Here is a 144,179-nt window from a genome sequence, read left to right as displayed (position 1 = left end):
TTCAGTGCTTGTACAATCGATGGAAATGTTCAAATAAATGTGCTAAAGAAATAGACGTTATTCCTTTATCATATTGGCTAGCTAATGTCCCATCCTTGTTAGTTAGATCAACAAAATGCTGTGGTGTTACTTTTTGTCGATGAAAAAATAAAGTATTTTCATTTAAAATGACGGTTACAAATAATGTGGACAAGCGTAATACTTTGAGTTTTACTGGTGGAGCTCATACAGCTGTGTCTGGATATCTTGGTCAAATATTCGGCTAGTGTGTACTGTCTGTATAGGGTTCTGTAGCATTCCACACTGTTGGACAGGAGGCTCTACTGTACACAGAGAGGGGCAGGAGGGGGGAAGAAGCTGCCCAGCGGTGTGGTTGAAGCTGATACCCTGGATTCTCTCCAGACACAGCTGTATGAGCTCCACCAGCCAGGACAGGAGGCTCTACTGTATAAAGAGAGGGGCACTGCAACCAGTCCAACCTCAAGATACAGTCCTCGCGGACTGGGGCAAGGTAGAAGGGGTGTTTCACCCTCGCAGCCCCAAAGTGCACGGTGAGCGCCCTGGGGGTCCGGCTGCCTCGGTGCCCGACAGGACACCAGGCCACAGCAGGGTGATGGTTAAACCGGTGTGGACGAGGGCCTGGCAGGGTCTGCCCTCGGTGAGGCAGGGAAGGAATAAGCCCCGGCTGTGGCCAACTCTTCCCACAGCAGGTGGGGTGAAGTGCTCCTTCTGCATTTCCGGAGCGGGGAAAGCGTTGCTCAAGGGCGGCCTTCCCCCCTTTAGGCCGCCCCGCTCCTGTGTCCCGACAGCATCCGGAGTCACTGGGGCTGGGGGAACCGGTGGTTCTCTGAGTCCGACATCATCGGCCGTTCACTGTCCATCCTCCCGCTCTGACACCAATGTAATGAATTTGGGTTCATTGAGAAACTTGTGGAGTTAAAAACTGCGCTTTATTTGTTTTCCGTCACCACCAGCCAGCAGCACTCCTGTGCCCAGACGAGAGAGAGACACAAGACAAGCTCACCAAGAGTGTGGGCCCGAGAGAGAGAGAGAGAGAGAGAGAGAGAGAAACACCAAGGGGTGTGGAACCAGGGAACTATTTACATGGAAAATGGGCGATCTCCCCAGACTGTACGCCCGTTTCACTGTTACCTGGATACCTCTTGGGGGATATCCTCTATATCCTCTTGGGAGATATTCTAACAACAAGTGATTATAAGACGATCTGTCAAAGTGCAATGAAATACAATATGGTGGACAGTATGCTTCTTAAAGTGCTTTACGGGATAACAACCATAACAACAACAATTTTACAAGTCCTGGGAGGAAGAATATCATCAATATCAATAATAATAATAAACTTTATTTTATATAGTGCCTTTAAAGGTGGCTTTTTTTTAAAAAAAAACTTTTTTAAAATGCATTTGCATCTGCACACAGAGTAGTGTTTACTTGAACATGGAGATGCCATACTGAATAATTCCTGCACACAACCATTGCAGCGGAATTTGTATCATTTGGCAGGGCTATGATTCATACAAGTGGTGGTGGATTTGGAGACAAAATGTATTTACATTGGGTTGCTGTAAGTGGAGCACTAACAACCCCAAAGCTCTACTTATTATTTTACAAGAGAATGCACCTGACAAGCTGGACAGTATGCTTCTCAAAGCGCTTTACAGGATAACAACAACAATTTACAAGTCCTGGGAGGAAGAATATCATCAATATTAGTAATAATAATAAACTTTATTTTATATAGCGCCTTAAAAGGTGGCTCCTCTTTACAGGATAACAACCAATGAAACAATTGAAAATACCTGTGAAACCGGTTTGTTCACAAACAATGTACTGTAGACACAGAGACTCAGTAGCAATAGCAAATAGCAATATCAAAATAGCAATATTATGGACACACAATTGACTTTTTAAAAAAAAAATTTTTTTTGCCAGCTGGTTTTTGTTGACAGCTTGACACAAGTTTATCAGTGAAAAGACCACGGGCATTCTTCCTCCCCCCTACATTCTCAGAGTAGAATAGAATTTATTATTAGCACAATTTATTACAGTGCTAAATTTAATATTGATTACTAATAGTTAATGCTAACACCTAACTTTCTTAATGCGAGAAGTATTACTGTAAGTACTGTAAGTACTTACTGTACTTAAGTACTACTTTAAGTAGTACTACTGTAAGCAAAAAAAGGGGTTTTGGAGAGGGGGAGGTGTCTTTCGCTGGAAGACTTGCCCCCTTCTACTATGAAAATACCTGTGAAACCGGTTTAATTCGTCACAGCCAGCACTCCCGCAGAGAGTGATGAAAACTGTGCAGCGCCAGGCGAATGCACATTAATGCTGGGCTTTTGGGCTCAGGTGGATTTGCGCCCTACAGTTCAACCTGCGGTACCGCTGTGTAGTGTACGAACATGTGTTATTTTGAAATATAAATTATGTCAATATACTGTAGTGTCCATAATATTTGTTATTTTAGTTTTTCAAAGATGTATTTCTGTTAAAAGAAAACTCATGGCGATTACTGGATTACTGGATTTGAACACCCAACCTCACTCTTACACAGTACTGTAAATCAGTCGCTTAAGCCGTAACGCCACTGAGGCAAGTCATGTGACACATACTGAAACAACAATACAGATATTGCAGTAATATGGTCGGAAGGTCAACCACGTAAGACTTTGGTGCTTAAAATGTTTAGGGAGAAATTGAGTATTGGTGTGTATTTTTTCTTTAAAATACCAATAACAGCAACATACAGTTTACATAATATGTTTATGTTCCTAAATTAATATCGTTTATGACCTTAATGACCTTCGTTATGCTCCTCTGCACAGAGATGAGGGAGAGAGATGGGGCCTCATTTAGGAATGCACAGTAACACTTAATTCTGTCTTATTAATAAGCATAAGAAATGTAGCTTAAGTGTCCCCTCTTTGTGATTTCAGACAGAGAATTACCTAGTTGTCTTTATATGTGGGAATGTAAGGGAGATGAGTTTGTCTTTTGAATAAGGTTCTTTCCCAGGACAGTCCAGATCCAGTTTCAATACTCCTAAGACAGATATCCACTGCTGGTGTCTGGATGTCCAGTAGATAGCCATAGACATCTCGACAGAATCTTAAAAGTCCAACAGATCAATTGACAAATCAATCAGGGACCTGCACAACTGTATTTTCTCTAGTTATAAAGCAATGTCTATCACCTTTAACCAACTTGGTTGACTGACAACAGAACTACGTGCACGCCACACTTGGTGTCTAAATTTAGGGACTAAAACTTTTTCCCAGTGAGGAGTTAACGAATGATCCCATATGTAAAAACATGCCTGCAGCATGACCTTGAGATGAGCCAGCTACCACCGTTCACCCATTTCAACACAGGAGCAATATGGTTGGACTTTCATCGACACGCCTAAAAACAGTATATTCATTATTCAGAAGTATCCACCCTGTGCACAGACTTTCTTTCCAGTTCTGCCCAATGATAACCCGGACAACCTATTTGGGAGAATCTACTGTCAGTGCAGGTCTACAGATGAACTCTTCTCTCTTTCTCCCTGGTATCTAACTGCCTAAGGAATGGAGTGGCATTGAGCCTGCAGAGAGCAGATTGGACAGTGCTTCAACGGACCCAGTCAGCTGTTCCCCTTTCCTTCTGAGCAGGAGGTACTAATCCACAGTTGTGGATGAATATAAGTCAATATTCATCATTACTGCTCTTGAGAATTCAACTGCTATTTTAACACGTTAATATCAATTACATTTATTTCATTTAAGTTACTTAAGAGCTCCAGAATGATGATTATGTTAATGAGACTGATTAGGAAGTTAGTGTAACCAATGATATACTAAATGTATCATCCTTGTTTTTATGTATCTCTTCTGTATACTCGCTATAGCTTCATAATTATGATGTGACGAGCTGCCTTCTTTGTGCATGATGTATTTACCACAACTGCTTTTATGTACATATTGTTTTATGTACAGTATAATAAATGTATTCTCTGTGTTGTGGATCCTTGTGAAGACTCCTTGTTGTTCTGCTGATTGATTCATAACAGTCAAAGTAAACTCATGCAATTTACTTGTACAACTAAACATTGTGCCATTAAATTCCCGAAAACCCCCACACTAGAAAAATACACATACAGAAAGACCTAATTTTTTGTAATGGTAAGGTACCATCAAGTTCCCAGAAATGGTTAATTCATTAATGTGGGATTTAATACTCGACTGGGAAAATAGGGTATGGTCCTGTGGCTCATGAAACAATCATTTCATTAGTAATAATTGTGTTATAACTGTTAAATGTTTCAGAAGAAGTCAGTATTTATTGTTAGTATGTATTTATCTTTAGTATTTTAATGAAAATGAATACTGTAAAGTTGAAGTGTCCCCCTATGTTTGAAATATTGCAAACAAATTAGATCACTGATATTATAGCTTTCCCTGTACTAGAGTTATTTTTCTTTCTTAGCAGAACACATTTTCTTTTTACATCTTGTTTTTATTATAAATACAACTCTAATGTACTGTAATAAGGTTTATTACAGCACTGTAATAACAGAAAATAAAATAAATTACCCATGGTCACTCCCTTCCCACTGAATACACTTGCCTTCTCCTTCCACTTATCTAATTTTCTTTTAAATGTTTTTCTTATCCTTTTTTCACTAGACACACCAGAACATAGACTGTGACAGCTTAGAGAACCATGGAATTTATTTTTTTATTATTTAATGTTTTTCTTTTATTTCACAGCATAACACTCACATGCAAGCATTGCTCTCATAAGAAGTTAACACTCAATTAACAGCTAACACTCATGACAGAAACTGAATAACTAAATCATAACCCATTTTGCACTTCTGCAATAAACATGCACTTCTGCATAAACATGTTAACTCTTTTTTAATTAGGTTATGCCTTTACTACAGTGACTGGTGCAGACTGGGTGAAGTAAGTCGCGAGATGAAGATGCTGCAAATGGATGTACACATTTACTGTCCTGCAGCGCATTCCACAAATTTTGGTCCACAAGGCTGGAAGAAGTGATTACTAATAATTTTAAGCAAACATGCAAAATTACCAATGCAGATTGTGCAAATATGAAGGTTTTGCTCTGTACAGAAAACAAGAACTGGCATATATAAACACACAACTACAACTTTTTACACAATACACACAAAGAGTTTCCCCCCAAACACAGATGTGGTACCTGAGTGCAACATAAAACATGCATGGATTGTTGTGCTCCATCCTAAATGATGACACAATGCAGCTGCTTGGAGGAGGGACATGCAGACATAAATGGTGCAAAGTACAAATAAAACAGGGTACATAAAATATTTCATGAGATGACCCATCATTTTGGCAAAATATCTCATAATAACAAGATAGCAGTGATCATTAGAATGCATAAATAACCTGTTATGTTGTGCAATGGCAGCACCTAGAAGCTACTGATAACTAACATGAAACTTTGGGTTTAGTGTTTGTGACAATGTGCAAAACCGTGTAATGTGCACACACTTACTTTCCACTGGGGTTTATGCGAAATGAAATGTTACAATTTGTACATAATGTGAACACAACTTTAAACATGTGGACACTCGCACATATCTTTATTTAAACAAGAACGAGTGTGCAATACAATTGATTCCACTACTTAAAACTGAAAATTAGCTCCTAATAATGTACATATTATACAGTGTATGACAACTGTTCTGTCCCGTGATGATCACAAGTATACGAGAAAGGACTATCTCGTAACTATGGCATAATCTTCTATCTCGTAATCCCTAGATAATCACATAATCATGTAATTACGAGATAATCTTGTAATCTCAAGATAATCAGTTTCATAATTACGAGAATTTTCTCTAATTATAAGATAACTCATGCTTTTTTTTCCCTTGATGGCACCAAAGCACTTCCATGCTTATACTGTACGTGTTACAAAAAACTATTCAGTGTTAGATAAAAACTATTTTATTCTTTTAAAACGATTTATTGCCATTTTAGATCAGACTACCACTTAATCATCCAGGACATGCCAGTAAGTGCAGCGTCTGAACAGGAAATTCACAGAAAATGTGAATGGTGTTATTTGTTACACTGCCCAGAGAATCTTCATTGGCCAAAAAAGATGGATAGGTACTGTATTTGTGGTGCATTAGATGTTAATGATCCATATTAATGTTCCATATTAACCATTAATATGGAACATTAATATGGAATAATGTAATTGGGAAATATTGGTAGATTAAAATAAAAAGAAGTTTCTGAACGTCATTAACAATTTATATATATATTAATATAATTATTAATATAATATATTTATATAGCCAATAGTTGTTGAGTATTCCATTTTCTTCAAAAATATCTGCAAATTATTTAACTTGGTTACTTGCTGTGGTTATTTTGGAAATGTTTTGAGATGTTAATTTTAACTACATGTTGCTGTTGTGTAATAGATAATATGTAATATATAATAAATAATAGTATCTATATATTTTTTTGTATTTTTATATATCACAGTATGTCCAATATTAAAATATAATTAATTAATTATTTACACTTATAGTGCTATATAGTGCTTTTCTGGACACTCCACTCAAAGCACTTTACAGGTAATTAGGACTCCCCTCCACCACCTCCAATGTGCAGAACCCATCTGGATGATGCAATGGCAGCCCTAGTGTGCACAGTATGCTCACTACACATCAGCTATCAGTGTGGAGGAGAACAGATTGATGAAACCAATGCATAGTTAGGGATTATTAGGAGACCATGATTGGTAAAGGCCAATGAGAAATATGGCCAGGATGCCAGGGTAACACCAATACTCTTTTTAAGAAATGCCCTGGGATGTTTAATGACCACAGAGAGTCAGGACCTCAGATTTACGTCTCATCCAAAGGCCAGCGCCTTCACTAAAGTGTCCCCATCGCTATAGTGGGGGCATTATGACCCACATAGATAGTAAAGTGAGCGCCCCCTACTGGTCCCACTAACCCCACTTCCAGCAGCAACCTTAGTTTTTCCTAGGTGGTCTCCTACCCACATACAGTGCTACAGTGGGTTGCCAGTTGTGAGTTTCAGGGTGATATGGCTGTTGGCAGTAGTAAGACCCCAGTAAGACCACAACAGTCTCCAGGTTATTTCAAGGGAGTAAGAGAATTTAAAGATGTCCTTAAACAGAAATTGCAATTGAGATTTTTACATGTTTATTTGCTTTTAAATACTAATCAATAAAGCCACTATGTGTAATATATATTTTTAATAATTATAATCTAAAATTAGAAAGTCGTATTAAAAGTATAATAAACTACAAATATGTAAGATTAACAATGTTATGAAATAATGTGTTCATATTTCCTCCCTCCCCCTTCTATTCCCCTTTGAAGACTAGGATTTTGGGACTTGCAGAGTCCTTGCAGAGTGAGAGGTGTGGAAAAGTGTAGGAAGCGTATGACAAACTGATAGGTTAAGTTTTCAAAATGCAGCCTCAAAGTCATGTGGCTGATTTTTCACCCTGTTTCATTGGTTAAACTCAATGATCATAAGCACTGCCATGTTAACTGGGATGTGTAGTTTAGTTCACTGAATTTTAATTGTATGTACTCTCTATGTATTTGGCTAGGGATTTAAATAGATGGAGCACCAAAATATTTTGGTGCTGTCTTCTCAACTTTAAAGGTACCCTCCTTGTGGAAGTATTTTCACCTCGAATCTTTGCCCGCCAACTAACAAGAAGACACAAAGTGAATAAAAAAATGTACTTGCAAGATAAAGATCACAGTAATACACTGTTATATTAAAATTAACACTCTATGGGCCCTACATGGTAAGGGAAGGTGCCCATTTACGAAAACATCATGGGGCCAATGTCATGTAGCTAATTCACAGCTGGATACAATTTTATCTTACCTCATGAAGCTGGAAATCAAGACATTTGTCAATATATTTGCTAAAATTATCTGTCTCAGTAATCTCACTGTGTTAATCTCACTATGTGCCCCTGTGCTCACTCAATCTTCACATTCCCAGTATAATAAAAAAAACTGTGCTTTCAGGTGTGAAATATCTGTCGTAACTGTTAATACAATGATGAATATAATTGTGATTCTCTCACAATAAAATTTCATTCACATTTCTGATAATTGTACAAAACTAATATTAATAATATTAATAATAACATAATAACACAAATGAACCTCCAGACCATCTCCAGGATGCTGGGAACAAACACAGAAGGGATTGTTTCATGCCAGCCAGCTAGCGCATTATCACCTCATAGTAATAGGGGGAAGGGAAGGGCTTTTATTTCCCTCTCTATCTCTCTTCCCAACTCCCACCCCCCAGACAGACAAAGGTAATAAAAGTGATAAAAATTAATTCAAAAGGGTGCAGTGTGTTAACACAAGTTCTGCAAACAGAGCTGTTTGTAAGAGCAAGGTGACTGCTCAATTAAATGAAAGCTACAGTACAGTCAGACAGATTTTAAATTCTTTAAGCAAAATTAACTGTATTGCACAGTACACAAACTCTCAAAAGGTACCTTTTTCTCTCGAGCAAAACTCCTCAAAGGTTTATTTTTTTTATAATTTCGAAACCTTGGATTGTATGTCTCAGGGACTTATTCGTGGTACAATCAAAACAAAACGTCTGCTGGATCTCTTCTCCTGATGTTCCACACACGTGAATCCCATGAAGTCAAATCCACAGATATAGCGAAACAGTAGCACACACGTCAATGAACTTCAGTGTGATCATATACTGTATATACAGTATGATACCATATGGTTTAAAAGCCACTACAGTACAGTGTGTGTGAAATATTTTTTATAATCAAAATTTAAATCTCATATCCTGGATGTTTGATTAGCTGTCAGCCGGTAATGAGCTGTACTGATTTTACCACCCTCTGCAGTATTTTGCGATCCCGGGTGGAGCAGTTCCAATACCAGGCAGTGATGCAACCAGTCAGGATACTCTCAATAGGGCACTTGTAGAAGTTGGCCTGGATATGTGACGGTATGCCGAACTTCTTTAGCCTGTGGAGAAAGAAAAGGCACTGCCATGCTGTTTTGACCATGATGTTGGTGTGGTGGGTCCAGGTTAAATCCTCTGTAAAGTTAACTCTCAGGAACCTAAAATTGCTGACCATTTCCACTGCAGTCCCATTGATATAAATAGGTGTGTGACCTCCTCCCTGATGTTTCCTATAATCCACGATCATCCCCTTACTCTTACTAATGTTCAAAGAGAGGTTGTTTTCCTGACGCCATGCTACCAGGGTTTCAACCTCCTCCCTCTACACAGACTCTTCACCATCTGTGATCAGGCCGACGACTGTTGTATCATCCGCAAACATAATGATGGAGTTTGAGTTATGCAAGGCAACACAATCATGGGTAAATAAGGAGTAGAGGACAGGGTTAAGCACACAGCCTTGGGGTGCTCCAAGTGTTTAGAGTCTTAGTAGAGGAAATGTTGGTAACCTCCCTCACCACCTGCAGACATTCCGTCAAGAAGTCCAGGTTCCAGTTACACAGAGAGGTATTTCGTCCCAGGTCCTGGAGCTTGATATGGTATTAAATGCTGAGCTGTAATCAACAAACAGCATTTTCACATATGTTCCTTTCTTATTCAGGTGTGAGAGGGCAGTATAGAGGGCTGTGGCAATAGCATCCTCTGTTGACCTGTTTTGGCGATATGCAAATTGTAGAGGGATTAGGGTGTGGGGCATCAAGGAGGTGATGTATGCTTTGACCAGCCGTGAAAGCTGAAGCAATCACTACTCACAAACACCCAGACATCCACACATCCACATTCTTCATCCTTGGGTCCTGCCCAGCCTTGACGGTTTATAAGTACTTCTGTTTGTTCAATCATATGTTGTTTATTGTTTTTAATTTGAACCATGTGTTTATGCGAAATGTAGTTAAAATGTACGTCAAAACTTTTAAAAAATAATGACAGCAAGTGTTCATGGGAAATGTTGTTAAAATTAACATTTTAAAGCTTTCCCAAAATAGCCACAGCAAGTGAGTTAAAGGATTGCAGACACTGTTGCAGAAAATGTTTATAAATGTTTTTTACCTATTTTCAGCTACCACAACTTTCTATATAATATATGAAAATAAATATATGTATGTACATGAATGTTGTTAACAATATTCAGTAAACATTATTATACTTCAGTTTATTTCACCTACCAGTGTTTACTTTTAGTTACATGATTCTGTAGTAAGTGGATTCAAAGAAGCAGGTTTCTGGTACAGGAATGTTAAGGACTGCACCTAAAATACCATAAATAGTGGTGTAATGTGAAAGATTAGAAACTAATGGATCCAAGCTTTATTCATGGGCTGAAATCTCCATTTCAGAAACAAACTTAACATCCACATTACATTTTAAAATGTAATGTAAATTATCAATCTTCTTTGAGCAGTGAAGAGATGAATTTGGTATGCTAGACCAGACTGTGGTATACTGCAGTTTGCTTTCTGGTTACATGAGTTTTGATGCATATATGATGCATATTCTAGATTGATGTATCTGTAGCAGCCATTTAGTTGAATTAATTACTTAATTGCCAAATAGCAAATTACAGATGATTCTCAATCTTGTGGATGCTCAAAATGTGGGGATCAGGTAAGGTCAAATACACATACTCAAATTTGAGAAAACTACTCATCAGTTTCATGCAGAAATGAGTGACCAATTCCATCATCAAATTAGTTGTTGGATATCCATCATCCAAGACAAACTGCATAAACTTCAGGAATTGCACTTCTGGGCAGTGGATTGGGTTCTTATTGAGGTCTAGGCACAAATTTCCACTGTTCTGTCATATAAAAGTAAGTCTTAATGGTAGCCACAAAGGCCAGAACCAAGCCCAGGACCAACAATCATTTCTATTCTGTGGCCAAACCCATAGTTACAAACATCACATGCAAACCAATCAGTGTTTGAAAATCTTATAACTAATTACATAGCCATCATATGCTAGACATTAGAGCCCTGATAAAATCTGTTGATGTAAGCAATGAGTTGACTCTCATGCTGCATCTGATATTCACAATATTTACAGATGCAGCCATTCAAAATGGGTGGGGTATTTCGCGGTATACCCCGGTGGGCGTGTCGCAGTATCACGCAGTATCACGGGGTAAATCGCGTCATTTGACGTCATGCCGGAAAGTATCCGGCATCACCTTGTAAAACCGCCAGGAGGAGCCAATAAAGCTTAACCTCTCATGTACAGCATTTGAGCTTTTAAATTTAAACTGTGTATTACAGCATGTTAATCATCAGTCAATAAAAAGTTGGTATATTTTATGAAAGCAAGATTGCTCAGTTGGACAAAAGTACACAACCTACCTTTATCAGAAATATTTATGCATCAAAGCCTTTACCGAAGATATTACTAATAGTATTAATAATGAATGACTTTGGACAAGCTGTAAACTCAAAGTATAATTTCTTTAGCACATTTGTACAAGCATTTGGAATCTGTCCAAGCCCTACTTTGTCAGGCATTTTCTTTTACTGCAACGGACATAAAAACTCCCTTGCTTTTAACAGAGCGTTTCATAATTTCTAACTACGAAAATTATTTAAACTGCGACACTTATCATTCAACCAGAGCTCGAAATATCACAAGGATCCTCTAGAGCACAGCAAAGACTGTATTAAAAGAATCGCGTATCTAAAGAAATTAATAAGATATAATTATATTTGTGTACTGCGACAGGGCTGTGTAGGGCTGTTTCACCTCTCTCTTCATGTGACTCTATTCAAAAGCCATTTAGCAAAGAGGGGATGAGAAGAGTGACAAACTAGTATACTTTAGATCTTTTTTTCTGAACTGGGGAAAATCTGATCATGTTTCTCTATAACAATAATAAAAAACATTAATTTACATATCACCTTTAAAAGTGGCATCTCAAAGCAATACAGTAGATGGAAAAACAGTTAAAAGGACCAAAGTAAATACCAGACAAACGCAAATGCGTTTTTAATAAAATGCTTTTATTCATTCAGCAGAGAGTGCGAGGGATATCCAGCAGAGACAGAGACACACACCGGTTTTCATTGACAAAAAGTAATTGTTTTTTTACATTCCTCTTGTCTAACAGGAATGTTTTGTTTGTGGACAGACTGTTAGACTAGAGGAAAAGAGCGCCTCCTTCTACGAAGCATTTCGTTGATCCGATCACGAAGTCTTTTCCAGTCTCACGAAGTAAGGGTTGAGAATCTCCGATTCACCATGCTACTAATGGTTTCCCGGAGATTGCAAGGCAAGGCACTTTTGCCTCTGGACCCATCGAAATTTACAGACGTGGTCCACCCCCAGTAAATTTCGAAAGTCACAAGATTTCGAAACACGGGGGCGGTGTAGCGGTCAGCTCTTGCTTTCCCGTCCAATGAAAGGCAGGTTCCTTTTGCCGAAGTCGGGAGACATTAGAGGCTTGCCACACCCGGACTGTTAAACCAACGCATTAGCACGTCAAACCCCATTGAGGAGCCGGGCGCAATAATTGTTTTGTCCCTTGATTTACTGATCTGCATTAATTACAGAAATCGAGTTCCTGCTCTTTGCAGACGACCTGGTCCTGCTGTCGCCCACAGAACAGAGGCTGCGGCAGAACCTGGCACTGCTGGAGCAGCACTGTCAGACCTGGGCACTGACAGTCAATCTGGACAAGACCAGAGTTATGGTTTTCCAGAAAAAAAGCTAGACCTCAGGGAAACAGGTACAAATTCACATTTAACAACAACACATTAACACCTAACAACAGGAGCAGGGCCGAATTAGGCCAGTACCCACTATTGTTAAACATACAGAAAAGAATATTAAAGTATTGGCTTTAGTATTAGCCATACAGAACATTAAAGTGCCCCTTTCCATTCAGCGGGTGTCTGACCCGCTGTGTCCTATCTTCTGACAGTCACTGTTGTGAATGTCTGTAGAGTGTATCTTATTTTTAGTACTATATTTTTATATTATATTCTCTAAGAGCACCCTGTCAAAGTGCAATGAAATACAATATTGTTGTTGCTGTTATTGTTGTTTTTATCCTGTAAAGCGTTTTGAGAAGCCACCTTTAAAGGCGATATATAAAAGCGCTAATTCTTATGGAATGTGTTCCGCCGGGGAACAAGTATAGCCTTGTTCATGCACAAACAGTGGCATGTTACATTATTAATTTGGGTGTCTCCTCTTGCCAGAAAGCTCTAAATTGTATTTTGAGTGCGGTTTTTGACTTTTTTTAAATTGCAACCCATAAGTAAAGCTGATACTGTTTAGACTTATATTAGGATTTAGACTTATATTAGGATTATATACTTTGTGAAAAGTGATAGTCTTTTAACCTTTTCTGTGAATTCGCTTGTTATCTAACAAATGCATACTTTTAGAATTTGATTAACAGGGAATATAATATGGAATTGCGTATCTAAACAAATTAATAATGATATAATTATATTCATGTACTGTCTGGCGGAATAAACTGAAGAGGTTAGTTAATGTGACACGGAATTACTTTCCACCCCCTCTACATTCTCAGAGTAGAACAGACTAACTTTCTAATGAAAGACGGTCCACCCCCCACGGACAGGAAAAGTGTCCACAGGCACTTAAACTTAATATGGTCGGTAACAGTAAACAGTAACATGGTCAGAAGGAGCACGTACAAACGTTTCCGAAATAACCACATGTAAGACTCTGATGCTTAAAATGTTTAGGGAGAAAGTGGAATACTGGTGTGTAATTTTTCTTTGAACTACCAATACCAGCCATATACAGTTTGTAACGTAGGGATTTCTATATGTCTTTATTTAGTGGTTATATTAGTGACAAAGGCTAAACTTTTAGCTTCAGTAACGCGTACATATCTCCCCTTTTTATAAAACGACATGGTTGAAAACTGTTCCAGAGCCACTGTTGTTTCATCAGTGAAAAGTACATCATGAAATGCCTCTCCCTGTTCAATCCACTGGAAAAAAGAAAAGGAGCATAAAACGTCTGATGGTCATAAACGATATTCATTTAGGAACAGCATCAGAGATATGTTTTTAACTGCACTGCATTGGAGAGAATACCATAGGGTGTTTTTTTTTTACTCCCTGGCGGAAACTGGCTTCCATAAGAATCAGTATGGCTCAGAGATTAAATAAAACTTCACTCGCACCAAACGAATGCATATTTCTAAATATCACAACATGATCGAATTTAAGTCATTTTAATAACAATGAATAGTCACCTATGCGTTACAATATAAACATTTATATTGATTTAAATCGCGTTTTGATTTAAATCGCAAACACGGGTTTAAATATATGTGTTTTTTGATTCACAATCAGACAAATGCAACATAAATTGATATCTTTGTCTTCTAAGTATCTTAATAAACTTTCAGCATAGCTTTCTCCCCGTTTAGATTTATTTTTCTTAACTAGTATACTTTAGTTCTTTTTTTCTGAACCGGGGAAAATCTGATCATGTTTCTCTATAACAATAATAAAAAACATTATTTTACATATCACCTTTATGTGATATCACCTTAAGAACAGCAAAATACAAGGGTTAATTGCACAATGGACCGTGCAAAGAAATTTAAAATAGTCTTCTTTATGTGTGAGGGCAGGAGTGGATCGCAGAAGGCATAATCAGCAAATTAGGAAAACAAAGAACAGGACAGGTGAGACGTTTATCCAGAGAGCGAGTGATCAGAAAAAGGAACAGCTGTTACGCCCAGGTTTTACGCTCTCTCTCTGCTGAATGAATAAAAGTATTTTATTAAAAACGTGTTTGCGTTTGTCTGGGTATTTACTTTGTAATCTGTGGTTTACATCTACTGCATTGTTTTGAGATGCCACTTTTAAAGGTGATATGTAAAATAAAGTTTTTTATTATTGTTATAGAGAAACATGATCAGATTTTCCCTGGTTCAGAAAAAAGACGATTAAAATCTGTAATCTTTCCACTTGTATGTCATCGGAAAATACAAGAAGTTTCTGCTTTGTGTAAGGATGGTATCAAAAAGTAATCTAAGTGGTGAGAAAGCTGTGCTTCTCAAAGCGCTTTACAGGATAAAAACAATAACAACAATAGTGTTAGGCTGAGCAAACGATTTTTTTATAGAAATACAAAATGAGATATAATGATGTGTTCCGGCTAAGACATTAACGAGTACAACCCCCCTCTCTGCGGGAGTGCTGGCTGTGACTAATTAAACCGGTTTCACAGGTATTTTCAAAGTAGAAGGGGGCGAGATTTCCAGCGAAAGACACCTTCCCCCTCCAAAACCAAGGAAGTACAGTACTTACTAGTTAAGAAAGCTAGGCTTCTCAATGAAATCGCTTTAACATGCTAATGCGTTGACGTAATAGTCCGGGCGTGGCAAGCTTCTAATGTCAACTCGACTCTATTGGAAGACAATGAACATATTCTAGCCCTAAATGAATTAATAGCAAACATGGTTTACATAAAATACATTTTTCCAAGAAAGTTTATAATAATACGATCTATAGTTGAAATCTGAGCCTAAATAAAAAGAAAAAGCATTTTCAAAGAGCAATTACGCTGTGTTTATGTAGAATAAGTGATTAGGTTTATGAGCAATCTAATTACTTATTCGTTTAAAACGCTATATAAAATAAAGTTTATTATTAATTTGCTGGACAGAGCGGTGAACATTATTATGCATAAGACAAAGATAACGATCCTGATCAGTTTAGAAATCTGTGTACGCTGTAAGGTTTTTACTTCTTAAACTTTTAAAATACACGTTTCGAATAGAAAGAAATCCTCTTCCTGGTACAGTACTGTATGTATAGCAAACCAGCACGTCTTTTTTCTCCAATCAGAGGGGTGTCAGATGGTGTCAGACAATCACCATTCTGAAGCCCTACCATAATCTCTGGTATGGGGAGAATCCAGAATTCTGTCCCATAGTTTAGACAGATGATAGATACTTTTATTGATCCCGTGAGGGAAATGAAGTAAATCATTTTCATTTTAGGAAATTATTAAACGCTCCGTTAAAAGTAAAGGAGATTGTCTGTTATAGTGGACATAAAAACAAGAGTTCGCTGGCATTATATCCTAGAAGACACAGACCGGCGCCAGACCGGGAGAATGCCCGCAGCGTAAAAGAAAATGCCTGATGAACTAGGGATTGGACAGTTTCCAAGTGCTTGTACAATCGATGGAAATGTTCAAATAAATGTGCAAAAGAAATAAACAAAATAATCATTTATTTCTTTATCATATTGGCTAGCTAATGTCCTCTCTTTGCTAGTTAGTGGCTGTGTTTCTGCGTTGGGTAGCAACGGGTGACTGTTCTCAGGCGGAAGATATAAACAGCTTAATTTTCATGTTAAATAATTTTTTTAAATTAAAATTCATTCTATACAGCAATCGCATATTTGGGTACCGTTTCATAAAACTTTCATGCTTAAAATGTTTAGGGAGAAATGGAAGACTGGTGTGCAATTTTTTTTTTGCCTAAAGATAAGACGTATTAGCAAGTGTACTCTCTTGGCTATTTTTGCACACAACAATAATAATAATATTATGCACCCTTTTCAAGTATATTTTACATCACACATTTTAGACAGGAGTGAAATTACACATTTTAATTCCCTTTTTGTAACTCATGTTCACATTACCCTTGAAATTGCACTCAACGTCCTTATTATTATTTTGTTATTAATTGAGCTACAGTTATAATTTATCATCTGATGAGCTTCTCCAGTCTCTATTTCAGTGGCTCTCTGCTCATTTTGCACAGTGGAAATTAGTAACATTAAACCTAAACCTAAACTTACCACGTATGAGGCGTAGAGCTGGGCTTGCATTCTAAGCATGTGTCTTTACTGGATGAACCACTTGGGAGCCCTAGTCATTATCATCATAATCCTAATAATAACTAATAGAGATTGGCGAGGACTTTGTGATTTTTCAAACAAATCTAACTAAAAAAAGCATTATTAGTCTTTTTTTTCATTTACATACAAAGTAGTCTGCAACTTTGGATATTTGTCTGAAAATTATATTTTAAAGAGAGTAAAACTACGCCCCATAGCTACTTAAAAATAATGTAATCCTGTACAATGGATCCTGTTTAAGAGTTCTGGTAAATTGTTAGGTTTTAAAGCGGAACTAATAGCTTCCCTTAGTATTTGTGACAATTTCAAATTCAGACCATTCTTTTATTAGAAAGAGGACCTCTAGAGAACTGACCATGTGAGATTTGAAACAAAGCTGTTAAGAACACATTTCCGAGCTTGTATTAACATAGAAAAACATCCAAAGGTCAAAGCGAAAAACTGTTTATACTGCCTATAACTGTTATAATTTTGGGATTGAAGAACTAATTTGAGATAAATTTGAGACAAAAGGAAAAAGAGAATTGACATTGTGATGAGATAAAAATGAATTCCTTTTCGTTGAAATGTCATAGCAAGAAGAATAATGTAATGCAAAGAAATAACTGAGTCAGAAGTGTCAGCTATTGAACTTTGCAAGTTTAGTTTGTTTTAACAAAAAAAATATCACAAAAAGTTCTCATTTATTTTACATACAAAACTCTATACTTGTAAACTCAGAAACTAACCATCTCTTCTGAAATGCATCTGTTAGTGTTAAACATATTTAGTTTAGTACATGTACATAGTATGGTAAATGGTACTATTTATTTACAGTACATTTACAAACAAATGTTATATCCTTCAGTCCAGGTGGAGAAATAGGTCTAATACCAGTTAATTATTCTATTTATATATTTGTGAACATGTATTTAAGGTAATATTAATAAAATGTCATTGTATAATTAACTTGACTATGATATGGTGTGTTTTATGCTTTAAATGTACTGGAGTGGCAAATACTGTATGTAGTCTATTGTAACCAATATCTTGTTTATCAAGAGCATAATGGCAAAGACAAAAACTACAAAACAAAAACATTTTTTAGAGCCTCACAAACATATTTTTTCAAATAAGACAAATAAGTTTGTCACTTGTTTTTGGTATCATGGAGTAGTGCATACGACTTGATTATGAGGGATTTAACACTTTTAAAATATTCACAATCTTTTAGTATATTTGGCCATAATGACTCTAATATTTAGAAGCCAGAACACTGTGTGAACATCAAATGGCAGACATCTTTCATTGCAGGCCAAGACAAAGATGTGCTGTGAGCTTTACCAAAAAATGAAGACATGCCAATGTTATTACAGGTGTAGCAGCAATTAATAAGACATAATTAAATGTTGCTGTGCCTCTTCCAGAGAGGCCCCTCTCTCTCATCTCTGTGGTGCAGGACACACAGAGGCCATTCCATGTGGTTTCTGATTTAAAGTGTTTTCTTACTGATAAGGAATCATCCCAGAATGGGGATGCGACCCAACTATGATGATTAATGGCCATTCCTGGCACCTATCTGTCTCTGAGATTCCTAGGAACATATGGATTGCAGTCCTAGGGTCAGAGTTAATCATTCCTAGAAGTGACCAACAAATCAGGAACCTGCAGGGCACGTGGGTCCCAAATGCCCGCCAAACTCTCGACCAGTCAGCAGCTGCATTGTCTCTAGTTAAAAAGGCATGCACAGGCCTCAGAACTTTGCTCCTCAGTCCACTCTTTCAGACTTAATCATATGACTGCCAGCACTGTTGTCTGAGTGTGGGACTTGCAACTTTGTTGCCAGGTCTAACTATCCAGGTCCTTGGAGAGCAATGCTGTCTAGTGCTTCGCAGCAGAAGATATCTCTCATTCTTCCCCACAACTTGGAGCTGCACCGAGCCAGAGATGACACCGATTGAATGTCAGCTGGTCCTTTGTCCTTTGTATTCAGGTAATGTAGCACAAACAGTACTATAAAACTTTCCATTGATATGTGTATTGCTGTTTCAGTGCATGTCACATGACTGGATCGGTAGCGTGATAGTTTAAGTGACTGACTTATAAGTGTGAGGTCGGGTGTTCAAATCCAGCAATCACTATGAGTTTTCTTTTAACAAAAACATTTCTTTGAAAAACTAAAATAGCAAATATTATGGACACTACAGTATATTGACATTTCTTATATTTCTAAATATCACGACATGTTCGTACTGTATGTACACAGCGGTACCGTAGGGTGTAGGAAAAAAGCCACGTGAGCCGAAAACGCTACATCATTAATACAGTAATATCTTCAGTGTCTAGGAGACACTTTACACTTTAACTCTTCAGTTCACCGAGAAATTTCACCAGAGCCTCACAATATTGTCCAATAATACTCTTCTTGTGTCTAATTTTTAGTTTAGCGGGATTCAAGCAGGATTTCAGATGAAAGGCAGTGACGTCAAAGTCAAAGTCAAAGTTTAACCCATTCAGAGCCTACATTACATTTTAGCGTTTCATTTTGAGCTGAAGACCCTCACACCTGAAGAAGGCTTCACAGCGTTTTCTCCCTTCTCTTTTCAGCGTGGAATAAACCTATTGCCTATAATTCCTATTTTAGTTTTTCAAAGAAATGTTTATTTGTTAAGAGAAAACTCATAACAATTGCTAGATTTGAACACCCGACCTCACGCTTATTAATTAGTCACGTAAGCTATCACATACTACTGTTTGTGCTACAGTACCTGAATATAATTATATTGTTATTAATTTCTTTAGATACGCGATTCCATATTATATTCCCTATTAATCAAATTCTAAAAGTATCCTTTTGTTTACTCCGATAACGAGCGTATTCACAGAAAAGGTTAAAACGATCAATTTTCACAAAGTATATAAACGTACAGTAATATGGTCAGAAGGAGCACGTAAAAACGTTTCCGAAATAACCACATGTAAGACTTTGAAGGTTAAAATGTTTAGGGAGAAATGGAATGCTGATGTGTGTATATTTTCTTTAAACTACCAAGACCAGCCATATACAGTACAGTTTACATACAGTAGTATGTTTATGTTCCTAAATTAATATCTTTTATGAGCATGTGAAAGGCATACTTTGTATGATTAGAAATGAATGCGTGATCGGATCAACGAAATGCTGTGGTGTTACTTTTTGTCAATGAAAAATAAAGTCTTTTCGTTTACAAAGACGGTTACAAAGAATTTGGACCACGGTGATACTTTGAGATTACAGCTTGTCTAAGGTCATTCATTATTAATACTATTAGTAATATGTTCGGTAAAGGCTTTGATGCATAAAATATTTCTGCATAATTAAAATATTTATGATAAAGGTGGTAGGTTGTGTACTTTTGTCCAACTGAGCAGTCTTGCTTTCATAAAATATACCAACTTTTTAATGTATAATGATTAACATGCTGTAATACACAGTTTAAATTTAAAAGTCTAAAGAGTATACAACTTAAATTCTTAATTGAATAAAGATTGTATCTCAGCAGTGATCGGGATTTGAAACCAGATGTTTTCTGGTGACAGCTAAAATGCTGTACAGGAGAGGTTAAGCTTTATTAGCTCCACCTGCCGGTTTTACAAGGTGATTCTGGAAACTATTAACAAAATCTAATTTGCATACGGTATATTGTGATATATTGCGACACGCCCACCGCATTGTACCGCAGCATACCCCGCTCGTTTTGAATGGCTGCATCTGTATTTATGAGTATCGAATGTAGAATCTGTATTAATGAGACTGATTCATGATACAGTATAGCCGAATGGTGTACTGAAACATATTCCTTGTTTATATCTCTTTGTGTTTTGTATCTCTTTTGATATTCTACAATATCTTGGTAACCCTCACAGTAAGATCTACCATCTGTATCCAGGCGGACTGATATGTATTTATATGCACAGTTTTATGTATTAATAAATGTATTCAGTGTATTTGAATCCATGTGTTTTCGTTGCTGATTGTTCTGACGATTGATCCTCTAATAGCCATAAAGAACCACCTTGCAGTTTACTGTTACAATTAATACATTTTCTCAGTAAATTCACAAAACACCTACACAGGGGTATTACACACAGCACTATCAGTTTGTTAGATTCTAGAACTGCCCTTAATTCCTTAATTACTATAGTGATCATTTTCAGTTGAAAAATTAGGAGCTGTGCATAACTAGAGGATGGATATGATTAGAAGTGTAGCAAGTTTAGTTATAACACTTGAGATATTATAAAATGTTAGCATTATCATTTATTCACTTAAATGCAGTGTTGTAAAGGTGTTTTTTGAGAATGTGTCATTAATAGCAACAGAAAGGCATAAAAACAAAATTATTTATTAAAGTATACAGTGTGCATTATTTATAACAATGACAGACATGAGACTGCTTAGAAGAATCAAATTGTCTGTGACAGTTCTCTGTACTATGAAACAGTAAACATAAAAAAATCAAAAGTTCTTCACATTTCAGCTGACAACATATATTAAATCTGGTCTTTATGTTACCTTTTAGTTCTTTGTTTTGTTAAGACACTCAATTGCTATGCAAAAAAGGGCTTTGCAATGAAAGAAGGTCACACAAGTTCATTCTATGCAGTCAATTATTGCAAGTGTTCATCTTTTTAAATATTTAAGACAATAAAATGAGGAAAGACAAAAATTCCCCAAGGCTCAGTCAAATAGGTTCTGGATTAATTTCTCATCAGTTGGCTGTGTGGATTTAGTTTTAAAAGTTTATAAGGCAATCATCTGTTCTTAAACAGTTTTAGAATGTAATGGGTGGCACTGACACTGAGAGCCAACCTCAAGGCAAGCAAAGCAAAGAAAAAAGGCTCAGAACATGAATATGCTGACCCTCTGTGAGAAAGAGATGTGACTGAAACTCCCCATTCTGCCTGCAAGGTCAGAAACGTGAACTTGGAGGATGATGAACACTCCAGAGCCTGATCATGTTTGGCAGAGGGATCACTTTCTCAGGTCAAAGAACCACTAATGACTCTCTGACAGCAGATGACAGTGTAGAAGCCCTCCATCCAACTTCAGTATTCCCTTCTGACAAGCATGAGGGTTTGATAGTGAATAGTGACTGACCATGGGAATCTGGCAGTAAATCATTGACAGCAACAGCATACAGGCAAATTAGTGTTCAATAAGCAGAGAAACATAACAGAGAATACTGATGAAGAATACTGTACAGTGTTCAGTGACAGTTAAATTGGGGGATGGAAAAGTGTTTGCAACATTTTTACAAGAAATCTGATGGAAAAAAAATAAGTGATACATTCAATTCACATTACTAGAATGATAATTAATAATTATGTTTGACCCTTACAATAACCGTTGTATGCTGTTTATTACCTTTAAAATGCTATTTATTTTAACCAAAACCAATTACAATACCAATATTTAGCCAGATAACCTTCAATATTACTGCCCTGACTTTTGAAGGTGAAGTGTAATGGATGTAATAAGGACCTTCCTGAAAGTGATTCTTTTAGAATAAGGCATAAGAAGTAGATAACTCTGAAGACTCCAAACTAATAACTTTTCTCCTTCATGATCACCATTTCAAACCCCAGACAATTTAACATACCAGAAGTGCCATGTTATAAATATTTAACAGTTCTGTATTATCTCAAAACAAAGGCTTTATTTCCCACTTTAGATAAATATATTTACTGAAAGGTTTGTGATCTGTAAATGTTACTTGCAAAAGAAAATGAATTGAAGAGAATTTGAAACATCAACCATCAAATAATCTTCTTTCTTCTTAGATTTTATGATTACAAATTAGAATCATTGTGAGGCTTTATTGGTTACAAACCTTACTTTTAGAGAAAAAGATTAGTTTTTGTATTTTATTGAATTAAAGTAAGAGTTGACCTTCTGTTTTAGTAGAATCAAAGGAAAGACTCCTAATGTATTTGTATAGCTTAGTTATGATATTTTAGGCATATGGTAATGTTTGTTGGTGTTTTGCTGATACAAAACAGAGAAAATAAAATGAATTAGAATTTGAAATACTGAGCAAGTGGTGATAATCTAAAATAGATTTTAAAAGAAATTGATGTTATTTTAGAAGTCACTGGTAAACTGTGCAATTCAAACTCCAGTGCTTCCTACTCCTGCCTATACTGATAAAGCCATCATTATTTTGGAAACAAGGGAGATAAAAAGCAAAAATCTTGTACAAAAGTAAATCCCATTCATAAAATGCATACATCTTAAAAAACCATAATACTGTAGTTTAAAATTCAGTTCCATAGTGTATGTGTGTCCCAAGAACCATGTATATGGTTTTTCTTAAAAATGGCTAGATAACAGCCCCTAAGGCAGCTTGATTCATGTCCTGTAAGATGCATTCATAAGCATTACATATTACATTAAGCATTCAATTACATATGAAATCAGACCTGGAGTGGTGTACTCTTTCCGTTATTGCCAATGTATTTTATTATTTCTGAATATTATATTATTGGACCTAAAACTTAAAACACTAACAGTACTGTGATTTAAAAGAACCAATAAAATACTCAATCCACTTTAAGATATATTTTTATAATGTATTCCAGTTAATGATGTTTTTTTTCTTTAAAACTGTTACTTGTGTTGTAACAGAAAGAATAAGGTTCTGGTTCCCGAGATGAAGTTAAACAGATGAGTTTATTGCATGCAAGGAACAATAAAGCCGAAGTCTTGTTTCCCGCAAGAAACAACAAAACCGAAATATTGTTCAAGGTGCCAGTACAAACTTTAGGTTTATATAGTCCTTCCTTGCTGTTTCTGATGTCATTCATTATTATGGTAAAGGGGGGTGGTCACGTGTTTGGCCAGTTTACAGCTTTTTGGCCAAATGGTCATGGATTAAGTCCCCAGGGAGTTTCCTAGCTCGCATCTGGAATCCTTATCAGTTCTCCCTTTCCTGCCATAAACTCCTGTTGCTTAGAAGTCTAATCTTCAAGCAGAAAGGACTTAATTTAAACCCCATCTTTACTTTTACTTCACTAAAGTAACACCCGTATTCATAAACACATCAATGTACTCTCCAGCAGAGGCTGGCAGTTTCAAAAGGTCATCATAAGCATACATATAATTATGCATATTCTTTTTTAAAATATGTTAATTTGTAGAATATTTAAATAAAATGTGGTATTTACTATTTATTTTGGTTTTCTAGGAATATAAAAGCATATCATTTTTAACTGCTATAAATTATCAAGGGTAAATTTAGATATTGGAAAAATGTTCAGAACACAACACAACAATTCAATTGATTTGCAAACAATTCAATATTTATAAATAAACAATATGCATTGTGTTTATATTCACATGTATTGTATTTATATTCACAGATAAACAGAAATATGCAATCATGAACTAATTTTCACAATACAAATGTATTCTCAAGATACAAGATACAATAATCTCTTTAACCTTAAGCAAATAGGGTTATGAGGGAATGTCTTACAACTTAGAAATGTTTAATATTATATATTAAATAGTTTTTAACTAAATTCAAAAGTTCAAAACTTCAAACAATTATTTAGTACCTAGGGATTAAAATCTTCTAAATTGAATTCGAATTTCTGCAGTTGTGGGCATGGGATAAATAATTCTATTAAAACTGTATTTTGCTTGGTTACTTCCTTCACAAGATAAAGTTCAGACCTTTCATCAAATCCTAAATTTAGGTTTAAAAGAGGAGTGATTTGAATATTGAGTTTTGTTTTGTTGGATAACTCACCTTGATGAGTAAAATAATGATCAGTCTATAAGGACATTTTGTTTAACACTCCATGTAGATACTCCACTTTAAGTATATCCACAATGTGCTCTGTTCTTATGCTAGAACTTGTGATTATTAAAAGGTATTACATAGACATCTTACTCCTCACAAACAAAACAAAAAAGAAAGAAGGAAATAGATAATATGAAAGTTAAAGGAAAGTCATTATTGTTTAAGTATTCAAGTTCTTTGCTATGACAAACCTAAATTAATTAAGGTACACAAAATTGTCACAGTTGAGAGTCGGATTCTCTGATTTCAAAATGACAACACCTGTTTCTGTGAGGTTTCCTGCTCTGGTTGTGAAGCTAGGGGAGCTTGCATGGTTAAAGGGGTTTATAGAGCTTTACAAAGAGTATTTAGAGTATTTTTGTAATAAGTATTTAAGTCAGCAGATTGATTAGTGAGAAGAACAGCAGAAAACCACAAAGAAAACACCTCCATTATACTGTACAATCAGTCAGGATAGACCAGTTTATATCTGTGTCATGTAATATCTGACCAGAAGGTTAAAAGCTGCCTTTCAGTTGTAGGAGGAAATGAGTTGGAGAGCAATGTCCAAGGAGTCAGTGTAACTCAATAAATAGAAAACCTGGAGGGAAAAGAGCAAATGTTAGATGTTGCACATTTTGCTCTGCCAGGTTAGTAGCTAGTAGTAGTAGTTAGTAGCCAGGTAAAAGGGGAAAACCTCTCTCAGGTGGAAGACATCCTAGCATCATTGTGTTAGGTGCTTGGTTTCCCATCAGTAACCGAGATCCCTATAGAGCAAGGTAGTAGCACCAATAAGGTAAAGGTTATGGAATGAGTGCAATGGTCAAACATCAGCAGGTGAGAAAGTTTGTACTGCTACTACTAGAGAAAGGTGATGAGTACAAGATGTGTGACAGGTAACCATTCTTTCTATTCTAGAGCAAATACATTGGTGACATCTAAGTTACAAATCTGAGAGGGAATTTGTGAAATTATCCAAGAGGGGATCAAATTATTACAGAACCTATAGATTCAAACCCCAGATGTGGTTTAGATAAGAGAAGCCTAGCATAATTTATGCTCTCTTTTAAGGTAAGAACCCTCTCTCCTCTAGAGTTTAAGAAATAAGTGGCACTTGGTAACACCAAGGAGTTAGGGGGACTCCAGGTAAGGTTATGTGGGAGGGGAGAAGCAATGGATAGCTCTCCCCATACATTGTTCTTAATTGGTGAGAAACTCCACCAGAATCCAAATGGTTAACAGAGAAGCAAGAGGAAGGAGAAGTAAAGAAGTAGTACTCTGTGTAGTTGTCATAAGGTAAGGCTATGCCGTTAAGGTAATGGTCATGGTAAGAGTGTCCTGGCTATGGCAATCTGGCAGTTCCATACAGGAACAACCATTTTATTACATGGGTACACCTGGTTATAAAGAACAAGGTTTACAGCAAAGTGAGACAGATTAGGCCTCTCACACCCCGAAAGGAGACGGGGTAATATAGGCCACTGAACAGGCTAAGCAGTAACAAAATCCCAAAGGGGATTTAAGAGCTCCCCATGAGTGGGAGTCAAAGATCAGTTAGGGTTGCAGACCCTGGTGGTGATCTGTCTAAAATAAGATGCTCAAGGTTAGCAAGAATATATTGTCTTAGTTAGAGTGATAGATAGGCTGGTAATAGCCAGAAAAAAACACTATAGGAGCAAAGTGCTAAGTGATCATGCAGCGAGTCATGTCTTGGGATGGTGGATCAGTTTCTTTGGATTGGAAACAGAAACTCTGCTCTCAGCAAATAGCTAAATGTTTTCCCCAGGATGTGAAAACAAAATTACAACAAATAATTCCAAGGAGGTTTACAGTGATTACTATTATTGTGCCAGAAAAAAGGCATCAGCTTGAGAGATTGTATGTTGAAGTCGTCTTTATTTCATATGCATATGGAAGTCTTGCATTGTGTGGCACAAGACTTAAAAACCAACATTTATAGTGTTCTTTTATATCGTGAACAAACAATACAAGATACACTCCCACATGACTCTGTTTGCCTTATGGCTATATATGGTCATTCTTAAAAGCTGACCATTACATATAAATTCTTTACTGCCAGCTTGCGTGACAAGCAACCCCTTCTGGATTCTCCAGAAGGCGCAGAGCTTCCCATCGGCAGGAGAGACGGTCAGTGCGCACACTACTAAGAGGTAAGGACTCCTCTTTTATTAAAAGTCCCGACTCTCTTGTCTGACCGATTGGGAAGTCTCTGCTCCCTGTGAGGATCCCCTGAGATGATGGAGTAAACAAGAGTATTTGGATACCTCAAGCCCGGTGGAAGACACCAGTGTATTTAATGGGTGGTTGGCTGTAAGCCCAGAATTTGGTCTGGCAGGAGACGAGCCACGCTCGAAACTGGTGTATGCCTTAATTGCACATGGAGTTTCTGAATGGGTTTGGCCTTTATCGTGGAGCTCAGAACCAGTTTGGGCCTTAATTACGCACGGGGTTCTGAAGCTGATCTGTGCCAGGACTGGTTTGGTCCTTAATTGCGTATGGTGTCCTGAGATTAGCTATGCCTTGATCGTGCACGGATTGGCGTGGCATGGTTTTTTTGTTTTAAAGGGAACAGGAGGGAAGTAGATGATATATATATGTATGTTTTTATGTGTTTTCCTTGTTTGTGAACTTACACACACACAACACTAACATAAACACACCTCATAATAAAACGGAAAGCACTAAGTAGCAGAATTTAAAGGACGTTGAAATCCAAGAATAGCTCTGACTGGAGCCCAGTGTGTAAGTCCACCCCGGGGCAAAAGCAGCAATGCTGGCATTCTGGGGATGGTGAATTACTGATCCAGGAAGGGAGTCCTTGAGGTCTTGTTTCTTACCTGTGAACAGTGTGGTGTAAGTCCTCTCTAAAGACTCTGAGAGGCATTTAGATCTGGAGGTAACAGACGCCCTAAGTTGCATAAGTGCAGGAATGGACAGGATATCCAAGTGAAAGCATTCCCCTATGAGCTGTTACCTCACACATGACAAAGTAACTCTTCAAGAAACCGAACATGTGTGCTAGCTGGGTGTTTGAGAAAGTGGTGGAAGTGTCCGATTATGTATCGGAAAAGTGTAAGTTGATGGAAAAGGAAGAAAAATATAGGAAGAAGTTGAGTTTGTCAGAGGGAGTTTGGGGCGAAGATGCCTGTAAGAAAGTGTATGAGTATTGGTATAAGCACAAGGATTTAGCTGCAGCCCTGGTTCTCAGCCGACACCTGCGGTGGCAGATAAGTGTGAAAGAGAAATCAGAATGGGATAAAAAAGAAAAGGAGTTTACAGAAAAAATAAAAGCATTAAATGAAAGAAAAGATAATTTATTCACTGCAAAAGAGGAACTAGAACAAAAACTAAAAGAGGCAGTGAAGGAGAATCAGAGACTAAAGAAAGAATTAGTTCCTGGTTGCACTGCACTGGTTAATGTGTAACAGCCAGCAACTAAATTATATCCTGCTCTCCCACAGGGGAACAGACAGGCGGGTAATGAAAATTATTGGAATCAATTCCCACATTGGCTGTATGGAGACAGGGGGTCTGATTGGGATGACACTTGGTGCGAGTGTGATCAAGACGGATCAGGGTCTCCCCTATTAGCGGGAGGGCCAGGGCAGATCTGTACTCTCACCCGAAGTGGGAAAGGACTTGATGTAGCTGATGACAGTGCTACTCGAACTCTGTCCTGCACCCCGTCGAGGGGGTCCGCTCTCACACCTGCCTTCCCTGAACCCCCCATACGATCAAATCCAAAACCGGAAGATATTGACCGGTGGGCTAAAGAAGTACCGCATCCGAAATTAGGAATGCAGTGAACCTGGAGTGTGCTCCAAGAATTAAAATATACTTATGGTATCACTCCCCTGACTGCCACTATGATCCTCTGAAGCACAGGGGAAAAGCGTGTCGGAGAACTTAGGCAATTGTGTGAGGATAACGACAGGGGAGGGTGATGGGAATGGGTTTGGCGATGGCTTAAACAAAATTACCCACTAAAAACAGATTGGAAAAAGATATCTGCTTGTCAGCAGAAAGAAAGCGAGGATGTGGCTGACTTCACTGACTGCTTCGTCACAGTCTGGCTGGAATGCCCGGGACTTAGTGATGCAGGTGATGTGAATAGCGACGCCTCTCCTGTGATTAAACAAATTTATTTGAGCAGCCTGAAGCCTGATATAGCCAAAGCCCTGCAGCTGAAAGAGCCGAAATAAGGCAAAATCCGAGTAAGCAGGTCGAGGAAATAGTTAAAATAGCACAACAAATCAAGAGGAATATGTACGCTAAGGTGCAGGCAATACAAACAGGGTGGACACCCCCCATGCAGAAGGGGGAAGCTGGCTCTGACACCTGACTTATTTCAAAAGGGGACATTTTTACAGGTCGGTGATATTATTGTAAAAGTTTTGGGCATTTTTTTAAAAAATGCAGAAGGCGATTGGCCATTGAAGGCAGGGTTGGAAAATATCGAGATCCCCCATTCAATTCCTTGAATCGAGATGGACAAAAAAGCCTGCTTTCACAATTACAGGATCTGAGTGAAGCAGACAAACGTGCTATCAGGGATCTTTTAAACTAGGACTCCCCCTAGTGACCTCCCTATGCCTATCTCAGGAGCTGGGTGAAAAGGAACTCAAATTACAATGTACGATTAATGGGACTCAAATGTCACTTTTATGGGACACTGGGGCTCAATTGTCTTGTTTATCTGAACAATCAGCTAAACTGTGTGGTGTCATATTCACAGGGAGGGAGCTGGAGGCCACTGATGTAGGGGGCAATCGAATAACACTCAAAGAAACTCAAAAACTCGAGATTAGACTAGGAGATGAGGAGGTAACATTTAACGCCGTCATGTGGGTAGGACCTACCCCAGATCTTTTGGGGTGGGATGCTCTGAAATACCTACAAGGAATTACATTAACTGTACATGAGGAGAGGGTGAAGGTAAACAACTGGTCCCTCCAAAAGGACGAACTAAAAGGTCATTCAATTTGGACTATGGATAAGGACGAATGCGGGCTTCTAGATATGGAACCCACCACATTTACTGGGAATTCCCTGCCATACACAAAGCCATATACAGATGCAACCATTCAAAGTGCGCAGCACAGACACATACCGGAGGTAATTGGCTACTGCCTCGCGCATCGTGACGTGCGTTGACGCAAATTACCGCGGTACGTGATTGGTTGACCGACAGGGGCACTCGTGGTGCGTTGGTCGGTCGTAGAAAGATTTAAATGTCTTTACTGTGGCCGTTTTAGTATTGAATATTTATATGGAATTTTACCACTGAAGGGAAATCTTACTAGCTGAGCATAAAAAGAATAGGAGCATACTGTAACGCATGTGAAGGCCATAAATGATATTAATTTTGGAACATAAACATACAGTATATGGCTGGTCTCGGTACTTTAAAGAAAACATACACACCAGTATTCCACTTCTCCCTAAACATTTTAAGCATCGAAGTCTTTAACTAACGTGATACCGGAATCAACAAGCATACAGATGCAGCCATTCGAAATGTGCGGGCGATACCGCATTATTTTCCGGTACGCTCTACGCAGTCTACCGCGAGTTACCGGTAAATACCGCTAGCAAAATAATAGTATCCGGAATTTCCGCAAGGTGGAGCTAATAAAGCTCAACCTCTCATGTTTGAGCTGTCGCCATCAAAGTCTTTAACGAAGATATTACTAATAGTATTAATAATAAATGACCTTGGACAAGCTGTAAACTCAAAGTATTGCCCTGGTCCACATTATTTTTTTCATTGACCGTTGTAGCGGCAATGCTTGTTAATAAGACAGAATTAAACGTTGGTATGCTGTCCTAAAGGAGGCCCCATCTCACCCTCCATCTCTGTGGTGCAGCCACAGAGAAAGTATTCATGCAGGCTGATTTAAGATGTTTTCTTTTGATAAGGAACAAGCTCCCAGACGGGGATGCACTTAGCTAAGCCTGGCTATCATGATCAATGGTCATCCATTGGCACCTATCAGTCTAGGGAGTGCCGAATGGACATCTGGACTGCATTCCTAAGTGTCAAGAGTAAGTGACTTATATCTCATCTTGACCAAACAATCAGGGACTGGCAGGGCGTGGTAATACCACGTGGGTCTCCAATGCCCGCCAAACTCTCAACCAATCAGCACACATCTGGGTCTTGGTCAAAAAGGGAGCGCAAGCTCAGATCGGGGCTCTCGTTGGCCATTTTCGCGCATCCTCAGAGACAATCACGTGACAACTGCTGTTGTCTGCAAAAGGACTTGGACTTTGTTCTAAGCGCGAGGCCGAGGATCCCGTACGTACTCAGAATTCTACCAACGTGAATGCTCCGCTTGATCAACGGCAGCCTACAGTTGGACCCTCGTCGACAACCTGAATAGCTTATTCAGAAGCAGCGCTGGACAGGGAACGAACCAGCTTCTTCCCAGGCAAAAGAGTGACTTGTGAGGACTCGCGGTCACACTCTGTGCATAGAGACTTTCTACTAGCCAGCCGGACTGCTGGTAGATCCCCTCGGAGCAACGACTGCCCTGCGCGCCGCAGTCAGATTCCTCCGCCCGTCCTACTCCGAGCTGCACCTTGACTGGTTGGCCGGTAGCCAGAGGACGCTGACACAACGCCCATTGGACAACCGCTGCAACAGAGGCTGCAACAGAGCCTGTCAGCTGGTTTGGTGTTCGTGCCGGGAGATTCCAAATCCATACACAGTGGATAAGTAAACCCCATGTTCTACATTGCGTCTCGAGAATTCAATTGTACCTCAACACAAGTTGTTATCAATTTAATTCATGAGTAATGTATTTACTTCCGAGTTTAGAGTAACAGTGGGTAATAACACTGATTAGCGATTTGGTAACCGAACGATATATATTGACATATATTCTCTGTTGTGTATCTCTTTGTGTTTGCATCTCTTCGAGATTATATACCTTGTATATTGATAACTCTCACAGTAAGGTCTGCCGCTCGTATCCAGGCAGACTAGTATATCTTTGGTGCACAATTGTTATTAATAAATGTATCTCGTGTATTGAACCCGTGTGTGTGCATTGTTAGTTGTTCTGACGATTGATTTTCTAAAAGCTACAACGAACAACCTCGTGATTACTGTTACAATTAATAATTGTCTCAGTAAACCCATCAAACCACTACACCGTCTTTGTAAAAGTAACACCACAGCATTTCGCAATCATGCATTTTTTTCCAATCATGCAAAGTACAGTAATTTTTGAGAATCGATTCACCATGCCTTTCACATGCTCATAAAAGAGATTGATTTAGGAACATAAACATATTACCGTATGCAAACTGTACTGTATACAGTATGTATATGTATATTTAATGTCTTAACTGTGCCCGTTTAAGTATTGAATATTTATATGGAATTTTACCACTGAAGGGAAATCTTAGTGCCTGAGCATAAAAAGAATAGGAGCATACTGCAACGCATGTGAAGGCCATAAACGATATTAATTTTGGAATATAAACATACAGTATATGGCTGGTCTCGGTACTTTAAAGAAAACATACACGAAACATGGTTTCATTATGACCAGAATCGGTCTTGAGATATTTTTAACTTGATTTACAGTATTTGAGAGGTATGTCTTGACACCGATACTACGTAAATACTGCTCACGTATATGTTTCCAGGTTTATATTATGCATTTCATACGGTCAAATTACTTTTGAGCAACTGATAAGAAGCGCGAAACGGTATGCCCAGGGTGTTCTAGTTTTCGTTTTGTTTTAATGCAGTGCAGTGGATTGATTAGAGATATCAAGTACATACAAGTCATTTTTTAAATGTTGTAGTTCGTCTTGTAAAAATGTTACGAGTACATCATAGCTGTGTGAAGCTGTGTGTTCTGAGCCTGGTTCTCTACATTTCTGTATGAACCAGCTTAGAGGGCTAAAGACAGCTTGTGTTTAAATTGAGTGTAAGGTAATTTATGCTTCTAAAGTCATGGTCAGCATTTATTATTGTACTGTGCTGTAAACTTGTTCTGTGCCTAATTACATTATTTTATAGCTTTATCAAATCTGTACATTGTCTGTCGATAATGTTTCTGTAGTGCTTTTTCAGCCCTCAGCATGTGACCTGTGGGTTAGGTTCCTGACTCCCATGTCACACGGTCTGTGATTGAATCCCATGGAACTATGACTTTATTTTTTAACAAACATTTCTTTGAAAAAAATGAAACGTTTCCCTTGGTCAGAGATTAAATAAAACCTCACTCGCACCAAACAAATTTATATTTCTAAATATCACAACATGATCGAATTTAAGTCTTTTTAATAACAATGAATAGTCACCTATGCGTTACAAAATAAACATTTATATTGATTTGAATCGCGTTTTGATTTAAATCGTAAACGCGTGTTTAAATATATGTGTTTAAAGGCGATATACTGTATAAAAGCGCTGATTCTTATGGAATGTGTTCCGTCGGGGATTCAAAAAATTTATTTTTTTTAATCGCGTATCTAAGGAAAATTGCAGTATAACTTTGTTCATGCACAAACAGTGGCATGTTACATTATATTTTATGTAAACCATGTTTGCTATTAATTCATTTAGGGCTAAAATACGTTCATTGTCTTCCAATTGAGTCGAGTTGACATTGGAAGCTTGCCACGCCCTGACTGTTACACCAACGTATTAGCATGTTAAAGCGATTTTATTGAGGAGCCTAGCTACTAGTTAACACTGTACTTCCTACTTTGAAAATACCTGTGAAACCAGTTTAATTCGTCACAGCCAGCACTCCCGCAGAGAGGGGGGTTGTACTCGTTAATGTCCGATGACATACAAGTGGAAAGATTACAGATTTTAATCGTCTTTTTTCTGAACCAGTGAAAATCTGATCATGTTTCTCTATAACAATAATAAAAAAACTTTATTTTACATTATTTTACATATCCCGCTTACACATCGCACGACTTTAATAAATCTATTCTTTATTAATACTAAATAAATAATACTAAAGATACTACAGCAAAGAGGTCACTTGATTTTTGGAATAATTCCAAATAGCACAATGATCCACTGGCATCCCTGAAGTCTGTTTAGTCCATAATCTTCCAAATACAATCACTAAGCAATTATAAGAATTATACCATCCTATTTCTTTGTGATGTCCTGTAAAAACTAAACCTATTTTTATAAGGCTTTTACTCAAAAGATTTCCAAACACACAAAGCATTTGTGAAGTACTATAGTATTTCTAAAGGTTACTGGTACAACATCAATCATTAAAGCTTAACAATTTAGTTTAGATTGCTGACTATGGACTAACTACATTAACTAGCTGCAATGCAACAGTAGACATTTTACAAGTAAGAATATCTGGTTGAACTCTTGCATTTGTAGCCAATTTAATGCGAGAGATTTTAAGTTTTAACAGAAGAAAACTACGAATATGAAAACAGCCATAGCAACAAAAAATACTGTGCAAATATCAAAAGGCTACTTCGGTAATGAAATAATGATCACAGTAGAAACCAGACACTGTTTACACCATATTGTTAAGAAAGACTCAAGACAGAAATGTTCATGTACAGCTGGAAAAAACAACTTCTAAAACAATAGTGAAGGCTGCAACATTACGCCCATGCTTTTCCACACTTGTAAGGATAACCTTAAAACTTAGGCTGTTGAGTCCAATCAATTAAAGCTGGAGTTCTGCAGGTTGTACAGGCTTAAAAGGTAGATCGGTAGTTTATCTGCAATATAGTCCAGTACTTTAGGTGTTTCTTGGTTTAATTTTCCTGCTTATTAATGCTTACTTTCCTACATTTCCAATGCAGTTCACTATCATTATACACAAAAGCCAAACCATAAACTTTGAAGCTAGCAGACTTCAAGAAAACACCTGTTGGTGTTAAATGGTGAGGTTTTATTATAATCTAAGGTATGAAAACAAACTAGCTACATTTTTAACACACTTTATAATACACCACTTTTTTGTTGTATCCCAAGTGATTTGAAGCATTTCTGTTTTAATTGAACTTCTAGAGTTATTTCTCCAATGTTTAGGAGGATATCGCCAAAATAAGGGCATGCTTGTCATATGCTAAAAGAATAGCTTATAACAGGAAAGGCAAAGTCTATTTTTTTTAAAAAGCTCATTTAAAGCCTGTGCCCCAGAAGGTCCATTTATGTTGAGCTGTGAAAGTGCTTTACAGTAAAAACCTTGTGTAAATGGTTAAAAGCAATGATCTAGGGACCAAAGGTGATTCAGGAGCCTAGAACCAATATTTGTGTGCTCGGTGCAGTTGGATGTTGAAATTTGTTCCCCGTTTTTGAAAAAGTCCCACTGTATGCTGTTCCTTTTATTTACAATAAGAATCTAGGAACCTCTAGGAGACATCAACTGCAAAGTGACATGACTGAGAGCCTCTTGAGTCCTGCAGATACAGGGTACCTCATAATTTTAATGAAATCAAATGTGTACTGTACGTGTAAAACTGAAGCTGACCTAACAACCATCCCCTTTTCTGCAGAGCGTGTTTAATTGTACTGTTTCAGCACATCAGTTTTTTTTTTACATTTTTTAAATAAAGCCTTTAGACAATTAGGAGGTACTGGTATTCACAAGGTAGAAGGTGCTGTTTTCAGAGGCCTAAAGGGAAACTGTTATACCTAATGATTAAATACTTGATGAGACATTTTTTTACTGCATTGTTTATGTATGATCTGTGTATCTCAGCTGAAAAGCTGAGATAAAATAAGATGTATGCATCTAAATAACTGGACCTCAAATAGCAGACCTTATGAGCAATACTGTGTGTATTTATTTAAAATATTTATAGCTCTTCTGGAAAGTTGTTGGGGGAAAAAAACCTCACTCGCACCAAACAAATTTATATTTCTAAATATCACAACATGTTCGAATTTAAGTCATTTTAATAACAATGAATAGTCACCTAGGCGTAACAATATAAACATTTATATTGATTTAAATCGCGTTTAAATCGCCTTTATTTAAAACCCATAAACAAAACTGATACTGTTTAGACTTAATTATTTAAAACTGTATTACAGCAGCACAATGCACAATGCAACGTAAATCGCTTTCTTTGTCTTCTGTGTAATAATGTTCACCTCTCTGTCCATCAAATTAACAATAGTAATAATAATGAACTTTATTGTATATGGTGGCTCCTCAAAGCGCTTTACAGGTTAAAAACAATAACAGCAATACTGTTAGGCTGGGCAAACGATTGTTTTTTTTAAGAAATACAAAATGAGATATAATGATGTGTCCCGGCTTAGACATTAAGGAAGAGCATAACACGTGGGTGGCGTAGAGGTCGGCTCTGGCTTTCCCATCTACTGTATACACTGCAAGTACAACCCCCCTCTCTAGCTTCTAATTTCAACCCGACCACGGCGAAAGGAACCCTTTTTTCATTTGAAGACAATAAACATATTTTAGCCCTGAATGAATTAATAGCAAACATGGTTTACATAAAATACATTTTTCCAAGAAAGTTTAGCCTTTGTCACTAATGAAACAAAGGTCACTAGACTTTGTCACTAATGAAACCACTAAATAAAGACATAAATATAAAAATCTTAAGATTTTTAAAATACATGAATTTGCTAAAATTTATTTGAAAATAAAAACGATTACAAACGCCAGGGGAGAGAGAGAACAGGGGAGGGATGTTGGTTTTGCATAAGGGGAGGGGCTATGGAAATGAGGTCTGTTTGGGAATGTGGAGTTACATGTTCTGGCTGTTTGTGAATTATCGTTGTTGAGTATGGAGTGTTGAGGTATTGATTTTGTGTAATGCTTTATGTTGAAAATTGAGGTGGATTTTGTTTATGATAAAGAGGATAAACTGGGATGGGAGGAGGGTTTGGTTTTGCATAAGGGGCGGGATAATGATAATTGGAGGAATTTGCGAGAGTATAATGGTTTGATATATTTGATTTTGTATTGTGGTTGTTATCTATGTTTTTGGTTGGTATTATGTTTATATGGTTGTTTTTGTTGGTTGGTTGTTATTATGGTTATTAATAATACGATCTATAGTTGTAATCTGAGCCTAAATAAAAAGAAAAAGCAAGTGATTAGGTTTATGAGCAATCTAATTACTTATTCGTTTAAAACGCTATATAAAATAAAGTTTATTATTAATTTGCTGGACAGAGTGGTGAACATTATTATGCATAAGACAAAGATAACGATCCTGATCAGTTTAGAAATCTGTGTACGCTGTAAGGTTTTTACTTCTTAAACTTTTAAAATACACGTTTCGAATAGAAAGAAATCCTCTTACTGGTACAGTCGCATGAAGAGAGAGGCGAAACAGCCCTACACAGCCCTGTCACAGTACACGAATATAATCATATCGTTATTAAATTCTTTAGATACGCGATTCCATATTATATTAGCAGAAAAGCTTAAAACTACCACTTTTTCACACGCTATTTTACATGTTAGTTAAATACTTCGATGCTTAAAATGTTTAGGGAGAAATGGAATACCGGTGTGTATTTTTCCTTTAAAGTACCGATTCCTGGAATCTGACTGGCTGACACCCTTCTGAAGTGGTTCCATAAGATCTGGTATACGGAAAAGAAAGCGTTGATAAAAAAGCCTGGATTCTCATGTATCTCAGAGAGCGAGTGATCAGAAAAAGGAACAGCTGTTACACCCAGGTTTTACGCTCTCTCTGTTGAATGAATGAAAGCATTTTATTAAAAACGCGTTTGCGTTTGTCTGGGTATTTACTTTGTAATCTGTGGTTTACATCTACTGTATTGTTTTGAGATGCCACTTTTAAAGGTGATATGTAAAATAAAGTTTTTTATTATTGTTATAGAGAAACATGATCAGATTTTCCCTGGTTCAGAAAAAAGACGATTAAAATCTGTAATCTTTGCACTTGTACAGTATGTCATCGGAAAATACAATCAGTTTCTGCTTTGTGTAAGGATGGTGTCAAAAAGAAATCTAAGTGGTGAAAAAGCTGTGCTCCTCAAAGCGCTTTACAGGATAAAAACAATAACAACAATAGTGGCTGGGCAAACGATTTTTTTTTATAGAAATACAAAATGAGATACTGTATAATGATGTGCATGAACAAAGTTATACTGCAATTTTCCTTAGATACGCGATTAAAAAAAATAAATTTTTTGAATCCCCGACGGAACACATTCCATAAGAATCAGCGCTTTTATACAGTATATCGCCTTTAAACACCTATATTTTAACACGCATTTACGATTTAAATCAAAACGCGATTCAAATCAATATAAATGTTTATTTTGTAACGCATAGGTGACTATTCATTGTTATTAAAAAGACTTAAATTCGATCATGTTGTGATATTTAGAAATATAAATTTGTTTGGTGCGAGTGAGGTTTTATTTAATCTCTGACCAAGGGAAATGTTTCATTTTTTCAAAGAAATGTTTGTTAAAAAATAAAGTCATAGTTCCATGGGATTCAATCACAGACCGTGTGACATGGGAGTCAGGAACCTAACCCACAGGTCACATGCTGAGGGCTGAAAAAGCACTACAGAAACATTATCGACAGACAATGTACGGATTTGATAACGCTATAAATAATGTAATTAGGCACAGAACAAGTTTACAGCACAGTACAATAATAAATGCTGACCATGACTTTAGAAGCATAAATTACCTTACACTCAATTTAAACACAAGCTGTCTTTAGCCCTCTAAGCTGGTTCATACAGAAATGTAGAGAACCAGGCTCAGAACACACAGCTTCATTAGCGAATACATATGCAGGACAACTAGAGAAGACGTTTTACAGAGGATGGATTTTTAGAAACATCCCATCAGTTACATCACTGAAGTCAACTCCTAGGTACTGTAACTGTCGTGTGGATAGTTTCACAAGAATCAGACAAAGGTTTAAGCATCGCTTGTTCTAGATAAAACTGCAAAATCTTTGCGGCTCTGTTTGCCCAAATCATATATTCACAACGTGAAATTAGAAAAAAATATTACGTAACCAAAATCAGCAATATGGAAACAGAACCTGTGTAATTGTTGACAGATGATGTACTCGTAACATTTTTACAAGACGAACTACAACATTTAAAAAATGACTTGTATGTACTTGATATCTCTAATCAATCCACTGCACTGCATTAAAACAAAACGAAAACTAAAAAGCCCTGAGCATACCGTTTCGTGCTTCTTATCAGTTGCTCAAAAGTAATTTGACCGTATGAAATGCATAATATAAACCTAGAAACATATACGTGAGCAGTATTTACGTAGTATCGGTGTCAAGACATACCTCTCAAATACTGTAAATCAAGTTAAAAATATCTCAAGACCGATTCTGGTCATAATGAAACCATGTTTCGTGTATGTTTTCTTTAAAGTACCGACACCAGCCATATACTGTATGTTTATGTTCCAAAATTAATATCATTTATGGCCTTCACACGCGTTGCAGTATGCTCCTATTCTTTTTATGCTCAGCTTCTAAGATTTCCCTTCAGTGGTAAAATTCCACATGAATATTCAATACTACAACGAGCACAGTAAAGACGTTTACTGTAAATCTTTCTACGACAGACCAACGGACCACGAGTGCCCCTGTCGGTCAACCAATCACGTACAGCGGTACCCCGCGTCATCTTGCGTCACGATGCGCGACGCCGTAGCCAATTACCTCTGGTACATGTCTGTACCGCGCACTTTGAATGGCTGCATCTGTACTTTTAGAATTTGATTAAAAGTGAATATAATATGGAATCGCGTATCTGAAGAAATTAATAACGATATAATTATATTCATGTACCGCAACACAATGTGCGATGTCTGTTGATAATGTTTTGTAGGGCTTTTTCAACACTCCTCATCTGACCTTGCCGATGGTGCTGTGGGTTAAGTTCCTGACTCTCATGTCACATGCTGGGTGTTCGAATCCTGCTGAAGCCATGACTTCTTTTTTTTACAAACATTTCTTTGAAAAAATAAAACGTTTCCCTGGCTCAGAGATTAAATAAAACTTCACTCGCACCAAACAAATTTATATTTCTAAATATCACAACATGATCAAATTTAAGTCATTTTAATAACAATGAATAGTCACCTATGTGTTACAATATAAACATTTATATTGATTTAAATCGTGTTTTGATTTAAATCGCAATCAAATATATGTGTTTAAATATATATGTTTTTTGATTCACAATCAGTCAAACGCAACATAGATTGCTATCTTTGTCTTCTAAGTATCTTAATAAACTTTCAGCATAGCTTTCTCACTGTTTAGATTTATTTTTCTTGGGATCTTGGGATCAAACGTGGAAAGATTAGATTGTAATCGTTTTTATTTTTTAAATACATTTTAGAAAAGTGTAATCTATACTAAAAAGCTGTACACCACCTGCTATAAAGATACATATTGTAATACTTTCGGGTTCGGAAAGGACGGACACAAGAACTCAGACTTCAGAACTCAGACCTCAGACTTGCGGAGTTAAAGCAAGTTAAAGTTAAAGCACCTTGAATTGAATTGAATTGAGAGAGAGAGCACAGCCAGGACAGAGAGGCAAATAACATACACTCCACAGACATTCACAACAGCGACATATCATAAAATGCTTGCACATATTGTTAAATTATTACTTGTTTTTCAGGAAGTTAAAAAAACACTTGAATTACTTATCCAGTCTCTCGAAATAAAATTATTTTTCAAGCAATGCAACTAAAGTCGGGCAACGTGTTTTTTTTAATCCAACATTGACAGCCACATCTTAAATCTTGTCAGTCAGCTTTTTTTTCTCTATTTGAATTGTGGCGATTCAAACAACTTGGGATAACAAGTGGTCTCAAAGTCACAGAGCGCACAGAGTTACTGGATAAGTAATTCAAGTGTTTTTTTAACTTCCTGAAAAACAAGTAATAAGTAAGACAAAGATAGCAATCTATGTTGCGTTTGTCTGATTGTGAATCAAAAAACACATATATTTAAACACATATATTTGATTGCGATTTAAATCAAAACACGATTTAAATCAATATAAATGTTTATATTGTAACACATAGGTGACTATTCATTGTTATTAAAATGACTTAAATTAGATCATGTTGTGATATTTAGAAATATAAATTTGTTTGGTGTGAGTGAAGTTTTATTTAATCTCTGAGCCAGGGAAATGTTTTATTTTTTCAAAGAAATGTTTGTTAAAAAAAAAGTCATGGCTCCAGCTAGATTCGAACACCCAGCGTGTGACGTGGGAGTCAGGAACCACAGAGGTTTCATAACAGCCCCACTGTGTATCACATGGCACTTCGGACTGATCTCTGGGAGTTGCCTCCGGTGGCCCCCGTCATCATCCAGTACGTGGATGATATTTCAATCGCGTCTCCCGACGAGGAAACCCACAAGAAAGACCTCCAAATTTTTCTTAACCATTTGGTTAAAAAAGGGCACAAGGCTAATTATAGCAAGGCAAAGTTATGCCTCGACACCATAATTTACTTGGGACAGAAGATTAGTCAGGGAAAGAGAGAACTGACAGAAGATCGGGCCCAGGCAATTCGAGCACACCCTAGTCCCAACACTGTGAGAGAGCTTCGATCATTCCTGGGCCTGTGCAATTTCAATAGAAATTGTGTTGATGCTTTTTCTGAGAGGGCTAAACCACTCACAGACCCATTAAAAGGGGGAGGGAGGCCCCCTGATCCTATTGCTTGGAGCCCTGAAGCTGAACATGTTTTTAATGATTTAAAACAAGCTCTGTTACAGGCTCCTGCATTCGGGTTTCCTCAGACGGATTAACCTTTCTACCTCTACATAAGTGAAAAGAATGGATTTTTGACAGCTGTACTAACACAGGAACATGGGGGTAGGTACCGCCCAGTAGGGTATTACTCTGGACCCTTGGAAGAGGTAGCCAGGGGTTGGGGACCATGTCTACGTGCTGTTCAGGCCGTCTGTCTAGCAGTGCAGGCAATTAATAACATAGTGCTAGATCAGCAACTGATTGTTCGATGCCCACATGCGGTACACACCCTCATGTCCCTGAACCGGGTCAGTCAGGTTAATGTGGTACGATGGATGAAGTGGCAGGTCCTGTTAGAGGCACCAAATATTGCTATTGAACTTGAAGGGGCTCTAAATCCAGCCATGTTGTTACCTGAGCCCTCAGAAGCCTATCTGTTAGAACACAGCTATGATGTTTGGACAATGGGAGAGGATGAGAGCATTAAAATAGCCGAGTAACCACTCGGGAATGAAGACCTCATCCTCTTTACTGATGGAACTTCATTTTTAAATTCCAATGGGGAAAGAAAAGCGGGTTGGGCTGTCACTACGGAATATGATATCCAATGTGGGGGACGATTTGAGGTACTAACGTCAGCTCAGCGAGCTGAGCTGAAGACTGGTGGAAGCCTGTAAATTGGCAAAAGGCAAGACCACCATGATATACATAGACTCGCGATATGTATTTGGAGTATGCCATGACTTTGGAAGATTATGGAGTAATAGGATTTTTTTTGCTTCTGCTGGCACTCCGGTAAAGAACGTTGATTTGGTGTCTGAGCTGCTTGAGGTTCTCCAATTCCCAAAGCAGATAGCTATGGTCAAATGAAAGGGCCACAGCAGAGAGAACACTCCCGAAGCTGGGGGCAATATGTTGGCAGACTGAACAACATGTCAAGCCACCGAGGGACAATGGAGGGAGTGGTTTATAGAAAGACCTCTTCAGATTGTTTCAGTTTGCACAGTGAATATCCAGGCATTCCATACGGAACAGCTCAGCGAGCTCCAGGCCCAGGCCCCAAGGACTGAGAAATGGACTTGGATGGAACGCAATGTGGGGCTGTTGAAAGATGGGACCTGGAGATGCCAGTGAACAGGCAGACCTGCCTGCCCCAAGCAGTTAATGCCCTATCTGGCACAACAAATACACTCCACAGGGCACCCAGGAATTAGTCAAATGATTCGATGCTTTGCTCAGAGCTGGGTGGGGACAGGCTTCGCATGCTTCGCGGCTGGTGTGGTGCGATGCTGTGAAGAATGCCAGAAAGCCTCTGGAGCACCGCCGGTTCGGGCTCCTAACCTATGACGTCCTGCACCCGAAGGGCCCTTTACACTGGCAAATAGACTATTTTTCAATGCCACCCTCTTAAGGGAAGACAGGCCTCCTGGTGATGGTGGACCAGTTTTCTAGATGGGTGGAGGCTGTCCCTGTCAAACGAGAGACTACGCAGACAACTGCCAAATATCTTGTAACTGAAGTAATTCCCCAATGGGGACTCCCGTGTCACATTGACCTAGACCAGGGCACACATTTTACTGGAAAAGTATGCCAGGTGGTGGCAGACCTACTGGGGATCAAATGGGACCTGCATTTCCCTCATCACCCGCAGTCCTCCAGCATGGTGGAGCGGGTGAACCGAAGGACAAATTGACAAAGTACCACCTGGGAGGAATGTACACCTAAAAAAGGAAAGAGCTGCCCTGACATTGTGTAAAAAATAGGCAGCACTGACGTATGTCATATTTTATAAGGAATGAATTTAAGGGAATGAAGAAAGATATAAGATGTGAAGAAGGGGTTAACTGATTGCTTTCTGCATAAGGACTGGACTTCTTGTGACACAAGACATTCCAGGCTTAGAATTATGGCAGGAAAGAGAGATGACTGATAAGGATTCCAGATGTCAGCTAGAAACCCCCCTTCCCAAGGAAGGAAACCTAACACTGACCATTTGGCCAAAGTCTGTGAACTGTCCGAACACCATGACCTCCCCCCATTACCATAATAACGAGCTATGTCAGAAGCGGCAGAAAAGGGCTATATAAACTGGAAGTTTTGTGCCAGTACTTTGAACAATACTTCAGTTTTATTGTTCCTTGCATGCAATAAAACTCATCTGTTTAACTTCATCTCAGGATCCAGAACTTATTTGTCTGTTACAATAATAGTTAACAAGTGTAGGCATCCTTTCACGAGGCACCAATAAATGTAGGGGTTTGTGCATTTACTGGGACAATTATTAATTGTAGCAGTAAGTCACAAAATGATTCTTTGATGGATATTAGAATCAACTTTGAGGGACAACTCAAACAACGCACACACACACGGATACTAATACACGAGAATACATTTATTAATACACAAAATGTGCATATAAATATAACAGATCTTATAGTGAGGGTTAGCAGAATACAAAAGGTATATATTCAGTCACGAAGAGTTACAAATACCAAGAGGGACATACATTCGGTATATCATTCATTTAGACCGTTTCGTAAATGAACTTGGATTACAACTTCTACACTAGATACTCAAAAACAAGTACATCACTCTTAGGAATTAAATTGATATCAACTCAGGTTGAGGTAACAATTGAATTCTTGAGCTGTAATGCAGAATGTTGAATACTCATCCAGTCTGTGTGGATTCAGATCTCCAGCGGGCACAAAGAAGCAGTGGCAGGCTTGTTGCTGTGTCCAATCTGCGCTCTCTGGCTCGGTTCCAAGGCATTGGCTGGTGTGGCTGGAGAGAAGTGGGAGAGATTTCGGCTGTGACGCACTGCTGATGCTCTCTGAAGACCGGCTAGTTAGATCTGGCTTACTAGCAGAGTTTGTGCACAGGAGAAAAGTGACTGTGGGTCCAAGCAGGTCACACTCTTTAGACAGGAAGAAGACCGGTTCATTCCCGATGTAGCGCCAGTTCTGAATAGTTCAGCTGTCCACAGTTCTGACCGTAGTTCACTTGTTGATCAGGTGAGCTTTCGCGGTGGGTTCACAAGGGCTAACCTCGGTGGATCCTTTGGTTACGCGCTGGTGACCTCCATTCTCGACTCTTAGAACAAAGGAAAGTTCTGGCACTCGGACACACTGGCCGTTATGTGTTTGTCCTAGCTGAGTCTGAGGATGTTCAGGAGGAGCGTTGAGTCTTAGAAAGTCCAGGAGGAGCTGAGGAATGTCCAGAGGCACCTGTTTTACCTGGAGGAACTACGGTCGTTCATTGGTTGAAAGTTTCGTGGGCATCCGAGATCCACGTGGGGTTAACCTGCCCTACCAGTTCCTGATTGGTTAATGATGAGTAACAATGCACTCTGACCTTAGGGTTGTAAACATCTTTGAATGAGTCTCTCCAGGAATCTCCCAGACTTTAAGGCGCCAGAGATGACCATTTGTTAGGGTGGTTGATGTGACTCAGCCTTGGGAGTTGTTCCTTATCAGGACACTCTATCAGCTAGAAAAACACCTTAATTGTGAACCAAATGGAATGGCCTCTCTGTATCAAGCACCACTGAGATGAAGGAGAGAAGGACTGGCAAGGGAGCAGCAAACTTAATTCCTGTATTTTAAGAAGCCTTGCCGCTACACAAGATATAATACAAACTTTTAATAAAAACGTTTAGTTAATTCCCTGACTATGAACAGGTTTTCTGTCCTCATAATATGAGTCAGATTAAATTATGGTAATAACTGAAGAGTGTTAATTTTGGTTATCACTCAGTTGTTTCAGATACAGTGCAGTCCGTATTTGGACAGTGACACAGTTTTTACTGTTTTGGTTCTGTACTCCAGTACATTGGATTTGAAATAAAACAATGACTGAGGTTAAAGTTCAGAATGTCAGCTTTAATTTGAAGGTATTTACGTCTGTATTGGGTGAACCATATAGGAATCACTGCCCTTTTTATACATAGTCCCCCCATTTAATGGGACTAAAAGTAATTGGCCACATTAACATTAATATTTAATAATTAACATTAAGATTTAATAATCTTAAATAAAATTTGGCATGTTTGCAAATCCTTTGCAATTGATGACTGCCTGAAGTCTGCAACCCATAGACATCACCAGACATTGGGTGATGAAAATTCAGCCATTTTCAGTTCCTGCTTGTTTTGGGGGCTTTTTGCTATCAGTCTTGTCTTCAGTAAGTAAAATGCATGCTCAATGTGATTCAGGTCAAGTGATTGACTTGACTTGGTTTGACTTGACTTGTCTTGGCCAGTCAAAAACATTTCACTTTTTCGCCCTGAAAAACTCCATAGGTGCTTTAGCAAAATGTTGGGAGTCAGTGTCCTCCTGCAAGGTGAAGCGCCATCCAATGAGTTTTGAAGCATTTGGTTGAATCTGAGCAGATAAGATGCTTCTGCACACTTCAGAATTCAAGTGACAGGTGCCAAGTGAGCCAGATCCACTGGCAGCCATATATGCCCAAGTCATGACACTACTTTCACTATGTTTCACAAAAGAGGTGGTATACTTTGGATCATGAGCAGTTCCATTTTTTCTCCATATGTTTCTTTTTCCATAACTCTGGTACATGTTAATCTTCATCTCATCTGTCCATAAGGCTTTGTCTCAGAACTCTAGAGGCTTTATTATGTACTTTTTAGCAAACTGTAACCTGGTCTTTCAGAGGCCTTTCTTACCAGTGGTTTGCAGCTTGTGTTGAACCCTCTGAGATTATGCTGGTGTATTCTTCTTTTTATGGTAGTCTTTGACACATCTATGCCTACATCCTGGAGATTGTTCCTGATCTGTTCAACAGTCCAAAATGGGTTTTGCTTCATGATTGAAAGTATTCTTCGGTCATCCACTACTGTGGTCTTCCATGGTCTACCAGGTCATTTGCTATTGCTAAGCTCACCAGTGCATTCTTGCTTCTTAACAATGTACCAAACAGTTGATTTTCACACACCTAATGTTTTGACTATGTCTCTGATTGATTTATTCTGATTTTTCAGCCTCATGACGGCCCACTTTAATGGCATTAACACTTCTGCGGGCCTCATGTTGAGAGACAACAACAACAGACTCCAGATCCAAATGCCACATCTAGAATCAACTCTAGACCTTTTGTTAGCTCTCTTGTGCATGAACTAGTGATGCAACAACACACAGCTGCCCAAGAAACAACTTGCAGCCAATTGTCAAATTACTTTTGGCCATCTAGAATGGGAGGACAATATATACAAAGGGCTGTGATTCCTATATAGTTCACCCAATATAGACGTAAATACCCTCAAATTGAAGCTGACATTCTGCACTTTAACCTCAGTCATTGTTTCATTTCAAATCCAATGTGCTGGAGTACAGAACCAATGGACTGCACTGTATAGTAGTACCTCAACTGGGTTAAATACTGCAGTGATATGAAGGTGAGTGCTCTGATAATTACTTGAAGGGTTAAATTATAGTACTAACATTGCTAAACTTGAGGGACTTAGGTAAAATAAGAACTTGAGTGGTTGTATTGTGGTGATTCCATCACTCCAAGACACAGCAAAACTCTAAATGTCACAGAAGGCTGGCTTTCCAGTCCTTGAGTGTCCCATGCTCAAAACATGACCAATTTACAAATTAATGTAAAAAACTTTAAAAATGTTTTTTAGTATCTTTTCAAACCAGTATTATGAAACAAAGAAAACAATATCTCACAGCTTAAAGTTATAAGCTGTGGCGCATCGCTCCGCCTGCCGCCAGAGTTGTGGGGGAGAGGGGGAGGAGAACAAAGTAATGTAGCCAATTCATAGAGGGGGATCATTAGGAGGCATAGAAAATTTGGCCAGGACGCCAGGGTTACACCCCTACTCTTTTCAACAAACACCCTGGGATTTTTAATGACCACAGAGAGTCAGGACGTCGGTTTTACATCTCATCCGAAAGACAGCGCTTGTTTACAGTATAGTGTCCCCGTCACTATACAGGAGCATTAGGACCCACATGGACCGCAGGGTGAGCACCCCCTGCTGGTCTCACTAACACTTCTTCCAGCAGCAACCTTAGTTTTTTCCTGGGTCTCCCATCCAGGGACATCATATAATCCTGATATCCTGACATCTTATAATTTAACAAATAGAATGGTTGATTTTTACATGAGGTTATGAAATATATAGATTTTTTGTTTAGACATGATTTCCATTCTCTAATCTGAACTAAACCAAGGTCAAAATGTAAAGTCATCTTTGTTTACCTGGTTCTTATTCATGAACCTGTCCCAAAAGGAGTAATGACTGCAATTCATTTTTAGGGAATTTGGGTCAGAAGAGTTCAAGATTGACCACAGAATCTGATTGCCAACCAAGGGGTATGGGAAATTTAATACACTCAAGTATCCTTGCAAACATAAGGGGAATTCCCAAATGGCTGCCACACACTTCATCAAAGAAAGCTCTATCATACAGATTAAAAAGTGCCCTGCTCCCTGCTTCAATATGCCAAAATAGGATAGACCAGCAGCCTCATACACCAATTGCATGTGTACCGCCCATGAAGAGCGAAATTATTAAATAATCAGTCACTCAACTAGATACCTCATCAATAGCATTTAGTGCGAAATAATAATGAATTTACAGTTTACAGTAATAGATTGTACACAAAGTTTAAAGTTACAAAAATGCTTCTTAATGTTTTCAATTACATATTAAAAAATATTCTGCATTCACAACATTCACACTCACCGTACTGAACACATGGCCTTTATGCTAACCACAAGGATTCACGTTTCTAGCCAAGTCTTCCTTTGTTCAAATAACTCGATATAACTTAACAAATACACTCAAATACTACTTGAAAATACTTTTGTCATTATAACAAATAATGGATAGCTATTTTCTGCAATTAACAATCCTATTTTATGCACTCTTTACCTGAAGAGGGAAATGATTAAATAATCAGTCACTCAACTCGTTGTTTCCTCATCAGTGGCTTTTAGTGCGAATGACGAAAGGAAACTGGGAGCTCTCTCTCGCTGTGTTTCACAGACATAAGCAGTAAGTTACCTATTGAACCTGAATGTAAACTCTACAGGTAAATAATAGATTCAGAGATTGAACAAAATTATATCCCAGCGAAAACAATATGAAATAACAGCGTCCATTACAACTCGTTACACATTATCCATATTCCCACGAGATCTCTGTGAATGGATACAACAGAGCCAGGTGTTGTAATTATCAAATTTGATAAACCTGTATCTCCAAACCAACCCAGAACAATAAGATGAATCTAAGCATTCAAATTGAACCAATTCTAGCTCTGTATTCACTCCTTAAAAGTGAGCAGGTTGTCAGTGTAGTCAAAGTGAACCCATATATCTGTGCCAAACCATAGTACCTGGGAATACCAACCTACTACATAGAGAAAAGTGTTGGACACTTGCAGAAGGTGTGAATTATCCTCTAGCCGGTCCAACCAAAAAAAAAAAGACCATTAGAGTTGGGAGGCATGCAATTGTCCCAGTGGTAACAACTGCAATGACACTTTCATCACACACAGAAAAAAAAGCTGTCATTGGACAAAAATGTGCTAGTTACAGTATGTCCTCCAAAAGAATTCAGAGTCACTCTCAAAAACGACTAGTTCTAAGTTGGTGACAGAGCACTCTTACCATATTCACCATGATGCCCAGGTTGGACAGGCATTTGTACATAATCTGAACTGAATTCCACATGAGAGTGACTGAGAAGGAAGCAGTCATTTAAATGTTGAATTTGTGCATGACCTGTAACTAAAGGGAGCCAATTCAGTATTCATGTTTTTTCTCAAAGTTCCTAGGCACAAGAAAAAAGACAACAGTCAATGTTTGAACCTAAGAAAGCCATGTGGACCTTCAGGATAGCAATGTGAAAATAAGTGCTCTTCAAATCGATGGACACAAATCAACTGCAAGAATGCACTTGGTGAATAGACCACACCTGGAACACATTACTTCAATGGTTGGCTTTAGACCTGTGTAGGAAGAGTCTTCTAAAAAGGGTAAACGTTCTAACATTCTTATCATTTGCACCATTTATTAGATCCTACATAAGGCTGGGTACCCACAGAAACCCCCAGATGACCTGCAAAGAGAGTCAGGATGAGGTTGGAATATGAGCTAGTTCACCACTTGCATGTTGGGTTCAGGTTGGTTGCAGGTTTTTATCTGTTATTTTATTTTTGATTACAAATGGAAATGTTTATCACCACGAATGTTTTTGTTCCAAAATATATAGGACAATTCCATTATTTTTCTGCCATGTGACTGGAAAGGACTGTATTCTTGTTATTTTTTGCTCCTTCTTTGTCATATTGAGATCTTATATATACACACAAACTATGTATCATATCTAGTAGTTAGCTGCAATTTATACAAATAAAATGGCTGTTAAAATGTAAGATCAAGCAAAGGACAGATCAGGGGGAATATCACATTACTGATATATTCCCATATAATATATCAGAAGGAAAGTCTAAGGTGAAGATCTAGTTTAATCACAAATTAATAAAACAGATTTGTTACAAGCCACAAACTGTTAATAGCCTGCAAAATATGGAAATATTTTACCATAAAACTGGAACTTCACTACTCCGAAAACACAACTGCAGCTCTTGTCTACCTGGTAGAGCAATTTTCCTCTCAAAACAGTGTAAGAATGTTTTGGGGGGTGAAACTGCAATTTAGCTTTTAAATATGCTTTCTGTTTTTAAGATTAATTGCTCTTCTTTAGATTACAAAGAGAGGACAGAGGCCCAAGCCAGAATAAGTAACAATTTCTCTTAATTGTAATAGAGTTTAGGAAAATTAATACTACACAGAAATGTTAATAATATTTAGAACTTGTTTGCATACAAGAGAGAATATTACCCCAAGGCCCGTAGTCAGTGCCCCCTGGCTGGGGTCTTGTCTTCTACTGTTTCTTTTTCTTCTTTTTCCTCTTGCCCAAGATACAGGAAGGTTTATATGCTCCAAATCATGTGAACTAAGTTTGCAATTCAAAAGCTGACAACAAGTACTTTTTTTTCTTTTTTGCTGATAATATCTTTAATTATCTTTAAGGGAGTTTTCCTCTAGCTCAGCTGGCAAGCTCCCTGTTGCGTAATGCCAGAGACCTGGGTTTGAGCCCCAGCAGTAGAGGGCCGACAAGAGGTAGGAGAGGCGAGGGCATATGCCCAGAGAACCCAGATCTGTTACAATATGTCCTACAGTATATAAACATAGTAATAGGTTTATTCAATGATGAAAAAAGACGAAAGAAAACACAACGTTTCGGCTGTGGAGCCTTCTTGGGTGTCATATATAAACATATTGTATTCCTACATCATTCTTGTTTGCTTCTATTTCATTTTTTAATGCTTTTAATAGATAGATAGATTTAATAGATGTAAAAGAGTCTTACACATGGGATTTCCAGTATATTGACAGTGAATAAATAACAAAACATTATGTGAAGTATGTTTGTAATTATGTAAGATCTTTTGAGTTAGTTAGCAGTTAGATGGGATTCATCAACAAGAATAAGGCACAATTGACATGTGCTATTGGTATTGGTGGAAATAATGGTACTATTACATTGCTACCTCCTATAGCTACAGTTTATCTATACACAAAGTATGATAAAGAAATTCAGGAAAGTATAATTTCTAAACTTAAAGTAAACTTTGACAAATTATCAGAGGGAACCTTTGAATATATGAATGGATGCTAATCAGAGTAGGAAGACAGCATTTATGGAATCTGTACATGCAAAGTAAAAAAAAATCTATGGCTGTTAATCAGATGTCAAGGACTCCAAGGATAATTATATTTTGTCTCCAAAAGAAAAGCTATCATGTTCAGAATGTAAGATTAAAAAAAAATCTAAAAATCTACTATCCTGGTGGTAGGAGAACTGTTCTCTGTATGGCTAACAACCAAAGAAAGAAGATGCAAAGAATGCATGACATCTGTTTTCTACACAGTAATTTGACAAAAAAAATAGAGGTTGAGTTAATTTTGTTTAAACATTTTAAACACAATTGTCACAACTTTTGTAACAGTGGTTGAACATGCAAAAGTTTGTTATTTGAAATAATGTTCCTTAAATTAATTACTGCTTTGAAAGTAATTTGCCTGATGTTAATTTGATTAACACAACTGAAACATTTTCAACTGTAAAAATAATGACAAGGTTTTTCTCTGCATTTTATGTAGGATAATTTAAGTTAATTTCATAATGTATAATACTTTTAATAATTTAAAATAATTTAAGTTCATTTAAACACATCTGATTGTTGGTAATAAGTTACCTGGATATAAAAATATTGGGTTTCAATTAAATCAGGTCAGGGTTAGAAGCAGGGGTTAATGTGCACTGTACCACAGAGAAATGCTTAGCCTTCCATCATGAGATGGGGTAGAGACCAGAGCAGACTAGGCATTGTGCATTGGGAGGCCTAATCTTTACTATGAGTATGAGAATGATGGCAATTTAATCTGCACACCTATCCTATTTATTGTACATCGTTGGTGATGTAATAGATAACCAGTGGTTGTAGGAGAGTGTGTACTTAAAAGTACTTTCTACATACTGCAATGCCTTTGACTAAGAAGACAGAATTGTCAGAATTCTGTCACTGAAAGAGAATCTGCTTTCACTGTGATGAGTCTGCAGCAATACTCAAGTATGGAACTTTGACAGTGGAAGCCCACTTATCTACCCTCAATGTCCTGGTCCTGAATTTTCTTTAGCACATTTATTTGAACATTTCCATCGATTGTACAAGCACTGAAAAACTGTCCAATCCCTAGTTCGTCGGGCATTTTCTTTTAGTATAACAGACATAAAAACTCCCTTGCTTTTAACAGAGCATTTCATAATTTCTAACAACGAAAATTATTTAAACTGCGACACTTATCATTGAACCAGAGCTCAAAACATCACAAGGATCCTCAAGAGCACAACAAAGACTGTATTAAAAGATACTTGTATCAGATACATTTGAATCCAAGCTTTTTTATCTACGCTTTCTTATCTACGCTTAGAATTTGTCTTTCAAATTTATCACACAGTAAAAAGTCAAATTTCTGGGGCGTCCGTATACCAGAGATTATGGCACCGCTTCAGAAGGGTGTCAGCCAGTCAGATTCCAGGACCGGAATTATCTGTTTTATAATTGAGAATATGTAATCACGTATCTAAATAAATTAATCAATGATATTAATTTAAGGATCTAAATATCTAAATATATGTATCTATATAGCTGGTAGTATTACTGTATTTCACTTTCTTTGTAAACACGTTTTGTTAACACCTGCTTAACTAAAAATTAGACACAAGAAGAGTATTATTGGACAATGTTGTGAGGCTCTGGAGGAATTTCTCTATAAACTGAAGAGTTATAGAGGAGACAGGTTGTGTATCGCTTCTTTTGATACTTGTAAAAAAAACATTCCAATGTTAATGCGACACGGAAGATAATGTGGTACATTGGTCGTTAGTGAAAAGATTTTATCATTTAATTTCTTTACTGTGCACATGTTAATCCGCTTAGTATTGAATATTTATATGGAATTTTACCACTAAAGGGAAACTTTAGTAGTTAAGCATAAAATGCAGAGGAGCATAACGAAGATCATAAACGTCATAAACGATATTAATTTAGGAACATAAACATATTATGTAAACTGTATGTTGCTGTTATTGGTATTTTAAAGAAAAAATACACACCAATACTCAATTTCTCCTACAGTATATTGACATTTTTTTTATTTCAAAATAACATGTTCGTACTGTACTGTATGTACAGTACACAGCAGTATCGCAGGTTGAACTGTAGGGCGCAAATCCACCTGAACCCAAAAGCCCAACATATTAATATACATTCGCCTGGCGCTGCGCGGTTTTCATCACTCTCTGCGTGAGTGCTGGCTGTGACGAATTAAACCGGTTTCAAAGGTATTTTCAAAGTAGAAGGCGGCGAGTCTTCCAGCGAAAGACACCTCCTCCCCCTCCTGTACAATAAGTACTTACTGTACAGTACTTACTTACGGTAGTACTTCTCGCGTTAAGAAAGCTAGGTGTTAACATAAACTATTAGTAATCAATAATATTAAATTTAGCACTGTAATAAATTGTGCTAATAATAAATTATATTCTACTCTGAGAATGTAGGGGGGAGGAAGAATGCCCGTAGTCTTTTCACTGGTAAACTTGTGTCAAACTGTCAACAAAAACCAGCTGTCAAAAAAAAGTTTTTTTAAAAAAAAGTCAATTGTGTGTCCATAATATTGCTATTTTGATATTGCTAATTGCTATTGCTACTGAGTCTCTGTGTAATGTAAATACATTTTGTCTCCAAATCCACCACCACTTGTATGAATCATAGCCCTGCCAAACGATGCAAATTCCGCTGCAATGGTTGTGTGCAGGAATTATTCAGTATGGCATCTCCACGTTCAAGTAAACACTGGTCTGTGTGTAAATGCAAATGCATTTAAAAAAAGGTTTTTTTTTAAAAAGCCACCTTTTTTATATAGGCGCTATATAAAATAAAGTTTATTATTATTATTATTAATATTGATGTTATTCTTCCTCCCAGGACTTGTAAAATTGTTGTTGTTATTGTTGTTATCCTGTAAGGCACTTTGAGAAGCATACTGTCCAGCATATTGTATTTCATTGCACTTTGACAGATCGTCTTATAATCACTTGTTGTTAGAATATCCCCCAAGAGGATATTCCCCCCAAGAGGATATAGAGGATATCCCCCAAGAGGTATCCAGGTAACAGTGAAACGGGCGTACAGTCTGGGGAGATCGCCCGTTTTCTATGTAAATAGTTCCCTGGTTCCGCACCCCTTGGTGTCTGTCTCTCTCTCTCTCTCTCTCTCTCTCTCTCTCTCTCTCTCTCTCTCTCTCTCTCGGGCCCGCGCTCTTGGCGGGCTTGTCTTGTGTTTCTCTCTCGTCTGGGTGGGGGAGTGCTGCTGGCGGGTGGTGACGGAGAAGAAATAAAGCGCAGTTTTTAACTCCACAAGTCTGAGTCTCTGTGTTCGTCCTCAACGAACCCAAATTCATTACATTGGTGTCAGAAGCGGGAGGATGGACAGTGAACAGCCGATGATGTCGGACTCAGAGAAGCGCCGGTTCCCCCAGCAGCCGAGTGACCCCCTAAAGCGCCTTTTGGGGGTGAGCAGCAGCCGCCAGGGGCCGGGACGACCCCTCAGCACCACCAGTGGCCACAGCCCTTATCAGGGCTACCCCACGGTGACCTACTCAGCGGAAGGGGGGCCCTTTCCCGGGTCGCCTCAGGCCGTGTGGCAGGAAGGAGATGCCAGACCAGCGGGGTCCAGCCCGCCACTCTTGCTCCAGTCTGCGCCGGTGAGACCGAGCCATTATAATGGGGAGATCCCATGGCAGATGTTTGAGGCCCAGTTCCAGATGGCGGACTGGGCAAACGGCTGGTCTCAGGTGGAGATGGTGGCCCACCTCAACGTCGTCCTGGAAGGGAAGGCCTGCCAGGCGTTGCTGGATGTACCCGGGGACCAGCGGTACAACTACGCGGCCTTGGCGTCGGGCATCCGGAGGCGTTTTGGCAGGAGAGGGGAGGCGCTGGGACTGCTGTGGGCAAGGTTGGCCCAATGCTGCTGCCTAGCGGGAGAGCCGCTGGGTCCAGTCGCCGCAGACGTGCAACCACCCACCTGCTGCAACCAGTCCAACCCCAGGATACAGTCCTCATGGACTGGGGCAAGGTAGAAGGGGTGTTTCACCCTCGCAGCCCCAAAGTGCACGGTGAGCGCCCTGGGGGTCCGGCTGCCTCGGTGACCGGCAGGACACCAGGCTTCAGCAGGGTGATGATTGAACCGGTGTCGACGAGGGCCTGGCAGGGTCTGCCCTCGATGAGGCAGGGAAGAAATAAGCCCCGGCTGTGGCCAACCCTTCCCACAGCAGGCGGGGTGAAGCGCTCCTTCTGGCTTTCCAGAGCGGGGGAAGCGTCACTCAAGTGCGGCCTTCCCCCCTTTAGGCTGCCCCGCTCCCGTTTCCCGACAGCCTCCAGAGTCCCCAGGGCTCCGGCGCCTGGCACTCCCGGGCGATGTGCCCCCTCTCCCCACTGCGGTGGCAGATGACCCGCCGTCATCGCTCCCTCGGTGTCGCCGCGCTGGCCGTCTCCTCCTCCAAATCTGATTCCTCGTGCGCCCCTCCGTTGGTGCCCACCAGTCTCCTCGAATACAGCATCAGCCTGCTCAGCCAGAGCCAGGGCCTGCTCCAAGAGGACCGGCGCAGCCAGCATCATGTGGCCCTGCACCTCAATCGGCGCCAGGGCCCAGAGGAACGCCTGGAGCGCTATCTCCCGGTGGGCCTCCTCCGGGAGAGTAGGGTAACCCTGGCGGGCTAAGTAGGCCACGTCTGCGGCGACAGGACCCAGCGGCTCTCCCGCTAGGCTGCAGCGTTGGGCCAACCTTGCCCACAGCAGTCCCAGCGCCTCCCCTCTCTTGCCAAAACACCTCCGGATGGCCGACGCCAACGCCGTGTAGTTGTACCGCTGGTCCCCGGGTACATCCAGCAACGCCTGGCAGGCCTTCCCCTCCAGGGCAGCGGCGAGGTGGCCCACCATCTCCACCTGAGACCAGCTGTTTGCCCAGTCCGCCATCTGGAACTGGGCCTCAAACATCTGCCATGGGATCTCCCCATTATAACGGCTCGGTCTCACCGGTGCAGGCTGGAGCATGGGTGGCGGGCTGGACCCCGCTGGTCTGGCATCTCCTTCCTGCCACACGGCCTGAGGCAACCCGGGAAAGGGCCCCTCTTCCGCTGAGTAGGTCACCGTGGGGTAGCCCTGATAAGGGCTGTGGCCACTGGCGGTGCTGAGGGGTTGTCCCGGCCCCTGGCGGCTGCTGCTCGCCGTCATCATCGGCCGTTCACTGTCCATCCTCCCGCTTCTGACACCAATGTAATGAATTTCGGTTCGTTGAGGACGAACACAGAGACTCAGACTTGTGGAGTTAAAAACTGCGCTTTATTTCTTCTCCGTCACCACCCGCCAGCAGCACTCCCACGCCCAGAAGAGAGAGAGACACAAGACAAGCCCGCCAAGAGCGCAGGCCCGAGAGAGAGAGAGACAGAGAACTATTTACATGGAAAATGGGCGATCTCCCCAGACTGTACGCCCGTTTCACTGTTACCTGGATACCTCTTGGGGGATATCCTCTATATCCTCTTGGGGGATATTCTAACAACAAATGATTATAAGACGATCTGTCAAAATGCAATGAAATACAATATGCTGGACAGTATGCTTCTCAAAGTGCTTTACGGGATAACAACAATAACAACAACAATTTTACAAGTCCTGGGAGGAAGAATATCATCAATATTAATAATAATAAACTTTATTTTATATAGCGCCTTTAAAGGTGGCTTTATTTTAAAAAAAACTTTTTTTAAATGCATTTGCATTTGCACACAGAGCAGTGTTTACTTGAACATGGAGATGCCATACTGAATAATTCCTGCACACAACCATTGCAGCGGAATTTGCATCGTTTGGCAGGGCTATGATTCATACAAGTGGTGGTGGATTTGGAGACAAAATGTATTTACATTGGGTTGCTGTAAGTGGAGCACTAATAAGCCTAAAGCTCTATTTATTATTTTACAAGAGAATGCACCTGACAAGCTGGACAGTATGCTTCTCAAAGCGCTTTACAGGATAACAATAACAATAACAACAACAATTTACAAGTTCTGGGAGGAAAAATATGATCAATATTAATAATAATAATGAACTTTATTTTATATAACGCCTTTAAAGGTGGCTCCTCAAAGCGCTTTACGGGATAACAACCCATGAAAAAACATTGGCTGGGGGTTGAAAATTCCTGTGAAACTGGTTTGTTTACAATGTACTGTAGACACAGAGTGTTACACCAACACATTAGCATGTTAAAGCGATTCCATTGAGGAGCCTGCACGATAATTGTTTTGATCCTTGATATCTGATCTGCAAGGCCATTTGGCTGCAGCGAATGTGAATTCTGTCTGAAAAAATAAAAGTATTTTAATCAAGATTCCCTTATAAAATTAACGTGAAACAAAACAAAAACTAAAAATAAGATACAATCTATAGACATTCACAACAAACATATCTTAAAACATTTACATATATTGTTAAATTATTACTTGAAATATATACTTTAAGTTACTGAAACAGCCAGTTAATAAAATCGTTGCAATTTTGTTCTTGTTTGGAGGTGGGGATATTCTGACAACAATTGATTTAAAGACAATCTGTCAAAGTGAAATGAAATACAATATTACGGGGGTACCTTTAAAGCGGAGACGACGAAAATAAAGTTTATTATTAATTTGCTGGACAGAGAGGTGAACATTATTATGCAGAAGACAAAGATAACGATTTACATTGCATTGCCAGATTGTGAATCAATAAAAATATTTAATTAAACACGGGTTTGCGATTTAAATGGAAATGGGGGTGACGGGAACTCTTAATCTAAATAAAAATAAAATAAATAAAACAGGTTTTGATAGTTAATAACCAATTTTTATGTGCGAAACACGGGTGATTTTTCTTCCTCCTGATCAGTTTAGAAATCTGCGTACGCTGTAAGGTTTTTACTTCCTAATTAAACTTTTAAAATACGCGTTTCGAATAGAAGCAGCATATGCTCATGTCTTCCTGCTATGTAGAACAGATCAGCAAGTTTTTTTTTTCTTCAATCAGAGGGGTGCCAGATGGTGTCAGCCAATCACCATTCTGTTTAACCCCACATTCTGAAACATTTGTAATTTTTAAAGTCAGAACCTTCTTTCAATAAGTTTGGGAATGTTATGAAGCCCACATGTTTTGGAAGACAATTTGTTCCTTTTAATTTTTGATACTAGAGGGATAAGTATTGTTCATCATATTTACTTTATTGAATGAGAATTCTTCTTTGAAACTTTATATTTTTCAAAAAAAGATATGGTTAGTGCATATTCTGGTCATCTTTGGCGTCAATGGCCTTGTTTTTAAGAATTTTATTTTTGAAACTTTCCATAGCCTGGAAAATATATAAATTATAAATATTGTATATGTTTATTGTATTGTATATCCTATCATTGTTACAGTTGTAGTTTTTTTTGTCTCCTTTTTCTTTCTCTTTAAGTGAAGGTTGCTGTTATAGGTAGAGATGGGAGTGGGGTGAAGGTTTTTTATTACAATTGATTCTGTGTAAAAATAATTAATAAAATATACAAGTAATAGGTTTATTCCATGCTGAAAAAAAGAAGAAAGAGAACACAACGTTTCGGCCATGGAGCCTTCTTCAGGTGCTTTCTTCTTTTTTTCAGCATGGAATAAACCTATTACTTGTTCCTTTGCAGCCTACGCATGCTGACGCAGCTACCCACCTGAATTAATAAAATATGCCAATTTTGAATACTGCAAGGTGATCTGAAAATAACATGGATAATATCTCTGTGTTATTTCACTAGGAATAGCATAATCCAAGAATAAAGTGTACTGATAGGATTATGGAGTGTTTTAGTTCAAATTTGGCTTAACCTGAAGGCTAATCTTCTGGCCAAAGAATAAGGAGGCTAGGACCCCCGAAAAGAACCAAGTTGCACCACAAACCACCAATGCAGAAATAAAGAAAGCATAGAGAAGGTGACAAAAGTGTTCTGCGATGCATGGCTTAAACTGTGGGTCGTTGAATGGAGAGATAAAGGAATGTTTGTTTAAGGGTATTTTGGATTCTAGGTTTAGTGTATACAGTATAAGTGAGGTAAGTCTTGGATGACCAGGGGCCGAGTTGCTTAATGAAATAGGAATGTGTTGATGAACTGTTGAGAACTCAGCTTCAATCTGGAAGGAAGAACCAGGATTGCTCAGCAGCAAAACCAGACTTGAATTCCTTTAGAATTTGCAAGAAGTTCTCACAGTTACAAGACAGTATGGGACTTTTCCTTAGCAAAATCAGGATCAGTGGGAGATGTGAAGCTGAACATAATGGATTAGAGGAGAATGTTTTTTTTCTTTTTTGCTTTTAACTACAGGTTCTGTAGAATGATCGGTTTCAAAGTCAGCAGCTAGATCACCTTGCAACTCACAGCTGGCAACCCACTGAAGCTAAACAGGTGTAAGCTTGGCCAGTACTTAGATGGGAGACCTCCTGGGAAAGTTAAGGTTGCTGCTGTAAGAGTTGTAGTAGGGCCAGTAGGGGGTGCTCACCATGCGGTCTATGTGGGTCCTTATGTCCCAGTATAGTGACAGGGACACAATACTGTTAAAAGGTACCATCTGGTTTTAGACGTAAAACCAAGGTCCTGACTCTCTGTGGTCATTAAAAAATCCCAGGGCATTTCTCGAAAAGAGTAGTGGTTGCCCCGGCGTCCTGGTCAAATTTCCCCCTGGCATTCACCAGTCATGGCCTCCTAATAATCCCTATTTATTAATTGGCTTCATCACTCTGTTCTCCTCCCCACTGATAGCTGATGTATGGTGAGTGTACTGGCTCACTATGGCTGCTATTGCATCATCTACAGATGCAGCCATTCAAAGTGCGCGGCACAGACACCGCGGTACAGATACCGCAGGTATGATGACACGGGATACCGCGGTGCGTGATTGGTTGACCGACAGGGGCACTCGTGGTTCGTTGGTCTGTCGTAGAAAGACTTACTGTAAACGTCTTTACTGTGCCCGTTGTAGATATTGAATTTTACCACTGAAGGGAAATCTTAGTAGCTGAGCATAAAAAGAATAGGAGCATACTGTAACGCGTGTGAAGGCCATAAACGATATTAATTTTGGAACGTAAACATACAGTATATAGCTGGTCTTGGTACTTTAAAGAAAAAAATACACACCGGTATTCCATTTCTCCCTAAACATTGTAAGCTTCGAAGTCTTTAACTAACGTGATACCGGAGTCAACAAGCATACTTTTAGAATTTGATTAAAAGGGAATATAATATGGAATCGCGTATCTAAAGAATTTAATAACGGTATGATTATATCCGTGTACTGCGGCAGGGCTGTGTAGGGCTGTGTCGCCTGCCTGATCATGCGAGCTCTCTTGTAGCCTACTGGTCTAGGTGCCTACTGTGTAGGTGTGACTACTAACTGGCAGGTTGTGTGTTCGAATCCAGCTGGTGCTGAACTCTTATTTTAACAAACATTTCTTCGAAAAAATAGGTAAGCGATATTATGGACAATCAGTTGACTTTTATATTTCAAAATATCGCAACATGATCGATATTTGCGATATTTTGAACATATCTTCCCTTCTGACAGCGGTTCCTGCTTCTATTGTGTGTGTGTGTGCAACAGTAAATTTTTATAGAGAAATGGAGGCTGGACAGTATGCGTTACAATATAAACATTTATATTGATTTAAATCGTGTTCTGATTTAAATCGCAAACGCGTGTTTAATTATGTGTTTTTAATCATAATCAGGCTAATGCATTTCTACATTTTCTGTATGAACCAGCTTAGAGGTTCATACAGAAAGACAGCTTGTGTTTAAATTGAGTGTAAGGTAATTTATGCTTCTAAAGTCATGGTCAGTATTATTGTACTGTGCTGTACTGTGTCACATTATTTTATAGCGTTTTTATTGCGTTATTAAATCCGGTGGCGCTGTGTTAGTTTCCTGACTCACATTATTTAAACTACCACATTGATCATTCATCTCTAAATGATCATAAACCTAATCGCTTTTTCTACATAAACACAGCGTGATTGCTCTCTGAAAATGCTTTTCCTTTATTTTTAAAGTAGGCTCAGATTTCAACTATAGATCGTATTATTATAAACTTTCTTGGAAAAATGTATTTTATGTAAACCATGTTTGCTATTAATTCATTTAGGGCTAAAATACGTTCATTGTCTTCCAATCGAGTCGAGTTGATATTGGAAGCCTGCCACACCCGGACTGTTAAACCAACGCATTAGCACGTCAAAGCCCATTGAGCCAGTATTGGCTTTAGTATCCCCCCCTTCTCCCCTCAATTCAATTCAATTCAAGGTGTTTTATTTGCATGACAGATGGGTACAAGCAGTGTTGGGTATGTATATTGTAACGCTTACGGCAGACAGGCACTGTGTAAGAGCCGGCGCACCAGAGCAGCGCACCGAGGAAGCGTCTGCATTTCTAACTTAGTTTTTAAAATTAGTCAAGCAATATGAAGCATCTCCTTTTACTTAGTGCCTGAGTATTCCATTTCTCCCTAAACATTGTAAGCATCGAAGTCTTTAACTAACACGATACCGGAGTCAACAAGCATACTTTTAGAATTTGATTAAAAGGGAATATAATATGGAATCGCGTATCTCAAGAAATTAATAACGATATAATTATATTCATGTTGCAAAAGAACTGCAACGGACATAAAAACTCCCTTGCTTTTAACAGAGCGTTCCATAATTTCTAACTACGAAAATGCCAGGTGAAAGGATTTGTAAACATATTTTGTTAAAGCAAGTCAGTTTTTTCCACAACACATAAAAGACATTTTTCCAAGAAAGTTTAGCCTTTGTCACTAATGAAACCACTAAATAAAGACATAAATATAGAAATCTTAAGATTTGTTCTATTTAAAGTTGGTAGCAGGATGAACTGTCAGAGTGTATATTTTGTCGCAGAGTTGCTGCAAGATGTTAACAGTGAAAAAGGTATTTAGAAATGAGTTATTTCAAGATGAAAATTTTCAGAATAATTGCAAATCTAGCAGGATAGAGAAAGCACAGAAAACTGGCAGTTAGATTGATCAGATTAGTATGAAAAGTCATTTAGCAAAGGGAATTAGAAGAGTGACAAACTAGTATACTTTAGATCTTTTTTTCTGAACCAGGGACAATCTGATCATGTTTCCCTATAACAATAATAAAAAACTTTATTTGATATATCACCATTAAAGGTGGCATCTCAAAGCAATACAGTAGATGTAAAAACAGATAAAAGGACCACAGATTACAAAGTAAATGCATATAAGAAAGACAAGCAGTTAGAGGTGCTACCAAAATTAGAAAATGAAGCAGATACAGACACTAAGTCTTCTGAAAAGAAAGGTTCTGAGGTTAGATTTAAACTGGCCTTGGTGTGTGTGTGTTTGTGTCTGTCTGTCCTGTGATGGACTGGCGCTATGTCCAGGGTGTATTCTGCCTTGTGTCCGTCGCTTACTGGGATAGGCTCCAAATCCTCTGTACTGGATAAAGAGATTAGAAATGGATGGAAGTAAAGGCACTGTGTGGATGGAACTATACACAGTGTTAGAAACCCACTATGAAATGGCAGCATCTCACTGAGAATAAAACATTTTATACTGCTGGCTTAAGGAAACAGCCTTTCCACCTCTCTTGCACATCAGTATCCATACCTAGTTATTTAAACAAATTGCCTCTAATTATAAACATCTTAATATGCTGGCTCTGTGGATCCGCATCAGCTATGTTTGCCCATTCCTTCAATTCATGTGCATCCAACACACAGTTCAATGCCAGCAACTACACATAATCTAAAATACAATCCTTATTTCAGTATCTATGTAAACATATAGTCTGTTAACTTCATCATCTTCATCAAAAGTATGCCTACTGATACTGATGTGCAAGAGAGGTGGAAAGGCTGTTTCCAGCAGTATAAAATATTTTATTCTCAGTGAGATGCTGCCATTTCATAGTGGGTTTCTAACACTGTGTATAGTTCCATCCACACAGTGCCTTTACTTCCATTTCTAATCTCTTTATCCAGTACAGAGGATTTGGAGCCTATCCCAGTAAGCAACGGACACAAGGCAGAATACACCCTGGACATAGCGCCAGTCCATCACAGGACAGACAGACACAAACACACACACACCAGGGCCAGTTTTCCCATAAACCAATTAACTTACCAGTATGTTTTGGAGTGCGAGAGGGAGTCATATCTCACATATGGAGAAAAACCATGTAACCCAGAGAGAACATGTAAACTCCACACACACAGGATGGCAGGAATTGAACCTAGGACCCCAGTGCTGCAAGATAGCAATGCTAACCACTTTGCCACCATTATAAATGGATGGATATCTTAGTTATCTTTCTAGTTCACAGGTTTGCATGCATAATTTAATTTTGAAAGCCACTGAGACATCAGGTACTACTGTTGTATTTATGAAAAAGAAACAAAACAAAAAACATACTAACAACTGTGCCATCCTACTCCTTAGCTAATACATTTTATTATTCATAAACAGTTAACATTGTTAGCAAAATATTTTGAATTATATTTAACCCTATTTTTTCTTTAGTTTTGTATTTAACTTATTATATGATAGTCAGACTTAATGTATATTTGAACAATGAAAATATATTTTTACAAGATTTTACATTAAGCACTTAAAATTAATATGGTTAATAATAGTAAACTGTAACATGCTGTAACAAGATCGGTTAAACTGCGAAGAAAATGCTTTCAGAGAAAATGTTTCAGGTGTGAAGAACATAGATCTCCAATGCAATTTCAACCAAACCTGTTCCCACACACCCTGCCCCCACTACCATTAGAATATACACAAAGCACTCAAATCTTTCGAGCTAATGATCAGGTGACCCGAGAGAGAGCGAGAGAAACACCAAGGGGTGCGGAACCAGGGAACTATTTACATGGAAAACGGGCGATCTCCCCAGACTGTCCGCCCGTTTCACTGTTACCTGGATACCTCTTTATTTAGAACTCACAAACACTGATTTTTAGTTTAGAAGGATTCAAGTAGGGTTTTAGATGAAAGGCAGCGACCTTAATCAAGCCCAAATCACAATTGAACCCATTCAGAGCCTACATTACATTTTAGCGTTTCATTCTGAGCAGAAGACCCTCACACCTGAAGAAGGGGGAGGTGTTTTTCGCTGGAAATCTCGCCTGCTTCTACTTTACAACCGGAGTGCTGGCTGTGACGAATTAAACCGGTTTTACAAGTTTCAATCACAGACCATGTGACATGGGAGTCAGGAAACTCCACCGGATTTGATAACGCTATAAAAACGCTATAAAATAATGTGACTTGGCACAGAACAAGTTTACAGCACAGTACAATAATAAATGCTGACCATGACTTTAGAAGCATAAATTGCCTTACACTCAATTTAAACACAAGCTGTCTTTAGCCCTCTAAGCTGGTTCATACAGAAATGTAGAGATCCAGGCTCAGAACACACAGCTTCATTAGCGAATACATATGCAGGACAACTAGAGAAGACGTTTTACAGAGGATGGATTTTTAGAAACATCCCATCAGTGACATCACTGAAGTCAACTCCTAGGTACTGTAACTGTCGTGTGGATAGTTTCACAAGAATCAGACAAAGGTTTAAGCATCGCTTGTTCTAGATAAAACTGCATAAAAAAAACAACAACCCATAATGTACTTCTTTGCGGCTCTGTTTGCCCAAATCATATATTCACAACGTGAAATCTAGAAAATAATATTACGTAACCAAAATCCGCAATATGGAAACAGAACCTGTGTAATTGTTGATAGATGATGTACTCGTAACATTTTTTCAAGACGAACTACAACATTTAAAAAATGACTTGTATGTACTTGATATCTCTAATCAATCCACGGGTCCCAGCACGAAACGAAACTAAAACGCATACCGTTTCGCGCTTCTTATTAGTTGCTCAAAAGTAATTTGACCTTATGAAATGCATAATATAAACCTAGAAACATATACGTGAGCAGTACTTAAGCACTGTAGTATCGGTGTTAAGACATACCTCTCAAATACTGTAAATCAAGTTAAAAATATCTCAAGACAGATTCTGGTCATAATGAAACCATGTTTCGTGTATGTTTTCTTTAAAGTACCGAGACCAGCCATATACTGTATGTTTATGTTTCAAAATTAATATCGTTTATGGCCTTCACACGCGTTGCAGTATGCTCCTATTCTTTTTATGCTCAGCTACTAAGATTTCCCTTCAGTGGTAAAATTAGATATGAATAGTCAATACTTAAACGGGCACAGTTAAGACATTAAATATACATATACATACTGTATACAGTACAGTTTGCATACGGTAATATGTTTATGTTCCTAAATCAATCTCTTTTATGAGCATGTGAAAGGCATGGTGAATCACTGTACTTTGCATGATTGGAAACAAATGCGTGATTGCGAAATGCTGTGGTGTTACTTTTACAAAGATGGTCAATGAAAAAAAGAATGTTGACCAGGGCAATACTTTGAGTTTACACTTACAGCTTGTCCAAGGTCATTCATTATTAATACTATTAGTAATATCTTCGTTAAAGACTTTGATGGCCACAGCTCAAACATGAGAGGTTGAGCTTTATTAGCTCCACCTTGCGGAAATTCCGGATACTATTATTTTGCTTGTCGTATTATAGGAGAATTTACGGTAACTCGCGGTATTTACCGGTAGCTTGCGGTAGACTGCGTACAGCGTACCGCAAAATAATGCGGTATCGCCCGCGCATTTTGAATGGCTGCATCTGTAGGTGGGTGCTGCTCATTGGTGGATGTAGAGGGGAGTCCCCATTACCTGTTAAGCACTTTATAAATGAAAGGAATACTTATTTTTATTCATACTGCTAGTTTGGGCTATTAAAAGTATTATTATATTTCTATATTTCTATATTATATTTATATTTCTGGGCTCTGTACTTCTGTGGTCATCATGTCCAATCATATAATTTAAGTTAAAGGATACATAAAATGCACACATATATGACTTTTAACTAACATAGTTATCAGAGATTAAACACCTGGCAGACTTGAGAAGATGTGGTGTTATTCTAATAAACACAACACAAGCTAAAAAGAAATGTCATAGTCTATTTTCAGGAGTTCAGAATAGACAATGTAACCAACTGTCACACTTAAGATAAAAAAGATTAGAACAGCCCCCTCATAAATCAGGATTAGTGTTATATTTCCAAAATAAATGCTACATATTAGCACCATTTTTAAAATTTCTTAAGACAAATACATCTCTTATAAAGCATGTACAATTTTTTTTTTAATTTTATGAGTAATGATAATATAAATTATTTTACTTGTTTAGGTTAACTTGTTTGTTAGGTTAAGTGTCTTTAAAAAGTTTTTTTTTCCCATTCTTATCTGTACTGCTCATAAGGAGCAGTAAGAAGACCAAAGCACTAAACACCCACTTTAAATCAAACAGTATTTGTATTCAGATTTTAAAGCAAATAAAGTGAATTATCTCTTTTTTCACTTAAACTAATGACATACAGCATCTCCCAACATACGATCTTCCCTGTCCTCAGTTGTTCCAATAAATGTTCCAATAACAGTTTGGTCATGTTTTCCAAACATGGAATGGGTGTATATTATGCTTGGATTTTGTTTGGATTTTCCAAAGTCAATGGAGTATTACAAGAGAATCAAAGAAGTAGCAGAATCCATAAACTAGTTATCCCGTAGTGTTTGATAATAATGGAATGTCAAATGTATTGAGAGAAAAACAGATGTATTTAATTACTGAGAAAAACAAAACTACATATAATTGCAGTCAATGAAAATGTTGTATAGAAGAATGTCAAATTAAAATTGTTAGAAACTACTCAAAAGAGAATTATCCAAAGAAAAATCAATAACTCAAAGCACAAGAAATGTGCTAAATAATTTAGTCACTTAAAAAACGCAATATACAGTGACTGAACTGTTCAATACACTGTAAAACAGCTAGGTGGTAAATTTGATCAATGTGGATGTAGTTATAATAATGTATCCAGTTTTTTTCTAAAACAAATTTGTAATTTGAAATATCAACCTTGTGGATTTTATCTTGTAAATCTGAACTTACATAAGATTCATGTTTAAAAAAGGTGACAAATATTGTGGTCATAACACCAAAAGTATTTCTATTTTACATCATTCTTTCGCATGTCATTATATTACAAAAGGACTTCACAAAATGAGAACAAACTGAAATTCCAGAGATGCTGAAAAATGACTAGTGAATTGATATCTCTAATCTCTTAGAGATACATTGAGATACTGCTACCCTTGACGTAAGTTTTTTTTTATTACATTAGTTTTTATTTATGTTATTATATGGTTTCTTTTGATTTACACTAAACTCCTCGGTCTGTTACAGTAGTCTATGGATGTGTAAATGAAGTTTGTGAAACAGCTAGCAGTCATATCACCCTGCAACTCACAACTGGCAACCCACTGAAGCTAAGCTTGTGTGAGCTTGGTTGGTACCTGGATGGGAGACCTCCTGGAAAAAATTAATGTTGATGCTGGAAGAGGTGTTAGTGAGGCCAGCAAGTGATGCTCACCCTTCCTGCGGTCTATTTGGATCCTAATGCCCCACTATAGTGACGGGGAAATTCCTGACTCTCTGTGGTCATTAAAATCCCACGGTGTTTCTCAAAAAGAGTAGGAGTGTAACCCTGGCATCCTGGCCAAAATTCCCATTGGCCTTTACCAATCATGGCCTCCTAATAATCCCCATCTATGAACCGGCTTCATTACTCTGTTCTCCTTCCCACTAATAGGTGATGTATGGTGAGTGTTCTGGCGCACTATGGCTGCTATTGCATCATTCAGGTGGTGGTGGAGGGGAGTACCCACTACCTGTAAAACACTTTGAGTGGAGTGTCCAGAAAAGCACGAGTCAAGTGTAAGCAATTATTATTATTTTTAAAAAGAGATAACAACAGTGACCTGCAAGACTGTGGCAAGAGATGAGAACTTTAACATGTAATAACTGTTTAGCAGCTGGTCTATACATTTGAATATGTCATACATGAGCACAAACCACAAAATACCATACTGTCTTCATGCTGCAATGCTGGTAAATCTACTTAATACCCAACAGATCCTTGAAATATACTCTTCTGTCCTTAATTAGTGTTGCATAATTTTCACACTTTTGCTCTGTAATGATGATGATTAATCCAAAAGGAAATAAGCGAAGGTACATTTAAGATATACTGTTAGTGCTGCTTGCCAATGAACTTCTTGAAATTGACAATGTGAGGTGTTTAGTTTGGAAAAACAAATTCTTCTGTAAAACATAAAATTCTTCTGAAGTGAGAACAAGTAATCAAATAAATTGAACTCTGAGATGTATTTTACTATTTTAGTATGCATAAAAATAATACTGTTCTAAGTCTTTATTACTTTATTGAATTAGGTGAAATACAAATTATCCTAAATTAATTTTGGTTTCTGATATTATTAAGTAAAGTGGATCATAATTGTATCCTTTTAATGGAAAAAATGACATGTTTCCCCCCAAAAAAACATGAAAGATCTCAAAAAGGATAATGATCACACTGGATACAATATGTGCCAAAAATGAAGGGTCTATAAATAACACAGAAAGTTCAATGCTCATCATATTGAACTGCCTGAAGAAAAGCACATCAACAAATTTCACAAGTAATATTTTGCAGCCCTTGGTTAACATATCTGTAAGACTGGCCCTTATAAGACAATGGCATGGATTATTTTCACTTTCATCTGGACTGAACTGCTCAATAAAGTGTTTGATGTAAATTAATTCTCTCTGTGAGCCTGTCAAAGCATCAGGTTGACAAGTCAAGTGAGTTTCATTCCTCACATAATCATTTCAGTTAATTAATTGCCTTGCAGGCTAGCAGAAAAAATATTAATCCTCAGACCTGCTAGTTCTGAAGGAATGGTGCCACAAATACTTGATACAGAAAAGTAAAAAGTCTGTTGTTTAAAATAGATTAAGGGGATTAGTATTTTAATAGATCTTAAAAGCAAAGTGCTTCAATTAATTTGTATGCTTTTAAAACTTGATGTTGGTATAAAACAATGATTGCACATTAACAAACATTTTAATCAGTACTATGTAATTAAAACAGCGGGATTGTCGATTCAAAGGAGACCTTGCCTTGTACACACAACCACATTGCACCTACAACAAATTCTGTTCCTCAATTTATTTTATTAATTTGAACAATAAAGCATACAGACATTCAAACTGTTAAATTGCCTGCATGCATCCTGTGACTTTTTATGGCATTATCTACTCACACACAAGGTTTGGGGAAAGGCATAAAGTCCATTAAAAAGGCCACAAGTATTACTCAAGACTTTAAACCATGAATGCATTCCAAAGCACCACTCATTAGTGGGACCAAAAAGCATCAAATATGGAGTGTTACATCTGTATATAAAGGCTGTCTAATTTGTATCATCCTCAGTTAGGAACATTCATTAATGAGGAAGTCACTGTAACTCTGTAATTCTCTACATTCACCAACAATCCTTCAGAAACATTTTAGAACAAGACATGATCAAGGAGTCCCTTATGTATTTATACAGCAATTTATATAGCGTTCAATTTTATAATTAATATATCCCTTGGGAATTAGCTTTCAATTATCAGTTGTGGGGGGGTTATGGTTAGCACTGGGTTCAATTCCATGTTTACATAGGTTTCTTCCAGGTACTAGTTTCCTTCCACAATCCTTATAATAATAATAATTTAAAAAATCTATTTTATATAGGGCCTTCAAAGGTGGCTCCTAAAAGGGCTTTACAGAATAACAACAACAGCAATAAAAAATACACGATATGCACAATGAGAATACACAATGAGAGGATACAGTAGATGAGGTAATGAATACAGTTGGAGCAGAGGGGTAAAGAATAGTTACTGTAAGTAAAGGCCCATCTAAAGAAGAAGGTTTTGAGAGTAGAACAGAAAGTCATTTTTTCTGTAATAAAGTCACATACTGTCTGATAAGACCCTTATTTTTCACGGAGTGGGTGTTTAATAGTTGTGTTGATCTTGCCAGTCTCGAGGAGCCAGAGGGCAGAGTGGGTTCCAGTCATGGTAGTGGGAGTACATTTTTTTTGTCGGCGTGATGCGGGATGGTCCTGCAGCAGGACAAAAGAAAGAAACGGCATCCTGTGCTGCGGTGAATATAATGCATTGGTCGCAGAATCCCAATATTACAGCACTAATCGTACGTTTTTTTACAGGAAATCATTTCGTTTCAGTTGCAGAGTTGCAGTGAGGAATACCTTAGAAATGTGTTCGAGGAATCCGCGATGATGTGACAAAAACCGGGAAGGAAATCCCGAAACGGCATTAGCAGGTGGTTAAAAAAGTCCTTAGTTGAACAATTCCAGCAATGAGTAGTCTGCAGTAGAAGCAGTCACAGTGGAAGTCCGTTTGTAGATTGCAACCCGGAGCAGCTAAAAATAATTAAAAATGAGGGAAACAGAGAAAAAGGTAAAAAGAAAGAAACTGGAAAAAAGTAGATAAAAATAAAAACTGTCAAGAAGAATGACAGCCAGACGCGTGTGAACGTTCTCTCTCAACCGGAACTGGAAGATCAAACAAAAAGACATGCTGTCTGGGAAGTTAATTTGCTTCTGTAAAATTGACACTCGTGTGAGTACTGTACGTATGTTGGTATCTGTGTTTCCCCTGCAATGGACTGGTGTCCTGTCTAGGGTGTATCCTGACTTGTGCCCAGTGCTTCCCAGGAAAGATTCTAGGCCATCTTCATCCTGAATTGGATAAGCAGTTATTGAAAGTGACTGTGGAGGACTTCAGAAATCTTACCATTATAAATGTGTCCCTGAACAGATTTAAAATATAGTATATATGGTATATCATTATAAACTGTCCGTTGATTATGAGAAACAAGTAGAATTTTAGATGACTGCAGTTATACATTTATACAAGTCAGGATATTGTCACTGATAATTTTGCCTACATTTTAAAGGGACACAGGACCTTCAAAATGACCTATATCAATGAGGTTGGAATGCAGAACTACTGTAAGCTGAAAAGAACATGTAGGGGACAAGGTTGCCTCACTTCATGCCTCTAGTACAGAAAAAAAGTCTTCCTGGAGCATTCTATTTGTGTCCTTCAACACAAAAATAGCACACATCCATGGGAAATCCTTCATGTAGCATTGGATCCATTGGAATAGCTGTTCACAATCATTTTTCCCCAGATTGTTCACCATACTTAGCCAAAATAGATTAGCATTTTGAGGATTTTTATTAGCAAATTCAAAGAATTAAATGAACAAAATACCATGTATTTTAAGGATTATAAATAGTACGTAAAATATATTTATTATATATATATTATATAAAATGTTTGCAAATCATATAGGACATTGAAAATAATTAAACTGCCATATTAGAAGACAGTGGTAAGCAAAAGTACTTACACATTGATGAATTAAAGCTAATAGCCATGAGGCTCTGAAGTAGCAATTTATATTAGTTTACATGCATAACCTACCCAACACATTCAAAGCAAAAAAGCAAAAATAAAGAAAATAGATAATTAATATGAAAGAAAAATGGAAAAGTCATAATTGCATAAGTATTCTAACCATTTGCTGTGGCATGAGGGTCATGGGGGAGTCTGAGTCTATCATGGCAAGCAATGGGCACCAGTCCTTGACAGGGCAGATACAAACATGTGCACACTCACACCAGAGTCAATTCAACAATTAACCTACCAGTATGTCTTGGACTGTGGGAGGAAACTGGAGCACGCAGTGGAATTGTTGTGCTCAATTGATATATTTATTAAGTTACATTACATTAACAAGCCACACAATCTGTGTTCAATAATAGTGGTTAATTTGATTCAGAATAAATACACCTATCCCTAAGGTCCCTCAGTCAGATTGTAAATTCCAAGCAAAGATTCAACTATGAAGACCAAAGAGCTTTCAAAGCAACTAAGTGATAAAGGCTAATAGTGACTTTGAAAGGGTTACAGAATTTAGTGAGAAATATTCAAGGGGAAAAGTTTATGGAATGGTCGCTCTATAAAGGGGACATTTATAGAACTAAAATAAAAACATCTCACAAATCCTGCATGGGGTTTAAGAGAAAGCACATCAGACAACACAGAAGTGCAAAGCTTTACACAAGATGCAAAAAATAATCTTTCAGCAGGACAGTGATCCAAAGCACAAAATCAAATTTACACTTGAGAAGTCTAAATACAAGAAGTGAATATCCTTGATTTGCCCAAAGAACTGACTTGAATCCCATTGAGAATCTGTTAAAAGACTTAAAAGAACTATAACTATAAATATAAATAAAGCTAGTCCCAAGCAATCTGAGAAAGCCTGTGCAAATCTGCCAAGAAGAATGGGGTTAATTTGCACAAAGCCAGTGTCCAAAATGTGTACAGACTTCAAAGTTCACATCTCCGAATACTTAAGCAATCAAGACATTTCATTTTTTCTCTTTAGTTTTGTTGACATTTACTGTAACTTATCTTATGCTTGGAAGTCTGAAGTCTAATAAAAAGAGTACATTTTGTAATTTAACACAATCGGACAAGACATGAATGATTTAAATACTTTCGTTAAAGTGAGTTTTTTTGTAAAAATGATTCCTCCCCGAGATAAATTGTTTATACCTGCAGTGATGTGGTGGTTAATTTACAAGACCAATTAGAAATCTCACCAATAACGTTCTGTAAGTTTCCTTATGGTTACAAATTCAAAGTATACGATATACAATTTTTTTAGTACAACAACAAAATGTGCCTAACACAGCAACAATAGTTGCTGTGGAGCCTTCTTTGCATATGGATTATCAGGATACAGGGATACTAGGGATATCAGAATTACCAGTGTACCAGGATTACCAGGATACCAGGGAAACCCTTGTTGTCTGTTGTTGAATAAAAGGGCTACAGTAAATTCCCATATAATCTTCCATTACCTTCTGTATAAATTCTGTATTTCATATTGTACCCACAGTTTAACACAAACTGATCACAGGAATTAATGGGACAAAAATATACAATAAAGCAAAAAAAATACAATAAAGGCAGCAGAGAATCACAAAAAGCTAAATGAAAGAATGTTACAACATTTTGAGGTTTGCTACATTTATTATTATTTTTTGTGTAGGTTTTTCGCAGTCAACAGCAGTGGAAACTGTTCTCATTGAGCACCTGATGTGCTTTTCCTGATGGAGATGACATTGGAGCCCCTATTGAGAACACTCTATTGAGTAAAAATACAGTATATACAGATGCAGCCATTCAAAGTGCACGGCACAGACACGTACCGGGGGTAATTGGCTATGGCCTCGTGCATCGTGACGCGCGTTGACTCAAAATACCGCGGTACGTGATTGGTTGACCGACAGGGGCACTCGTGGTGCATTGGTCGGTCGTAGAAAGATTTAAATGTCTTTACTGTGCCCGTTTTAGTATTGAATATTTATATGGAATTTTACCACTGAAGGGAAATCTTAGTAGCTGAGCATAAAAAGAATAGGAGCATACTGTAACGCGTGTGAAGGCCATAAACGATATTAATTTTGGAACATAAACATACAGTATATGGCTGGTCTCGGTACTTTAAAGAAAAAATACACACCAGTATTCCATTTCTCCCTAAACATTTTAAGCATCGAAGTCTTTAACTAACGTGATACCGGAGTCAACAAGCATACTTTTAGAATTTGATTAAAAGGGAATATAATATGGAATCGCATATCTAAAGAAATTAATAACGATATAATTACATTCATGTACCGCAACACAAGAATAGTACACATTGTCTGTTGATAATGTTTCTGTAGGGCTTTTTCAGCACTCCTCATGTGACCTTGCTGGTGGCGCTGTGGGTTAGGTTCCTGACTCCCACATCACTTGGTGGGTGTTCGAATCCAGCAGGAGCCATGACTTTTTTTTTAACAAACATTTCTTTGAAAAAATAAAACTTTTCCCTGGGTCAGAGATTAAATATAACTTCACTCGCACCAAACAAATTTATATTTCTAAATATCACAACATGATCGTATTTAAGTCATTTTAATAACAATGAATAGTCATTTATGTGTTACAATATAAACATTTATATTATTTAAATCGTGTTTTGATTTAAATCGCAAACCCGTGTTTAAATATATGTGTTTTTTGATTCACAATCAGACAAATGCAACATAAATTGATATATTTGTCTTCTAAGTATCTTAATAAACTTTCAGCATAGCTTTCTCACTGTTTAGATTTATTTTTCTTGGGATCTTGGGATCAAACGTGGAAAGATTAGATTGTAATCGTTTTTATTTTTTAAAGACATTTTAGAAAAGTATAATCTATACTAAAAAGCTGTACACCACCTGCTATAAAGATACATATTGTAATACTTTCGGGTTCGGATAGGACAGACACAAGAACTCAGACTTGAGGAGTTAAAGCAAGTTAAAGCCTTGATTTTATACAGTATATCACCTTTAAAAGTGGCATCTCAAAGCAATACAGTAGATGCAAAAACAGTTAAAAGGACCTCAGATTACAAAGTAAATACCCAACACTGATTGTGCCCATCTGTCATGCTAATAAAGCACCTTGAATTGAATTGAATTGAGGGGGGGAGGGCGAGCAAGAGAGCATAGCCAGGACAGACAGGCAAATAAGATACACTCCACAGACATTCACAACAGCGACATATCATAAAACGTTTGCACATATTGTTAAATTATTACTTGTTTTTCAGGAAGTTAAAAAAACACTTGAATTACTTATCCAGTCTCTCAAAATAAAATTATTTTTCAAGCAATGCAACTAACGTCGGGCAAAAAATGTTGTTTTTTTTTAATCCAACATTGACAGCCACATCTTGTCAGTCAGCTCTTTTTTCTCTATTTGAATTGAGGCGATTCAAACAACTTGGGATAACAAGTGGTCTCAAAGTCACCGAGCTCACAGAGCTTCAACAACAGATGACAATTTCCTTAGTCCTTCCTTAGTCTTCCTGAAATTGTCAGATTATGAGTGAATAAAAGCATTTTATTAAAAACATGTTTGCGTTTGTTTGGGAGCTATATTATGTATTTTTTTATATGTAAGATATAATGATGTGTTCCTGCTTACACATCGCACGACTTTAAAAGGTTTCGATTCACATTATCTGGTGAGCCTTGTTTTGTCAAAGGACAGCACAAAAAAAAACAGACAATACACATGGGGGATCGAGAATAGTTTTTTGGTGTTTGTATAGATGAAACATTCCTAAAACGTATAACGTAACAAAATTAAAGACGATTAAAATCTGTAATCTTTCCACTTGTATGTCATCGGAAAATACAAGAAGTTTCTGCTTTGTCTAAGAATGGTATCAAAAAGTAATCTAAGTGGTGAGAAAGCTGTGCTTAATGATAATTAAGGGACTTAAAAGTAAAAAGAGATGCTTCATATTGCTTGACTAATTTTAAAAACTAAGTTATAAATGCAGACGCTCTCTCGGTGCAGCGCCGGGTCTAAATATCTAAATATACATTCGCCCGGGCAGAGGCTGAAGAGCGCCCGGCTGGGGTGCACGGGGAAGAGCAGGACAGGAGTGAAAGTGGTCAGGGCGGGGTTTAGGAAGGCCACTGACCAGTGCGGCTGTCCCACAGTGAAGCGGGCATACAGTCTGGGGAGGTATCCGTTTTCCTTGTAAATAGTTCCCTGCTTCTGCACCCCTGGGTCTTACTCTTTCTCTCTTTACTCTCTCTCTCGGGCGCGCGGGCAGTGTGTTGGCTCGCGCTGTTGGCGGGCGGGGGCGCGGGAGAGCCAGGCTAGCAGGTGGTGACGGAGAAGAAAAATAAAGGCTTTCACTTCCTTTAACTCTGCAAGTCTGAGTTCTTGTGTCCGTCCTATCCAAACCCGAAAGTATTACAATATGTATCTGTATAGCAGGTGGTGTACAGCTTTTTAGTATAGATTACACTTTTCTAAAACGTATTTAAAAAATAAAAACGATTACAATCTAATCTTTCCACGTTTGATCCCAAAATCCCAAGAAAAATAAATCTAAACAGGGAGAAAGCTATGCTGAAAGTTTATTAAGATACTTAGAAGACAAAGATACTGTATCAATTTATGTTGCATTTGTCTGATTATGATTCAAAAAACATATAATTAAACACGCGTTTGCGATTAAATCAAAACGCGATTTAAATCAATATAAATGTTTATATTGTAACGCATACTGTACAGCCTCCATTTCTCTATAAAAAATTAAAAGATCGTGTGCGCAGCCTAAGAGGGGGGTCAACTGTCAGTGACAGTTGACAATCCTCCATACACCCATGTGAAAAATTAATAATGCCAATGTAAACGTCGTATTTACAATTTGTTGATAATACAAATGTTATGTTCTCTAAAGCTTTGTGATAGTTGACCCAGGCAGCAAAAGATCAGCTACACTGGTAAGATGCAACACCGAAGATATGATTAATAACCTTTTAAATCTGAAGGGAGATCTAAAGGGATCCCCCCCACACACACACACAATAGAAGCGGGGACCGTGGTCAGAAGGGAAGAATTTGACTATTCATTGTTATCAAAAATGACTTAAATTCGATCATGTTCTGATATTTAGAAATATAAAAGTCAATTAAATGTCCATAATATTGCTATTCTATTTTTTCAAAGAAATGTTTGTTAAAAGAAAAGTCACAGCACCGGCTGGATTTGAACACACAAACTGTAGGTTTAGTAATCAGGCATGTAGACCAATGGGCTACTAGGGAAGTCACATGAAGAGAGAGACGAAACAGCCCTACACAGCCCTGTCGCAGTACACGAATATAATCATATCGTTATTAATTTCTTTAGATACGCGATTCCATATTATATCAGCAGAAAAGCTTAAAACTACCACTTTTTTACATGCTATTTCACATGTTAGTTAAAGATTTTGATGCTTAAAATGTTTAGGGAGAAATGGAATACCGGTGTGTATTTTTTCTTTAAAGTACCGATTCCTGGAATCTGACTGGCTGACACCCTTCTGAAGTGGTTCCATAATATCTGGTATACGGAAAAGAAAGCGTTGATAAAAAAGCCTGGATTCTCATGTATCTGATACAAGTATCTTTTAATACAGTCTTTGATGTGCTCTTGAGTATCCTTGTGATATTTTGAGCTCTGGTTGAATGATAAGTGTCGCAGTTTAAATAATGTTCGTGGTTAGAAATTATGAAACGCTCTGTTAAAAGCAAGGGAGTTTTTATGTCCGTTGCAGTAAAAGAAAATACCTGACAAAGTAGGGCTTGGACAGATTCCAAGTGCTTGTACAAATGTGCTAAAGAAATTAGCAAAAAAAGTAATTCCTTTATCGTATTGGCTAGCTAATGTCCTGTCCTCGTTAGTTAGATCTACAAAATGCTGTGGTGTTTGTCAAAGAAAAAACTAAAAGTATTTTCGTTTAAAATGACCGTTAGAAAGAATGTGGACCAGCGTAATACTTTGAGTTTACAGCTTGTCCAAAGTCATTCATTATTAATACTATTAGTAATATCTTCGGTAAAGGCTTTGATGCATAAATATTTCTGATAAAGGTAGGTTGTGTACTTTTGTCCAACTGAGCAATCTTGCTTTCATAAAATATACCAACTTTTTAATGACTGATGATTAACATGCTGTAATACACAGTTTAAATTTAAAAGCTCAAATGCTGTACATGAGAGGTTAAGCTTTATTGGCTCCTCCTGGCAGTTTTACAAGGTGATTCCGGATACTTTCCGGCATGACGTCAAATGACGCGATATACCGCGTGATACTGCGTTTTGATGCGACACGCCCACCGGGGTATACCGCAAAATACCCCACCCATTTTGAATAGCTGCATCTGTATGAATCAATCTGCCTTGTTGCAATTGCATTTTTTCAGTAAAAGATACGGATATAAAAGGTTCTCAATAGAGGCTATCCTATTGCTCGGTTTCAGTTACACTCATGTTGAAGATGGCTCCTCCAGAATGGAAAGAATTCCAATTCAAAATGTGTCATTCCAACATTTTGTGCACTTCAGTTAAAACCGCAGGTAGAATTCATACCCATGTTTAAACTATTTCTTTAGCCAAGGTAGGGGATGTGAAATTGTTGTTTCACTCTAAACAGTTTACACACTTGCTTCCTGAATGTCCTTGCAAAATGACTTCCGTGATCTGAGTCTAATTGTAGCATGCTCCCAATCAGGAGATTACTTATTCAGCTAACCACTTGGCAGCTGTGATAGCATTACAATCCCAAGTCAGGAATGCTTCTACCTAGTGCATAAATATGATACATGATAACAAGGCAATATATTTCTCCCTTTACTTTTGGGAAGAGGCTCAGTAAAATCAATTTGTACATTCTCCCAGGGCCCGTTAGGCACAGGTTGGTGTCCCATTCTGATCTTTATTCACTATTCTACATTACGTTGGGCACATATAATAAATCTCTGGTATTATTTTGCTATGTTCCTTCCCATTCCATGTCTGCAACAACTTATTTAGAAAACTAATCATTGTTTCACTTCCACAATGCCATGACCCATGATAAAGTTTGAACAGACTTTATTTTATTGAATACATGTGGGTGTCACTGTTTTCTAATTCAACACATTTCCAGATTCTGTCTTTTCCTCTCTTAGTCCATGTATGTTTTCAGTCTTTTCCCTCATCCTTCAAATCAGTAAAATACTATGTAAGGTAGTGGGGAGTGTTAGATTAGTATTTGATTCTGATACAAAGAGCATATTAGAATCTTGACCTGCCATGCGTAATATGAGCTGGTGATGTCAATTGAACCTTTAGAAAATCTGGTGATTGTGATCAGGATTATTTTAACTAAGAAAATTCTTTAAATGCAGCATATTCTCTATATTCATATTCATTCAAATTCAGCCATTTATGTTGGCTACTACACCCCATTTAACCATGTTCTGTCCTCAGAGCAGCAGAGACTGCCTCTTTAAACTGGTGTGCTCTTCGTGCTGCTGTTTCTTCTAAGATTTATATTATTTCCCATTTTGGTAATTAGCAGGTAATCATATCCACCTTTCCTCTAGGACAGTGGTTCTCAAAGTGTGGTCTAGGAGCGTGCGCCAGGTGGTCCGCGGGCTGACCTAATTATCTTTCTTAAAAAGCACATCTGTGCTGTTTAAATCAGAGGAAAGAATATTTTAGTGTTCGCTACGAAGGGGCTCCCCCTAGAAGCACTGTTAAGAACTGCAAGCTGTAAAAAGTGGGAGGAGGGACTTGTGTGCTGATCAGAGGTATCTGGGTTTCACCAGGCCTTAAGGGGACTGTGTGTGTCAGTAATGGTGTGAGCACCAGCCCAGTCGGCTTGGCTGGCTTGAGGGTCTGCTGAAAGGGCAAAGTTTCCATTCATTCTCTTAGGCTGTACCCCTCTGTTGCCTCTGTGTTTTAATGAAGCCTGAGTTATAGCGGACCACCTCACTTCTTCATTCTCTCCAGCGTCTATTGCTTCAGTGTTTTAGTTTGATGCACCACGAATGAAATGATGTCACACATTGAAAATGAGAAAGTCAGTTTTACGGGGACGTCCTTGCCGCCCTGCAGCAGTCTATTGTCGTTAGTGATGCACGGGTCGGCTTTTTTTGACCAGCACCCACCCAACCTGATTTAAAATGATTAAAGAACTGACATGAAGCCAGTCCAAACCTGCTCCATTAGAAATTACACCGAACAATATTCGATCATTCATTTGATCGACATTTATTGAAACTGCATATCCAGATTCCTGGTTTTAAACGGACTAAAGTAGCCTAGTCTTGTGACTGTCATTTTTGTAAAGTGCTTCACAATCGATGCTGATAACATAACCTGTGCTTTTTTCTTCTGTTGTGCTGACTAGCGCCAAACGTCTCCCACCTGGCTCTTTTGTCGCTCTCTCTTGTTTATTTTTATCTCACTGTTCTGGAGTTGTGTGTTGTCTGCTCTAACGAGGTTACCATTACTGTATTATTTTCTTTGAAATACACTGTTTGTTTGTTTATGTTTTCTCCCACTTTGCCTTGTGATACAATCAATTGGGGCTTAAATATGGTAAAGTGTTAGTTTTAAACCTTAAAATCACTTTAATTTAGGATACAGACGCAGCCATTCAAAGTGTGCGGCACAGACACTTACTGCGGGTAATTGGCTACGTCATCTCGTGTCATACCGCGTGATTGGTTGACCGACAGGGGCACTCGTGGTGCGTTGGTCGGTCGTAGAAAGATTTAAGAATGTCTTTACTGTGCCCGTTTTAGTATTGAATATTTATATGGAATTTTACCACTGAAGGGAAATCTTAGTATCTGAGCATAAAAAGAATAGGAGCATAACGTGTGTGAAGACCATAAATGATATTAATTTTGGAACATAAACATACAGTATTGCAGTACAGATGCAGCCATTCAAAATGCGCGGGCGATACCGCATTATTTTGCGGTACGCTGTACGCAGTCTACCGCAAGCTACCGGTAAATACCGCGAGTTACCGTAAATTCTCCTATAAAACGACAAGCAAAATAATAGTATCCGGAATTTCCGCAAGGTGGAGCTAATAAAGCTCAACCTCTCATGTTTGAGCTGTGGCCATCAAAGTCTTTAACGAAGATATTACTAATAGTATTAATAATGAATGACCTTGGACAAGCTGTAAGTGTAAACTCAAAGTATTGCCCTGGTCAACATTCTTTTTTTCATTGACCGTCTTTGTAAAAGTAACACCACAGCATTTCGCAATCACGCATTTGTTTCCAATCATGCAAAGTACAGTGATTCACCATGCCTTTCACATGCTCATAAAAGAGATTGATTTAGGAACATAAACATATTACCGTATGCAAATTGTACTGTATACAGTATGTATATGTATATTTAATGTCTTAACTGTGCCCGTTTATGTATTGAATATTCATATCTAATTTTACCACTGAAGGGAAATCGTAGTAGCTGAGCATAAAAAGAATAGGAGCATACTGCAACGCGTGTGAAGGCCATAAACGATATTAATTTTGGAACATAAACATACAGTATATGGCTGGTCTCGGTACTTTAAAGAAAACATACACGAAACATGGTTTCATTATGACCAGAATCGGTCTTGAGATATTTTTAACTTGATTTACAGTATTTGAGAGGTATGTCTTAACACCGATACTACAGTGCTTAAGTACTGCTCACGTATATGTTTCTAGGTTTATATTATGCATTTCATACGGTCAAATTACTTTTGAGCAACTAATAAGAAGCGCGAAACGGTATGCGTTTTAGTTTCGTTTTGTGCTGGGACCCGTGGATTGATTAGAGATATCAAGTACATACAAATCATTTTTTAAATGTTGTAGTTCGTCTTGAAAAAATGTTACGAGTACATCATCTATCAACAATTACACAGGTTCTGTTTCCATATTGCGGATTTTGGTTACGTAATATTATTTTCTAGATTTCACGTTGTGAATATATGATTTGGGCAAACAGAGCCGCAAAGAAGTACATTATGGGTTGTTGTTTTTTTTTGCAGTTTTATCTAGAACAAGCGATGCTTAAACCTTTGTCTGATTCTTGTGAAACTATCCACACGACAGTTACAGTACCTAGGAGTTGACTTCAGTGATGTCACTGATGGGATGTTTCTAAAAATCCATCCTCTGTAAAACGTCTTCTCTAGTTGTCCTGTATATGTATTCGCTAATGAAGCTGTGTGTTCTGAGCCTGGATCTCTACATTTCTGTATGAACCAGCTTAGAGGGCTAAAGACAGCTTGTGTTTAAATTGAGTGTAAGGCAATTTATGCTTCTAAAGTCATGGTCAGCATTTATTATTGTACTGTGCTGTAAACTTGTTCTGTGCCAAGTCACATTATTTTATAGCGTTATCAAATCCGGTGGCGCTGTGTGTTAGTTTCCTGACTCCCATGTCACATGGTCTGTGATTGAAACCTGTAATACCGGTTTAATTCGTCACAGCCAGCACTCCGGTTGTAAAGTAGAAGCAGGCGAGATTTCCAGCGAAAAACACCTCCCCCTTCTTCAGGTGTGAGGGTCTTCTGCTCAGAATGAAACGCTAAAATATAATGTAGGCTCTGAATGGGTTCAATTATGATTTGGGCTTGATTAAGGTCGCTGCCTTTCATCTAAAACCCTACTTGAATCCTTCTAAACTAAAAATCAGTGTTAGTGAGTTCTAAATAAAGAGGTATCCAGGTAACAGTGAAACGGGTGGACAGTCTGGGGAGATCGCCCGTTTTCCATGTAGATAGTTCCCTGGTTCCGCACCCCTTGGTGTTTCTCTCGCTCTCTCTCGGGTCACCTGATCATTAGCTCGAAAGATTTGAGTGCTTTGTGTATATTCTAATGGTAGTGGGGGCAGGGTGTGTGATAACAGGTTTGGTTGAAATTGCATTGGAGATCTATGTTCTTCACACCTGAAACATTTTCTCTGAAAGCATTTTCTTCGCAGTTTAACCGATCTTGTTACAGCATGTTACAGTTTACTATTATTAACCATATTAATTTTAAGTGCTTAATGTAAAATCTTGTAAAAATATATTTTCATTGTTCAAATATACATTAAGTCTGACTATCATATAATAAGTTAAATACAAAACTAAAGAAAAAATAGGGTTAAATATAATTCAAAATATTTTGCTAACAATGTTAACTGTTTATGAATAATAAAATGTATTAGCTAAGGAGTAGGATGGCACAGTTGTTAGTATGTTTTTTGTTTTGTTTCTTTTTCATAAATACAACAGTAGTACCTGATGTCTCAGTGGCTTTCAAAATTAAATTATGCATGCAAACCTGTGAACTAGAAAGATAACTAAGATATCCATCCATTTATAATGGTGGCAAAGTGGTTAGCATTGCTATCTTGCAGCACTGGGGTCCTAGGTTCAATTCCTGCCATCCTGTGTGTGTGGGGTTTACATGTTCTCTCTGGGTTACATGGTTTTTCTCCATATGTGTGATATGACTCCCTCTCGCACTCCAAAACATACTGGTAAGTTAATTGGTTTATGGGAAAACTGGCCCTGGTGTGTGTGTGTTTGTGTCTGTCTGTCCTGTGATGGACAGGCGCTATGTCCAGGGTGTATTCTGCCTTGTGTCCGTTGCTTACTGGGATAGGCTCCAAATCCTCTGTACTGGATAAAGAGATTAGAAATGGAAGTAAAGGCACTGTGTGGATGGAACTATACACAGTGTTAGAAACCCACTATGAAATGGCAGCATCTCACTGAGAATAAAATATTTTATACTGCTGGCTTAAGGAAACAGCCTTTCCACCTCTCTTGCACATCAGTATCCATACCTAGTTATTTAAACAAATTGCCTCTAATTATAAACATCTTAATATGCTGGCTCTGTGGATCCGCATCAGCTATGTTTGCCCATTCCTTCAATTCATGTGCATCCAACACAGTTCAATGCCAGCAACTACACATAATCTAAAATACAATCCTTATTTCAGTATCTATGTAAACATATAGTCTGTTAACTTCATCATCTTCATCAAAAGTATGCCTAACCCCATTAGGAAGTGTTCTTGTTATAAGTGTATTCCTCAGCTTTCCCCAAACTATCTTCTTCTTGCCAACATCTCTAGTCTTTTATCCTGCAATAACTCAGCCAACACTTAAATCTCCAAAAGCTGCTTGTGTTAATTTCTTTAAATCACAAATATCATGTGTAAATACTGGCCATGTAATACTCTGCATTGTGGAATAATAGTTTATTTTAAAGGGAACTAGAGAAACTAAGAACTAGAGAAATCAAGAAAGGCTTTTTTTCTAGAATTAATAAATGCACATCCTGTTCACTGGGGAAATTAAATCCACACTGAGCAATCTTCAATATGTTCAGAATATGACAGCAAGAATCCTATCAGGGATGCATTACACCTGTTTTCAAGTCCTTGCACTGGTTAGATTTCGAGTCAACTTCAAAATCCTTATCCTCCTTATATACTGTCCTACAACTGTTATTATTGATCTCCGAATTATTGTACTTGACATGACTTCATTCAGCCTTTCCTGAACGTCTATGACAGGCAAAGAGAGTGCTGTTTCTGGTGTGATCTTTTGCAGCTGACATTTCACTGTTTTAAACGAACAAGAAATTAGATTGCTCATAAATCACTTATTCTATATAAACACAGCGTAATTGCCCTCCGAAAATCTTCTTTTTCTTGTTCGTTTTAGAGACCTTGATCGAAACTGATTTTAGATGTCAGAAAGGATTTATTTTCTCTGTATTTCCTACATTGCTTTGTCGAGATTTTAACTTTATATCTAACTTTATATCTAGGCTCAGATTTCAACTATAAATCGTACAGTAATTAATAGCAATAAATACTGATGTTTATACATGAAAAAGTCATGCCTTGGAGTATAGACCCCCAAAGGAATGCCATAGACTCAAACTGCAAAATAAACACATACAGAAAGAAAGTATTTGTATTGTAATTGCAAATCCTGGTACTGTATGCGTGATTGGTATGACTTTCCTCATTACAAATCTCTTATTAGAATTTAAATTTCTCTGTAACTCCAGGTCAGAACAGAGAAAATGTAACTGCCTTAAGGAGTTTACGATTATGAAAAATAGAAGGATAAGCATGATACGTATGTCTTCTGTCATTTTCTAAGTCATGTTACTGAGCACCAAATCTTATTGAGAATATGAATCCATTTAAGGTTTATACCATTAAAGTAACGGTTTATTCCATGCTGAAAATGTTTGTACCATACTTTTTTGAGGCCTGTTTAATTGTGTCTGAAGTCTGATGTTGTAAATTTTATTGTTAAAAAGATCCATGAAAATGTCATTACTAAAGTTAGCTGGTACTGTTGGTACTGTAAGTGGCAAGTAGAGCTCATATTTTAGATTTTGTGTAGTTGCTAGCGTTGAACTGTGTGTTGGATGCACATGAATTGAAGGAATGGGCAAACATAGCTGATGCGGATCCACAGAGCCAGCATATTAAGATGTTTATAATTAGAGGCAATTTGTTTAAATAACTAGGTATGGATACTGATGTACAAGAGAGGTGGAATGGCTGTTTTCTTAAGCCAGCACTATAAAATGTTTTATTCTCAGTGAGATGCTGCCATTTCATAGTGGGTTTCTAACACTGTGTATAGTTCCATCCACACAGTGCCTTTACTTCCATCCATTTCTAATCTCTTTATCCAGTACAGAGGATTTGGAGCCTATCCCAGTAAGCGACGGACACAAGGTAGAATACACCCTGGACATAGCGCCAGTCCATCACAGGACAGACAGACACAAACACACACACACCAGGGCCAGTTTAAATCTAACCTCAGAACCTTTCTTTTCAGAAGACTTAGTGTCTGTATCTGCTTCATTTTCTAATTTTGGTAGCACCTCTAACTGCTTGTCTTTCTTATATGCATTTACTTTGTAATCTGTGGTCCTTTTATCTGTTTTTACATCTACTGTATTGCTTTGAGATGCCACCTTTAATGGTGATATATCAAATAAAGTTTTTTATTATTGTTATAGGGAAACATGATCAGATTTTCCCTGGTTCAGAAAAAAAGATCTAAAGTATACTAGTTTGTCACTCTTCTCATTCCCTTTGCTAAATGACTTTTCATACTAATCTGATCAATCTAACTGCCAGTTTTCTGTGCTTTCTCTATCCTGCTAGATTTGCAATTATTCTGAAAATTTTCATCTTGAAATAACTCATTTCTAAATACCTTTTTCACTGTTAACATCTTGCAGCAACTCTGCGACAAAATATACACTCTGACAGTTCATCCTGCTACCAACATTAAATAAAACAAATTTTAAGATTTCTATATTTATGTCTTTATTTAGTGGTTTCATTAGTGACAAAGGCTAAACTTTCTTGGAAAAATGTCTTTTATGTGTTGCGGAAAAAACTGACTTGCTTTAACAAAATATGTTTACAAATCCTTTCACCTGGCATTTTCGTAGTTAGAAATTATGGAATGCTCTGTTAAAAGCAAGGGAGTTTTTATGTCCGTTGCAGTTCTTTTGCAACATGAATATAATTATATCGTTATTAATTTCTTGAGATACGCGATTCCATATTATATTCCCTTTTAATCAAATTCTAAAAGTATGCTTGTTGACTCCGGTATCGCGTTAGTTAAAGACTTCGATGCTTAAAATGTTTAGGGAGAGATGGAATACTGGTGTGTATGTTTTCTTTAAAGTACCGAGACCAGCCATATACTGTATGTTTAAGTTCCAAAATTAATATCGTTTATGGACTTCACACGCGTTGCAGTATGCTCCTATTCTTTTTATGCTCAGGCACTAAGTAAAAGGAGATGCTTCATATTGCTTGACTAATTTTAAAAACTAAGTTAGAAATGCAGACGCTCCCTCGGTGCGCTGCTCTGGTGCGCCAGCTCTTACACAGTGCCTGTCTGCCGTAAGCGTTACAATATACATACCCAACACTGCTTGTACCCATCTGTCATGCAAATAAAACACCTTGAACTGAATTGAATTGAGGGGAGAGGGGGGGAATACTAAAGCCAATACTGGCTCAATACCCTCGATGGGCTTTGACGTGCTAATGCGTTGGTTTAACAGTCCGGGTGTGGCAGGCTTCCAATGTCAACTCGACTCGATTGGAAGACAATGAACGTATTTTGTGATATTTAGAAATATAAATTTGTTTGGTGCGAGTGAGGTTTTATTTAATCTCTGACCAAGGGAAACGTTTCATTTTTTCAAAGAAATGTTTGTTAAAAAATAAAGTCATAGTTCTATGGGATTCAATCACAGACCATGTAACATGGGAGTCAGGAAACTAACACACAGCGCCACCGAATTTAATAACGCAATACAAACGCTATAAAATAATGTGACTAGGCACAGAAAAAGTTTACAACACAGTACAATAATAAATGCTGACCATGACTTTAGAAGCATAAATTACCTTACACTCAATTTAAACACAAGCTGTCTTTCTGTATGAACCTCTAAGCTGGTTCATACAGAAAATGTAGAAATGCATTAGCCTGATTATGATTAAAAAACACATAATTAAACACGCGTTTGTGATTTAAATCAGAACACGATTTAAATCAATATAAATGTTTATATTGTAACGCATACTGTCCAGCCTCCATTTCTCTATAAAAATTTACTCTGTTGCACACACACACACAATAGAAGCAGGAACCGCTGTCAGAAGGGAAGATATGTTCAAAATATCGCAAATATCGATCATGTTGCGATATTTTGAAATATAAAAGTCAATTGATTGTCCATAATATCGCTATTCTATTTTTTCGAAGAAATGTTTGTTAAAAGAAAAGTCCAGCACCAGCTGGATTCGAACACACAACCTGCCAGTTGGTAGTCACACACCTAGACCAGTAGGCTACAAGACAGTTTGCATGAACAGGCAGGCGAAACAGCCCTACACAGCCCTGTCGCAGTACACGGATATAATCATACCGTTATTAAATTCTTTAGATACGCGATTCCATATTATATTCCCTTTTAATCAAATTCTAAAAGTATGCTTGTTGACTCCGGTATCACGTTAGTTAAAGACTTCGAAGCTTTAAATGTTTAGGGAGAAATGGAATACTGGTGTGTATTTTTTTCTTTAAAGTACCAAGACCAGCTATATACTGTATGTTTATGTTCCAAAATTAATATCGTTTATGACCTTCAGATGCGTTATGCTCCTCTTCTTTTTATGCTCAGCTACTAAAATTTCCCTTTAGTGGTAAAATTCCATATAAATATTCAAAACTAAGCAGATTGAAATGTGCACAGTAAAGACATTGAACGATTAACTCTTTTCACTACCAACCAATGCACCACGAGTGCCCCTGTCAGTCATTTTGGCCAGCCAATCACTTACCGCGGTGCCCTACGGTGCCCTGCAGGTTGGTTACTGCACCGCGGGTTTTTACCGCTCATTTTGAATGGCTGCATCTGTATATGGCTGGTCTCGGTACTGTAAAGAAAAAATACACACCAGTATTACATTTCTCCCTAAACATTTTAAGCATCGAAGTCTTTAACTAACATGTGAAATAACGTATATAAAAAGTGGTAGTTTTAAGCTTTTCTGCGAATACACTCGATACCGGAGTCAACAAGCATACTTTTAGAATTTGATTAATAGGGAATATAATATAGAATCGTGTATCTAAAGAAATTAATAACGATATAATTATATTCATGTACTACAACACAATAGTACACGCTGTACAATGTCTGTTGATACTGTTTGTGTAGGGCTGTTTCACCACTCCTTATGTGACCTTGCGGGTGGTACTGTGGTCTAGGTGTCTGACCTATAAGCCACAGGTTGAGTGTTCAAATCCAGCTGGTGCCATGACTTTTCTTTTAACAAACATTTCTTTAAAAAAATAAAATAGCAATGTTATGGACAATTAATTGGCTTTTTATATTTCTAAATATCACAACATGTTCAAATTTAAGTCATTTTTTAATAGCAATGAATAGTTGTAAATTGTAAATAAGACTTTTACATTGGCGTTATTAATTTTTCACTTGAGTGTATGGAGGATTGTCAGCTGTCACTGAGAGCAGACCCCCCCTCTTAGGCTGCGCAAACGATCTTTTAGATTTTTATAGAGAAATTGAGGCTGTACAGTATGCGTTACTATATAAACATTTACTGTCAAACTTTAAATCAGCAATTGATTTAAAGACGATCTGTCAAAGCGCAATGAAACCTATTACTTGATTCTTATGGACACCCGGTCCCGCCAGGGATTAAAAAAAAAACATGCAATCGCGTATCTAAAGAAATAACAGTATAACTATGTTCATGCACAAACAGTAGCATGTTACATTATTAGTTTGGGTGTCTCCTCTAGCCAGAAAGCTCTAAATTGCATTTTGAGTGCGGTTTTTTACTTTTTTTAAATTACAACCCATAAATAAAGCTGATACTGTTTAGACTTTTAATTATTTTAAACTGTATTACAGCAGCACAATGCACAATGCAACGTAAATCGCTACCTTTGTCTTCTGCGTAATAATGTTCACCTCTCTGTCCAGCAAATTAACAATAGTAATAATAATGAACTTTATTGTACATAACGCCTTTAAAGGTGGCTCCTCAAAGCGCTTTACAGAATAAAAAACAATAACAACAATACTGTTGGGCTGGGCAAACGATTTTTAATTTTTTTTAAAAAAAGAAATAAAAAATGAGATATAATGATGTTTACGGCTTAGACATTGCACGACTTTAAAACCTATAAAAACAGATTTTGAGAGTTAATAACCACTTTTTATGCACGAAAAACGGGTTATCTTTTGCAGCTGTTTCACTGTTTTAAACGAATAAGAAATTAGATTGCTCATAAATCTAATCACTTATTCTACATAAACACAGAGTAATTGCTCTCTGAAAATGTTCTTTTTCTTGTTTGTTTTGGAGACCTTGATCGAAACTGATTTAAGATGTCAGAACGGATTTATTTTCTATGTGCGCATTTCCTACATTGCTTCGTTTGTCGAAATTTTAACTTTATATTTAGGCTCAGGATTTCAACTAATAAATTGCGTAAATACTGATGTTTTGCTCCCTCTTACCACAAAAATATATATGTATTGTAGCAGTGAAAACATTTGTCTGTCTTTCTGTGGGGGGAGGGGAATCTGATCTGATCTGCAATCGCTGGAAGACTCGCTCCCTTCTACTTTGAAAATACCTGTGAAACTGGTTTAATTCGTCACAGCCAGCACTCCCGCAGAGAGTGATGAAAACCGCGCTGCGCCACTCCTATTTGGCATTTTAGTTATGGAGGTGGAAAGATGCACCCCCCACCCTGGATTCTCTCCAGACACAGCTATATGAGCTCCACCAGTCAGGACAGGAGGCTCTACTGTACACAGAGAGGGGCAGGAGGGGGGGACAAGCTGCCCAGCCGTGTGGTTGAAGCTGATACCCTGGATTCTCTCCAGACACAGCTGTATGAGCTCCACCAGCCAGGACAGGAGGCTCTACTGTACACAGAGAGGGGCGGGAGGTGGGAACAAGCCGATACCTTGGCTGATACCCTGGCCTGTGTCTCCAGACACAGCTGGATGAGCTCCACCAGTCAGGACAGGCAAATAAGATACACTCTACAGACATTCACAACAGCGACATATCATAAAACATTTGCACATATTGTTAAATTATTACTTGTTTTTCAGGAAGTTAAAAAACACTTATCCAATTACTTATCCAGTCTCTCGAAATAAAATTATTTTTCAAGCAATGTAACTAATGTCGGGAAATGTTTTTTTTTAATCTAACATTGACAGCCACATCTTAAATCTTTTCAGTCAGCTCTTTTTTCTCTATTTGAATTGTGGTGATTCAAATAACTTGGGATAACAAGTGGTCTCAAAGTCACCAAGGTCACAGAGCTTCAACAACAGATGACAACTTCCTTGGTCCTTCCTTAGTCTTCCTAAAATTGTTAGACGGGGTGGGTTGCACTCGGGAATGTGAGTTATGCGAGTTAGATTATGAATGAATAAACATTTTATTAAAAACACGTTTGCGTTTGTTTGGGAGCTATATTATGTATTTTTCATATATAAGATATAATGATGTGTTCCTGCTTACACATTGCAGCTTTTCAGCTAAATATACAGTATTTTTATCGCTTATGCCTGAAATTGGAGCTGCTCGCCACGCGGTGAATAGCAACTAATAAGCAGTGAAAACATTCGTCTGTCTTTCTGTGGGGGGAAGGGAAGTTGATCTGATCTGCAATCACTGGAAGACTTTTACAAAGACGGTCAATGAAAAAAAGAATGTGGACCAGGGCAATACTTTGAGTTTACAGCTTGTCCAAGGTCATTCACTATGCATACTATTAATAATATCTTCGGTAAAGACTTTGATGGCGACAGCTCAAACATGAGAGGTTAAGCTTTATTAGGTCCACCTTGCGGAAATTCCTATACTATTATTTTACTTGCGGTAACATGCGGTTCTATGCGAGAATATACGGTATTAATACCGTAACTTGCGGTACACCGCGTCAAGCGCACCGCAAAATAATGCGGTATCGCCTGCTTGTTTTGAATGGCTGCATCTGTACAATCGATGGGTTTTCTGCAATATTTTGCTTTTGGTCATATATCAACCCGCATCTGCCCAACCCGATCTAAAATCTTTTTTTGAACCCTAGTCAACCCACGCATCACTAGTTGTCATGATTGCGTGGTTACGCTGTTTACGTTTTGATATGTGAGTGTGGCTCGACCTTTGCACTGATTATTGTTCGTACATTTTTTGTTCTTACTTTTGAATATCTTACTTTGAGTTTGAAAGTTCAAGGTTTAATTTAAAGAAGCAGTCGAAGCAGATGGGTTATTATGGAGCACTGGCTCAAATCTGGGACTCTGAAACGCAAATATAGTGACAATAGTGAACCATTCCAGCAGTGCTGTAATTCTAATTCCAACAGATTGATAAATGTGATGTGCAAGGAAGCAAAAAGTGTACTTGATGTGATGTCTTCATCAGGACATGAGACTTGTCCGGCTTGGATCCAGATATCACTTCTCTGATTGCTCAACTAAAGCAGCTCCATTCTTCACATTAACTTTTTAAGTAATAAAAAACATTCACAAAATATGCAGCATTGTAAAAATATTAGTACTTTTAATCAAATTTAATTCAATATTAGTTATTTTTAGTATATTAATAGGTGATGAATTTTACAGGGTAACAAGTGGACATAGGCATAGGTGGTCCACTACATCTATGACTTGGTGTAACTGGTCCACGGACCATAGAACTTTGAGAACCACTGCTCTAGGACACTTCACCAGAATATTTACTTATTTAGGGTGGAGGTTGTAAACTTCTGTCAATTTGTACTGTAGGTCTTTCCTAAAATGTGCTTTTACTGCAGTCTGGTTTCCCTGGTGTCCTACTGTATATAGCTCAGTGTCAACCCCTAATTCGTGTTCGCCCCATTCTCATCCCCTGTCACCCTCAGCTGCTTCATTTGGCAACCTGTTTTTTGCCTCCCTTTACAAACATTTCTTCTCTCCAAATGATGTCTTTCTATAACATCTTTCTAGCAATCATGTAAACCTCCAATTTCTTGCATTTAGCATTTTACAATTTATGTGTTGGGAATATGGGATACTTGGTATTTATGGGTTTTTCTTACCCATATTTATGACCAGGATTCCTTTCCTCCATCTACCATGTTAAAGCCATGTGAAACTCTTAACAGGTCATACATTAACTTATTCAAGTATAAGTTTTAGCTTTATATTACTAAAAATAATATAATAATAATGTAATAACTTGTTAGTTTTGCACAATTATAGTTATGGAAGCATACTATTCCTTGACTAAAGATTTCAGATAAAAATTAATGGTACCTTATAGATATATCAGAGGTATTGTAAAGCACTTTTAAAGCTACTTTTGTCATTTTGTAGATTTCTGTATGTAGATTTTCTCATGTGCCAGATATGCAGTATAGACACCTATTCACAAAGAACCTGACAACTGCTGTAGGCTGAGTAAACTTTAAATATTCTAGTCCTAAAACGTGTGCTTCTCCAAATGTAATTGGTAATTAAAAGAGATATTTTGAAGTATATAAGGTGCTTGTGAACACTAGTATGTAGATCAGACAGGAAGAAAAAATACTGTCAACCTGACTTCTGGGAGGCCTCTCCATTACAGAATAAACCTCTTTGCAAACTGTCATTGATCTGTGCAGTGACTCATTGCATTCCCATTCATCATATAAAATAAACCTCATTCATTTCTGGGAATCAAGAATACATATTTATTATAGGACATAAAGGTATTTTTCTTTGATTTTTGTGACTCTTTTGTGATGCTGCGGAACAGAGGAAAGAAGAAAAAAATAATAATTTAACACTAGCACATTTATGGACAGCCATGCATGAGGATAAAACATCTGTAGTGTTTTGGAATAAGTTATGACTTACTGAAATTGTTGAGAGTTTAATGAAATGTTATGACATCTGCTTTAAACTTTCTAGTTACAATAGAAGAGAGTTTATTCTCAAATCTTCTAATAAAATGAGTGGATTAACCCTAATAGACGAATATACACAACACTTGGCATTTAGCTATTTCAAAATGTTTATGAATAAACTATATTGCATCATTTATTTACAAAGGGTAGAAGCCTGAAAATAAAGAGAAGTACATCGTCATCTTCAGAGACATTAATATCTTTAAGACTGGCTGCAGAAACCTTAGAGGAAAGAAACTGAATCAATTTTCATCTGACAAGTTGATTAGATCGAACTGGGCAACTGGTGCCTAGGTTTGAGTCACAGCAGACTAAAGGAAACATGATGGAAATCAGTAAACTGTCAACTGTTTTATAAATTTTGTGTTTGGAAGAAATACATTTACAGAAACAAAGGAAAATACAGGAAAAGTTCAAATAAAAACAGATTATTCAAAGATTTTAATCACTTGTAATGTTTTGTACAGTCTCATCAAATACGGTGAACTGAACAAAGAATATCCATTTACCAAACACATTCATTCATTTTAGTGTTACCATGTATTCAGTTTTACCCTGGCATGTCCTGCTTTTTGGTCCTTATTTTTCCCTTTTCTTTTTCTCCAAAACTTTTCAATACAAAATGGTTCTTAGAATAGAGTGAGAGATTGTTTGTTGATGATAGTTGTAGCCTTGTCTAGTTTGCTGTCTCATTCAGTTTTTGTTCTGAACTGGTACAATTTTTCCAAAGACTTCACCCCTAGCTCAGCCATGGTACTAATTTTAGTGTCTTGTCTGATCCCATACTGTGCACTGAAACATCTCTTCAAGAGATCTTTATTTGATATTTTATTTTGCTGTCACTAAACACAATGCCAGATACTAAAATGAAAGTGTAGAACTGCAGAACAATATTCTTGTAATTTTGATGTGGTAGAGGAGAATGGGAAGCAGAGTACTTGGTATTTAAACCTACTACTTACATCTCCGTGGCAAACACGATGTATTATTATATATTATATATACCGTACAGTATATGCTATATATATTGTAGGTACAAGCTGACATCATATCATCACATCACTTTCAATACTCTCTTATCTAATTCAGTGACACTGAGCCTGTCCTGGGAAGCACTGGGGGCAAGGTAATATAAACCCTGGATGAGATGCCAGTACATCCCAGGGCATACACAGACAAAAATATACACACACATACACCAGACTCAATTTAACAGAAGCCAGTTAACCTTCCAGTATGTATTTGGACTGTGGAAGGAAACCGGAGAAGTTGGAGGGGACCATCTGAACACAGGTATAACATGCACACTCCACAGAGATAGAAACTGAACCAAGGCCCCCATCACTACAAAGCAGCAGTGCTAACCACAGAGATACCATGTGGGCCTATATATAAGTTATGTACATAATAGAATTCCACCATGATTTAATAGATACTAGTACAATTACCCCTCTTCCCCCTTGATGAAGGATTGTCCTCCTTTTTACAAATATGGTAACTATACTTATATTAATTGTCCAGTCTAATTTAAATTCTATTTTATTAGACTTAAGTCCACTGTTAAGCAAAAATTCCACCCTTTTATTGACTGATTAATTGTTAGAGGACCAGAAGCAGATTTAAGGTGTAAAGGAGAGGTTTATTATTTGACTTGGACACAGAGATTTTAAAAAATGTTACTGGTTAAATTGCTTGATCTTTTCTAACTTATTTTTTTGAAGATCTGAAATTTGATTGGTCAGGTTTAGAGTTGTACAGTTAAGCACAACTGACAGCACACATATTAATCTATAAATATGTGTTTGTTGCAACAAAGATTCAATACAGCTTCATGAAAAAATCCAAACTAATCAGATACTGTATAACAATCACTTCAAGATTTTTTTTTATTTTAAGCATGCTTTAATTTACTTTTTTTATTTTTAAGGAAACTATTGTTCACAAAACACTGACAACTTAGTATTAATAAAGTAGAAAAATAAATATTGATTCTTCACAGCACAGAATGTTTCAGGGAATTAAAAATGTTCTAATGCATATTAAAATTAAATTAATTCCAGTACATGAAATTAAGAATAGATGCCAGAATGACAGAGTGGGAGTAGGGCAGGAGCTAGGACACTAATTTTCTGGAGTACATCATAAGCTCCCAGAGAAAGGGATTGCCTGGCTAAAAAGAAATATAAAGCCTGATGTGTGCAGGCACAGTATACTCTCTTCTTCCGACCCATTTTTTCCATACAGATTGCTAAGACAATAGAATCTTTTTCTGCAAGGCTACAGTAGATCATCTGGTTTGGGAGCCGCAGGACAAAGGAAGGTAGTAGAGAGATAATTGAATAGTGAAAGCAGTAGAGCAGAGAGGAATGCTGGTGAGGGTCCATCTTTGATTAAAGGAAGGTCATACATATCCTGTTCATTGAACCGAAGTGAGGCCCGCTGGAAGATTTCCAAATTCAGAGAGGCCATTGGAGAGTGTAGCAGCAATGCTTATTAATAAGACAGAATTAAGTGTTGCTGTGCTTTCCTAAATGAGGCCCCATCTCTCATCCTCATCTCTGTGGTGCACCCACAGAGAAGCTATTCTTGTAGTTTCAGATTTAAAGTGTTCGATAAAGAGCAGCTTCCAAATGGGGATGTGCCCAGCCATTCCTGGCTATCATGATCCATGGCCATTCCTGGCAGCTATCTGTCCATGGGATTCTTGGGAACATCTGGATTGCAGTCCTAGAGTCAGAGGTCATTGTTACTCATCTCTTAGCTTGATCAACCAATCAGGAACCTGCAGGGCGTGGTAGCCCCACATAGGTCTCAAATGCTTGCCAAACTCTCAAACAATAGTTGCACGTGTGTGTCTTGGTTAAAACTGGCTGCACAACCTCAGAAGCTCGCTTCTCCGGCCATTTCCACGCACCCTTAGAGACAATCATGTGACTGCCAGTGTTGTCTGTATAGAGACTGGAACCTTGTTTCAGCAAAGCGTCGGCCCAGGGAATGCCCATACATAAGAATTCAAATTGCTAGCCACCAATGTGGACGCTTCGCTTGATCACCAAAGTATACATTTGGTCTCTTGTCATTTCCCCAAAATGACACTTTATTTTTGTCTTCATCCTACCTTAATATCCTGTGTCAATCAAAATGACTTGAAACTATGAAACATTTTAAAATGTTTGATGACTAAAACATTTTACAGAGGATTATATTAATATACTATATACATTTAGTAGGGCACTGACACATGTGAGCTTTATATCTTATTTAGGAGTCATACTATAGTTATACTATACTAGAGATTTATGCACTCTACTTTTTACCCTTTCATCATGTTTTAATTCTCAATTAAAAGAAAATCTTAGAGTATTCTTAAACAATCCATTTTCTAATTCAGTTGCTGACCAGCACTTTATTTCATGGGTGTGATAGCATGGAGGCAGTTTGGACAGTTTCCTCATTCACCCCACACTGGTCCTAGCGCTAATGCAGAGACAGTTACAATAATAGGTTTCCCTCCACCATTCACCCTTCCTTTGCTGGTGTCCTTATGGTGGTTGGTAATGGCATTTGACTCTTCTGCTTCTCATGTTTCTAGCCACATACATTGCAAATGTATCCTCCCGTTTTTGGTGGTTCAGTTTAAGATTCGAACCTATCTAGCTAAATTCTGTAATTGGCAGCTCTCCTCTGCTTTCGGCATCAGGCTACTCTTCCAAGCCAGCAGCTCTCCTGGTTGATAGCACCTTCTGCTGCAACCACAGAATTCCAATCTCAAAATTGCTAGTACAGCTGCCTGCTAATTAGTAGCCTTTCTCCTAATTCCTATCAAGCAACTTTGCCAGTCACCCAGCACCTTCCATTGCTCACCATTTCTGGGTCACCTTTCCATAAAATTAACTCCAAGTCACCATGTTTTAATTATTAATTAAAAAAAAAACAACACACACAGAGGTACAAACACAATAATGACATTGTTATATCTTGCTCATGCAGCTGGAAACTGAAAAAACAAGAATATCCTCCTTGGCACTTGTGCATGTCAGCTGTTGGTTTATATTCCCCTGTTTGCCGACATGTTCTGGTATTTGTAGCATATGTGCTTCCCAAGCATCATACCCAAGCCCACTTATTTATACAATTGCAAGCCTGCATGTTACATGTTCTGTCATTTTTTATATGCCTGGATTTGCCTAAAAACAAATTACTGAGTTCAAGCAAAACAGCTGAACTGACTTACTCTTAGCTCAGTGTTTTGGGGGATTCTTGTGTTCATGAGACACAAGATTATTCTTGTGTAGAGAGAAACATGGGCAGAATTCTGTTTCCATATTGTTACGGGAGGCCCACCTGGAGTGTGCAGTAAAGACCCTATGAGTGACGGTTTAATCCAGAAGAGGCAGGAGACGGACATCTGGGAAAGACACACCAGGGTTTATTCAGTGATGACAGACAGTGAGTGTTGACAGTAGTGATCCAGTGCACGGGGAAAAGTAAAGGCAACCAAGTCCAGGCAGGTCTAAAAGGGGTAGTCGGGGCACGTTCCATATTCCATGAGGTGAGAGATCCATCTGAGACAACGATGATTAAAATCCTCGGGAAGGGGAACCAAGACCAGGAACACAGAGAGTTAAAAGCATAACAGGACCAGGAGCTCTGAGCCCTGGGTTCAGAAGTCAGGAAGTCTGGGATGAAGGCTTATGCCCTCAAGCTTCCTCCAAGCCTAGTGGTAGGTAGGCCTTCAGACGTCCATCTTCCAAAGCTGAGCCAGGAGCTACAGAGACACTAGGCTTATAAACAGCAGGTTGTATACAGCAGGTTAGACTACTGCAATGCCCTACTATCAGGGAGCACCCACCACTCTTTCAACACCTTACAGCGAATTCAGAATGCAGCAGCTAGAATTGTTACTAGGAGCAGAAAGTACAACCATATAACCCCCATACTTAGCTCTCTTCATTGGCTTCTTGTCAGGTACAGGGCGGACATCAAAATCCTTCTACTTACTTTCAAGGCTCTCAGAGGTCAGGTACCTGTCTATCTAATGGAACTTATTAATGTTTACCATCCAAGTCGCCTGCTTAGATCACAGAATGCAGGTCTACTTCATATTCCACTCATTAATAAAATAACAGTTGGTGGTAAAGCCTTTAGTTACAGGGCCCCTCGCTTATGGAACAGTCTCCTGCCCCATTTACGGGATGCCGAGTCAATCTCAGTATTCAAATCCAGACTGAAGACCCATACTTCAGCCTAGCCTACTCACACCTTACATTATAGCCTGCTGCAACCATGGCTGCTGGTGCTGGTGAACATGCCATTCTGTGTATCTATGTTGGCCCACCAGGTAGATACATCTGTTCTGACCAAACTATCCTATTCTCCTCCTCACATGTCCAGATGGCTCCTGGGCTGGGCACCATCCGAGTTGGATGCTGCATCACTGCCATGGATCCAAGAGGGACATCGTGGATATAGCTATCGTTTAGGAGGAATTTACTAGTCTACAGAGATCTGCATGGAGTACTAACACACAGAAGACATGATGGATGGATGGATTAATACCCTCATTCATTTATTTATGTTTTTTAGAATTATATCATGTTAGCATGCCCAAAGGGGTTGGGTAACCAGTTGACCTTGGACCCCTAGAGGTTTTTTTTTCTTCTTACTAAGAAGTTTTTGGTTCCTCTCCTCTGTTGTCTTCTGGTCTTCTGTTCTGTATTGACAAAATGTATAGTCACTTCCATTGTTAAGCGCCTTGGGGCAACCTTGTTTTGAAAGGTGCTATATAAAAATAAATTGAATAAAGCCAAAACATAAACAAGGCACAACAGGAAATAACTGAACTAAAATCAATAACAGAAAGAGGTAGGAGCGCCCTCTAGAGGAGGGATGTCAAACGTGACATACTCCCAGCCTGGTGTTTTGCAGTAATGTTCAATTTCCCACATTATTATTACCAACAAGGACTTACTTTATAATATCCTGGTCTGTATTGCAAATTCAGGACATGTTGCTTGTAGTGACGTGAGGATTTTAATCTACTGTAATAATTAGAAATTGGAACATTTAATTGCAAGAGTTCTTTGATGACTGTTTGGACTCAATCAAACATAATAATTTACAGTCTCACATAGATTTTAAATATACAAATTATTGATGTAACACTAAAATCTGCATAAGAAACAACAAATGTAATAAAATATATTTGTGAAAGGATCTGATGTGATAAAAAAGGGTGATTGCTAATTTGGTGATTCAAAAATCAGATTTAATGCTTCAGCCTTAACATAGACTATAGCAAGTATTATGTTCTGCCTCGTAGGTTTGAACAGTCTCATATGATTACAGTACATCACATTAATATTCTCATTTACAAGTGAATATGCATTTACTACCATGATTTCACTTTTAAATGTGTTTGGAATAATAGTTCAACTCATGAGAGTTATAATGTGAATATATATACTGTATATATATATACTCAAAATAGTTCAGGTGGGTAGCTGCGTCAGCATGTATAGGCTGCAATGGAACAAGTAATAGGTTTATTCCATGTCACCTGACACGAGGCCGAAACGTTGTGTTTTCATTCTTCTCTTTTCAGCATAGAATAAACATGTTACGTGGTTCTATACTTAAAAGATACACTTACCAAACATTCTTGGTGAGTTAAACTTCCTGCTGGAAAGGCAGAACTGGGCTTTCCTAGTTTCTTGCTCCATGCTGGGAGTGTCCTGGGCAAAGAGATAGAGGAGAATGTTTTGCCTAGTGTTTCCATGGGCAGCTCTCGATGGAAGTAGAATTGCACTGACTTCTGTCTTTAAAACAGTTGTGTGTTGTTAACTTGCTTGGGTCTGGACAGAAGTGTATGGTAGGAGACCAGTTTCATCTCAGCTATAGCTTTTACTGAATGAACTTGGATGTTCACGATGTTGACAAAAAGGGTCTACCTGTTTTTTTCATTTATCAGGTGAAAATAACTGGGTTTGCAAACACAAGATTTGCTCTGTTGTAAAAAGAATATATTTTGCAGAATTTTTTACCAACTCATTCTCTTGGCCTGACATCTTAGAGAAAATTCCTGACTCTGTATGGTTGCAGTAATATGGGTGGAAAGTCAGATTGCAAGTTCATTTGGAGAGAAATGTCAGTGAGTTAACTCACCCCCAAAAAATGGGTACTTGCATTTAAGGCACAGCATCACAGTTGATGACTGCTTTAAGGTATCATGAGGTATAATCCTGATACCCACCCTGCAGATCCCTTATTGGTGGATATTCTTTGGGTGATGGACAGTGACCTTGAACTTGTGGTATAAGCAGAAAGAGGCTAGCTAGACTCAATGGACTTTATCTGCATATATCTTAAATGTGTTTTAGAATAAAGACAGCTTTATAACGTTCTGGTCTGTGGTCATCTTGGAAGCTATCTTTTATCAGTGTGACCCTTCTAGCTGCATTCCTCTGCTGTTATATAGAAGCCCAAGCTTATTTGTCAAGGTAAAATTTCTAATAAGCTATAATAATGCCTAATTCTAAGTGTAATAATTTGCCCTGCTTCTACATTTTAAAGGGAAGTCCCTTTCACCTGCATTCAGTGGTTCATGCAGAGGCCTAAGCTTCTAGGGTTTGTCTGGTCAAGACAGCTGAAACATTCTTAGAAATCCTTAATTACACTAAGTTATTTAGTGGATTAATATCCCTTGCCACTGCATAGATCACAAATTATATTCTGAAGCTATTGTTTTTGTTAACTATTGCATTAAATATTATATTTGTTTTAAATGATAGTTTAGTATCACATACATTAAACCAATTTTTAACTTTAAAAGGATAAATATGACTGTTGTAGTTACTATAATTTTTAACATGAGAGATCTGTTTGTAAAGGACAATTTGGACAAATTGACAATAATAAGAGGTGTCCATACCTAGATGCTAAATACATTATCTTGACTTCATTTTTTTAATTCCTAAAATTGTATATTTAATTATATATATATACATTAGTACAGTGCTACTATACATGTATTAAACCCCATGATTCTTATTAATCAATAAATTTTCATACCCAGGTCTTGAATTTTACTTCAATTTTGACTTTAATTAGTATTTAATTAGCAGCAAGCAAATTAAAAACAAATACAAGTTAAAATTGTATTATTAAGTAATTGGTAAGTAATATCATCAGGGGGGATTCAGATATTAAAAACAAAAAAAATTCATGGCAACATCCTTCATTAGACAAATATTTGTACAGGGAGTTCTGTTCTGTGTTACGCATGCCACACAATTAGAATGAACATTTGGAGAAGAATACCAAAGGATGTTGCATTGAAGTGACCTAATCAGCATCATTAGTAGCACAGTCAGTGAAAGTGGATCTATTCATTTACACTTCACAGTGTAAATTTACAGTTCTCTTACAGCTGGGGTGTGAAACACATTTGTTATGGCAGGCTTGATATAATTTGAGTGTACTTCAAGCAGGCCATAACTGAAAAGTATCTCATGATGTTTTACTTCTAAAACAATAAACACCAAGTTAGTGGGACACTATTTCTAGAAATCAACTAAATAAAAATAGCAAACTGAGTTATATTAGAAAATTATCATTTTCTCCAATTATGATTTTTTGTTTTATTTCAATACACACATGTTGCAGTCATTGTGTGTTCCCTAGATCCCAATTTAACAAAAAGGAAAAAAAGGGATCCTGATAATAATACTGGTGATCAAGTTCCGTGCATGGTATAAAATCAACTGACAAACTGCAGGATTAATGTGAGTTAAATGGAATTTAATATTATTGGCAATATTATCAATATTATTGGCAAACTATGCTTAAGAGCCTGATAAGACTAATAATACTTCACTGTGATACATCTGTTGAACCATATAACATTATTTATGTTTTCTGTTTTTTGTTTTTTCTTTTCTTTAAAAATTATAATACCCTTATCAATATGTTGAAAAATATCTCTTTGGGATTGTAAACATTCCACTAGGTACACTTTAAGTAAGAATAGTAGTGATTCAGTCACTAATGAACATTTTAAGGAGGGTTTTAGAGGATGATAATTTATTTTACCAAAGTTTTTGTGCAAAGACCCCTGTCAAACTGTATCTGTGACAACATGAATTAGAGGTGCTGCTATTTGATAGAGACAAAGAATTACAGGCAGGGCTGTGTATGCAGGACTGTTTGGTCTCAGGCAAGGAGCAAATACAATCCAGACCTCCATACGGACCAATGATATTTACTTGGCTGGTTGGAACCAGTCCACAGGTCATGTGTTTTTTTTGTGATTAACTTATTTTTCATTATTTTAGCAACATTATTTTATCTCCTTAATCCCCTCCCCAAGAAGAAAAAATCATTTGGAAGGGACATCAAATCATGAATCAATCATAAATCAATTGATAAATAATCATCCATTCATTGTCAGAAAGCCACTTATTCTGGTGAATGATGCAGAACCACAGCTTATCTCATAAACATAATTTAAATCATTGCAAAGCAATTTAGAATATTCAATAAAAGAGAGCTAGTATGTCTCTGGGAAGAAAACCAAGCAAACACCACTCCACAGAACTTCCACTAACTTCAAATCCTAGTATCAGACTCAAAACGTTGTGACTCAAAACTCATACAGGTTGTAGTATTTTAAAGACATACCCATAAATATATATAAATAATTGTTAATGCTCAATAGATTATCTGAACCAGCTTACAATTGGAGTTGCTTTGTCTGCTGATATGAAGCCAGAAAGACAATAATTCTTAATAAACAGTCATCTACTAACATGATAAAGCAGGACCAGCTAGCAATCTAATTAACATGCATTACTCTTACACTGTGGCTGTCTCAGTAATTAATGTGAAGCTGAAACAAAATATAAGAAAAACATATTAGAACAAAAGAATGATTTGGAGCATTATATCTTATTAGAAAAGCAAATACTTTGTCATTTTGTAATCTTCCTAATTATAATGTGCTTGTGTACAGACATAATTATTCATTTTATCATTGTACAAGCTTTTTTCTCTACTTTAAGGAATATTTTGTTTGTTTCAATTACCCTTTTTGCTTCTGTTTAAGATTTATGTTTACTTCAAATTGTCCTTTTGGGCAGTACTGTTATATTTCAAAAACTTAACCCTGAGTATCAGCTATAGGCACAATGATTTAAAGAACAGCAGAAAATCATAGAAAATATAATTATTCTAGTCCTCTATTGCCACTCTACCAACATAAAAATACAGTAAATGGTATAGGGTATCTTCTGCAGCACAATTTTATAAAAAAACACTACTTCTAATCTGTACTGCACAGGATCTGCCATCTGTTCTTACACAGCAGATAGTCTGACTTCTGCTTAATGCTTTTTAACTTGTTACCCAACCAACTGTCTAGCAACAACCGGTAAGGTGACTCAGGACAGCAGCTCATAACCCCTGTAACATTTTAGAGAATGCTGTTCAGAGAAGAATATCTATCTAACTTCAAACACAAAGGTCGTGTCCCTACATTGTTTATTTAGGAACTGTTTGTTTAATGGTGTGTAATTTACTGTATAGTCAGCCAATAAGATCCATCTGTTTTTAACCAGCTAGAATCAACTAAAAACTTTAAAGCAAAAAATATGAAAACTGTGCAATGGTCTGAATACCTTTACAAATAACTCTTTTTCAGATAGTCATTATATCAATTAAATTTCCACAAAACTCAATGTTTCCTACCTGCCGTGTGTTTTGACCACAGTACACTCTCCTACAATTTCTGTACATACACAAATAACTTTTTGTGGACTATTGTCAAACTACATCCTAAACCCTTCCACCAAGTCCACAATTCTGTGACATAGAGCAAGTGTGGACTTCAAGTGTGCAAGTATTTGAGGGCACACCTTTATAAAAAGTGTAATGGGACACCCTCACGTGACGTCATGTCTCGCTGGTTACACAACTCACAGTGAAAATGCTCTCTTGTAGATGCAAATTTGGTAGAGACCTATCCTAACAGATTCCCAGCTGTAATTTTTTTTAAACTCATATTTTATGTAAAAACAAAATTTTATTAAGCTGCTTTAGATTCATACTGTGTGTATTCTAGGTATGACATTTTGACGTGAAGCTTTTATGTCGTCACCCCAATTAGACATTTTGACCTGTGGTGTATTTTGTACACAGAATATTTAATAGTACATGTATTTAACAGTACAACGCTTTGAGTACAACACTTATTTAGTGTACTATAAATTAACGCGAATGAACGTGTTATGTTCTTCGTACTGTCATTTTTGTACTTAACAATATTGAATGTATTTAGCAGTACAAAGCTTGGAATAAACAGCGTGGTATTGCTAAGTGTTCCTTAGTTTACTTAATCTGTTTTGAACTGAGCCTCCTCAACATGAATGTGTCACTACTTTTGTGCAGGGATAGACAAGATGAAATTCAATTTCCAGTGGCTAAGTGCATGTTGGCTGATAATTCTTTAAAAATAATTTTTCATTCTTCACTCTCAGTTTGATGAAATGTTGACATTACATAGTTTGGCAAGATTTCTAATTCTCGTATGCTTGTTGCCCTTAGGAAATCTCATGTCTAAAATATGTAACTTGAGACTGAGCTATCTGAGCCATTTTAGCACTGGCTTTAAATCCCGTTTTTTCTTAAGCTGGTTACACTTCTGACAGTATGCCTAGAAGTTGTAGGAGTTTGTTTGAATTTATTATATATTATTAATTGTAATGCTTAATTGTGAGAGCTTTTCTTGGCTATTAGAAATTAATCAATAATAATAAGCATAGACAGAAAACATTTATTGATACAGTCCATAAATTGTGTGCATCAAAACATTCAAACGGAATACATGAAGAAATTTGCCTAGATACAAATATTAGATTACTTATGTCTTGAGAACAAATATCAAGATTAAGAAGAGATAAAACAAACAAAAGTTCATATGGCAGTCACATGGTGTAGTTGTGAGCTTGCCAAGTTGATTCAACGGGAGAAGCAAATTAAAAGCTCTGTACAATGCTTTTTCAGTGGAGAAAATGCAGTTGGTGATTGGCCAACAGGTCATCAGGTGGAATGGTTTCCATTCTTTACAGATTCCTGATTCATCTTTAGAATTATTGACTTTGACCTGTGACTTTAAGAGAATCATCAAGATGTGCCTAAGGATCTCTGCTAGACATCCAGGTGCCAGGAGTGGGCATTCATCATGAGAAACATTGTCTTGGGTTGTGTCACTGTCCTGAGAAATGCTCCTTATCAAACAAGCATTCTCTTCTTCTCTTGCATTCTAGCATGTGAGGATCAATAGGATATTCTGTGGCTCAGACCACAGAGAGGGGCCTCATGGAACATTTCACAGCAGCACTTAATTTTGTGGCTTATTAATAAGCATTGCTGTTACAATGTGTTGATAAATCAGGAAATGTAATTAACAGATCGTAAACATACTGAATGACTAAATATTTATAATGTTCATTGTTTAATGAACTTATGATAATAGCTGAGATAGTTGGAGAGTTGTGGTATCCTTATGGCAGGTATATTGATCGATATGGCTTTACTGTTTATGCCCCATATATTTATGTAAAAGCATAAATGTAAAAGCATCCTTCTGTGCTGGAAGGGTTCAGAACTCATCTGCGGTATGTCTTATGTTTCAGTTCTAGCTACCATGGTGGAGGGTAATGCCACAATTGGATGTTATTTAGGAACTGTTTGTTTAATGGTGTGTAATTTACTGTATAGTCAGCCAATAAGATCCATCTGTTTTTAACCAGATAGAATCAACTAAACTTTAAAGCAAAAAATATGAAAACTGTGCAATGGTCTGAATACCTTTACAAATAACTCTTTTTCAGATAGTCATTATATCAATTAAATTTCCACAAAACTCAATGTTTCCTACCTGCCGTGTGTTTTGACCACAGTGCACTCTCCTACAATTTCTGTACATACACAAATAACTTTTTGTGGACTATACATGGAAGCAGCTGTAAAACAAATAATTGTATACCTGTTTCCATGCACAGCACCATTCAATAAATCATTTAGGTTAGATTAAGTCAGTAATCTACCTTTACTATCTGTTTATGGCAAGTAAATACATTTTGCGTTCTGCAAATATTTTTCTCTCATCTTTGGCTCAAAAATAATTTTAGAAAACTATTTAGAAAATAATTTGCACTTTACTCTTAGTACACTTTACTTTTAAGCATACTTTATCCTTTTAAATATTTTTTTTGTAGATTAGATGTAGAGATCAGAATACACAATGAGTAAAACATTCTTTTATTTACACACTATAGAAAAATTAATACTACAAAGAAAATGTTACAATAATAACATCTAGTGCCTAGTTGTCTACAAGGAGGGATATTACTGTTTTTCCCTACAAAACAGAAGTTCATGTAGTCCCCAGTCATTATCTTGGCTGTAGTCATCTCTGCCTCTGTTTTCCTTTCCTGTGTTATGTGTTTACATAGATATAGGTGGATTTATAAACTCTAAATAATGTGATCAAAATCAAATGCTGACAGTAGTACCCTGATCTATAAGGCATATCTGATTTTTGTCACATAATATGACATATACATATTAGATATTGATCAAATAATAGGTTTATTCCATGCTGAAAAAAAAGAAGAAAGAGAACATAACGTTTCGGCCGTGGAGCCTTCTCAGCCTTCAGGTGACACCTGAAGAAGGCTCCACGGCCGAAACGTTGTGTTCTCTTTCTTCTTTTTTTCAGCATGGAATAAACCTATTACTTGTTCCTTTGCAGCCTACGAATGCTGAAGCAGCTACCCACCTGAACTACTTAGATATTGATCTCTCAAACAATGGGTTGTAACTGGTCAGAGATAAATAATTAGAAATTCACAATCCTTTTCTCTGTTCTTCCTAACCTCCAGTCTTTCCTTATTATCCATTCCCACCAACCTTTCTTAGGGACAGTCCTTATCTATCAGTCCTGAAATCCCATTTCTGCAGCAGCCTTCTGCTACAGGCACTGTCGGGAAGAGGAAGTAAATTATACATTCCTGTAGGGAACATCACTTGATGGAGCTCAGTTGTGGACCACAGCAGCCCATCTAACCTTCCCACAATCCAGCAGAGAGGTAAAAAATACAGGCAAGTAATAAAGCCTGTACAGTCCCAACTTTGCTGAATGTGGGTTTCCGTTTACTCATTCACCAATGACTTTGTGGGGATATGGTGTATACATAGAGACATTAGCTATTATCCCATTGCAAGGAATTGATTCAAATTTGGGGCTCTTAAATACAGTATAGGATTAAGCACCTGCTGTGCTTGTTTTGAAATGTAATTGGCCAGGAATATATACGAGTGGAAGGGGCTTAATTATCCAAAAATCTAAGAATTATTATTTCTGTTAACAATCGTTAACATCTGTGTAAAGAGATGGCTGATACCATTGCAGCGTAGAACAATAGTTTGTTGTATACTGTGCATATTACCATTTGTAACATTGCAGAGAAATACCAAGCTAAAAAATTAGAAGATGAGACACAAGCATCAGAAAAATGGACAGTGAATTAAAAAACAAATAAGGAAAACAGTACTTTATGTCTTGTTTATGTTGTCATTTAATAGATTTACAGTTACACAGTGTTTGCAAGTGTGCCCATTCTATTTAGGGAATTATATTCACAACAATCTTAAATTTAGTGATCATAACAGTAAATTCACAGTGAGAGACATTGGATTTCTGAAACTGGGGTTTTCAGTTGTCAGGATGTGATTGCTCATATAGACCAAGGACACCTGTTACACACTTTTACACATTTCCTTTTCATGCTCTGTCCAGAGTCCAATTTTCATTTAGTATATGAAAAACAATTAAACAAGGACTACTTTAATTAGAGTAGACTACATTTTTTAATGACTGTCAGTTTCAAGTTTATTTGTCTTGACTTGGTATTACATTGCACCTGGCCTTTCTGGTTTAGATATAGGGGCAGCATGATGGAAAGGGGATTAGTATTGTTGTCTCACAGCATTAGAGCCTGGGTTCATTTTAATACGCTTGGATATGGGGTGCTATCTGCATGGAGTTTGTATGTTCTTCCCAGGTTTTTGCTAGGTGCTTCGGTTTCCTCCCCAAAATCCACAGACATAATGATAGGCTATTTGGTTTCTTGGAAAATTGACCCTAGAGTGTGCATGTGTGTGTCTTTGTCTGTGAATGTGCTGCAATGGACTCGTGTCCTGCCTAGGGTATATTCCGTATTACACCCGTTACTTGCTGGGATAGACTTCGGCCCCCCAAAACTGGATAAAGTGGTTAGAAAATGGATCGATGGTTAAATTTACACAATAGGTAGGTGGTAGGTATTTACCACTCTAACAAAAGATTGGAACACAAAGAAAAAACTGGAACACATGGAAAATTGTTTTAATCTAATAGTCCAATGAGCACAGCATCCTAGGTATTCCACAACTTGAGATACTGCTTTTTGAAGAAGGACAATAAAATTTGTTTGCTATTTTTCCCTGTTTTTGTTTTTGATATTTATTTCATTTGTGTGTGCTGATTAAGACATATTCAAAATAGGAAGTTCAGAAAGGATCTCCAGGGTGTTCTCTTTAATTTAAGACCCTAACCAAGTCTGTGCTGTTTATGCTTTCCAAGATAATTCAAAATATTAAAGAGTACATCCATTCCAGGAGGTCATTGACCTTGACCTCCATTTTGGGGGTGGGGGTGGAAAGGGTACAAATTATCATTAAGAAAATAAAAAGCTAAGAAAGGAGCAGGACCATGTATGAAAGGTATGATAGAAGAAATTATATTCAAAAGGGTAGAACTTTATGATAAGGTTATGATATTGTTCTTGTTCCGAGTGTGTTATTGTTTTTGCAGTACCTCATGTAAAGTGTGAACCTATTCATGCTTATTAATGCAAAATCATGTTGCAGTGAACTATTAATAGACATTAATAATGCCTTTGTAAACCACACATCAAATGTGCCAAAAATACAGACCCCAATAATTGTAACCACTGTATTAGTTATAAAAATATTTTGCAAATACAAGTACAAAAACAGAATTCTTTGACGAAGTAACTTTACAGTACATTAATGAAAATGTATTTTACACAGAAATAAAATTGAACAAATACCCTATATTTTCAATAGCAACACTGAGGCATGGTAACAAAGTAAACATTACTATCAATATAGGAAAAAATAGATACAATTAAATAAGAAAGTCAGTTAACAAATATAAAAACTGAAAGAATGGAAAAATGTTCTTACAGGAAGGGTGAGCTTAATAATTTCTAAGCCATGAAAAATTAACAGTGCTTCAGATTTCCTTTTGTTGCCACCTATGTACAGATTATTTTTGTACAGATCTAAAAAGTGGCATAACTGAGAAATACTGTGAGAAACAATAACATGATAAATTAAAAATGTAAAAGACATTTAAATGCAGTGAAACACCTTTTACTTTTGACCTAATGCAACACTTAATAGCAAGTATTCTTCTTCAGAGGAAGCAACTTGCTTCCATTTTCATTTATTCAATTTAGGATTTTATTTCACTATCTATTGCTGCTGAACAGAGCTTTGCAAAATTGAGCAGCTTTGTTCTTCCGATATGAGACTGTAAAACCTCATTGTATTTCTCAGGTGCACTAATTTCTAGCTCTGCAATGGCAGCTGTTGAAACAATTGTGTTCCTGTCCACATTCATTGTCTGAAATGCTTTCTTCATTGTCCCTTCTTCTGAATAATTTCAGAACCTTGTATTGTAGCACAACACTGGAAGGAGCACTTACTGAAACACAAAGTTAATATTTACTGAGTAGGGTAGAGAAAACTTACACTTACCTAGTAGGTTTCTGTCATGATTGGTTCTCAGAGGCAACAATGTTACTGCAACCAGAAACAAATTTTCTTTCTTTCCATAACTTTCACTCATATTCAAAATGATCCTGAAATCACTTATCTTTAATTAATTTTGACTGTTTTAATTGAAGACTGTGTTACAGGCACTGAATAATCCTGTAACAGGTGCAGAAAGTCCCTCTAGAGGTCCTAGTTGATGTTTTTAAACGATTCCTAATAAAACAGGTACTGGTGTTTTGTAATCCACCATAAATGGAAAAAAAATACATATACGGTGAACAAAGTAAAATATAATGGCTAGAAAAAATAGAAAAGCACACATTAGCCAGCAAAGTCCCCGTCTGTTTTAATGTCTATGTGTTTCTGTTAGGAGCCCAAGATATCAGGAGATAAGTGTGATATCCAACGTGAGGAGTCAGCTGAAATATTGCCATTTCAGTGTAAAGATAATAAGCTGCCACCTCCACACGTTGGTCAATGTTTCAATCATCCTTGCCACATTAGTATTTACCTCTCTTACTGCCTCTATGAACTTCACTCTTCTTCCTTTTCTTCCTAATTATTTTTTTCTTGTGATAGGATTCAGATGATAGCGAAGAACTTGATGCGTCTTCATCTTCTGATAAAGATGATTCAGACGGAAGAGCTGACATTCTTTTTCTTGCTGTGAAAAGCAAAAAATAGTATTTAAAGATATTAAATATATTAAACGTAATAAATATACAAAAGACAAATGCTGATTGAAATTGAAATTAAATCTAAATTGTGATGCATTTATTGAAACAGACTTTACAATGCAATTGCACATCCTTTACGTATGTCTTACAACTGTATTAAATAGGTATTTTTGGTAAAGTCTTCCTCATCAGCTACGGGAATAGTACAGTAATAACCTTACCTCCATTACATTGAAAAAAGTGTTACTTACATTCCATCAACTGGTCTGTTAGAAAACCACATTCAGCGATCAGTTCTTTATTCTTTTCTTCTTGCCACTGCAGTTTAAGCTTTAGACTTTCCAGTTGTGCCTTGTATCTTCAACTGCCAATAGTGTCGTGGAATAGAATCACAACCCTTTCCCCCTAAATAAATTAGAGAAAGTGATTAAGTGAGCATGTTTTCTGAATGAGCAACACCAAAAATAATGAAGTACATACTGCATACATGCCACATAAGTATGCTGTTTATCTTTATCAATGGTCCATCAACATGCTTTTAGCTACGCCATACAGTATAATTTACTTTGTCTTTTTAAGTAGTAATCTTTTTAATTTTATTGGGAGGGGGTGATGGGGGAAATTCCAATTTCACGCATAGGGTAGAGTGAAATCAATGAGATTTAGGGGAGAAAATAGAACGTATTTCCAATGCACTTAAAACACATGCTCATCCTAGTTAAATAATCAGATTTCTTGAATTTAACAGATGTAAGGAGTGATTCTTAGGGTCTAATTTGTCATTACAACAACTATTGCCATTACAAGTTCCAAGTAGCATTGGGCTATATCTCTAAAAATGCTTTAAAACTTCACATACTGTACGTCCAAAAATGTTTTTACTTACTGCCTGCTGAATTGGGAGTTGCCTGTGGTGTATTTTCCATCCCAATTTCTGGCAAACTGATGCTTGCAGGGATTTGATCTCAGTTTTCTCTTCTGCCGTGCCTCCATTTTCAGAGATACATTCTTGAACCTGACCTTTACCCAGTCTATGAGCACTGTAATTATTCCCCAGATGCACGTGAATAATGGTTCCATTTGTCAATTAGTAAAAGAGTAATTAAGATTTCATATGTGAAAATTAGATCTTTGTTAACAATTATTATCTATATATACTATATCAATTAACATTACATGTGTCTTTTAATTGTAATATGGATGGGGAACAATATTTTACCAGTTGTGACTTTTATCATTGTGGGAATTTTGCACAAGTTCTGTGATAAATAGACCACGTGAAGTTTAGGACCACAAAAAGTCAGATTTTGGAATTGTGCAACAGAGAGGATTTGACCAGAGACACCCAGTTGTCCACCGTATCTGGGTAAGGTTATAAATTTATATTCTGAACAAAAACTATGGAAAAACATGGCTCTTTTTAGTCGATGTAGAAGAGGATACTACAGGTTTGTACTGTAACACTTGGATTAAAAATTAAATTATATTCTATCCTCTGTCAATACAGGTTTTAATTGTGGGCATTTGATGGCTTTTCACTTGTAGAACCCTGAAAAAGCGATTAACTGTAACTATAATTGAATGATCAATAACATAAGCACTAATATAGGTGTAAGAAAATAAGTGAAAAAACGTGTTTTTCATCCTCTTGCATACATCTCATTTATTGTATTGGTACGCACAAGAAATTGTCAAGAAAATGAAAACAATAACACTTCCTAACAATATTCAATTCGTTTTAGATGCTTTTTTATGTTTTTAACTTGTTGGCATTTTATTCATGGTTTCTCTGTATTTTATTCTTTTAGAAAATATGACATCTTGCAGATGAAATTATTTAAAAAGATAAGTGGCAGCCCAACAAAAAAAAACTTTGAATTTGATATAGTGGCTTCAACGAAGACATATTTTAAAAAGCAAAATTAAGTGCCAACTTTGCCAACACAATTGGCATTTGAAGGACAGGAGGATGAAAACTGATGTATATGCCTGGTATATATTTTATATATTTTTATGTTATGTTCTGTAGGATTAAGGTGTTTATTTATCCTCCATTTTTGCTATCAAGGGTTTGTCAACGTTCACAGCACTGTGGAAGAACCTTTGTGAAATAAGAGACATGATCACAACAAATGGTATCACAGACTTCATAAACTGTCTTTTATCCAGTAATATTTTTCAATATAATATATTCCAGTAATAGTTTTTTGCCATCCTTCTAAAAGTCACGTGTAAATCAAGAGGAAGGACAATTAAAGTGTTAAATATTTGGCAATTAAATCTGAAACCAATTCCCTAAAACTAAAGAGAAAACAGCTTAAATCAACAAATATATTGATTTCCTTCACTGACTCTTGAATTAGATTTACCCAACAATTGCGTCTTTGTCAGAAATGATTCAGGATGGCATAGCCTCGAGCAGCAGCCCCTTGTCAAAAATGGCCAAGAAGGTCCAGGTTGTCTGTGTGTAAGCTATCCAGAGGTACCGTAGAGGTACCTGGGTTGCAGAACGGAATTGGTAGTTATTGATGAGGGCAATTTCAGACACAAAAGAAAGGTACATTCTTTATGTGATATTTATGGCATTCCATAATTTAATTTTCTTTTAGCTTTCTCTTTGTATTCTGATGATGGGGAAAATATATTTTCAGACAATTGGACACTATTAAGACAAACCTATAAAGTTCTTAAATGTCTAACAATAACACAACATATTTCTTGAGAGCAGATTTTGCAATAATACAAAAACACACCTTACCGATTGACCCATATCACATAAAAGAATCACTAGAATGATTCTTTAACAAAATGAAAGTAGAAATGTAGAGCAAATCTCCGCTTTTGTTATATGTTCTTGTTACTGTATATCATAGGTACTGTATTTGATAATATTTAAAGTAACCTGTTCCCTTTTTCTCTTTTTTGTCGGTATTTAAGGGGAAGGTTTTCTGCAACATGGCAAAGGAAAAAATAAATTTTTAGAATGCTGGGGGTGAAGGCTGGAAGAAAAGAAGCCAGTCCTGCGTCTAGTGGAGAAAAGGTCACGAAGACATCTGATCCCCCTCATTGTTCATTACGTTCGACCACAAACTAGCATAATCACAGATGAGTGGCAATCATACAGGGGAGTACTAGGCAGTCTTGGTTACAACCATTTTACTGTCACAGAAAAACTCTGTGAATCCTTGCACAGGTGCTCCCACACAACATATTGAGAGAGCATGGCATATGAGCAAGGAACATGTTTGGAGACAGAGATGCTGTTATAGGATCACCTCGATTTGATAGAGTGGACACATTGGCTTGGAAATAAACTTCAAAATGAAATGGGTAGATTATTTCATGATTTGAGGAAACAATACCATAGTCATTAACTATCCTTATAAATATGTCACTCATTATGCTGTAGCGGCAAGGCTTATTAAAATACAGGAATTAAATTTGCTTCTCCCTTGCCAGTCCCTCACTCCTTCATCTCAGTGGTGCTTGATACAGAGATGCCATTCCATTTGGTTCACAATTAAGGTGTTTTTCTAGTCGATAGAGTGTCCTGATAAGGAACAACTCCCAAAAGTGAGACACATCAACCATCCTAATAAATGGTCATCTCTGGCGCCTTCAAGTCTGGGAAATTCCAAGGGAGTCTCATCCCAAGTTGTTTACAACTCTAAGGTCAGAGTGCATTGTTACTCATCATCAGCCAATCAGGAACTCGTAGAGCAGGGTAACCCCACGTAGGTCTCGGATGCCCATGAAACTTTCAACCATTGAACGACCGTAGTTCTTCCAGGTAAAAGGGGCCTCCTGGACATCTCTCGACTCTGCACCTCCTGGACATTCTCAGACTCAGCTTCTCCTGAACATCCTCAGACTCAGCCCGGACAATCACGTAACGGCTAGTGTGTCCGAGTGCAGGACTTTCCTTTGTTCTAAGAGTCGAGAACGAAGGTTGCCAGCACGTAACCAAAGGATCCAGCCAGCAGCGAGCCTCGTGAACCCAATCTGAATCTAAGGATTCAGGACTAGCGCCTTATCAGGAACGAACCAGTCTTCTTCCTGCCTAAAGAGCATGACCTGCTGGGACCTGCAGTCACTTTTCTCCTGTGCACAATCTCTTGCTAGTAAAGCCAGAACTAACTAGCCGGTCTTCAGAGAGCCCACTGCTAGAGCATTGCAGCAGAAATCTCTTCCTCCTTCCACCACGTCGCAAGCCGCAACAGCACTGCCTGACACCGAGCCAGAGAGCGCCAATTGGACACAGTGACAGCCTGCCACTGCTTCTTTGTCCGCGGGAGATCTGAATCCACACAGATTGGATGAGTATTCCAAATTCTGCATTACAGCTCGAGAATTCAATTGTTATCTCAACCTGAGTTGATATCGATTTAATTCCTATGAGTCATGTACTTGCTTTTGAGTATCTAGTGTAGAGGTTGTAACCAAGTTCATTTACAAAATGGTCTAAATGAATGATATACTGAATGTATGTCCCTCTTGGTTTGTAACTCTTCGTGATTGAATATATATCTTTTGTATTCTGCTAACCCTCACAATAAGATCTGTTATGTTTATATGCACATTTTATGTATTAGTAAATGTATTCTCGTGTATTAATATCCGTGTGTGTGCGTTGTTTGAGTTATCCCACAAGGTTGATTCTAATAGCCATCAAAGAATCATTTTGTAACTTACTGCTACAATTAATAATTGTCCCAGTTAAGCACAAAACCCCTACATTTACTGGTGCCTCGTGAGAGGATGCCTACAATGCCAAACTCGATTCTGCTGTGCTATCTTTGCTATTGAGTGTTTTGGTTGTGGCAACAGACTAAGTGTAGTCACAGAGCGATGATAAGTACAGATGCAGCCATTCAAAACGCACGGTACAAATCCGCAGTACGGGCAACTACCCACAAGCCACTGCAGTCTACCACAGTAAGTGATTGGCTGGCCAAAATGACCTACAGGGGCACTCGTAGTGCACTGGTCGGTAGTGAAAAGATTTAATCATTTAATCTCTTTACTGTGCACGTTTTAATCCACTTAGTATTGAATATTTATATGGAATTTTACCACTAAAGGGAAATTTTAGTAGCTGAGCATAAAAAGCAGAGGAGCATAACGCATCTGAAGGTCATAAACAATATTAATTTAGGAACATAAACATATTACTGTATGTAAACTGTACTGTATATGGCTGGTCTTGGTAGTTTAAAGAAAAAATACACACCAGTCTTCCATTTCTCCCTAAACATTTTAGCATCAAAGTTTTATGAAACGGTCCCCAAATATGCGATTGCTGTATAGATTGAATTTTAATTAAAAAAAATTATTTAACACGAAAATTAAGCTGTTTACGTTCCTCCGCCTGAGAATATAGTCACTCGTTGCTACGCAACGCAGAAACACAGCCACAGGTAACTAGCAAAGAGAGGACATTAGCTAGCCAATATGATAAAGGAATACATTATTTTTTTATTTCTTTTGCACATTTATTTGAACATTTCCATTGATTGTACAAGCACTTGGAAACTGTCCAATCCCTAGTTCATCTGCATTTTCTTTCTGTGTCTTCTAGGATATAATGCCGGCGATTTGTGTTAAAATTGGGTTTCCAATAACGCCGCAGCAAACTCTTGTTTTTATGTCCACTATAACGGACAATCTCCCTTGCTTTTAACCGAGCGTTTCATAATTTCCTAAAATGAAAATGCGACAGAATTCTGGGGTGTCCCTATACCAGAGATTACGGTAGGCTTCAGAATGGTGATTGGCTGATACCATCTGACACCCCTCTAGCTGGGGAAAAAAAACTTGCTGATCTGTTCTACATAGGAGGAAGAAAACAACATATGCTGCTTCTATGCTGCTTTCGAAATGCATATTTTAAAAGTTTAATTAGGAAGTAAAAACCTTACAGCGTACACAGATTTCTAAGCTGATCAGGAGGAAGAAAAATGTTTCGCGCATAAAAAGTGGTTATTAACTATCGAAATATGTTTTATTTATTTTATTTTAATATAGATTAAGAGTTCCTGTCACCCCCATTTCCATTTAAATCGCAAACCCGTGTTTAATTAAATATTTTTATTGATTCACAATTTAGCAATGCAACGTAAATCGTTATCTTTGTCTTCTGCATAATAATGTTCACCTCTCTGTCCAGCAAATTAATAATAAACTTTATTTTCGTCGTCTCCGCTTTAAAGGTACCCCTTTAATATTGTATTTCATTGCACTTTGACAGATTGTCTTTAAATCAATTGTTGTAAGAATATCCCCACCTCCAAACAAGAACAAAATTGCAACGATTTTATTAACTGGCTGTTTTAGTAACTTAAAGTATATATTTAAAATAATAATTTAACAATATATGTAAATGTTTTAAGATATGTTTGTTGCGAATGTCTGTAGATTGTATCTTATTTTTAGTTTTTGTTTTGTTTCACGTTAATTTTATAAGGGAATCTTGATTAAAATACTTTTATTTTATCAGACAGAATTCACATTCGCTGCAGCCAAATGGCTTTGCAGATCAGATATCAAGGAACAAAACACTTACCGCGCCCGGCTCCTCAATGGAATTGCTTTAACATGGTAATGCGTTGGTATAACACTCTGTGTCTACAGTACATTGTAAACAAACCAGTTTCACAGGAATTTTCAACCCCCAGCCAATGTTTTTTCATGGGTTGTTATCCCGTAAAGCGCTTTGAGGAGCCACCTTTAAAGGCATTATATAAAATAAAGTTTATTATTATTATTAATATTGATCATATTTTTCCTCCCAGAACTTGTAAATTGTTGTTGTTATTGTTATTGTTATCCTGTAAAGCGCTTTGAGAAGCATACTGTCCAGCTTGTCAGGTGCATTTCTCTTGTAAAATAATAAGTAGAGCTTTGGGCTTGTTAGTGCTCCACTTACAGCAACCCAATGTAAATACATTTTGTCTCCAAATCCACCACCACTTGTATGAATCATAGCCCTGCCAAACAATGCAAATTCTGCTGCAATGGTTGTGTGCAGGAATTATTCAGTATGGCATCTCCATGTTCAAGTAAACACTGCTCTGTGTGCAAATGCAAATGCATTTAAAAAAAGTTTTTTTTGAAAAAGCCACCTTTAAAGGCGCTATAAAAAATAAAGTTTATTATTATTAATATTGATGATATTCTTCCTCCCAGGATTTGTAAAATTGTTGTTGTTATTGTTGTTATCCCGTAAAACACTTTGAGAAGCATACTGTCCAGCATATTGTATTTCATTGCACTTTGACAGATCGTCTTATAATCACTTGTTGTTAGAATATCCCCCAAGAGGATATAGAGGATATCCCCCAAGAGGTATCCAGGTAACAGTGAAACAGGCGTGCAGTCTGGGGTTATCGCCCGTTTTCCATGTAAATAGTTCCCTGGTTCCGCACTCCTTGGTGTCTCTCTCTCTCTCTGTCTCTCTCTCTGTCTCTCTTTCTCTCGGGCCCGCGCTCTTGGCGGGCTTGTCTTGTGTCTCTCTCTCTTTTGGGCGCGGGAGTGCTGCTGGTGGGTGGTGACGGAGAAGAAATAAAGCACAGTTTTTAACTCCACAAGTTTGAGTCTCTGTGTTCGTCCTCAACGAACTCAAATTCATTACATTGGTGTCAGAAGCGGGAGGATGGACAGTGAACGGCCGATGATGTTGGACTCAGAGAAGCGCCGGTTCCCCCAGCAGCCGAGTGACCCCCTAAAGCGCCTTTTGGGGGCGAGCAGCAGCCGCCAGGGGCCGGGACGACTCCTCAGCACCGCCAGTGGCCACAGCCCTTATCAGGGCTACCCCACGGTGACCTACTCAGCGGAAGGGGGGCCCTCTACCGGGTCGCCTCAGGCCGTGTGGCAGGAAGGAGATGCCAGACCAGCAGGGTCTAGCCCGCCACCCCTGCTCCAGTCTGCGCCGGTGAGACCGAGCCGTTATAATGGGGAGATCCCATGGCAGATGTTTGAGGCCCAGTTCCAGATGGCGGACTGGGCAAACGGCTGGTCTCAGGTGGAGATGGTGGCCCACCTCAACGTCCAGTCGTCCTGGAAGGGAAGGCCTGCCAGGCGTTGCTGGATGTACCCGGGGACCAGCGGTACAACTACGCGGCCTTGGCGTCGGGCATCCGGAGGCGTTTTGGCAGGAGAGGGGAGGCGCTGGGACTGCTGCGGGCAAGGTTGGCCCAATGCTGCTGCCTAGCGGGAGAGCCGCTGGGTCCAGTCGCTGCAGACGTGGCCTACTTAGCCTGCCAGGGTTACCCTACTCTCCCGGAGGAGGCCCACCGGGAGCGCTCCAGGCGTTCCTCTGGGCCCTGGCGCCGACTGAGGTGCAGCGCCACGTGATGCTGGCCGCGCCGGTCCTCTTGGAGCAGGCCCTGGCTCTGGCTGAGCAGGCTGATGCCGTATTCGAGGAGACTGGTGGGCACCAACGGAGGGGCGCACGGGGAATCAGATGGGGAGGAGGAGACAGCCAGTGCAGGAACACCGGGGGAGCGACGACAGCGAGTCATCTGCCACAGCTGTGGGGAGAAGGGGCACATCCCCCGGGAGTGCCAGGTGCCGGAGCCCTGGGGACTCTGGAGGCCGTTGGGAAACGGGACCGGGGCAGCCTAAAGGTGGGAAGGCCGCCCTTGAGCAACCAGAAAGCCAGAAGGAGCGCTTCACCCCGCCTGCTGTGGGAAGGGTTGGCCACAGCGGGGGCTTATTCCCTGCCTCATCGAGAGCAGACCCTGCCAGGCCCTCGTCGACACCGGTTCGACCATCACCCTGCTGCGGCCTGGTGTCCTGCCGGGCACCGAGGCAGCCGGACCCCCAGGGCGCTCACCGTGCACTTTGGGGCTGCGAGGGTGAAACACCCCTTCTACCTTGCCCCAGTCCACGAGGACTGTATCCTGGGGTTGGACACCTGGCTTTCGCTGGAAGGCTCGCCGCCTTCTACTTTGAAAATACCTGTGAAACCGGTTTAATTCGTCACAGCCAGCACTCCCGCAGAGAGTGATGAAAACCACGCAGCGCCAGGCGAATGCACATTAATATGTTTGGCTTTTGGGTTCGGGTGGATTTGCGCCCTACAGTTCAATCTGCGGTACCGCTGTGTACTGTACATACAGTACAGTACGAACATGTTATTTTGAAATATAAAAAATGTCAATATACTGTAGGAGAAATTAAGCATTGGTGTGTATTTTTTCTTTAAAATACCAATAACAGCAACATACAGTTTACATAATATGTTTATGTTCCTAAATTAATATCGTTTATGAACTTTATGGCCTTCGTTATGCTCCTCTGCATTTTATGCTTAACTACTAAAGTTTAGTGGTAAAATTCCATATAAATATTCAATACTAAGCGGATTAAAATGTGCACAGTAAAGAGATTAAATGATAAAATCTTTTCACTAACGACCAATACACCACATGATGTTCTGTGTCGCATTAACATTGGAATGTTGTTTTTACAAGTATCAAAAGAAGCGATACACAACCTGTCTCCTCTATAATTCTTCAGTTTACAGAGAAATTCTGCCAGAGCCTCACAACATTGTCCAATAATGCTCTTCTTGTGTTTAATTTTTAGTTAAGCAGGATTTGAGCTACAGACCATAACAGACCATAAAACAGAATCCACCTGCGATTCGGGTGTTAACAAAACGTGTTTACAAAGAAAGTGAAATACAGTAATACTACCAGCTATATAGATACATATATTTAGATATTTAGATCCTTAAATTAATATCATTATTAATTTCTTTAGATGCGTGATTACATGTTCTCGATTATAAAACAGATAATTCCGGTCCTGGAATCTGACTAGCTGACAACCTTCTGAAGCGGTACCATAATCTCTGGTATACGGACGCCCCAGAAATTTGACTTTTTACTGTGTGATAAATTTTAAAGACTAATTCTTTGCATGGATAAGAAAGCGTAGATAAAAATGCTTGGATTCTCATTTATCTGATACAAGTATCTTTTGTTGTCTCTTGAGGATCCTTGTGATATTTTGAGCTCTGTTTGAATGATAAGTGTCGCAGTTTAAATAATTTTCATTGTTAGAAATTATGAAACGCTCTGTTAAAAGCAAGGGAGTTTTTATGTCTGTTGTAGTAAAAGAAAATGCCCGACGAACTAGGGATTTGACAGTTTTTCAGTGCTTGTACAGTCGATGGAAATGTTCAAATAAATGTGCTAAAGAAATAAACAAAAAAAGTAATTTATTCCTTTATCCTATTGGCTAGCTAATGTCCCGTCCTTGTTAGTTAGATCAACGAAATGCTGTGGTGTTACTTTTTGTCGATGAAAAAATATAGTATTTTCATTTAAAATGACGGTTACAATTAATGTGGAAAAGCGTAATGCTTGTCCAAGGTCATTCATTATTAATACTATTAGTGATATCTTCGTTAAAGGCTTTGATGCATAAAATATTTCTGCATAATTAAAATATTTCTGATAAAGGTAGGTTGTGCACTTTTGCCCAACTGAGCAATAATGCTTTCATAAAATATACCAACTTCTTAATGACTGATGATTAACATGCTGTAATACACAGTTTAAATTTAAAAGCTCAAATGCTGTACATGAGAGGTTAAGCTTTATTGGCTCCTCCTGGCGGTTTTACAAGGTGATTCCGGATACTTTCCGATATGACGTCATATGACGCGTGATACTGCGTCATGCCGCGTTAGGATGCGACACGCCCACTGCATGGTACCGTGGTGTACCTCACGCGTTTTGAATGGCTGCATCTGTATATACTGTATTTTATTTACACCCGAAGAAGGCTCCATAGCCGATGTGTTGTTTCTCTTTCCTCTACTTTTCAACTTTTTTCTACAGTAGTCATTACTTTGTTGTCATGCCTCAAAGTCAAACTAAATTTCATTTTTAACTGTGTAAAACAAATATTGTTTAGTTAAGATACTGTAAAGATACTTTGTCCAAGATTTCTGTTTTTCTATTTGCAAAATAAGTTTATAAGTAATACAGTGATTACAATTGTTGTCATTAAAAGAATCTTGTTTTTAAAATGTGGCTTTATTAATGTCTATTAAGAGTTTAATGTAACAATTTTGCATTAATAAGTATGAATAGGTTCACGCTTTACATGGGGTACTGCAAAAACATGAACATGCTAGGAACAAGAGCTTTATTAATGTCTATTAATAGTTTACTGCAACATGATTTTTCATTAATAGGCTTGAATAGGTTCACACTTTACATGAGGTGCTGCAAAGAATATATAAAAGGCTTATAAAGCCTTTACAAATGCCTGTTAATAACATATATCAACCCAATGTGGGGTTAGTAAATAGGAAGGTTTTTCATAAGGTTTAGTCTGAATGTGGTTTATGGTTATAAGTGACAGAATACTGTAACAGCCCATTTATAAAAGAACATACTGCAATTTTACCACTGTCAAAATAGTCAACAGCCTGGAGCTGCATATACACTCTCTTCAACACAACTACATTTACCAAAAATATCTAGTATACCTTCAGTTGTGATCTTGTAGTTAAGCAAGCTGTGGATTACTTCAAAATGTGTTCTATAAAACACTTAGTTGCACCAGAGACAGCTTGTGTTGCTCTTCCACGGAGCATAGAATTCTTGTTTAGCAAAAGAAAAATTGACATATTTTAATGTCTTGTTCACTCTCTATAAAGTAAGAGTATGTGTTAGATCCATTTTAAGAAAACATTTACAAAGCATGAAAACAGAGTTAATAAAGGCCTAAGAACACCTTTGTTAACCCTTAATTAATACTTTGTTCATTTTCAATAAACTATGAATCCTAGTCAGTTCATCAGTAATAGAGCATTTATAAGCCCTTAATATCGTAACCTTATTGTAAAGTGCTACCATTAAAGGTGAAAGAAATATTAAAGGTAAAATTTTGTACATCTATATTTATAATGGGTATACGCATTATCCTGTGATGGATTGGTTTGGTCGTTATTGGAGGTTGAATATTACATTATTCCCGCTTTCTGCTCTTCAAACTTCTCCTTGTAACGTAGTGTCGTTCATCGTGCTGGATGCACAAAATTAAAGTTGTCATGCCCTCTGCAGCCAGAGGGCGCTCCTTCTCTGTCCTGTCTCTCATTTCCGGTTCTCTGCTGTCCTTCCGGTGTTTCTCTCTCTCTGGGGCTATATATTTCTGGGTCTTGGACTCTGCCCTCACTCAGCATTGATGTTCGGATGTCCTGAGACCCGCCTAGCACCAGGTCGCCCCAAGTCCGCTACCTGAGGGCATAGGTTTCTATACGGCATTCCCTGAACAGCTGAGCCCGGGCTAACCCCCGTCTCGCCGCTACCCTCTCCTGCCATTCTACGGTTCGTCCTTTCCGACATCCGTGACAAAGGTGGGGTAGTCAAAATAAATTTGTCCTTTTTTGTTAATTAAATTTATAGTGTAACTGATCAACTGTACATATTGTATGTGAGATACTATATATATATACACCTTTGTCACTATAACACATATACAGTGGTGTGAAAAAGTGTTTGCCCCCTTCCTGATTTCTTATTTTTTTGCATGTTTGTCACACTGAAATGTTTCAGATCATCAAACAAATTGAAATATTACACAAAGATAACACAAGTAAACACAAAATGCAGTTTTTAAATGAAGGTTTTTATTATTAAGGGAAAAAAAAAATCCAAACCTACATGGCCCTGTGTGATAAAGTGATTGTCCCCCCTGTTAAAACATAAATCAACTGTGGTTTATCACATCTTTGGAAAGCTGAGTTTAATTTCTCTAGCCACACCCAGGCCTGATTACTGCCACACCTGTTCTCAATCAAGAAATCACTTAAATAGGACCTGCCTGACAAAGTGAAGTAGACCAAAAGATCCTCAAAAGCTAGACATCATGCTGCGATCCAAAGAAATTCAGGAACAAATAAGAAACAGAGTAATTGAGATTTATCAGTCTGGAAAAGGTTATAAAGCCATTTCTAAAGCTTTGGGACTCCAGCGAACCACAGTGAGAGCCATTATCCACAAATGGCGAAAACATGGAACAGTGGTGAACCTTCCCAGGAGTGGCCGGCCGACCAAAATTACCCCAAGAGCGCAGCGATGACTCTTCCAAGAGGTCACAAAAAACCCCACAACAACATCCAAAGAACTGCAGGCTTCACTTGCCTCAGTTAAGGTCAGTGTTCATGACTCCACCATAAGAAAGAGACTGGGCAAAAATGGCCTGCATGGCAGAGTTCCAAGACAAAACCACTGCTGAGCAAAAAGAACATAAAGGTTTTGCCAGAAAACATCTTGATGATCCCCAAGACTTTTGGGAAAATACTCTGTGGACTGACGAGATAAAAGTTGAACTTTTTGGAAGGTGTGTGTCCCATTACATCTGGCGTAAAAGTAACACAGCATTTCAGAAAAGGAACATCATACCAACAGTAAAATATGGTGGTGGTAGTGTGATGGTCTGGGGCTATTTTGCTGCTTCAGGACCTGGAAGACTTGCTGTGGTAAATGGAATCATGAATTCTGCTGTCTACCAAAAAATCCTGAAGGAGAATGTCCGGCCATCTGTTCGTGACATCAAGGTGAGGCACACTTGGGTTCTGCAGCAGGACAATGATCCAAAACACACCAGCAAGTCCACCTCTGAATGGCTTAAGAAAAACAAAATGAAGACTTTGGAGTAGCCTAGTCAAAGTCCTGACCTGAATCCGATTGAGATGTTGTGGCATGACCTTAAAAAAGTGGTTAAGGGTCGAAAACCCTCCAATGTGGCTGAATTACAACAATTCTGCAAAGATAAGTGGGCCAAAATTCCTCCACAGCGCTGTAAAAGACTCATTACCAGTTATCGCAAATGCTTGATTGCAGTTGTTGCTGCTAAGGGTGGCCCAACCAGTTATTAGGTTTAGGGGGCAATCACTTTTTCACACAGGGCCATGTAGGTTTGGATATTTTTTTTCCCTTAATAATAAAAACCTTCATTTAAAAACTGCATTTTGTGTTTACTTGTGTTATCTTTGTCTAATATTTCAATTTGTTTGATGATCTGATCTGAAATCAGTGTGACAAACATGCAAAAAAAAAAGAAATCGGGAAGGGGGCAAACACTTTTTCACACCACTGTATATGAGCCTATTTCACTGGTCACAGTAAACTGTCACATTGATGAGCTTTAATTAGGGTGAAACAGTTCTCTATGACTGCTAGCTGTCATGACTGTATACTGTATATGAAGACTGGGTGTTTACTGAACTGTAGGGGGTAAAGGGATGTTGATCAAAAGGAATATTCTTTATCTTCTTAGAAAATCATTAAAAGTTATCAACAGTCAGGGAGTACAGTATAAAAGACGGGTAGGAAAAAGTAGACAGACAGAGGGATGAAGAAGGAGGAAAGAGACAAAGAGAGAGGAGAAGAAGAGACCCAGGCAAGAGAACCTTGTTCAAGTCAACCTTAAAGAGCAAATTCCAGCTAAGTATTGAAACCTTTTTTTAAAAGGGCATACCATTACATTGTTTTGGGAAATTTAGATTTCCTTTATGAGAAATCCCTAGGTTTCCCCTAGAATGAGAAGATAGATTCCTATTTGTTTTGGGAGCATCTGGACTTTGAGGAAGTGAGATTTAATTCTGGGATGTATATTTTATTTAGGACACAAGTTTATTGCTCTAGTTGGCCTATTATGAATTACATAGGATTTCTTAGTATTGGGTTAGCAGTCTGGGTTTTTCTGGTTGGTCAGGGTGTAGGCCTCTGAGATGCCTTTATGTGTAAATAGAGTAACTTGCATGTTATATGTTGTGTTGTGTTTTACTGAGTTTGTGATACTGTTAATGTTTGCCCTGTTTAGCTTCCATTTATTACTCTTTAACCAGAACCATGCCAGAGAACAAAGAAACCCAGGTGCCTCTAACTACACCAATTGCTTGGGTATATTTTTGACATATATTTTACATTTTCAGGGTTATGATTATTAATGTTAATAATTAATCTTGTCCACACTGTATTTTCTCATGTCCTACCCCCCTATATTTGTAACAATAATACATATACATATTTTTCCTGTTATTTAATATTCATAAATCATAATAGTTTTATGATTTTAGTCTATACTTTATTGTATTAGAAGTCAATGTGTGTGCATGAGGCTTGTGGCACTGAGCATGTTATATAAGTGATGTTACCCCCTTAAGAGCTCGACATAGATTGTTCTGTACTTCAATCTCATGAAACACAAAAAGTTTATTAACACTATGCGATACTACAGCTTTAAATGACTATGGAACTCATCATGGCAAACTTTACCAGCATATACTGATTTAGCTCTAGAAATACCTTGGTTTGAATGAGCATATCTCCAAACCTTTCTACTGACGTTTATTGCAGAAAATGCCCTCTTCAATTACCGTGACTTAGAAAACTACATACAGTATAAAATACCCAAAGGTGTCTTGTATTTTAAAGTTTGTGAGGCTACTTGACCTTATTGAAAAAAAAAAATAATAATACTTTCCTACCAGCCAAAGTGAAGCTATGCATACTAACCCATTACCCAGTTATTTCACAGTTATTTATTAAAATCCTCCTAAATTGACTATTTTTCAAGTCTTTGAACTCATATATGCAGGACTCTAGTGTCGGTCCAAAGATTTTTGCAGTCATGATACAGGGCTCTTTTCCCATAATTGACGTACTCAAACTCGAATAATAACACACATTTTTAAAATTTTTCAAAAATATTTCAAGAGATTTGCTTATGCATGGATGCTTATAAAATAACAGAAATTAAATATACATTAATGCAAAATAATGTAAATTAGGTATTCAACATTGTTCCTGGAAGAATCACTGTACTAGGAAAACCTATCCATTTTAAGGAAAATCCTGGCCGGATAATCTAGCAGACAAAATTGGCTGCATTTTTTACAAAGAATTGCATAGAAATTCAGACACAGTATACAACATAAAAGATGTTGCACAAATAACAAAGAAATCAAGGTATAATTTCTGTATCATGTACTCTATAGATGCTCTGCTATTGATGATGAGTTTTAGTCTGTTGTCATCTTCCATTTGTTGTTTGATTTGTATAAAAACTCTACAGTTTTCTGCTTTCTTGAAGTGTTTTTATGATGATAAAAAAGAGTGGCCATGCAATTTTTCATTCCAAACCTGTTGTTGATTAGGGTTTCTTCCCATTGGCCTAAAATACACCAGAAGGGCAGAGTTACTGAGGTGGCATGGTCATCATCTGCTACTGAGACAGCAACAGCTGGTCTGCAAGCAGTCCAGATGTTGTGTAACTGGAGAGGGGGAATAATTAGGTCAACTGGCTTATTAATCTTACTTCAGCATCCACAAGACAATAGATGAAACCTGTTTCAGCTATTCTCATGAATTGCTGCCAATGTAAAATATATGCTTGACTGCCAAAATCATTTTCAGGTGAGAAAGAAGTCCTGTGGAACTGTATTCTTATAAAAAAAAAGTTTCTAAAAGGATAAAAAAGATAAGATTAACAGTGAGAAATCTTGTGAAAATGTATTTTTAAGATATGCTGTTAATACTGCAGTTGCAAATTTAATTTGAAAGTTAATTTCAAAATACATAAAGATAGTAATTAGGAGTATGCTTACTGGTTCAAACTGTGAACTTTAAATTTAATGTTTGTACTGTTTTGACAGAACACTAGCAGTCAAACCAATATTCTATGTTAAATAAATGGTTGCATAATTGTTCCTGGGGTGCAATCTGTGTGAAGTTTGTGAAAACCTGTGTGTAAAGCAGTTAGAAAATGGATGGATGATGCAGTTAAAGACTTATTACACTTAACACGTACAGTAAGGGTCCACACTGTTGACTCATTAAGTCTGTGTTTGCGTTGTGAGACTGAAATTGTATTTAGTATTCGAGTATCTAGTATGCATCTATTATTTTGTGTGGCAATGCAATATTTTTAGTTATTTTCTTTTTCCTCTATTTGATGTTACATCTGTTTCATGGTGGTTGCAGGGCATATTTACTTCTTTATTGTATTTACTGATGTCCATTTTCATTGGAATATCACAGTTGTGTTTGTAAATGTCTTATGGAATCTTACAGAGTAAGATACAGTATCTTGGAAAGTAAACAGTCTAAATTTACTGAAGACTAGATCAAAATTGTTAAAGTTTCCTCACTATAAAGTCCAGAGACTTGTACTATATCAGGACAACATATTTACAACTTGTTATAGGGAGAGACTTTAATATGATTTTTAATTTAACGATGCACGTGTCCTTTAGTAAAGCCTGGGCAAATTATTTTTTTTTAATTTTAAAAAAAGAAATAAAAATAAAAAAGATTAAATGATGTGTAACTGCGTAACTTAGACATTGCATGACTTTAAACACTGTAAAAAATGGGTTTAGATAGTTAAAACTACTTTTTATGGGGGAAAAACAGGCGATTTTTCTTCCTCGTGATCAGCTTAGAATCTTTTTGTATGCTGTAAGTTTTTTACTTGTCAATTAAACGTTTAAAATACTTGAATTTCATAAACACAATATGCGTTTAATAAAAATCACAGAAAAAATCCCATCCGTTTCTCTTCCTGTTGTGTGAAACTGATCAGCAGGTCTTTTTTTCCCAATCAGAGGCTCTGAAAATAGCGTACCACCCACTGCACTCTGTCAGAGAGGGGGGCAGCACCAAGAGAGGGAGGAGGCACGGAGCTCAGCAGTACAGAATCGCACCGATCGTGTCTGCATTTATAACTTAGTTTTTAAAATTAATCAAGCAATATGAAGCATCTCTTTTTACTTCTAAGTCCTTTACTTATCATTAAACAAACAGGTTTTTCAACAAATTAGATGTATCATTTGATAACATCGTTAAAACAACATTTTATTGTACTTCCTAATTATATCACACGTGGAAAATAATAAGTTTTTAATAATCTTTAATGATTTATACATTTTGGAAAGGTTTAATCTATACAAAACAGTGCTAGTATAAATTATAATTTATATAATATAATAATTGTCATACATAATATAAGGTATGAATGACAAATATAGTAATTAATATTAAAATTGCATTGGAATAAATTGTTGCACTTTTTTCCATGTCTAGTAAAACGTTATCATTTACCAGACTGGTCAAATGTACATTTGATCTGATAAAATAAAAATATCACAAAATGAAAGTAAACAAAAAAGTAAGTTATGCAATAAAATGTGACACTAGTAAAATAAATCAAATTAAAGTTCTAAAATAATAAGAAATAAAATTTAAAATATACTGAAAAATGCTCCTTTTCCCATCGGCACTGAGATGAAGCTCATCAGCAGCAAAGGACTGAGCAATGGGCTACTTATTCTTCAGAAGCACTCTGTTGCTCCTGAGAAACAGCACATGGTCCATCTGAGAAGGGTGCTGTGAAAGGGACGTTTAGTTTCTTTCACAGTTCCAGCTGTAAATGAGTCATCACAGAACCGTGGCAAAATTGAGCAAATTGCAATATGAACCTTACAAGGAGATGCTCTCCTTACTGCCACAATCAGTTCTTTCATAGCTCTAAGGATGTCATAGGGGGAGTCACCCTGAGCTATGTTATTTGTCCCTATGTTAATGATAAGAAATATATCCTCTTTCAGGGCCTGGAGGTGGTACAGGTGCTGATGGGCACTGCACTGCAGTGTTGTACCAGGGTGCAGCCACACCTGCTCTGCTAGCATCAGTTTTTCCAGGCCTCGTAACATGGAGTCGCTGAGGACATACACTTTCTTTGGACCTGATGAGAAAAAAGGCATTATCACAGGCAATGCACGGCTACATCATAAGATAAATCTTAAAAGTATATCAACTGTAACTGAACAGCAAACATATTCAATGAATAGCAATGAACAATGAATAACAATGTAAATGTTAAAAATTATAACTAACGAGTAACTATATACAGTGCTGGAAACCAGCTATCAGAAGGCACGGGGAAGTTACATCTGCAGTTATGTATAGAGGACACAAGCTTGGAACTGCGGGCTCTTCTCTGGAATGATTTGAGAGCAGAACTATCTTTTCAGTAGCACTGTGAACAAATGTCCACCAGGTGTTTGCCCAATCTTGAATATTGTCTATATACCTGGGATTTTTGTATGGACTGAACTTCAAGGTTAGGATGATAGGTAGAGTTATAGACATTGCACGACTTTAAAACCTATAAAAACAGATTTCGAGAGTTAATAACAACTTTATTTTTAAAGAGAGGCTTTAAAGAGAGGGCACGCCAACATTTTTCGGTGCCGTCGTCTGTGCTTTAAAGGTCCCCTGTCGCGGAAGAATTTGACCTCGGAACGTTTACCCAGCGTTATATTTCATTGCACTTTGACAGATAGTCTTTAAATCAATTGTTGTCAGAATATCCCCAACTCCAAACAAGAACAAAATTGCAATGATTTTATTAACTGGCTGGTTCAGTAACTGAAAGTATATATTCAAAGAAATAATTTAACAATATATGTAAATGTTTTAAGATATGTCTATGTTGTGAATGTCTGTAGATTGTATCTTATTTTTAGTTTTTGTTTTGTTTTACGTTAATTTTATTAGGGAGAGTGTCATAGAGATGACTCCCTTACCACCCATCTTGATTTAAATACTTTTATTTTTTCACAATCTGGAAATAAAAAGGGGTTTTGAAGGGGGGTGGGAGGTGTCTTTTCGCTGGAAGACTCGCCCCCTTCAACTTTGAAAATACCCGTGAAACAGGTTTAATTCGTCACAGCCAGCACTCCCGCAGAGAGTGATGAAAAGAAAAGTCAGGCACCAGCTAGATTTAAACACACAACCTGTGGGTTACTAATCCAGCATTTAGACCACCAGGCTACCAGCAAGGTCGCATGAGCAGAGGTGAAACAGCCCTACACGTATAGAATCAACAGACATTGTACAGTGTGTATTATTGTGTTGCAGTACATGAATATAATTATATCGTTATTAATTTCTTTAGATACGTGATTCCATATTTTATTCCCTATTAATCAAATTCAAAAAGCTTAAAACTACCACTTTTTATACACGTTATTTCACATGTTAGTTAAAGACTTCAATGTTTAAAATGTTTAGGGAGAAATGAAATACTGGTGTGTATTTTTTCTTTAAAGTACCGAGACTAGCCATATACAGTTTATATACTGTAATACTGTATGTTTATGTTCCAAAATTAATATCGTTTATGGCCTTCACACGAGTTATGCTCCTATTCTTTTTATGCTCAGCTCCTAAGACTTCCCTTCAGTGGTAAAATTCCATATAAATATTCAATACTAAAACGGGCACAGTAATGACATTTAATATACATATACATACTGTATACAGTACAGTTTGCATATGATAATATGTTTATGTTCCTACTGTAAATCAATATCTTTTATGAGCATACGAAAGGCATGGTGAATTGGAGATTCTCACAAATTACTGTACTTTGCATGATTGGAAACAAATGCGTGATTGGATCAACGAAATGCTGTGGTGTTACTTTTACAAAGACGGTCAATGAAAAAAAGAATGTGGACCAGGGCAATACTTTGAGTTTACAGCTTGTCCAAGGTCATTCACTATAAATACTATTAGTAATATCTTCGGTAAAGACTTTGATGGCAACAGCTCAAACATGAGAGGTTGAGCTTTATTAGCTCCACCTTGCAGAAATTCCGGAAACTATTATTTTACTTGCGGTAACATGCGGTTTCATGCGGTACTATATGAGAATATACGGTTAACTTGCATTACACCACGAGAAGCACACCACAAAATAATGCGGTATCGCCCGCTTGTTTTGAATGGCTGCATCTGTACCTACCAATTTATCCAAAACTAGTCTGATTATCTGAGAAGCCTTTCGTGCACTAACGCCCATGTTTGCTACTAAATCCATATAAGCCTCTCTTACAGCATAACTATACTTTCCTTTTTCATACGTGGTAATATTGTGACTCACTATCCTGTCTACCTCTGTTTTCAAGCCTTCATATTCTCCCTGCCAGAACTGTACCTCCTCATTCAGGTCCCTCACCCTATATGCTAAATCTGCTTCAGAATCGCACTTCCTTTGTAATAAGCAAACTTCTGCGATTTCTTTTTTTGTATATCTAAGCTTTTGCAACTGTTCCTGCAATTCATCAATACTCTTCTCTAGTTGTGCCTTTTTCTTCTCTAACTCACTTTTCTCCTTTTCTTTCAAAATGACTGCCTGCTCACACTCCACAACTTTTTACTCAAGTGTCCGAATTTTACTATCCCTGAGTCTAAGCCTTTTATTCACATTCCTAACACTTCCATGTCCTAACTTTTCATTTGCTTTGCTTAATTTTTTTGAGGGAGCTTGAATTTCAGTTTCAGCCTTATAAAGCATACAGTAAGTCCTCTCTTTTTTCTTGTCTAACCTAGCTCTTTCATCATCTAGTTTCCTGCATTCTTCCATTAATCTATGCACATTTTTAAACTGTGCTCCTAAATCACTAACTCCCTCATTAGTGCACTTTACATTACTTATTTCACTCGTTCCTGATCTTACATCACAAGCAGAGCTAGTGCTATCTGTTTGCTGTGCATCTTCTGCAGCTAAAATTTCACTGTTCTCCTTTCTTACTAGGGGCAGAATTAATCTGGCGGTCAAAATCTTCCCTTTCACTTTTTCTTGAGCGGGATTTCTTATTAATGATCCTCTGTACATACAAACTAATCACTCATTGAAAATTTTCTTTTTAATGTTCATTTTTAAGACCTAGGTCGAAATTGTGATTTAAGATATCAAAAAGCATTTGTTTCCTATTTGATTTTTTGGCTTAGGAAAATTTGTAGTTCTCCATCATTGCTCTGTTCGTCAAGATTTTAACATCTAGTTTTTGGATTCGTTCAGATTTTAACTCTACATCTATACTTAATTCCCCGCAGTAGCTACTGATGTTTTGCTTCCCCTTACCACTAGGGCACACAAGCGTTTTCTCGGGATTCATTTGTTTTTCTGTCTCAGGGTCTCTCTCATTCACTGCGGCTCAGCACCAGAGCGGTTAAAGATGGCAACAAGTCAGGCACCCGGGGGGGCGTCTTCCCGCCTCCATAACTAAAAAGCCAAATAGGAGTTGCTAAAGCGACATACACAGTCGTGTAACTGACAGTTTGAGGTAGCCTATCGTGTAAATTTCGCTTTGTTGCTGACAGGTTAAGCTTTCGAAACTGAGCCCCAAAGTCATGGGGATTTTTCACCCTGTTTCATTGATTAAACGCAAGGATCACAAGCACCACCATGTTAACTGGGATGTGTCATTTTTAAATCAGTTTGAATTATAAATGTACGTACTGTCTTCGTATTTGGCCAGGGCTTTAAAGAGAGGGAGCACCAAAAATTTTTAGTGCCGTCGTCTCCGTATTAAAGGTATCCCCCTCGTGGAACAATTTGACCTCGGAATGTTTGCCCAGCGTACCTTTATAGATATGTCACTTTCCTTCTCATCTGCTTCTGAAAGCTTTTTAAAAATTTCACAAGATTTAAATGTACTTAATGATGCTTAATGACTGAGAAATTACAATGTTAAATATATAACTTTTTCATGTTGGCACAAAAAAAATATACACTGTTATGTCCCCGTGTGTGTCCGTATGTTTTGTTTTTTTTTCTACTTCCTGTATTCAGCTACCTAGTGATGGTCCATCACTACATCATCTTTGCCGTTGTGACGTCATCTTCAATCAACTCTCGACCAATCAGAACTCAACTTCTTCCGTATTTAACTTTGAAGTTATCAGAATGAAGGAGCCTTTCGCTTGACTTCAGTTCTGCTCGGCTCAGCTTCGTTTAGCTTTCGTTTTGCTAAGGCTTCGTTTCTCTCCGTTTTCGTTCGTTTTTGCTTCTTTTTGGTGTTTCCATATAATTTCGGCTTTGTTGGCTTGTGTTCGTCTCCTTGTACTTTCGTTTGTTTGTGTTTATCCTTTATATCGCCATTACCTTGCCCTAACCTATTATAACAACTTCTGTGTTCTTTTGTACCATGTTCCTTGTGTCTATGCTTGTTTTCCCTTATTTGTATTCATAGTTCACTTGTGTATTTGTGTGAACTGTTGTGTATAGGGTTAATTAGGGTTGTCAGGTACATTCTACACACGTAGTTGATCTTTGTATTAGTAACACTAGTTTAGGACGAGTGAGTGCCTTTTGTCTTGTATGGTTTTGGGTAGTTAGTGAAGGTTAGCCAGGGCGTTAAAAGACACAGAAGACCAAATGTTTCGGGTTTTGTTTTGTAGTTAGGTCAGCTTCCCCTCACTTTATTAGCCAACTCCATTTTGTTTGTTATTTTCTTTCATTCGGCACCGCTCTAGTTACTTTTCCCTGTGTGTTATTGCGTCCTATTTAAGTACTAGTCACTTATTCAGTTTTAAAAATAAATCACTTTTGCACCAAATTTGTTGTCACGCTTCCTAAGTCCCACACCAGAAACCTACCTGCATCCAAAACAATCATAAATGTTACACCCCTTTACCCCTAGACACTTGGGGTCATATCATACACATGTTTATTAGGATTTAAGTGCCACTACTTTAAAAGTAGGAGTTATCCTAAAACAATCCTCGTTATTTACTGGAGGTTACTAAATTAATAATTAGTTCTTGTAATGGTATAATAGTATAACAAAATCAGTAACAGATCTTCCAATTAGAAATTATATATTAATTTTTGAAGGACATAAATACCAAAACAATAATTTTCAGATTGTTACATCTACAGTTCTATCAAACAGCTTAGATAAACACAAATCTTTTTAATTATATAAAATAGATTTACCACAGTAAAAACAATGTAAAATAGACATGCAACATTGTTTCAGGTTAAAATTCTGTATTAGCAGAACCTAGAAAAATCCAGGATATGTAACAATGATAATAGCAACAAGCAAATTGCTTAAAGATGTAAGAATATAACAGATAATGCTCAGAAAACAGTAAAATAAGATTTCAGTACTATATAGCAGACTTCTGTAGATGATCAGCTGTTTTAGATGTCATCTGACATCTGTTATCTGTTGTTCTCTACAACTTTTATAAAAAATTGTTTTAGTAACAATGATAGTCATATTTTTTTCCTTTTCAGGAGTTCCTATGGATTTAAATTATAATGTTAAGAAACCACATGAGCTTTCAGTTGAAGTGGATATTCTATAGAAGTTTATTTAAAAAAAGCTTCAAAGCAAGGATAAACAGGATATAAACAAGGATAAAAAATCAAATATTGTTAAGAAATCAGTATTATAGCACTTTGTTAAGTATTTTTTTTCAGTTTGGAAAATAATTACTAAAAGGTTGAACATAGTAATTGTCTGGTGTGCCAACTGTTTCAAACAGTTGTCTGTAATTAAAACCAAATAGGCATACTTACAGTATGTTGTTTTAACCAATTATTAACAGTAAACTAGCCAAACCTGAAAAAAAACGTACTAAATGATGGATATAAAAACATTCAGAGTAACATGCATTTATTTGACCTCTCAGATGTTTAAATATTACTATCACTAATTCACAAAACTGAAACTTTTGCCAAAAAATATTCTCTGTAATATGGATCTGTAGAATTATTAGTGCTCAGTAATGTAATTTAGAATGATGGCTTCCAACTAAAATGGTGATCAAGACACTTTCACATCCAGTGCCCATTTGTCTTAGAATAAATCATTCAGAATTAATTTTAGGGCAGATTGTACAGTAGCACTAAAGCTTACAAGTTGCATTATTCATTGGATAATGGATAAGTTAAAAAATGGATAAGTTAAAAACAGCTGCTTTAAAGGCCACAGCCACAGATAATACACTTTCCACTTGCAATAACACACAAAGTTAGCTGCTCTGGATTTCTGGAATGCAGAGTTATCACTGAGCAACCTTATTGCAGGCTGGCATCCTATACAAATAGATAGTTTCACTGATGTTAAAGCCAACCACACTTCTCCAGGTTGAGTGCTTTACAATACTAGTACTGACTTTGTGGTTAAGAGCGCACAGAATCAGGATCCCTGACTCACAGAACAATCATTCCCCTGCAAAAAATGGCATCACTTTTAGTCAGGGATCCAGTTGAAATTACAAATTTGCAGAAACAATTAAAGTTTAGAGATCGCCAAAACCCACTACAGTTTGCTAATAATTTATATTTAGAAGATAGTGTTTCAGTAGACAAGGTATCCTTTACATTTTCATAAGCCCATACATTGTTAATACTGCTCTTCATATCTCAGCATTAAAATAAATTGAAAGCCCGCTCAAGGGGGTTAAATTATTTGTCGCTGATGCAGTTTTATTTAATTTGTTGGCAATTTGGAGCACTTCAGTAAAGCAACAGTGTCCCATGCAACAAGGAAAGTGGTGTGTGCACTAAAGCAGTTTTTTCCATGCATTTATAACATTTTCTGGTCATAAATTAGAAAAAAAACATCTAACAGGGGTTTCTTGAAATAGCCTGTAACATTCTCATATATAATTCTACCCACAGCTTCTATTCCTTGTAGCTGTGGGTAGAATTACCATCTAAATATTTCTTATAGCATTTCCTAATATAGAAGGTAGTCAGGACTGCATCCTCATTTAAGCTCCTTCTAGGCCAAACAAGGCTAATTTTTTTAAAACAGAAAATCAATTTACAACATCAAGGTACAGTTAAAAAATAAAAAAATGCAATTCTAGCCTAAAAAAATATCATCACTGATTACACAAAAGAAAATGAAAACTATCAATCACTTCCATCAAAATAGGTTTTTAGATATGTTTGCCTAAAATGAGTGTTACCTAGACATAAGGATTTATAAAGTGCAGTTTCCATTATCACATTGTTTGCTATGTTATCAAATGATCTATGACACACGTTGTCACATCAGCAGTATCCCCAGAGAGGGCTGTTGTATGTGCTGTGCTGCATAACATTGGCACCTGTACACTGTGATGACCTTCCTCCCATTAAACAAGGTGGCAGCAGAAAGACATCCAGGGCAGGATTTTGGTTTTCGTAGGCCCTAGGTAGTTTCACTCCAAAATCTGCAAAAAGAGGGGTAAATACCAAATGAGTTTAGTCGATTGACATGATGCACTTTAAACTATTCTAATGCTAAACCACTTGATTGATGGAGTGAGTCGAGCAACCATCACTTTGATACTTCAAGTTTCTAGAACAGCCACTAGATAGCGTATGATTATTGATTTGGAACACCTAGAGTCGATCACAAGCATGTTGTTTCATCTAATTTTTCTTTAGTCACTAGTGTTTCTCTCCTTTGTAGGCCCTACAAATTTCATAGGCCTACAGTGCCTAATGGGAAATCTGGCACTGAAGACATCATAGCTGAACATTGATTGCCTTTGTATAACAAGGAATAAGTTTAATGATACCAACTAGAAAAATAGGTAACATCAGAATCACAATTAGAATCACATTTATTTAATTTTTATATGACTATATAATCAATATCCTTTTATTCTAAACTGATTGTACAAGATGTATGATACCTTGAACTTCTGGAAATTATTACATATAATTCTGATAGTATGTTATGTAACTCATATGTTGCGATGGTTCTACTTTCAGTCATTTTGCTAATAAATTACTTGCTGATGAAAGCAAGAAGAATTTAATTAAGAATGTCCTTTGAGAAAAAAAAGTGTGCTTCAGAACCTTTCAGAATCCATATTTTTCAATGGAGATTTTGGAAACACAGCTATGTACTGTGGGGAATAAATTAAATGTCATAGAGCTGTCAAAAGAAATTGTCTATTCATCACTGATTTAGTTTTTGCCTAGTGCTGTCTGTTCACTGATATCACTCTTTTACAGGTATGGCCCTCAAACAACCAATTTAGTTAAGCTTTTTAACATAAAATGAAGTGAGTGTTACACAGGAAATGGAATACTCTACAGGTTGATTCACTGACAGAGGTCACAAAATGGAAAGCTTAATTCTTAGCTATATGTACATGTAAACACTGAATATCTTTAGTTAAAGGAATACTGTAGATTGGTAAGGGCAATGTACAGCATATACTGTAAGAGACTGGAACAAGAACAACACTTTGTAAAATACACATTAGTTTTAAGTTACAATTATCTTGTAAAAACCCATTTTAATTTCAGTGCTAAAATCATAATAAAGTCTTTAAAGAATGGTTTTAATACTGTACATGAAAGTACACCAATGTTGCAGGCCATCCACTTGGAGCTGCAAAGTGACAATAGAGACTTAATTAACTATATTCTGTACATATCATTTGGGTGCAAACATTCCATGTGTTGACAGTGGTGAGGGGATGCTTGGAATCTTACAAATGTTGTATAAAAAGGTCTGTCCCAAAATAAAAAAAGGAAAAAATAAAGTTATCAGAGAGAATGCTCTCTGAGAGGAGTTTAAATTCTTTGTATGAAATTTGTACTTTTATGATTGCTATCCTGTGGCATCTCTTGGCCCATGGTTGACCCAGGAAACCGGAGCATTCTCATAAGGATTCACGGTTTTCCAGAGCTTGCTGCTTAGACTTAATTAGATATTATTATTTCAATCATTCAATTTCCCCTTTTTCCTTACATAATATAGAGGCACCTCTTTTGTGGTGCTTCATCATTAATTCACTTTATGCCACCAACTCCCTGCCAGTATTGCTGTGCACTTCACACACTCTGTTTGCGGATTGCTTATCTGTCCTGGAAGTCATACCATACTCTGGCCCTTACCTTCTATCAATTGCTTGAATTCATTCCAAGGGAAAGCATCCGCAGTCCAGTAAACCAGGGCTCCTCAGCATTTGCCCTTACCCTGAGCCTCTGAAGCTGCCTGATTTACTATCTTGGACTCATTGGCCTGACCGTGCTTCCCCTCGGGTCTTCCAATTGACTGCACTTCAGCCTTCAGCCTAACGGTGCTTCTCTTCATCTCTATAGACCACTCAGTGGCTTCCCTTCGAGTCTTCAGCCTGTCAGCACTCCTCTTCAACTAGTCAGTTCAGTCAGTGCCTTTCTTCGAGTCTTCAACCTGGTAGCACCTACCATCAATTTTACACTGTTTCAACTTTTTTGTCCACATGGTGTCTCCTAGCCTTCATCCTGGAACCCTGGAGTCCACTCCGCTGGCCCCCTTTTTCTCTGTTGATAGCTGACTTCACTCTGTGGGGAGATTCCATTATCCAGTACCCCAGGCCTCTCTACATGCAGCCCTTATTTCCAAGACAAAGCAGCTCATTTCTATGCTTACACTTTGTCCTGAGCACTGGACATTTTCTTCATACTATCTCATCCAGGCTGCCTTAGTAACATTTTTTCATTTTCCTTTTTAACCACCTTCCAGCACCCAAATAGAGCCTTCCCTTTGCTTCCTAGGGAGCCAGGCAGTAGGATTCTGCTAAATTGACATCCCATTAGCCTGAGCTGACTGAGGAGTCCTGTGTTCTGTGCTCTGACTGGGAGCATCTCCAGCAGCTGTGCTGATCTGGTGCTCCAGAAGATAGAAGGGAACAAGAGGGCAGGTCATTTTGTCAACTGCTCCTTGAAGAAGTCTCCCCTGTTTTGTCCAAAGGACACCTAGGTATTAGATGCTCATTACACCCGAGTGCTTCCATATCACGTCCTCTGCAGCCAGAGGGCGCTCCTTCTCTGTCCTGTCTCTCATTTCCAGTTCTTTGCTGTTCTTCCGGTGTTTCTCTCTCTCTGGGGCTATATATTTCCGGGTCTTTCAGTCTGCCTTCGCTCAGCATTGACGTTCGGATGTCCTGAAACCTGCCTAGCACCAGGTCGCCCCACGTCCGCTACCTGAGGGCTTAGGTTTTTATATGGCATTTCCTGAACAGCTGAGCCCGGGCTAGCCCCCGACATCCTTGCCGACATCCGTGACATTCCATTGGAGTGATGAACCTGAACTGCAGCCAATCACCAGCTCCTGGGCCCTCCAACTGGACCACCAACTAGAGATTTTCTGCCTCACCAGAATTGGTGAGAACTCTCCTCTCAGTGTAACCTTTGGGGTGATGCACAGTTGTGAATTCTGGTGGCTTTTTTCTGTCCAGCACATTTATCTGCTTGTTTGCTGGCCTGAATCCCTGTCTACTCAAGAGGGCTGCTCCCCAAACTTGTGCAACCATTTTATCCAACTCGGAAAAGGTAGTAGCTCAGCAGTGGGAATCTGCTCCAAAGCAACACCCAAAGAGCAGAGGCTTCAAGGCTTCTGGTCAATGGGCTGAGGTGGGCGGTTTAAATGAAAACTGGCACTGTGTTGGCTAGTCTTTCTCTTTTCTCGCCTGGGAAGTAAAGATCTGGTTTTTCCTTAGGCTCTCACTTATTCTCTTTCTTGGCTGACCAGCCACGGCATTCCATCTTCGCTGGCCAGCATTTCTTAATTATTTTTTTTTCCCTTTAATTTTCTTCCGTGTCAGTCTGCCAGTCTGCCTGCCTGCACCCCAGACTATTTATAAGGGCTGTCCATCAGACCAGTGTGGCCCCCCTTTTTTTTGGGGAGCTTGGCAGGAGGAATCCTGGCTCCATAGTTCCAATTGACGGGCTGAGGTGGGCTGTTTAAATAATGGCTGGCACTTTGCTATGCCAGCCTTTTATTCTTTTTTTTACGTCTGGGATGCAGACAGTCTTTTTCTCTTCAGTCTGTCACATCGTTGCCTTTTTACTTTCTTTCTTCAAAATGTATTATTCTGTCAGCACTCCCTTTCACATTCTCACCATCACAGAGCATTTGGGCCCCAACCAGTTACTATAGGTCTCTTCGGTCATTTCTCCAACTCTTTGGTCTCTTGTGCTTCTGTTCAATCCAGTCGCCACCGCTGCAGCTTACCCAACTGTGCTGTAACACACTCTGAGAATCTACAGATGCAGCCATTCAAAGTTTGCGGTACAAACACATACCGCAGGCATTTCCCTACGTCATTTTCTATACGCGAAACACAGGTGATTTTTCTTCCTCCTGATCAGCTTAGAAATCTGTGTACGCTGTAAGGTTTTTACTTCTTAATTAAACGTTTAAAATACACATTTCGAATAGAAAAAATGATATTCTGTTGTCTCCCTTGTATGTAGAACAGATCAGCAGGTCTTTTTTCCCCAATCAGAGGGGTGTCAGATGGTGTCAGCCAATCACTATTCTGAAGCCCTGCCATAATCTCTGGTATACGCACACCCCAGAATTTTGACTTTTTCTGTTTGATAAAGAAATTTTAAAGACTACTTCGTAGCGTAGATAAGAAAGCGTAGATAAAAAAGCTTGAATTCTCATGTATCTGATACACGTATTTTTTTCTGCAGTCTTTGTTGCGCTCTTGAGGATTCTTGTGATATTTTGAGCTCTTGTTGAATGATAAATGTCGCATAGTTGAAATCATTTTCATTTTTAGAAATTATGAAACACTCAGTTAAAAGCAAGGGAGATTATGTCTGTTATAGTGGCGTTATTGGAAACCCAATTTTAACTACAAATCGCTGGCGTTATATCCTAGAAGACACAGACCGGCGCCAGTGAGAGCATGCCCGGAGCGTAAAAGAAAATGCCTGACGAACTAGGGATTGGACAGTTTCCAAGTGCTTGTACAATCGATGGAAATGTTCAAATAAATGTGATTAAGAAATAAACAAAGAAATAATTTATTCCTTTATCATATTGGCTACCTAATGTCCTCTCTTTGCTAGTTACCTGTGGCTGTGTTTCTGCGTTGCGTAGCAACGAGTGACTATATTCTCTGGCGGAGGAACGGAAACAGCTTAATTTTTTTGTTAAATAAATTTTTTAAATTAAAATTCATTCTATACAGCAATCGCATATTTGGGGACAGTTTAATAAAACTTTGATGCTTAAAATGTTTAGGGAGAAATGGAAGACTGGTGTGTATTTTTTCTTTAAACTACCAAGACCAGCCATATACAGTACAGTTTACATACAGTAATATGTTTATGTTCCTAAATCAATATCTTTTATGAGCATGTGAAAGGCATGGTGAATAGGAGATTCTCAAGACTTACTTTGTATGATTGGAAACAAATGCATGATCGGATCAACAAAATGCTGTGGTGTAACTTTTTGTGAATAAAAAAATAAAGTATTTTCGTTTACAAAGATGGTTACAAAGAATGTGGACCAGGGTAATACTTTGAGTTTACAACTTGTCAAAGGTCATTCATTATTAATACTATTAGCAATATCTTCAGTAAAGACTATGATGCATAAAATATTTCTGCATAATTAAAATATTTTTGATAAAGGTGGTAGGTTATGTACTTTTGTCCAACTGAGCTTTCATAAAATATACCAACTTTTTAATGTATAATGATTAACATGCTGTAATGCACAGTTTAAATTTAAAAGTCTAAAAAGTATACAACTTAAATTCTTAATTGAATAAAGATTGTCCCTCAGCAGTGATCGGGATTCGCAACCAGGTGTTTTCTGGTGACAGCTCCACCTGCCTTTTTTACAAGATGATTCCGGATACTATTAAAATAATCTAATTCGAATCTAATTTGCATATGGTAATCGCGGTATACTGCAACACGCGGGTGATCCCTTTTCCTAAAACAACTTTTTTGGATAATTTCTTACTATTGTGTGAAACACAGATGAAAATGTATTAATTAAGATAACTAAGTTATATTATTCTATTCTGTATTTTCAGACATCAAGGTTTTCAGAAATCATATTTGACTTCAGGAAGAAAATAAAGTAATCATTACCGCCTTAAGAAAGTTTAGTAAACAGGCAGTTTTTTAAATGTATCTCATACTATGGCCTTTAATATGTTATATTTTAGCTTCCTTGTAATAAGAATATTGTACTAAATTCCACAGCAACCTTTTAAGGAAAAACATTCTGCATGGCTTAATGGACCATATGCATGCACCTAAGATGAAATTGCATATTAACATTCAGAATACTTTGAACAGACAGAAAAAAGCAACAAGTGCATGAAATAATTTCAGAGCACAAGTCTTTAAAATGGTTCTGCAATTTAAATTTAACTCATGGGTCATGTTGAACACGTAATTAAACACTTAATTAAAAGTGAAAAGAATTTTCACAATATGTGGAAAACACAAACATAACCTTAATCCTACACTAAAACAACAAAAAGAAGGTTTTTAATTATTAATTATTTATAAATACTTTGGTACATACTAAGTACTGTAAATACAAAAGGTTAAAAACTAGAGGAGCCCATTTGGCCCATGTTATTCATTTTGTTTTTCAGTGGTAGATGATTCAAAGAACTAATTCAGACATTTTCTGAAAAAAGGAAGGTACTGTATAAGTTTCAACAACATGACTGGCTAACTTGTTACATACTTCTACTACCCTTTGTATAAAGTATGATTTTGGTTTGGTTTTGTAACTGTTTTTACAGATGAGCGATACGTTATCAATCTTGTGGTAAGTCACTATCCTGAGACCGCTGGAAAACTTTTGTTGATTAGTTTTGATGCTCATTTAATCTGTTTTAAGTGATATCTGTAGCTTTCTGCTTCTACTAGATTAATAATATTTACTATCATACTTTACTTGGTAAAATACATTATTCATTTAATTAATCAGATATTTCCCCATCATCATCTAAAAGCTTCCCATTTTAAGCACTGAGACACGTTACTTCAGTTTGTACTGCAATTATGAAACAGCATATTATTTATTTTATTAGTTTTTCATTATTCATTTTAGCCTCCAAAGTATTCCTTACTATCTCTCTGTTGACCTTTGTGTGGTCCTTTATAAACTATGGTCTCTGTCTCTGGAAACTACTTTCCCTTAACAAGATTTTTTTGTGTTTGTTAGAATTAAAAAATATTTAATTTTCCACACATTTTTTGCTTGTTTGCTTGATTTTAATGTATTTGTTTATGGGATAAATATGCTTCAAACACAATATCTTTAAACTGTTCTCACCCATTCTTATGTATGTCACCCATTTTCTTATGTATCATAAGTATGGATTCATTACTTATCTAAAATGTTTATCAGTATTTAAACTGCAAAATAACACATTTACAATTTAGTATCGATACAATAAAATAAAAAAACTTTCAGATGTCCACCTGTACAGTTTCACGGTATATTTCAAAACATACCTTATTATGATTACAGTTCCTTAATGTTTCTCTCTTCTGTTTTCCTCACTCTAGTTTTCTGTAGTAGATGTTCTAACAAACTGCGTAAGAAATCTGTTATTAGCCATAATAGTAATATTCTTTCCAGATTTTAACAGTCACTACAAATGTTGTAATCTCTTGGAAGAATATACTTATTCCTTTACAA

General features: G+C 37.5%; 1 pseudogene; it reads left to right on the top strand.

Annotated features, from left to right (window-relative positions):
- Nucleotides 1-27,756: 27,756 nt before the first annotated feature.
- LOC148821776 (uncharacterized) lies at nucleotides 27,757-114,166 on the top strand (annotated as a pseudogene).
- Nucleotides 114,167-144,179: the final 30,013 nt, after the last annotated feature.

The sequence above is a fragment of the Atractosteus spatula genome, chromosome 13 (assembly GCF_055471065.1).
Source record: "Atractosteus spatula isolate fAtrSpa1 chromosome 13, fAtrSpa1.hap1, whole genome shotgun sequence".
Classification (NCBI taxonomy): domain Eukaryota; kingdom Metazoa; phylum Chordata; class Actinopteri; order Semionotiformes; family Lepisosteidae; genus Atractosteus; species Atractosteus spatula.
Note: the sequence above shows the minus strand (reverse complement) of the source record. Positions and strands in the feature narration are given on the sequence as shown.